At 43.2% G+C, this 144,179-nt stretch overlaps 1 protein-coding gene across 1 annotated transcript; it reads right to left on the minus strand.

The window, feature by feature from the left end:
* Window positions 1-3,206: 3,206 nt before the first annotated feature.
* Window positions 3,207-95,176, minus strand: LOC8031349 (nose resistant to fluoxetine protein 6). The gene is made up of 13 exons (XM_042292902.1): window positions 94,369-95,176; window positions 67,245-67,456; window positions 63,809-63,926; window positions 49,185-49,361; window positions 43,467-43,560; window positions 39,741-39,827; window positions 35,978-36,143; window positions 31,989-32,074; window positions 28,513-28,635; window positions 27,631-27,751; window positions 5,878-6,067; window positions 4,925-5,067; window positions 3,207-3,638 (listed from the first exon to the last, which is right to left on the minus strand). The coding sequence occupies exons 1-13, from the start codon at window positions 95,174-95,176 to the stop codon at window positions 3,369-3,371; spliced, it is 2,595 nt and encodes an 864-aa protein (XP_042148836.1). The 3' UTR covers window positions 3,207-3,368.
* Window positions 95,177-144,179: the final 49,003 nt, after the last annotated feature.

Below are 144,179 nucleotides of genomic sequence, written 5' to 3' on the forward strand. Positions count from 1 at the left end.
TATCGGATCACCGACGTCGCACGTTTACGTATAAAACATCGCTTATTGCAGTTGCAGTATAAGCGAACATCAGCGCAATCAAAATATAAATATTATTACTTGCATTACGCGGGCGATTGTAAACCGATAAATCGGCGCTCTCGCGGCTTTCCGGAAACAGGCTACCACGGCTGAAATAGGCTCCTTGCACAGGACGTCACTTCCGTTGCCCTCCAAAGAAGAGGGGAAGAAGGAGCTCCCCTCTTATCAGGATCCTCCTTTGTGCCTCCCGGATTTGTACAGGCGTCGCTATTCTCCCCCCAGAAGATTATAGAAGATTAACCCGTCACTCAAAATTCTTACAAAAGCAGCTTCCCTCTCCTCCTCTTACTTGGTGTTCAAAAGTGTGCGATGTGACGTCAGTGCAAGGAGCCTATAGGCGTGCCCATGCCGCCGATCGGTACGTTCAGTATCAAACGGGCTCCGGAGTGCCGTTTGATTAAACCGGTACAGTTTGCCAGGTCACCGGTCACCCGTCTGTGCAACATGGTCGCCGGTTTGAGCAAACGTGCGACAACTTTGCTCAAACGAGGGGCCCATTTGATCAGACGAGTGACCTGTTTGCACAAATAGGTGACCGCTATGGCTCATACGGGGGACCCATTCGAGCCATACGGGCGACCCCTTTGACAAGCTGGTGACCGGTATATCTAAACTGTTACCGGTATGAACCCGTTTACTTTCATATATGCGCCAAATTTTTTTTTTTTTTAAGTAGGGTCTATAATTTCTCTTCTCCCTACGCTTGTGTGTGCCCAGGACCGTCATCCTGCCAAAGTCAGGCCGACATTTGCACTCACTGCATCTTCTTGTTTGCCCCACGTAGCACCTGTTACATGACAAAGGTATTTTATATACCACACACGAAATACAAGTGACAAAAGGTTTTGTCCGCCTTGGTGCACTTCGCACTCGAACGACCATCTCCCCCGCACCAACCCTGGAACATATCTGGCCTAAAACAATTAGAGTAAAGACGCGGGCGAGCTAGTGACGAATCATAATAGAAAAACCTAGAGACCAGGAGCTAAAAAAGACAAGAGCAACACCGTCTCATTTGACGCGGTGCTGTTCTTTTCCTTTTTAGCTCCTTATCTCTGGATATTTCTACGGTGATATCTGGCCTATTTTTTGGGGCGCCGAAAACACTCCCGGTATTCCATATCTACCACCTACTTGTTTGAAGTTTTCGGAAACGCGGTGGAGGTAGGGGACCACTACCACACGCTTCTTTTCCCGTTGCGGCTTCGTCCTCTCTACCCCCTTAGCTTTTTTAAGTGAGCTTGCTACTACAACCAAGAGTGTCAACGGGAACAACGACTCCTCAATCTACCAATTTGTTTTCTAAAACCTTCGGTCATCTTGCGGGCACATAATTTTTTTAGGGGCCGACCTAGGGCATGACACCGCTATGGACCTCTTAGCCACCTTTGAGTGGAAAGCCTTAAAATCTAGAATTGGCTTTCTGGAACGCGAGCAAGACGACCAACATATTGTCTTATCACCCGGGTACATTGTCAAATCCAGGAACTGTAGAACCCCTTCATTCGGCACTTCCCACGCGAACCTCGGGCCCCCTCCCCACTTTACAGATGCTTCTAAAACGAAACACCGCGTATCATCTTCTTCTGCCCCCTCACACAAAATAAAAATATATTTTACACATCGAAACACCCTTTTTACAGCCGATGCCCCCAGAGCACACACCAAAGCCCTATCGACCCCGGATAAATAAATGTCGCTCAAAATCGGAGCCACACAGGACCCCATAAGCACTCCTCGCTTTGGTAGGAACAAAGAATTGTTCCAGCATACAGCCATAGAATTCAGATAAAATTGGAACATCTCTAGAAAGTCTTCTATGGCCAGTCCACTGGAGTCTCTAAACCCCAGTTCCCCCTTCGTTTCAATACAATTTCTAACGGGGGCAAACAGCTGGTCATGAGGTAGTGAAGAAAATAAATCCTCAACGTCAGCGCTGAAGGCCGATCACCTCTTGGCTTCATTGTCTTTTAAAAAATCGCACACCACCTATGAGTTGGCCGCCCCGAAAAGGGTCCCCCACGTCCAATGGAGCCAGTTGTTTTCGTATAAACGCCGCCAACTGCAGTTGCCACGTGCCCCTTTCAATGACGATAGCCCAAACGGACACCTCCACTGCGTTTCCCATAACTTGAAACAAGTTGGTGGTAGATGTGAAATGCCGGTAGTGTTTTCGGTACCCCCCAAAAAAGGCCAGATATGTTCCAGGGTTGGTGCGGGGGTAGATGGTCATTCGAGTGCGAAGCGCACCAAGGCGCACAGAAAAACTTTTGTCACTTGGTGGTATGTGGTATGTAAAATGCCTTTGTCATGTAATAGGTGCTACCTGGGCCAAACAGGAAGATGTTCGAATGATAGAATACGAGAACATACATATTCGCTCGGAGCCACGGTTGGCGGGCTTTTGCCCGTTCATTGCAGAGAGTGCAAATGTCGGCCTGGACTTTGGCAGGGTGACCGTCCTGGGCGCACACAAGGATAGGGGGACGAGAGAGATTATAGAGGCCTTCCACATTTCGTGTCATGGTCATTCATGTGTTAGTGAACCATCATTGGCGCTGTCAGCAAAAGAGATAACTTCCTGCGGGAAGGAATGAGTCACACAGTGAACGGGTAGTTTATTCACGCGCTTCACAGTTGGCGAGAGTGGTCGTCTGTTTGTGCGCAATCCTTTAAGACACTGTGCATGTTTCTTTTTTTGTCTTTGTTTCCTTTATTAAATTATTCACTTAGGAGTACAGCACTGCCCTTTCGTGTATGTTCCTCCTCCTAGTCCATGTTTTCTGAGCTGTGTTCCCCCTTGATGTTCATAATGATAATTGAAATCTCATAATATGTATCATGAATTCGATTCTGCTAGTGTCTAGTTCTAAAGCACTTGCATACCTAATGCCATGTTAGGCTCTCTGTTTGCTGCAATTAAGATCATAAATGTTTGACAATTGGAGATAAATATTTAATTTAAACCGAGCCCGTAAATACTCCTTTCACAGCACGATGTATAACTTTTCCGTGCGAACTAGCTCAAAGTTCATTTGTGTGCGTTTTGAGCCAAAAGATCTATGCCTGGAAACCCGGAAGAAATATCAAAAAGCATGTTCCAATCAATTCAAAATCAAAGCAGATTATTCCAACCACACTTCAACAATGAAAATGGCGATTTTTATTCATCACAGTTTCGATATAACAATGAATGAAGGAAGCCGACGCGGCTACCCAGGGTGCACATGGGCCACCAGCGTTTCCTCAAATACACAAAATGACCGCTAATCTAAGAGATGCATAAATTACAAACGACTGAACGGACTTGTTGTTGCCTCGTACACAAAACCATTCTTCTGCTTAAGGGCTGGGAGGACACAGCAATTGACGTCCGTGTTGGAAGTAGCCGGCTTCAAATCAAACACAGGAAGATCTTTTTCTTTCTTTTCCTTTTTTCTTGGAGCCGGTCTTGAAAAGACAAGCTTGCACAGTGTTGCCGTTGGCACTTCGCACGCAAGAAACATAAAGTAGCTTAGAATAGCGCACCAGGCCATGATGCCGAAAAACGACGTTGACTGGAACAGCAATAGAACCATTATTTATTAGAAAAACTGAACTGGAACCATGTTTTAATTTTTAGAGAAGCTTTCGAGATGCAACTGTCAATGCGAGTATTCTGGCGGAGATATACACAAAGTAGCATATATAATTGCTTACGCAGAGGCTGCGGCCGTAAGTACCAGCACATTGGGCACGCCTCGCAAAATTCGAATTTCAAATGTACGCACCTGAAATTGAGCATGCGAACGCAGTTTTGTCAGAAGCTTAATGATTATACTGTGACAACTCATATCGGATTAGGTAAAATATTGAAAAAAACACGTAAGAACGGCGGAGGTGCCTTTAGCACCTCCGCCGTTCTTACGTATTAAGGTTGTAAGGTTGCTCCCAAATGGTCAGTTTTGTTTATATATTTCTATTGAATGATTAATTATTGAGATAATCTTGGTCATCGTCAACCTCTACTATTTGTTCTTAGCGTTTTTGTGCTCAGCAAGCCCCCGGGAGCTAGCTCATAAACCGGTGTGCGGACAACAAGGAGGTTGGCATAGGACACGGGGAATCCACGGTATTCAAAATTACTTTATTATGAATATTTCAGCACCTAGAGTTCATCTCTAAAAAAATATACGTAAGACTTCTTGCGAAACTACATTCGCGTGCCCAATTTCAGGCATGCACATTTTGAATTCAAATTTTGCAAGGCGAGCCAATCTGTTGGTCCTTACGGCCGCACCCATTACATACATGCATGCGTACGTTCTCTGCACCGACATCGTTAGTACAAACCAGACCTTGGCGCTTTTCCACGTTTTAGTTTGAGAGGTTAATTGTAGAAATCAAATTTTATTACTAATTAAATTGTAGTTAAAAATTCAGCTACAGCTGAGTCGCTATTTCTGTGATCTACTAATGACATTTAATGCAAGAACACTGGCAGCGGAGCTTTTGGTTAGCACCAGCACTAAATTTAGGAGCTCACGGCCGCCTGGTAAAATTTGACCGGACTTTGTTTATCATAACTTGAATGGAGATTGCACTGACACGCACACTGCCTAATTGGCTGCATAAATTCCCTGAATAGTAAATAAGTCATGTTTACACTGTAAAGCACCTAATAAGGACAGGATTCTAGACCTTGAATGTTTTTATTTCCCAACCATTCTAAATTTGCTGATATTCTACATTCGTACCGGTTTTTTAGTTATTTATAGGAGTTAATAAATATGCTTGTAAAAATAAAATAAAGTGTCTGCAAGCTTCTGAAAACCTTCACTCAACGAAGATAAAAGCAACCTACCAAATTGAACCTTGAGTAGTAGATCCTCTCCCTTGATGAGTTGTATACAAAGTGGAGCAAGGGAAAATGAATAATATAGAAGCCGAGCGTCAACCTGCTGAATGGAATCCAGACTTTCCATGCGAGAAACCTCTGCAAAAGACCTGGAACCCGGAACAATGTGAGAAAGGTAACTGAGAAGTGCATGATTTTGTAAAGAATGCGAGTACTACGAATAACGCGACATGGCACGCACGAGATATTTGATCAGTACAGATTGACAACAATAGATAGAATAACCAGTAGGTGACGAGTCAAAGAGTCTACAAAGGTAGTTTCCAGCGGAAGCAGCTAACCAAAGAAGTGGGTTTTTCTCACGTTTTTGTGCAGGGGTGCCAAGGGATTGTCAAGCTGTGTTAAAGAACTTTTTTCCTTCCTTGGTACCCCATCCACCAAGATTGAAATGAAACAATATTTAATGCAACTAGTAACGATGGTCCACATTTTGGTTTGACTGAGACCGAGTGCGTTGGGATCTTGTTTTTAAAGCTTGCAGGAGAGTACGCGCCACAAAGCAGTGGAACACAGTGGGATACTGGCGCTATCCGTCGTGTAGTCAGGCAACTGCGTAGAACTAGGGTGACTGTTTTGCGGGATTTTCCTGATTATATCTGAAGACTATACATGAGTCTACGAGAAATCATCGCAAATAACAACATCATTAAATATTTTAAGCCCAAATTTTAAGACTTATACGTTAACATTAATCGACTACACGCAGAAGGTTGGCGTTTCAGGGCTCCCCGATTGATGGCGCGAGTGTGGTCGTCTGTCATAAGCGGTCAAAAGAGATCGCAACGCATTTGATCATAGTCAAAGGCCAATTTGAGAAACAGTCATTAGGGAGACGAGATCATTTTCGAAGTAAGATATACATCCTTAATTTATGAGCGGAAACATTATTCAGTACTGACCTCCACGTTTCGTAGAACAGGCAAACACGGTCCAGGAGAGCGCAAACGACCAAATAATTTTTTCCCAGAAGGCGAAAGCCATCTTGGCGGCGCTTCCAGTGGGCGGCCGGCCACGGTTCCAGTCAAACTTTATGAAGACGCATGTCAGGCAGCAAGCCGCGGCGATGACCCAAAGGATGGCGGCTAAGCCCTGGGATTTAAAAACGTTGAACCGAGTTAAACACCCTCGTTCGGATGAGCCGAGGGGTGTCTAATAATTACCTCCTCTACGACAGTGCCGTGGTGCTGTAATTTTTACGTCCCCTATGAGAGGCGACCACGTTTGAAAATTGGAAGCAAGTAATACGTTTCGTACGACTAGTACGCTTGCCGAAATAGTGAGAACATAACTTTCAACCGAAAATTGAGGCATTACTCGCGCCCCACCTTCCGTGTTCTGCGATGGCCTTTTTGAGGTTACAGAGACAGCCTAACACTAATGCCTTGTGATCTAAGAGGTGTTCCGAATATAGATCTTATCTCGCTGATGGCTCGCGGTCGGAGATAATGATCCACAAGCATGTTGATTATGCGAGTAAGTAGCGAGCGAGTGCTCAGAATGGGGGGGGGGGGGGGGGGGCACAGAATTAAGGAAACTGAGCACAATGGGAAGTTGGGCTTAGTTGGTTTTGCATTCTAAAAGGGTAAAAAATAGCGCAAAAAGACACGGAAATGGAAGATGTACACACACGGAGCGCTGACTTTCAACTGTTTAATTTCTGAAAACAAAAAACGACCACCGTCGTGCCCACATACAGCCGAGTGACGTAATCTGATTGGATATATGTGGACACGACGGTGGGCGTCTTTTCAGAAATTAAACAGTTGAAAGTCAGCGCTTCGTGTGCGTACATCTTCCCTGTCCGTGTCTTTTAGCGCTGTTTTACCATTTTAAAAGAACAAAATTGAGATTCCCGCTGAGAGTGTTTCTACTGTTTTTATCACGGGCATCTTTAAAGTTTTCTCTTTTTTTTACATTTAGACGATATTTTTTTTAAATTGCGCGACGACCTAAATTAAACAAAATAAAACTTAGGAGAAGACAGTTTTCTAGAAACAATATCCGAATTACCACTGGCTAAAATAGGTCCAAAACTCATTTGCATACTTGCCACATTGAACTATTGTATACAAACTGTGGATTTCAGACAAAATGATAAAAATATTTTACGTAGCAAATTATTGAGCTTGTAAAAAAACATAGCAAAATTCAAGTTTTTTTTTCCATTTAGAAAGAGCCAATTTGAATATTATATACCTTTTGCCTTACGGTTGAGTTGCCGTAAAAAGATCACAGCAAAGAAGAACGTTGAAGAATTATAGAAATAGTTTCTTAACCGCGATGGAAAAATCAAAACACGACGATTTCAATTATGGTGTAAATCATGGCATTTCTGAACCTTTGTTGCAATCAAGCTTATTTGAGAAACATTGTTATAAACAATTTGCTTAAATAATCATGCGGCATCCCCATGTTTCTGGCTACGTTAACTCTAGCAGATCAACCACAAAGGCAGTTTTCTGTTGAATGCAGGTATCTCTGTTGACGGCTAAAACCCTGGCACGAAAGATTTCTTGGTCACATGACCGACTTTTGAAAGTAAGGTACCAAAAAAAAAAAAAAAAGCACGGCTTGAGTATTGCAGCTCAGCACTGCTGCGATAGCTGATGGCTTGGTCTTGCGCTTCATCTGCTCGCGCTTTCCTGCCAGAGGGACGCCAAACAAAGTTACGCGCTAGTGCAACTAGCTTTCATGAAATTACAGCGCTGTGGAAGCTGAGGCAGCCTTGGCTGCATCACAGAATCGATGATGTCGATGCAGGAAAACGGTGCGGTAAGTTCGTTTTGACTTCGACGAATCAAATCCTCGTTGGCAGACGGAATAAAAAGAACGGTAAACAAGGTTGCAACGTGAGTTAAAAAGTCGCATTTGTGTACTTTGCGAGAGACATGCAAACCCAATTACGGAGTAGAGCGTCTTAAGCGAGAATTTAAGAATACGACAGCCGAGGCTTACGTTGGCTCAGAGAAATAAACTGGCACCCAAGGTACTGTCTAGGCTTCGGGCCGGTCACGTTACAATAAACTTCCTTATACCCACTGGAAAAAATAGCCGCATTCACTACCGAACCGCCCACGTACAAGGGGGATCGGTGGCGGAGTGTGTTAGGGCAGCATATTTTTAGAGCGCAGGCGATAGACCCCCTAGCAACGCCGCTCAAGCCGGATTGGCTAGCTCCTGGAAACGGACGCTGCCGCCGTCAGACATAGGCAACGTTTTAAACGAGCTTCCGAAGAGGTAGCGTAGCTTAGCTAGCGTAGCTAGCGTCTCTGACGAGGAGGTTTCCAATATATTCAACTCGCAACATAGCAAACTGGAAAGTGCGGAATTACAGAACAACTTACGGTGAGGAGATGCTAGCAAATGTATTACCCAACCTACTTAATTATCTGAGCACTCGAAATATGAGCCTCCCAACATCAACACCGAAAGAAATCCGATCCTTTCTTAAGAGTGTAATTTGATAACTTTGATCGATCAATGTTCTAGTGTCCTGACGTATATATAGTTACTATGTCTGTTCGCCATAAGCTTGTAGGTTATCATAATTTATGTAACAGTGCTTAATCATGCTCTCTAGATATCTGAATATGTGTGCTTTCTTGTGATTATCATAACTTTTTATTGAATTGTTAAAGTTAAATTTGCTCCATTCTGCAATATCATATTTTGAATTGTCGGTCTGACACATTTCGCTATTTTTGTTAACTGAGCTTGTATCTTTCTTTTTATTTTTTTTTATTTTTACTTTGTGTTCTTTGGGAGCTGCCACTGCTGCGGATCGTAGGGCGGGGCCGAGAACTCGTGAAGCTGCATTTATGCAGCTTTTTTCCTCGGCCTCCTTTCATCATGGATGTGATGGAGAAATAAAATGTATGATTATTTTATTATTATTATTATTAGTGGTAAGGTGTCAGCCTCATACGCAGCGGACCCCGGTTAAATTCACAGTGTGGGCTTACTTTTTTTTTCTTGAACATTTTTTTTTGTCGAGGCATTGGGTGGTGTTTATGACATTTCTTTTTTACGACTAATATTGAAAAAAAAACGAATGTTTGTCGACGAAACTTTGCTGAACTAAATGCTACGGGACTTTCTTTCCGGAGGTGCAATGGGGACAGCGGGGCCCGGGCCGCCGGCTGGACGCCACGAAGCGGCGTCCAGCCGGCGACCCTTTAAGGGGGGGGGGGGGGGGGGGGGCAGGTGGGTTAATAGTTCTGTAATGACCAGCGACAGACCGTCTCCGCGAAGCGCTCCCCAGCGATACACGCGCCTTCAGAATCCGAAATCCGAGCTCCCATCGTAACCGCGCGTTGCTATGTGTGACGGCGGCAGAGTCCATGTCCACGAGCAACAAATCAGGCGTGAGCGCCGCTGCTGAGGTGTCTATCGCCTGCGCCGTAAAAAATATTGGGGCACCCCTGCTCGGAGCGCTTGGAGCGACTGATTGCGCTGCAGCACATAGTGATCTTTGGTTCAATCTCCACCCACCCCTGCCTGTTTCAGCCTAAATACGCAACGCGACTAAATACGCAACTTCTGGGGGCCACAATCACCCAGATTAAAAAGGGCGAGGTAGAAGCATGTGTGGACGTGAGCTGGAAAACCATATTTTGAGAATTTCATAGATTGACGACCTGTCAAAGGTCACTATATGAATGATTAATTGATACCGTAAAACAATACTAGCTCCACTGCCTTTATGGCTGGCACATCGCTTTTAGGATGTCAATACTGAGAAATACATTTTTTTAATGAACCATTCAGAAGCGCTGACCGAATATTTTCTGAAATTCATTTTAAAGCGCGCTGCTTTGAACTTCAATTCAATTCATTGCTATTTACTAAAACATAGATTTCGCAGAATAAAAAAAAATCCTTATTTTTCTAATTAGAACTTTGCTACTCTAGACAAAAAAAAAGAGGAAGGTTGAGTTAAGAAGCTCCAATCTGATATTTCATTAAATATTGCAGAAGAACATTAGGATATTACCACAACTGTTGAGGTTTTGGCTGTGCATACCTAGCAAATTGTGATGGCCGTGGCAGACATCCGGGTGAGAACAAGGAAAAATATCATGGTATTTTGAACGAGTTCTGGAATTTCTCGGTTCCACGATTCCGGCTGTTTTCATAATCGGTGACAGAAATATGCACATGCTCTCAAACGGCATATACACGAGCGATTTGAAACACGATATCGCTGCTTATGGCTGTTTTATGCGGTCACCTTCACCACGAGATTCACTGTAACAAGTGCGACCTCTCGACAAGTGCATAACAGACGTAAATGTATATGACATGAGGCCAGGTCTATTATTTGATGACCTAAGTCATCATATCCTTGTACATTGTCTAGCATCGGTCAGTCGTAAATAAAAAAAATCCAGAAAAGGGCACAAATTTCAACAGGAAAAGGAATGACAACTCAGTAAACCACTTTTAAACTTTAGTCGAATCGACCGATTGTGAGTGTGTGTCTTGAAAACCACCCTAATCTTGCCTATAGCAAGTTCTCCCAAAAGCTAAACTATTTTTGTAACTCCGGATTTTCACTGGTGCAGAAAAAGGAAGAAAGCGCAAAATTCGAAAATACAGTATAAACGACAGCATGCATTAGCAAATTATCACAAAAATAAAATGTAGCACCGAATTTTGAAACACTGAGGTACTGATATTCTTGTTGATTTCAAATAAGTAAGAAACTGATTGTCTGCACTACAAAGAAAGCCAAATCGGAGTATCATGGGCGATCGTTCGAAACCTTTATCAACGAGCAATGAGAGTACGGGAGACAGTGAATTCAATAAAAAGCTAAAAAAAAAACGTTGCGCCCAAAGTGTACGTAAAATATCTGTAGACGACAACACTGTGACCGGCAAAGATATCGCAGACGTGATAAATAAGCACATAGAATCGCCGAATGCGAGTAAACAGCAAGCTCCCGGCGGCACGACCCTTCATGAACTTCCTAGCATTATGCATAATGCTAGGAAGTTCATGAAGGGTTTAAGTTTTACAAGGGGTGGCTTTGCTTAACCTCATGAGGTTAAGCAAAGCCACCCCTTGTAAAACTTAAGCTCCGCACACACACACACACACATAAAAGTTTAAAAAAAATGTAGTCCCCACGAAATGGCGAATTTAGACAAGTCCCTATTAAGTTTTCCTCTGCAATAGTTAGGAATATTGTTTTCCATACAGTAAACCGCAGGATAAAAACGTGCATCCTTCTGGGGACACCAGTTTCATTATTGTCCATTTATTCAAAAGTATTTGAAAGCGTAAATTATAATCGTCTTGACAACTCTTTTTTAGAATAACGTAAAATAAATAAATCTCAAAACGGAATAAAAGAAAACGAGCACCGCCAACAGTCTCTTTTTGACGCAAAAGATAAGATATTACCTAACACTGAAGGGAAATTGCATGCGACATGACTTTTCCTTGACATAAAAAAATAACAATAATAATAAAAAACATTTGGTATGGAGCAGCTAGAGTCAAAAAGCTCCATCACACGTGGAACTGATGGTGGCGGCTTGAAATGAACTATGAATTATTTATTGAATTGTATGCAGTTTGTCAATTTAATAGGGTATGCTCTAATAGTCTTTGCATCAAACACGGTGTCCGCGAAGGGTCGACATTGGGGCCGCTGATTTTTCTGGTGAATGTAAACGACATAACTACTAGCTCTGACTAACTGGACACAATCACGTAGGCGGACTGCAATAATGTGTTTTTCAACTCGACATGTTTGATGTTACTCGAAATGAAGGCCATCAATTACTTTATAAAGCTGTCGACGTGGTTAAGAAAGAATACATTTCAACTGAATTCAAAGAAAACAAAATACTTAATATTTCAACCTATCAACAAACCAGACCACAAAAAAGAAAATGTTGAGTGACATTTGAAAATCTTGATATTGAGCAAGTAAGGAAACTGGGGCATGGATTTTCCAAAAGTTCACTTTGTCCACTCGTGTGAACTGGTCGGTCTCAGAGTTATCTCAAACAGTTTGTTGTGTTTATATAATCGGAAACCTGATACAAACATGGTTTAAAAGACTACTGTATTATTCCCTTGAGTATTTAGAACTTTGTAATTGTATATTAGTATGGTGCTCTACCACGACGAAAAATATAGCAGATTACTGTATTTAAGAAAAATAATGTTTCCATCGCTCGAACATTATACAGGTAATGTTTAAGAACTACCTACTAAATATAACATATTTAATGTAAATATAACATATAGAATGGCAAGGGAGTATATCATTTTAGAATGTTTTAACTCGTATACAAATCAGGCCTCACCACTGTCGGACGAGGAGATGAGGCGCCGTATTACAAATTTTGACGGCCACTTAGAAAGGCAACCGCAATTAGAGCAATCTACGTGAAACAGCAGAATATTAAGCGGTCAATCTTAACTGCATGGAAAGAACTATCAACCTTGCATGTTCATTCTGAAAACTCTAAGAACCTTGTTGGCGAATATATTTAATATCATAAATCATATATATTCTTCTGTATACATTGCTTTCGTGCTTAAATAACTTAATGTTCTCTTTTTATACTTTAACGCCAATGACACACACTTTTATAATCATTTTGGGTGCGGGTATTGCACTTGCAAGTATTTTATGGTCTTACCTTGCTTGCCATTGATGCTATCGTATTGATTGTCTAGCTTCACTGTGTTTTAGTGCATTTTTGCAGATCCTTTTAACTCCAATTTGTATTTTACATTGTGGCGTCTTCATCTTGTGGTTTAAACGTATTTTCTGTAGATTCGCTTTATAGACTTTTTTTATTTTACACCGTATTCACTTTTGTTGCGGATTTACGTGCATTTTATCAGAATAGTTCGGTCGCTTTTATTGATGTTCTTACGTGCATATTATTTGCAGATTTGTTTTATACTTTTCTCTGTGGCATCGTAGTATATTTTTGCTGTTTTTAAAGGCATCTTTGCAGATCTTATGTATCCTACTTTCTTTCTTTATATCATTACTATGGCCATATATATTTGCATATATATATATCTATCTATATATGGCACTGTCGTGCCCTTTGGACCAAGTTTCAGGGCGTTGGAACCCCCCAAGCTACCAGTTGGAAGCTTTTTTTAAAACCCCATAATATAATTGATCATTCGTACTGATATAAAGAATATCTCTCCAATCTCTAGGGGTCATCAGAAGATGAAAAATGTATAAAAGATTGATTTAAATATAATCAGAATGAAATAAATATTTTATATTGGGAGAAAGACAAAGAAAAGGACGGGACACTGGCGCGCATGATCATCTCGCACCATGCACCATGCGGTGACCGAGCCTTTATAAATGTTTTTTGTGTTTTTCTAAGTTTGCTATTTTTCTAGCTCTGATGGCACTGTATTGTCTGAACATAAATCAAAATTTATTCTTTTTTATAAAAAAACGAATTTGTGTTCCCATTTTATAAACATAATCCCAATTGACATCCTATTAATTATTAAAATCTTGCTTCGAATGAACTGCAAACAAAATATATATATATACAAAGTGTATATATACTATGTACTGCAACGTCGAGCAACGTTGCGATATAGTATTTGTGTATATATATATATATATATATATATATATATATATATATATATATATATATATATATATATATATAATCACAGAACAGAAACTTTAATGAACCAATTTTTGTTGTGTTTTCATAAAATATTGACTAGGCTGCGTTTGCTAAAAGAGATTGATTTTGGTCTAAGTAAGAGAGAAAGTATTCTCGGCTGCTGATTGGCCGTGGCGCCAATGCTCGACTCAGATAAACCAATGAGACATTGTTGACACGCTCGCAAATTCAAAATCGAGCAATATCATGGTGAGAACGTCTCGACAACACACAAATAACGAGAGGTCTCACGGCCTCCGATATGATTGTCCTAAGTACTCCCTGCATCACCGGTCGACGTCTGCTTGCGTACAGCAGAAGAACAACGTAAGATTTGCAAACGAAGCGGAGGATGTTGGTCTCTTTTAAGGCAAAATAACAAAAGGCAACAATTTCAGACTGCGTTCGATCGGGTGTAGCACGATTGCCCCGCGTGCAGAATGCGCGCCGCAAAACCTTAGCGTCTTTAGCCCCACGTTTTGAAAACCCGGCGTTCAATTACTTCGACCCGTTTTGCCTACGTGCCAAAAGCGCCGTCCTCACTGCCAACGCTCCACCATCTTAGCGCTTCAACCAGCATTGTTGTATGTCTTTGGATGGTCCGTTGAGGGTCTACAAAGACTTGTTTCGGTGGAAGAAACAAAACAATAAGGTTAACTTGAACCAGAAAAACACTTTGAATGACCTACAACTGGCTAATTGAATAAATATGCATAACGAGCGATGTACCTTGCAATCATGGAGGTATAAAAGTTTGCAAGTCTAGCTTTAGGGCGCCGCCATCTTGCTCGGTTGGAGTGCGCTTGGACGCTTCATAATCCGATTACGAAGCCTTGCTAAGGCGTCGTAATCGGTTTCTGGCCGCGCCCGAGAGCACCCAAAGTAAGCAGGATGGCGGAGCCCTGAAACCGGAGTTCCAAACGTGTATACTCAGACGTAGAATTATAGACTTTATCTACCTAGATGGATACAAATATTTTTTCAGACAACGTAGGAATGCAACTGCTGTTTGGTGCTGTATACGTAATAAGTATAGCGCCATGAGCTACGAATGAACAGTTTTGATAGAACCGTCGGAACTGTGAATCCGCGCGTTCTACAAAGTCAACGAATGCTTTCGTTCAATGCTTATTCATAAAAACTGCAAGTTTAAATGTTTTGGCAGTGACTGATATTTTCTGTTTGTTCTCACTTCTAATGTCACGAGACGTGAATCTGAATAACGTAAACCTGAAGAAGGGGAAGCTTTATTCAACTATTTGTTGCTTGATTCCCGGGTACAGCATGAGTGTTACACAAGCCTGCGTGCACACGTAGCGTCTTTTACTTAAAAGCAGAATGATCCGCCCTTGAGCTGAGGACCCGGCAACCTGACATTGGGAATTCGGGTCATGGGCTTCCGAAACCGGGGCTTTTGAAAGCGGGGCGAAAAGGCCGGTGCGCTTGCCGCGGGGCATTTGACACGGGGCTCCTGACATCGGGTGCTTTCGTGCACCACCCGTCCTATCTCAATTTGCCGTGGCGCTTGTTTCCTAGCAGACGATATACTTTTGGTGTGTGTTAGCACACGACGTAATGTTTTCAAGTATTATTTTCGTTTGAAAACTACCCTCAACGGCAGACAAACCGCTCTCTTCGCGCGCGTTAGAAGGCGGACAGTCTATAAACGCTATCTTCGCCTACTCCTCGAGAGGGGAATTAGATGTCGCACTTCTTGCAGTAACCGAAAACAATTCCCAGATGCGTCAAAAAACCCGAATTTAAAGATATTTGGTGAAATATTTCATTGAAAAAAAAATGTTTTCATACGGTATATTTTTTTCCTCTTTGTTCATATATCTGAGTAAACCAGAATATAAACATTCATATTAAAAATAGCGCTAAAAAGATGGGACAAAAAGACGAAGAAGCACACAGGACAAGCGGTGACTGGCAACTGAAGTTCATTGAATGCTTCCAACTTTGTTATCGCCGTGCACGCGCTCAGTCTCGTCTCAACAGTTGGGAGCATTCAATAAACTTTAGTTGCCAGTTAGCGCTTGTCCTGTGTGCTTCTTCGTCTTTTTGTCCAGTCTTTTTTGCGCTATTCTTAATATGAATGTCCATTACCAACTTGCCCAGTAGACCAAGCTTTTAGAGAATATAAAAATTGACAACGATATTTTCTTTTCAAATTAATTCATAAAATGCACGAAATGCAGTATTCGAGGAGCAATAGTTCCCACTTAATTATGGGTTCATACAGTCGTTTCTGAGAGTGAGGAACCGATTGTTTAAATCGCCTGGATCGGGCACTTCGTCAAATGTAATAAAGGTGCAACAGTTTGTGATGGGGTTTATGAATGAGACATGATCGCATTGGTCGTACCCCAAGAGGGCACCGAAGGAAGAGGAGACATGTGGGAGGAATGAAAGGGGAGCTTGGTGAGGAGAAAGGAGTGAGGGATCGGACGAGACAGTGAGAGACAGGGGTTGAAAAAGAAAGTGGGAGAGTGGAGGCGGAAGGAGGAAAGAGTGATCGGGAGAGGAAAGAAGAGCGAGAAAGAAAAGATGAAGACTGTTGGGCGAGAAAGGGAAGTCTAGTAGATTGGGGGTGAGGAGAGAGTGCTGGTGGAAGGAGGGGGAAGAGGGCGGGAAGAATGGAAGGCACGGACGGAAGAGAGAGGACAATAGGAAGGCAGGGAAATCGGCGGGAGGAGAGAGCGATCGTTTGAGGGTCGGAAGGAATGGAAGGTAGGTTGGAAGATAGGAGAGAGGGATGCAGAGAGAGAGAAGGAAAGTAAGAGTGAAGGGAAAATAGAGTGTTTGGGGAGTGGAAGGAGGTGGAGGTAGGTGGGTAAGAGGGAGGCAGGATGGAGAGATGCGAAGAGGGAGAAAGGGATAAGTGTGAGGGTGAAAAGAGAATTGTGAGGGGTGTCTCGTAACGTGAGGCGTTTAGGTGACTCGACATCATTTGTCCCGCTATATTGAGCGAGAAAACTGAATTGGTGTATAGCCATAGGTCACGCGACGTTAAGTTCTCAGCTAAATTTAGCGGGAAACTAAATTGATATCTAGTTCTCATGATCAGGTTACTTGACATCAATTGTCCCGCTATACTTAGCTGGAAAACTGAATTGGTGTTCAGGTAACGTGATGCTAGTTTCAACTCTAAATTTAGCGAAAAACCCAAAACCCCAATTTTTTTTAATTTCCCAGCTGAATTCGAGGGGAAGAGGAGTGAAACTCCTATCTAAACTCTGGTATTGACGATTCCATTAAAAGATATATTGCCGCGCGCGCAGCAGGCCAACCAGGCAGCGCGCGCGTGGCCTAACGGTTATCGTGCTTGCTTCCCACGCTGAAAGCCAGGGTTCGATTCCTGGCCGCGGAGACGCATTTTTGTTGACACTGTAATGTAAGGTTCTGGTGAATTCGAGAACCGTCTTGCTGATTCGAGGTTAGAATGTTCCACGCGCCGAACCTTCTACGCCGAACGATCCAGAAACCCACGAGGGTACATAAGGGATTCCGCAAGGCGAGCGGAGTCAGTCTCGCCCCAGCGCTCGATTCTGCTGACACGCCTACTTCGACGCCCGCGACGCTCTGCTTTCTTCTGTTTCCTTCTTTATTTTTGGCACAAGTTCGCCACATTAAACGTTTATTTATTTCTGTTTATTTCTTGTTTATTGGTCACGACTCACCACCCGTGACATTCTGATGGAGGTGCGGGGTACCGCATGTCCGTGCAGCGCAGCACTCCGAGTTCCCGCAGTACAAGTCCGAATCCAAGCTCCCGAGGACCCAACGAAGACCAGATCGAGACTCGATCAAGTCGCCGCACCCAAGGGCTAAACCCGGAATACGGACTTCTACCACCCAGGACCAGGCAGCCGACGATGGCCAACCAGTCGCAGACCCCCGCCGCTTCTGCCGTCGTCTACCTACCCGTCGCTCCTCGGACACCGGCTCCGTTCCACGGCGAACTCCACGAAGACGTTGAAGATTGGATCGACCAATTCGAACGCGTCGCCCGCCACAATAGCTGGACCTACGAGCAACGGCTGCAAAACGTGTATTTCTCGCTCGAGGGGACTGCGAGAAGCTGGTACGAAAATCACGAGTCTTCATTGACATCCTGGGACATTTTCAAGAGCCAGCTGAAGGCGACATTTGTCAACCAGCACCGCCGAGAGAGAGCCGAAGACTTGCTGCGTACCAGGACTCAAGGCCCCAACGAGAGCATCACCGGCTTCGTGGAGGATGTTCTCCGCCTAAGCGCCCGCGCCGATCCTCAGGCTACCGAGGAGAAGAAGCTGCACCACCTGATGAGGGGTGTGAAAAGCGAGATTTTCGGTGGTCTCATCCGGAATCCCCCAACAACAGTCGACGAGTTCATCACGGAGACGACAAATATGGAACGGGCCTTGCTAGCCCGCGCCAGACACTACCAACGACACCCTGGCGTAACTACTCTAGCGACATATGGATCCGACCTGGGCACCACCCTCCCCGGCATCCGTGACCTTATCCGTGAAGCCGTCCAGGAGTTGAAGAAGTTGCTACCTGCTGCCATAAGCCTGGCTACCTGGCTACGCCCTCAGTCGCCGAGATTGTCCGAGAAGAACTTCAGCAGGCGCTGCAGCCAGAAGTTCTCGCCAGCGCCGCTCCTGAACCACCGAAGCTGAGCTACGCCGCAGCTACCCGACGACCACCGCCCCCTGCTCACCCGTATACGGCGCCACCTCGACGTGAACCTCTAGCGCCGCAGTATTCACGACGCCATGAAGATCGGGCGTACGTCCCCCCAGAACAAGCTGCTCCACGAAAGACCGACGTGTGGAGGACGGCCGATCGACGCCCGTTGTGCACTGCGGGGACGCCGACCATGTCTACCGTCGTTGTCCCTACCGGCAAATGGGCCTGCGTGGGTTCCACCCGAACGACCCACGCCCGAGGTACGGCGAACGCCCTTACGACATCGAGGAGTACCTCCGACGTTCGCCCTCCCCAGTGTCGTCTCTCCGCCGTGAAGCCCGCTCCCCATCGCCACGACGTTCAGCCTCCCCAGCGCCACGATCCCGCCGAGAGAGCCTGTCTCCTCTGCGTCGTCGGCAACACTGAGTGCGGCAACGCCTGGAGGTGACGTTGCCGAAAACGACGGAAGCAAACAGCCTCCAAGAACGCCGGAGCGCTCCCACTCTCTCGACGCCCCACATTGCACCGACGCGCCTGCAACGGTGTCCAACAACCTAAACGTTGTTATCGATGGCCAAAACGCATTGGCACTCGTTGACACCGGGGCAGACTACTCAGTATTGAGTGGGAGGCTCTCTCGCCACCTTCGAAAAGTCACGACGCCGTGGGATGGACCGCAGATACGAACCGCCGGAGGACACCTCATCACGCCTGTCGGAAGGTGCACCGCTCGCGTCGAAATTCACGGCGAGACGAGTCCTGTGAAATTCGTCATTCTACAAGACTGTTCCAGAGACGTCATTCTCGGCATGGACTTTTTGTGTGAATACGGCGCCGTCATCGACCTTGGAGAAAACAGATTAACGCTGCGGACACCTGTTCCGCCTTCAGAGAAACTCCAAACTGCGTCAGCCGCCGTCCGAGTCGCTGCCGACCACGTGAATCTGCCGCCGCGATCAAGTGTTGTCGTACCTGTCGTGACCGATGCAGCCACCCGTAGCGAAGTTCTTCTGGAAGGTAACCTCCAGTTGCTCCTGGGAAGAGGAATAGGCGTCGCACGAGGAGTAGCTGAACTTCAGGATGGCCGCACTGTGGTCCTCGTGACGAACTTCCGGAATGAAACGCAACACCTCACAAAAGGGGCAGCCGTTGGCCACGTCGAGGATCTCCGAAACTCCGCCGAAATCGCCGCCATTCCTGATGAATCCTCGCCACCTCAGCAAGACGGTACGTCGCCAGCGCAACTCGACATCGACCCTAAGCTTCCGGACCCGAAACGACGGCAGCTGATTAGCCTCCTCGCCGAATACCGTGACTGCTTTGCGACGTCGTCGAAGGTACGCCAAACAGCCGTTGCGAAGCACCGCATCATTACCGAGAACGACGCGCGCCCTGTGCATCGATCACCGTACAGAGTCTCCGTTAAAGAAAGGGAGGTGATCCAGGAGTAAGTTCAAGAGATGCTGAACGACGATATAATCCAGCCATCAAGCAGTCCGTGGGCCTCTCCAGTCGTACTGGTTAAGAAGAAGGACGGAACGCTTCGGTTCTGCGTGGACTACCGGCAGCTGAACGGGGTGACGAAGAAAGACGTCTACCCACTCCCCCGAATCGACGACACGTTAGACCGGCTGCGCCACTCTCGATACTTCTCATCGGTGGACCTGAAGAGCGGCTACTGGCAGATCGAAGTCGACGAACGGGACCGAGAGAAGACAGCTTTCGTCACGCCGGATGGGCTGTACGAGTTCAAGGTAATGCCCTTCGGACTATGTACGGCGCCAGCAACTTTCCAGCGTGTTATGGACACCGTACTGGCAGGACTGAAGTGGCAGAGCTGTCTGGTCTACCTCGACGACGTCGTGGTGTTTTCCAGCGACTTCGACGAGCACTTGCGACGACTCCGAGCTGTTCTTCAAGCCATACGGACCCCTGGACTCACCCTCAAGCCGTCAAAGTGTCGGTTCGCCTATGACGAACTGAAGTTTCTAGGTCACGTGGTTAGCAACGTAGGCGTGCGCCCAGACCCTGAGAAGACTCGCGCCGTCGCGTCATTTCCAGTGCCGACAGACAAAAAGGCCGTGCGAGGATTCCTTGGACTTTGCGCCTACTATCGTCGCTTCGTTCGGGATTTCGCACGGATTTCCGCACCGCTCACAAACCTCACGAAGGACGCCGAGAGGTTCGAATGGGCCGAGGAACAGCAGCAGGCATTCGACGAGCTGAAGCGGCGACTCCAGACGCCTCCGGTTCTTGGACATTTCGATCAGGATGCGGACACCGAGATTCACACTGACGCAAGTAACGCAGGACTTGGCGCGGTACTAGTTCAAGTACAAGAAGGCACCGAACGAGTCGTCGCCTGCAAGTCGGACACTGTCCAAGGCAGAGAGAAATTACTCCACGACTGAAAAAGAATGCCTTGCGGTCGTCTGGGCAATCACGAAGTTTCGTCCGTACTTGTACGGAATCCCGTTCCGCGTAGTCACGGACCACCACTCGCTCTGCTGGCTTGCGAACCTCAAGGACCCGTCAGGACGCCTCGCTCGATGGAGCCTCCGGCTACAAGAGTTCAACATGACTGTGGTTTACAAGTCGGGACGCAAGCACAGCGACGCTGACTGCCTGTCCAGGGCCCCTGTCGAAACACCTTCTGGCAGCAGCGACGACGATGATGACGAGTGCTTTCTAGGGGCAGTGAACACCGATGACATGGCACGACGTCAACGAGACGATCCGGAGCTGCGAGCCTTAATGGAGCACCTGGAAGGGCGCGGCGGTACCGTACCCCGTGTTTTCTCAAGAGCCGTGCCGACCTTCACCATTCGACAATGTGTACTGTACAAAGAGAACTTCGGGGACAACAACTCGCCGTGGCTGCTGGTAATCCCGACCGACCTTCGAGGGGAGATCTTTCAAGCATGTCACGACGACCCGACGTCCGGACACCTTGGATACAGCCGGACACTGGCCCGTATTCGTGAAAAGTATTACTGGCCCAAGCTCCCCAAGACCGTCCACCTGTACACACGATCATGCCACGAGTGCCAGCGACGCAAGAAACCTCGGACGAGGCCGGCCGGACTCCTGCAGCCTATTTCTCCTCCAACTGCACCCTTCCAGCAGATCGGAATGGATCTACTTTGTCCTTTTCCGCCTTCGACGTCGGGGAACCGCTGGATCATCGTCGCCACAGATTATCTCACGCGGTACGCCGAAACGAAAGCTCTTCCTTCGGGGACTGCTGTGGAAGTGGCCAAGTTTTTCATTGAGTCCATCGTCCTCCGGCACGGCGCTCCAGAAGTTCTGATTACAGATCGCGGATCATCGTTCATGGCACAACTGACCCAAGAAATCTTCCGACTCAGTCACACCAGCCATCGTCGTACAACTGCGTACCACCCGCAGACCAACGGGCTGACGGAGCGACTCAACAAGACAATCGCCGATATGATCTCTATGTACGTCGACGTAGAGCACAAGACGTGGGACGAGGTGCTGCCCTACGTCACGTTCGCCTACAATACGGCGGTTCAAGAGACCACTGGATTCACCCTTTCCAGCTGGTACATGGTCGGAAGGTAACGACCATGCTGGACGCCATGCTGCGCCATGAGCCATCTGACAACGAGAGCGACGACGCCCAGGCGGTTGCTCAACGCGCCGAAGAAGTTCGCCAGCTCGCCCGACTCCTGATTCAAGACCAGCAACGCGTCGACGCCGGCCGCTACAACCTTCGTCGCAGGGACGTCCACTTCCAGCCCGGATATAGGGTGTGGGTATGGACGCCCATCCGTCGCCGCGGCCTCAGTGAGAAATTGCTGAAACGATACTTTGGACCTTACAAAGTGCTTCGTCGACTCGGGGATCTGAACTACGAAGTGATGCCCGACGGAACACGGACTTCGTCACGCCGCCCTCCACGTCCGGAAGTCGTCCACGTCGTGCGACTGAAGCCGTACTATGCTCGATAGGACTGTGAACCTTATGTGTTACAAATGACTCTTTAGTTTTCCGCTATTTTTATTTGTTTTGTTTTCGGATTGCATCGGGACGATGCACTTTTTTAAAGGGGGGAGTATTGCCGCGCGCGCAGCTGGCCAACCAGGCAGCGCGCGCGTGGCCTAACGGTTATCGCGCTTGCTTCCCACGCTGAAAGCCAGGGTTCGATTCCTGGCCGCGGAAACGCATTTTTGTTGACACTGTAATGTAAGGTTCTGGTGAATTCGAGAACCGTCTTGCTGATTCGAGGTTATAATGTTCCACGCGCCGAACCTTCTACGCCGAACGATCCAAAAACCCACGAGGGTACATGGGATTCCGCATGGCGAGCGGAGTCAGTCTCGCCCCAGCGCTCGATTCTGCTGACACGCCGACTTCGACGCCCGCGACGCTCTGCTTTCTTCTGTTTCCTTCTTTATTTTTGGCCCAAGTTCGCCACATTAAACGTTTATTTATTTCTGTTTATTTCTTGTTTATTGGTCACGACTCACCACCCGTGACAATATATTGCTGTGATATTGGCGGTGCGTTTTGTTTTACACTCGTGACACACGGTCAAGTAAACCGCTTTTTGTCTGGACTGAACCCTCGGTTCGAGAGTACCGGTTGCACCGCAACACTACTAATGGGGTCAATATGCCGCAGAACACCACTACACCATAATCTTCTAAATAATTATCACAATGCTAAGAATTACTTTCAAACCTCACCCAGGAATACAAATCCAGTTCAGTGTATTTACGTAGGTTGCCTCTAATCAAATACCTTGCCGAGACAGACAGATATTTTAGCATTGTCCGGAGGGTATTTTTATAAAATCAATCGCCGAAGTATAGCGTTAGAAGAGAACACAATAAATTAAGCGAACGCTATAATTAATCAGAAATGTGGCAGGTGCTTACGCGTATCCTTGTCGTGCAACATTTTTGCACGTTATATTGAGCATTGAGGGTAAACTTAAGCAAGGAAACTCTATGCATATGATTTCCCGGTTTCAGATATAAATTACATAGTGTGAAAATTAGTACGTTAGTTGTTGTTGCAAATGAATTCCTCCCTTCTGGTCGTAGACGTCGAACATCTTGCGTTCTAAAGTAATTTGTCGTAAATTGTGCGCAGAGAACTATAATATAAGTATGTGTTTCAGTTTATTAAACTTCAATATATAAAAAAATATGATTTTGAAGATTTGTAGCTAAGTGTAAGTTGTATTTTTTTATAAATACTAGCAGCACGAGTAATATGCTATCATATATGGTCTATAGTCATTACTATGCACGGATGTTAGCAAACATACCATCATTATTCACGGTTTGTTCTATATGGTGATCTAAATATGGAACTAATTACTTTGGTTTGCGAGCATATAATTTTGTTAAACCAATAACCGTAAAAACTGAAATGTATTTATTGATTTCTAAGAATGATCTGCAAGAGTCCCTGCTGCGCATAAAATATTAGCAGGCTGAGTTAAAGCAATATTTTGTAAACAACGACCGAAGTAAAGAAAATATAAAATTGGTTTTTTTTTATACTCCACAACCTGGTACTTCAGACCTTTATCGTTATAACACCTAGCTATCAACAATTAATGGACGTTTCGATTATTCCAGGAATATAATAATTAAAAACAAACCCTTAAAAGTATTGTTTTCAAACGAAACCACCCTTGATACATCTAATTGTGACAGTGTACGAATCGTTCAGAATGGCTTGACACTCTTTTTGTGTTCTGTTCCTATGTTCAATTGCTTTTGTAACTCAAAGTTATCCTTGCCATTTTTAAGCAGACTGTTTCAACATTTTAAGTATGAAGGCGGAAGCTGTGAAGTAGTGTGTTTCATAAACAGAAAGAGCTAGTATGCGCTCCTATAAAATATTTTTTTCTCGACATTTTACACAACGTTAATTGACCTTCTATCCATAAGGGGTATGCAGTAAGTTCACACAATTCAAGATACCATGTTGTAATTTCAATCAATTCCTTTCAAATCCTTCCAATGAGGTGCAAACACTCGAGTGATCGCATCTTAGACGTTGTGCGAGACAGGGAAATGAAGGAAACACGACCGTGTGTATCGGCGTTAAGTAGCCTGTTTAGATACATATGCTAGCGACGACGTTGTTTACCTTTCATTTTTTCACTCAACAACACGTGATGACATATGGGTCATAATTTTACGGCGGTACGTCGTTCATTTACGCTCCTATATTAAGTAAAATTGTTAGTGAAGACGTTTTGTATGTTCATGTTTTCTGCTAAAATAACCAAGGTCTCACGTAAGATAGCTAACAAGGTAATATTAAGTTTTGCATCTTTCTAAAACACGCACAATATCTGAAGGAAGTGAGCGTAGCTTTTCCTTATTCTAATACGGGACGCGATTGAGGAACACGAAAATATAAGAGTTTTATTAGCCTTGTATTTGATTTAGATTAACTTCTGGTATAAAATATTAGGTAAGGAAATAATGAACAAAACACGTGGTTTCAAAATGAAATCCTCCTGTGTTCTTTCAGGTTCATTGGTAACCTGTGAAGGAAAGTAATCTTGATTGAAAATCACATTTTTAACAGTGACCTAATCAAAAGAACATTCAAAATCGCAGCTCTTTGAGCCAACTAGAGAAGTTGACCGAAGCTTACATTAATAAATTTTGCTCTTTAAGCACTTAGACGAAGTGAGCAAAGCACGTAATTTAATGGGTGTATTGCTGTCCGGCCTAACGGTATCGGTGGAAAGCAAAGGGCGCTATGGAGTGCCCCGAAGGCCCGCCTTCCGCGAGTACACGAGTAATAAATAAAATAAAAGTTGAATAACGCTGCTGATTGTGATTATTTTTATCCTTCGTCAAGAATCCGCCATTCTTATAATATTTCAGTTTACTTTAGGAACACCATGAAAAAGAAAGTAATGCAGTTGTAGAGCTCAGAGCTGGCTATGGTAGCCCTATTTCTTGTGAAGAGTGTTTCAGTGGACTCAATAATATTTCTGTTAGCTGTTTTTTTGACCCCTTCATAAGTAAAGATCAAACACACATGTCCTATGATTACCTACCAATGTATTCCTTTGAAATTAGTCCTGAAGCTATTGTCAACATAATCGACTCACTTTGACTATCTTCATGTTGTGGTTTATTTTGACTATATCAAATCCAAGTTTCTGAAGAATACTGAAATGTACACCTCTATTTTTGTCGCGAGTATATTTTCTCAGTGGATGGACCATGGTATCTTGCCATAAGACAGGAGAGTAGCCGAAGTGGTCCCAGTTCCCAATAGAGGTGATAACTTTAATCCCCGTATCTTTTGCACAATTTCGATGACCAGTGTCTCATGCCAAATTATTGAACATGTCATTTAACGTAGTAAATTTTCTTGAATAAAAAAAAAATATGTTTGTTCCTTTTAATACCGCTTTCGAAAGACATACTCATGCGAAACACTACTTTTATCATTCACGCATTACCTTCATTCTATCGCTGACGCTCGTTCTGAAGTAGATTGGCTATTTTTAGATATTTCGAAAGCTATTGAACATGTGCACCAGCTTAGTAAACTAAACATTGACCCGGCGGTACTCACGCGGATACATTCATTTTTAACAAACCACAAACAGTTCGTGAACTTTACGAACGCTAGCTATTCTATGACTAGCGTTAGTAGCATCAGAAAATCCCGAAGGCTCTGCGCTCAGTCAGTATATATTCCTCATTTACATTAACGATTTACCCACACATGTATCCTAAAAAATGTTATTATTTGCTGGTGACTGCGTTATTTATCGATAAATTAGAAGTTACTCACTCTAACGTACTACAAAACGATATGAAATATGTTTCTAACTGGTGTCACTCATAATCCACGGTAGTCGACTGTAGTAAATAAAACATTATGAGCGTATGCCGTTGGGCTTCATCTCAGCCCCATTATACGCTAAATAGCTATCCTCTAGAATTCGTTTTGGCCTATAAGTGTCTAGGAGTTCATATTATATCTAACCTATCATCAAAGACTCACATTGACTGCATCATTAACATCACTACTCGCATGCTAGGTTTTCTTAAAATATTTTTTTTCGCACCCCAGCCTTTGACTCCCCAATTTTATTTTGTTTCATCTTAGGTGGGGTTGTGATAACTTGTTTCAACATTCTGTCAATGCAGACAACGCGCAGTGTGTTTTGTGGTAATACTCAAGTACATAGCCGATCACAGTTGAACTGTAGTTCAGAAAAGACTATGAAAAAGTCCTGCCAGATGTTAAAAATATCAAAATCTGACAGATTACATTTAGAGAGACTGTCACTGTCATTGAAATACTCAAAGCTGTTGGTCCTAGTGTAAACGAAGAGACTTGATGAAGTTTTGATAGCTTTTCGACGCAGTGTAACTCGCGCACTGACTCATGCAACAAGTAGTGATGCAGTTTATACTCTTTTCTGAACGTTTGTTGTACTGTAACTGGCGACTTTCATTCATTATACCCAATCACCTTCCCCGTTTTCTTCATTATTGACGCCATCTTAAAGCATGTTATCTCAGCGCTGCCTGTTGCAATTCAATACCGGACGAGTCGGCCTAGCAACACCTTAACATCCGTGCTTCTATTCGGAACAGCTTTTAATATACAATGTTTCTTCACCTGTAAAATACTTCATGCTTATCCTGTAAGAGATTTCGCTTTCTAGTACTGCCTCGGTTTTTAAGAATTTCTTATTTGTAAATTACCGTAAGATAGTTAAACTTATATAAAAAATAAATGAGATAACCGAAGCTTTGTTGTTTGACTAGAGATATACAATGTTGAAAGTAGTGTTCGTGAGCACTTCATATGATGCAGTTTAGGTTGAGTCATCTCTAAAAAACGTCGATCCGCAGCTTAATTATTGGCACACCTTTAGTACCCAATTGATTTTATTTGCAGAAAGGCAAAAGAAACAAAGAAATTGAAACTTTAAACTAATAATAAACACAATGTCCGTCCTTTAAACCAAGCATTTCAGTACATAATAAAACAATATTCTCATACTTTTTGTTCACCCAGCGCATTTCAATTATAGTGTGCCTGGATTATTTTACTTCGCTGAACAGCTGTCTAGTAAACAGGTCCGAAAAGAAAGGTCGTCCTATATCACAGCCGAGACTGTAATGTCAACTTTATAGTTCGGAACTGTTGTTGAAAGATATAAAGCACAATTTGAAAATCTATCTCAAATTAATACATTAGGGATTTTCAATTGCATACTAATGCCGACATTAAATATACATCTAGTTAGAAAAATGATCCACGAACCTTAGAAATCTTGGCAGTGCCGTACATTTGTAGAAGGAGGAGAACCACACAGCCGGAAAAGTAGCATGCTGCATGGTAGCTTGGAAGGACGTACAGCTCGTTGATTGTGGAAATTACTGCTCTGCAAAGACATTTAAAATCGTTGATGTTTACACAAAAAGAGTATTTTAACAATAACACACTTAATGAACTGAATTGTGCTGAATTGAGAAGTAGTTCTACCATTCCGATGGGTACTTTGCTTTATACAATGGCTCATCTTCAAGCTATGAAACGCACATGGACTGTTAGTGCTACCGTTCACATTCTGTTTGACGTAAACAATATACCTTATGTTTGAAGCCTACGCAGTAAGTTTGCTCGACAAAATCCGAAGATAAAACTGCATTAACTGAGTCATGTGCTTTACAAGCCGAGGAGTCTGAAATTTTTAATTTAGTTTATTATAAATGGCTGAACCGGCCTTTTTTTTTGTGGCTGGGGTATCACTAGCTATATTTTCCCGTCTGACTGGCATTACAAATTTAATATTATTTAGTTGGTACCCTCACGCTATTTAGTCGTTTTGAATTGACTTGACGTGTGCAGTGCTAATGCAGGAGCACACCAGGGTAGCTTTATTTGTTTCTTAACCATTGAAACTCAGACTGTAGAGCTGGCAACGGCGTTCATGGTTGATTTTTTTTTTTGTTTTACCTTCAATCACGACCTAACATTAAAATAAAAAGTCTCTTCGCAATATTTTGCCCTACTAGCATAGGCTGATTACATATAAATCATATTAAAATACATCACAACCTGCATAGTAAAGCTATTTTTTAATTTATGCTAAAGAGAATTCATAATTCTGAGCACACAAGAACAACAAGTACTTAAACTTACTCAAGCGTCTCGCCCAGAACAACTGGAAATGGGTAGTAGTTGCTGTCATAGAGTTGCCAGCAGGACACCGAGCATCCCAGTAGAGACAAGACTCCAAACACGCAGATCATGGTCCAAGGTTTTCTGCGTCGTTAATTAAAACAAACGACCATAAAAGTGTAGTTTCTAAGAAGTTTTTTTTCGATAAAGAGATAACTAGGATGTGGATTTATTTAATCTGCAATTTAAAAAGTAATGAACTACTGCAGCATTTAAAATGAAAGCTGCATACAATAATTAAAACATTTTTGTACAAGATTTCGCTTTTACAATAGCTAGTTACTGCGAAACAAAATAGACACGCTCCTTGATTCAAAATGAACAATCACTATATATCACCGTGAAATCAATACGAGGGAATTATTTGCAATCTATATTTGCTTAAAAGTGATCAGTGTATGTCGTTTATTGAATAAGAACTTTGATGGAACGAAAGAATTCAATTATCTTAGGACTTAGGTTCTCCAATGGGGGTCTCCGGACCCTTTGGGCTCCGCGAACCTTTTGGGGTTGTGAAGCCCTGACTCATCGGTCAAGCTCGCAATAAAAGGTGTTTCTACTCAGATCAAACAATATGTTTCAGTTTTCGGGTGAGTTTTCTTGTGTGTATGTCAGTAAGAGATGTCAACGTCACAGTAGCACTTAGTTATATCCATTTATCATATGATTATTATATTTAACTTATACCTTTCTCCTTTTCTCGCCACAAACCGGGTCCTCCATTATCTTCACCGATCTACAATGAGTCCTCGAAAATTAATGGCCGAGAACCACTGCCTTAGGGGAACAAGATGCGTAGTCATTGACGACTTCACGAACGTAGTGCGTGGGGTTTATGTACCCACTGTTTTGCGATTTGTCATTTTGTCTTACTTAATGCCAAAATGGTATTGTGTGCGGAGCGATCATACGATACTCAAAGCTAGCCCCAGCCTGCTTTGCTGAAGCTCTCTTTAAAGCACTCAGAAGAATATCTATATTGCAGTAAATCAATGTACGATGTTTTCGTACCAAATGTTTCATCAGAACGTTTTTGTGTGGCGCCTTTATCGGGAACTTCCGTCAGCCACAACCAGCGTTTTAAGGAGTACATTTCTATAGATTTTTTGGTTGTTTCAATATATACATTAGTGCTAATGTGTTAGAAATAAAAATAAAAAAAACTAAGAGTGATAGTTTTGCAGGATTTGCAAATATCCAGACACGATTGACAGTAATTACATACATATTTAACAGTGCAGGACTTAACGAGTACCAAACACTTTATTATTGACGCACAGCAAATGAGATTGCCAAATTTCAAGACGAGGAGGCTGACGAAGGAATCATGAAGCGGGAAACGTGAAGCTCGAATCCACACCCGGCCTTTATTGAACTCTAAGTAACTACAGACCTCTTTTTGGGTACTACATCATTGACAAGTTTGAGAGCACTGTGTTAACCAACCCCTCGCTGATGTTGTCAGACTAGGATTTTTTTTTTTTTTGCGAGTACTGAGAGAGTTTTATGTATTCTGTCTTGTGTAATCCGTCGCAAGGCGTTTTCTGTGTTTCCCTCTCCCATAGATAGTTGTTTTTTGCAAGAGTTTCAGTTCTGTTTTAGTTTCAATATTAATCCGTTGTGAGCGGCCGCTTGCATGTCGTGCGAGATCTTTCTTTATCCCTGGTGTCGTGAGCGCTGTTGTTCACCTTGCAGTTAACAGAATATCACGTTTTTCATACACTTCATCAACTGACATAGTTATTATATTTGTACTTGCGTGTCTGAGAAAGCCCTTGGAAGGCTTGACGGTGTGCATTAGAGTTTTTATACAAAGCAAAACTATTTTCAAACCCCTTTGAATATTATTGAGACATAAAAAGATGCGAACGGAATACAGGCGACCTGCGGAAAACTTGTCTTTGTTCAAATCGATAAGAGGCAGTCCTAGAACACTACGTATTTTATACTGTGCCCTTGCACGCTCATCATGGTAAACACATGTATAACTTGGAAGTTATAACTGAATTAGAAACATTAAGAGTAGAGCTTCGTTCTTTGCATTGAATACCTCTTGCTAAAACAGTTTTAAATTATAATTTATTAAACAGTTACCACATCTATTTTGCCTGAGCCACTATTTGAAAGAAACGTTTAAATTAGGTGTATGTCTTCTTAGTTTTTTGCTACACCTTCTTGTCGTGAACGAGTGTTCCGCGCACTAGATAAGTTGTGAGCCATTAAAAAATCCGCGTTTGAAAACTAAACAAATATATATACATATATATATATATATATATATATATATATTGGCTTTCGGCAATGCCTGGTCGGGTATGCTAACCTCTACACCACTCCACCTTGTCTTTCTGGCGTTTCCTATCTGTATTATTAATGCACAAGAAACGAAATTTACCCAATCGGAGGTGTTCTGGAAACACACGCCGCCGCGTGGCACGCGGTACGACGCTTGGTGTCACGTGGCACGTGCTCGTTTGTGCTCCAGAAATCCTCCCACTGTTCTGTCTCGTGCCGTGAATATGTAGTATTCTTTGTTTATGAACTTTTAAAGACACGGCATCATCATAATCTGCGAGACTCATGAGCCACGTTATTGAATATACAACACGGGCACTTCACACCATCGTACGTGGTCTCCTGGCTCCGCCGTTATTTTGGCTTTCGGCGGGTTCATAAAAACTTTGATTCTTCAATTCATTGGATTAAGTACGGTTCATTCCGCTGCATATGTTCGTTTATTTCCTCTTCGGAGACCACGTACGATGGTGGGAAGTGCCCGTGTTGTATATTCAATAACGTGGCTCATGATACTCAAAGATGATAATGATGCCTTTTGTCTGACAGCTGATAAACAAAGAAGACTACATGTACACGTGACGAGACAAAGAGTGAGAGGATTTCTGGAGCACAAATGAGCACGCACCACGTGACAGCAAGCGTCGTACCGCGTTCCACGCGACGGGGTGTGTTTCCAGAACACCTCCGATTGGATACATTTGTTTCCTGTGCATTAATAAGACAGGTAGGAAACGCTAGAAAGCCAAGGTGGAGTGGTGTAGTGGTGAGCACACACGACCGGACATTGAAAGGCCCAGAGATGATATCCTGGCTCCACCGTTACTTTGGATTTCGGCGGGCTCGTAAAAACTTTGATTCTTTGATTTATTGGATTAAGTACGGTTCATTCATCTGCATACGCTCGTTTATATATATATTTATATATCAGGTGGGGTTGCTCAATATGGATTATAAAAGTAACTATAACGATCCAAACGTCAACTTGGAAACTATAACGGGAAATAGACTCCAGAATATTGACCCACATATAAGCTTTAAGATCAGTCAGTGAAATGTCGAAATGACGCATTCTCACGGGAAAGATATTGAATTATTTGGTCTCATTAGAAGTAATTGTACCAGCCCCTGCATGTCCTTACCCTTTGAAGAAAGTGAAGATCAGAAGTGCCACAAGAAATAGCTGGAAGTCTGTCGAGATATACCATAGATGCTGGAAAACTCCGGTCTAAAAGAAAGTTGGAACAAAATAGTTGTAAAACTAGACTCCAAAAGAATCAAAGGACAGGTATAATTATGTTCTTCGGCAAAGTACAGTACGATAAACACATAGTTAGAATTATGTATCCTTACCACAACCTAATTTTATTTAGAGCAAAATAATAATAGAGTGACCGCCATGCTTCATACTTGAAACATGTATTAAGATTTTCTGCAGCGCTTACATCCTCACGCATTTTTAAACGTTTCAGAATGTTATAATCGTCGTTGTGTGGTTAATCAAGCATGTAAATTAAAAAGTGTGTAACTGGTATATTATGTTTAACCATAATTCATTTTCAAAATAAATATGTAATTGTGTACTATTGATTTATAAGCAAAGCAAAATTGTAATTAAAAAAAAAAGTTGTTTCTTTATATTTGATTTATTTCCTATGAACAAATCAATCAGGTCGAACCAAAGCTGTTTTTGAACAACTCAATTCGAACCAAAGCTGTTTTTTTCATATACACTATGCTTTAGAGCATTTAATATTAAAATAGTTCTCATTGCAGCATGGCACATCGATGTTCTTATGACGCCTCATAAACCAGCGCTCCACGCAGAAAAAAAATCAACAACGTTTGATGTGAGAATTTAAGCAAAATTGTAGACACTTTTATTAATTTTCAAATTTCAAACTCAGTGAATGGGAATAAGCTTATCTTTACAAAAATCCATAATTAGCAGTTATTACTGTTTAAGTAATTCAGAGATTCATTAACCAAGAAATTTCAGTTATATATTTTCCCATTATCCATATTGGCAAATACTCTACTCTTTTTTTGTTTTTTGTTTTGTTTCAAAAGTGCCAATACGTAGTTTTTGAATCCAAATGAAAAATCGGCAGCCTTTCACTGCAGGAGTGGTGCTTATTGCAAATACTTAAACCGCGCGCATTACCGCAAGGGGATCTGTAGCTAGAATACCATTTTTTTAATTAACTTTCTGCTTTAATAATTTTGGTTATAGCTTTGATTTTTTTTAAATAAGTTTATTCTACTAAAGCTTACTGTAGAAAGATATGCCTCAAAATGTTGCTTGCGTAATAAAAGTATCGAAATATTGAAAGGGCCCCGTGAACCCACAAAAAATTATATAAAATCCTTTTTTTTTTCTTTTAAATTGGACTGTTCCAAGTGACATTGAACTCCCAGAAAACAGATTTGTGAGTACCTGGATAGGAATCCTATGCGAAAAATGAACGATACCAAGAATAAAACCAAATAAAAAAAATGAAAAGGAGTATTTATATTTTCGACGCATTTCGATTTCGAAGCGAGTGCGAAAGATGCTCTTATTTCGGGCGTTAATTCCGACATAGATGCATGTTTCGGAATGGCTACTAAAGACACTAAATTCCGAAAAAAAAACTTTTAAAATGCTCGTGTAGGAGACACATTCCAGTGAAAAAACTTTCCGTGAAAACAATTTTCAGTGCGAAATAACCACATGGGGATTCATTCCGAAATACTCCCCATTTCGAGACTACGGCAGCCTAATTCAAGCGTGTTTTGGAGTTGCTCCAAATAAACCTTGCAAAAGTTCCTTTTGAGGCATACATTTCTTTACATGGTGTTTTAACTTTAAATGGTGAACGACAACTTTCCCTTGTTCCTATATGTACTCAAAATCTCATTCCCAAATACACAGGTACCGTCATGCACTCCTTTCTCCTTCTTGCTTTGGGCAAGCTGTATGCTATCTAAGGATGGACTCATTACCTCTAGCTTCTAGACGTCGAATGGAGGTCAAGAGAAGAGTGGCATTTAATATGTTCTACGTCGTCATTAAAAAAAACTGTTGTCTAAAAAGTAATGTCGTCGCGAAGCGTTCGTGGCGTCCAAGCCGCGTTTGTGCGGCTGCAGAAATTTGTATTTGAAGCGTGAGCTACACTGGCTGAGGTTCAGCAGTTTCGCGTGGCTCGCATAATGAGCCGTGCTCCGTGCTGCGCAAGCGCGAGGAGCAGTGACGTCACGCGGCGCTCAGCTGGCGCGCTGGAGACGCCACCGCCGCGCGCGCCTCGCCGGTCTGCGCATGCGGGAGGAGCAGTGACGTCACACGGCGCACAGCTGGCGCGCCGGAGCCGCCGACGCCGCGCGTTCCGCCGCCACCGCGCGGGCCTCGCCGGTCTGCACATTCCATAGGAGTGACGTCATAGCCGCGGCAGAAGCACTGGCGCCGCGTGCCCAGCTGTGCGCCTCCGTTGCGCCAAGTCTGACGCTGCACCGGAGCCGCTTGATAGCGACTCTCATTTTGTACGCATAAGCTCACGCTACGTATATCCTGGCATAGCCGAGCTAAGCCACCGCAATTTTGTTTAGATTTTTCAAGAATCTTAAGGCCCGTTCACACTCTTGCGACCGACTACGACCGGGAGAGACCAGACCGGTTTTTAAGCCTCTTGCGACTTCTTAGGACCAGCTCCGCTGCATCGCATCCGGTCCTAAGAAGTCGCAAAAGGCTTAAAAACCGGTCTGGTCTCTCTCGGTCGAAGTCGGTCGCAAGAGTGTGAACGGGCCTTTAGTCGATCATAATGATGCTGGTGATTCACTTTTAATGTAACTCGGCTGCGATTTTTAATTTCACCTTGCATGAAGTTTTAACTTCAAGCGGCTTCAAGGCGCGTCTTAGAAAAAATGGTTTTTGAACTCTCGCAAATGGGAGAAAAGACTGTGCGGAGCGCAAGTTCGCCTGCTTTTTTGCAGGGGTTGTGGTGCCGTAAGAACGCCAAGCTTCGATTGGTTTAGATTGAAGAATAGTGGGTAGACCTCAAGGAAGCTTGCTTTTAAGTTCACCCACTAAAATTCTAATTAGAGTGAATCAGAGCTCAGCGTTATGATGTCACTGAAACCCCTGCAGAAGAAGCAAAGAAACTTGCATTTTGCATTAAATTGAAGCTACCATCTCCAAATTGCCGATTTGTGATTTGTGCTATTATACCGCTCGGTACGACATCCCATGTAAAATATGTGGGAATTCTCTCAATTTGTCCAATTACTTTTAAGGATGGCGTGAGCGCCTTATATATGCGGGAGATAAGTAATCTCGTGAAAAGAAGTTAAGAATGCTGGTGAGGATATGGAAACTATACTTTAATGATAGAACGCGCACTGAATCTGAAAATATGAGGCCCCTTCCGACGTCGTGCGTGGGTGAAAGGGACAGCAGGCAATAAAGATAAACCTGTATTAAAAACATATCAAAATACCCAATAGTTATTCTTTCAACGAACGGTATAAGTCAAGATGCTAATATACAGTGTGTCACAAATCATAATTTGCATGATTTTTTCACCGCAAAAATAAGCTAGGCATTGCCGAACGCGCCTTCTACATCCAAAGGTAGCGCTAGAGGTCCCAACCAGATGCCAAAGATTGAGCCGGATATGACACCTTAATCAAAAGTGTTAAGTGATTTTCTGAAACTTTCAATGAGAAAATAGAACCCATTTTTGCCCGTTTTCGGTTTCTTTGCCATAGAGCCCCATCTATTCAAAAGCGCCGCCGGGCGCCATTTTCCCATTGAAATTTTCAGAAAATTACTTATAACCTTTCATTAAGGTATCGTATCGGGGTAAAACTTTGGCATCTGGTTGTGACCTCTAGCGCTACCTTTGGGCGAAGAATGAGCGTCCGGTGAAACCTAATTTATTTTTGCGGTAAAAAAAAAACTGTAAATTTTTATTTGTGCCACCCTGTATATTGAGGCTAACCTCAGGGAAAGTGTCAGCACCGTGCCGCTCGACGTGATAAATGAAAAGAAAAATCTAACAACATATTTTGCGTTCACATGAATACAATCCTTTCAAAGTTCTGACACATACGCTACTTTCACTGCAGCAAAATATAAAGTTGCCAATTTACTCACGTTATCTAACCCCTTTCCGAAGTTTCGCACTTGAAAAATCAGTTCGTACCAGTGACTGTCCATCTCACCGTAAAACCTATTCATCATTTCAATCACGCCTGGTCCAGACGCAATAACGGGTACCAAGTAGAACCAAGATATGACAAAAAGCATCGGGATGGTTGTTCTGAAATAAAAATAAAGCATACGTGTTGAGTCTATTGTTTACTGTGGTATTGCATGATATAACATGTAAGTACTGGTAAGCACAGAGCGTTAGACGGTTAAACCAAACAGGCAAATGTATTCGTTTGTCTTTTTTTGTTTACTAAAGTATCACCAAAACTGGTAGTGTACCCAAAAGTGTTGATTCGGTGCAGTATTCTAACGCGCTGAAATTCTAGATCCATTTTTTAAAGTAATAAGCAAATAGGCATCTGGTGTATGCGCTACCTGCGTCACGCACTGTCCATATTTGCATTTTTTTATGACCAAAAATACTATCTCCTAAACTTCAAAACATACTTAAATATTGAGGTGTGCTAGTGGGATATGCATGATATAAAAATTAAAGAGCGCAAAGGTTAGACAAAGGACAAGGGACCGAACACGTAGACAGGATAAGCGCTAACTCCAAACTGGCGTTTTAATATAGAAGAAGAGAAGGAAGCAGTACATAAATACACCGAAAAAAGGAAGAAAGAAAATTTATAATAAAAGGAGAAAACTGAAAGGTACCGGGTGATTCAAGGAGACGGGAGGCTCTTTAAATCGACCGTAAAATTCAGTTTCTTAACCTATCCCGCTACGACTTTGTGCAGCGTTGCCCATAGATGGTGCATTTTTTTGTAAAATTTGCAAAAAACAAACTCACCTGAGGAAAAATTAAAGAAGGAAAAAGGCTTAGCTACTATGGAAACGCAGCGAAGCCACCGGTCTTCAAACAACACGGCGCCGTTTCGCACGGGAGACAAGAGACGGCGCAAGCGGTCGCGACGCCAACTGCCGCCGACGAACCAGCAGACGACGCCGAGAGCCGGCTTATTTAGCAGACAAGGAACTGCAGTTCCTTGTTGTTACCGCGCCTGTTTTGGTTTCTTCGACTGTCGCAGTTTACGGAACGCGCGCCGCTTTTGAGTCGAAAAGATCGTCTGCTAAAAATGCCGGCTCTCGGCGACGTATGCTCGTTTGTTGGCGGCGTTCGTTGCGCCATCTCTTATCTCCCGTGTGAAACGGCGCCGTGCTGTTTGGAGACCGGTGTCGTCGCTGCGTTTCCATAGAACCTAAGCCTTTTCCTTTCTTTACTTTTTCCTCAGGTAAGTTCGCTGTTTGCCAATTTTACGAAAAAAAATGCACCATCTGTGGGCAACGCTGCACAAAGTCGTAGCGCGATAGGTTAAGAAACCGAATTTTTCGGTCGATTTAAAGAGCCTGTCGTCTCCTTGAATCACCCGGTATAAACAAAAAGGAAAGAAAAGCAAAGAAAGGGAACAGCGTGACTAAATTCATTTGAAGTAATATATTGAAATTAAGAAAAGAGACTATAGCTTGAGGAAAGAAGTTGAAAAACTAAAAATTTTGGCTGAATCAACCTCACGTTGGACACCGAAGGTAAAATAATTCTTTGTCAGTTAATTCCACCGATGGTGGAATTAACTGCGTTGTAAGCAGTGAGAGATTGCAGGTGAGCTGGTAATTAATCGACATTTTGTAAACCCTGAGATGGGGAACGATAAAAAAACGGACGACCACAACAAAATCTCAAACGCAGCTGAATTTTATTGCTATGAGCATACCAATAAATAGACTCTCACGCAAAAGGAAAAGAGAAAGGGCAAAAATAACTCAAAAACGAAAAACAAGGCGGCCAAAGCGTTCACCCCAGACAGCCTGAGCCACTCCCCGGCTCCAACAACTTTCGGAAAGGGAGCCGACCACTCGAACAACAAAAACCCCACGGTCACCACACATGGTGACCTCGAAACCGCTAAAGCCTAATCCCCATTTTCTACTCCAAGCAAACGATTCCCCCCCCCACCCCCTTCTCAAGGTTTACAAAGCTCCCCTCATACAAGCAAAAACTCTTTCATCCGATCAGTGATCACTAAGGACGGCTGGCTCACACAATTTCCCCGCTCGCGAATGCACAGTCTCCTTAATTAGCCTTCTAAACAATTCTTTTTCGTTACACAGAAGAGAAGTTTCATCCCAAAGAGGGGAACAAAAATTACAAGAACTAACATGATTAACCAATTCAGAATTCTGCGCCAAATTCTTTACACACCTTTTATGCTCCGCAAGTCGGTCCTTCAAACAACGCCCCGTCTGACCAACATAACACAATCCGCAGTCAAAGGGGATCTTGTAGACCACTTCTGCGTCTTTCTCTTCCTTGATGGTAAAGGCCTGAAATAATTCTCGTGAAGTTTTTTCTCGGAACATTTGTAGGAATTTGGTTTTTGTCAGGATCGGTTGGCATTTACATTCTCTAACATGTACTGCGAGATGCCCCGCTGGAGTTGATTGGAGTTAGGCGGCGTCTTCCCGCAACCTGGTGTCGACGCAGCGGCCTGTCTGACCGACGCTAAGCAAATAACCAACGACCAGGTTCTAAAAATATACAGGTACGTTGATGACTACCTCGTGCTTCTAAGCAATAAACCAGGTGAAAGAGACGAGACGCACATCAACCAGGTCCGGACAATCTTTAAAAAAAAACGCTCGAGGGCTAAAGTTTACATACGAGCTACCTACAGACTTCACCCTACAATTTCTCGATCTACGACTAAAATTCCAAGATAACCACATGGGCTGGATATATAAGCCAAGGTCGAAGAAAAGATTACTTCAATATGAGTCTTCGCATTCCAAACTCATAAAAACTGCAATCATCAACAACGGTCTCAATAAATGCCAACCGATCCTGACAAAAACCAAACTCCTACAACGGTTCTGAGATAAAACTTCACGAGAAATACACGAGGCCTTAACCATCAAGGAAGAGGAAGACGCTTGTGTGAGTGCACCATCGGTGGAATTAACTGACAAAGAATTATTCTACCTTCGGTGGCCAACGTGAGGTTGATTCAGCGAGAATTTCTAGTATTTTCACCTTCTTCTTTCTTTAAGCTATAATATTTTTTTTTTAATTTTAATATATTCCCCCGAATTAATTTAGTTACGCTGTTTCCTTTCTTTTCTCTTCTTTCCTTTTTGTTTATAACTTTCAAATTTCTGCTTTTATTATAAATCTTCTTTCTTCCTTTTTTCGGTGTATTTATATGTTGCTTCCTTCTCTTCTTTTCTAATAAAACGCTAGTTGTGAGTTGGCACTTTTCCTGTACATGTTCTGTCCCTTGTCCTTTGCCTTAGCATTGCGCTATTTAATTTGAACTATACTTTCTGTAACCTCAAATTTGGACGCAGCAGGCGGTACAAACTGATGGGGCCAATCATCGCTAATCCAATTATGCGCGGTGGCTTGCACTTTCAGTATGTTGTTTTGGGTGTATCGGTTCGTGCCTTCGAATGAACTCTGACATATGATGAAACACGGTTGACAACTACTCACTTTGTGGAATGAAATTTAGCTGAAGGGTGTGCGCATATTCGGTTCGATCGAATTGTGATTAGTAATTCAATCTTAAGAGTAAAAGAGAAATTACGACATACGGAATTTTTATGTTGTTAAAGCCAGGAATTACACTGCTCGGCACTCATCAAATTAAAAGCAAAATTGCAGCAGAGTCACATTTTAAAGAGCTTAGTGAAGAGAAGGAATTACCTGATATGACGCAGTATAATACCCGTCACAGCGACAATAAACCGGTTTCGTTTCTGTTGTTGTATATTATATGCAAGTAGAAATCCGCTGAAATAATAAAAATGCAATTGTAAGCAGAAATAGTAAGCAATGAAAAACAGATTGAAAATTACATACCTTCACTCACTTTGTATAAAGTAAAACCGCATTTTGAACTACCCCGTGAACACTTCCTTAAAACAAACACCCAATTGTTCCTTTATTGCTCTCTATGAGGGGCTGGTGAGTCACAAGACTTTTTGAGTGAATGGTGCATTATTATTTTATAAAACAGTGCTGGGAATACACTTGTTAATTGACATTTTGCTACTGAAAGGAAAGCTGAAACAATTGTTGAATTCAAGCTCTGAAGGCAATTTAAAATAATGCGCGTAAAGGCTATTTTTGCGACGTGGTGAGGGGGCAACTTTATCGCGGATGGAAACTTCGTTGTAGCTACCTCCCCTGCTCGCCGCCGAGTAAAGAACGAACTGAGGAAGAAGGAAAGCTAGCGGAAATTACGTTATTGGCGGTATCAGATGATTATTGATCGCCTTTCAGCTGCCTCGGAGATGCTGATGACAATGATGTCAGAACTGCTCCAATAGATAACTGGAGGCTGAAATTTTGCCAAATGCCCTGCGGCGGTAGCTGTCCTTTCCTTTTTTAAGATATAACGGCGGTTTACTTTAAGTTCAGCCAATTTTGAGAGCCAGGATGAAATTCAGGAGACAAAGCGATGTAATAAGTCCATCATAACCCAGTTCTTATAGGTGCTTCCCTTCCCTTGTAGCCTAAATTACACGGCGGTTGGAGCGTTTCAGCTCGGAGCACTACAGGTGATAGATACGCGTTTCCTCGCGGCTTTTCTTTTTTTGTTTCTGTAAAGGCCGGTGTTTGCTATTAAAAATGAATGCCAGAAGTTGAGAGAGCGCGTGCGTTTACTTCTTTTGCATTATAGTCCGTTCATCTGAAGAAACGCAAGATATGCCTTGTCAGTGTCGATGATCTTACAATCGCAACACAGCCAATGAGAATTTGGTGTTAGCCCACAGGAAGGCCAGAGAACAAATCACGGAGAAACGTAAATATAACACGACGCACTTTGCGTTTCTTGAACCGTCCGTTTTCACACTAGACTATGGAACGAACGACGAACGCTTATGAGAAAGAAATATGTTCATTGCGACAGTTCTATTATGCCCAACACATTTTGAAGCTATCTAGGAATAGAAGGATGATATTTTAAGGAGAGTGGGCTATTCTTTTTTTTTTATCGGCAGAAACGTTCTGCTAGCGAGCTTACCAAATGTTCAGAGTTGTACGTTTATTACTTCCTAAACGTAGCCTGTTCGTTATTCTAACCTGCTCATTGAAATTCATTTCTTCAGGCAAGACAATATTAGTTCGTTTTTATGTCAGTATTTTACACAACTCACTTTAAATAATATTAATACGCTTATTGTAGGTTTTTGTTTCATATTATAGTGCTGTCTCACAAACTATTTTCGTGCTTGTGCGTGAGGAGAGAAACTAAAAAAAAGGGCATTACCTGATCAGGAAAAAAAAATCAACTATGCAAGAAACTTCACCAAACAATTGATTCAAGATAATGTAATAAGGCAGGCGAGCTGGTTGAAGTTAGACATTTCTAAAACCCAGCACGGAGCCTTCAAAGAAGGGACAAGCACAATACGTCTCAAACACAGCTATTAAAATTTATAAAGTTTATTCAGGACACTTCTTTTATACCCGTCATTTCCACATCGGCCTCTAATTGCACAAGGCCACAATGTTTTCTACAATTCACATACGTCTACGAAAGCGTATCATGAGGTTTAGAGGAAACGAAAAGACCACGCTCTCAGTACATATACGCCAACCATTGCGCTGATTCAAAGCTGCACAATGGCCAAGGTCACTTCCAAGTTCCAACCACCGACAAAAAGTTCTCACACGCTTTCAATAAAAACAAATAATAATGCACTGCTCAACGAGTAGCGAGCAGGTACCGAGGAGACTGGTGTTGAAGATCAGTGGGATGGCAAAGGGGCAAAACACACAGAGTGACAAGGCAGTGTGTGCTCCGTCTATTCATGGTGTGTCCAACAACTTGATATCTATCGTGGGGAGGTTGGCTGTAAAAGTGCTTTTTTAGGATTGACATTAGTTTGGAACGGCTGGCGCCCTTTTCGGGAGGACAAGTTGGATGTCAGAAAAAGCACAGTTATGCTACAGTCGACTGCCAAGAAGGCGTTGTTCATGAAATTCCGATGACATGTGGTTTTTCGTATATTTGGCATACCTAAATGTGTGTGAATGATTGGTTGAGTGAGCACAAAAGAGAAGTAAAAAATAATTCGTCAAACTCCGAACTATTTTAATATCTTAAAGAGTGTGGAAATTGTGTGGCTGAATTGGACGGTACAGCCGTGTTATTATAATAAAAACTAATTGTAGAAAAAGCGTCATCAAGGACACAATTAGGATCGCGTTTATAGAAAACAGTATAAGCCAGTCTTCAATTACCATCGAATGTGTAACAAAGGAGTTTTCGCTGTTGAAATCCGCAATTCTTTGCTTGAAAGCGTGTAAGAGGTTTCTTCGTTGCTTGGAAGTGACCTTGGCCATCGTGTAGTTTTAAACTAGCGGAAAGGTGGGCGTATATGTACTGAAGGCGTGATATTTTTGTTTCCTGAGAACTTTATGACTATTTTTTGTAGTCATGTGTGGACTATAGCGAAGCTTTTTGTCTTGAAAGCTTGTAGGAGAGTTTGTTGGGGAATGGAAGTGACGTCGGCCATTGTGTAGTTTTGAACTACCGGAATGCCAGGCAAAGATGTACTGAGGACGTGGTCGTTTTTGTTTCCTGTGAGCCCTTTGACACTCTTTTGTTGAGTTGTGTTAAGTGTAGTGAACCCTTTCAGCCGTGTGCAATTGGAGGGCGTTTTGGCGATGACGGGTATAAAATGAGTGTCCTGAATAAAATTTGTGAGCTGTGTTTGAGACGTCTTGTATTTGTCCCCTTTGTATAGCCTCCGTCTTGGGTTTTAGAAATGGTTACACCAAACAGACTTACCTCACATCATTATAAAATTTGACATTTTTTCATGATTGCGGAATACTGCAGCGTACTCATATAACAATATTTTTTTTATCCAACGAATTTCCTAGGAGCAATAAAGCATTGTCCGAAACAAAACTCACGAGAAAAGGACAATAAGTAAAAATATAACTCCAAATAAATATTTCATAACCCTAGCTTCTAGATCTTTCCTATGAGGAAAATAAATGGCTTACAAGTCAATTCAATACATCAAAAAATTATTGCTGTGTACAACCCAAATGAAAACTCCCCACCCCACTTTGATTACATTGACATTTACACTAAGTCGATTGAGATCTGCACAGATGGTAATTTTACAAGATGTAGCACGCAATCTTCATCGTAATCAAAAAGCATGAGGAAGATATGTTTGTTCTACGTTTTTGATACCTTAATGTTCCTCGTGTTTAGAAGTCGTAGCATTCATTTTCACTGATTGTTTAATGTTAAAGTTAGAGTAAGTGTGCAATGGATCTGAACCAGAGTAAAGTTGAGAATAAATGCAGACGATGCGCCTGTTTCGACTTTGTTTTTAAGTTTTCATCCCTCAGCTTTTTGGTCAACCTTCAATCAATGAAGTGCTTTCAATTGGAAACACTCACCTTAGAAAAAAGAATGTATCAACGCTTAGGAAGGCCGATGTCACCACGCACCCAAATATATCATCGAAGAATAATAAGATATCAATTCTTCTTGCTAGATAGGCCAAACAAAAAGAGAAAAAAAAAACATGTCGTGAATTCAATGCAAATGCTCAGAGGACAAACTGACGTCAATTGTCGAGACGTATTTCTTTTTGATGTTAAGTAAAAGTCCACGCTCCCGAGGAATAGTCAAACAAGTGAATCATTGCGGTCTACAGAACACAGACACTGAAAACGAAACTGTAAAGCAATTTTGACAATGATATTTCACCTCGAATTACAGCAGCCAAGGCGTATCGAATTTAAATTGTTTAATGTTTAAGTCTCCATTATCACACCAGGGAAACGCTCAACTTGGCACAAAGTCGATAATCCTAGGAGCCTAACTCGAGTGTAATATGGCTTTGTTTCAACGCGTTAGTTAGCGCCAGTGTGCTTTTCTTTGGCGTTTCTATGGCATTTTTCCGGCTCGCCACATAAATGTAGAAATGCCTGACATCATCCAACACTCTAAAAAAAAAGGGTGTCATGGGGTACACCCATAGGGGGTGTAAGTGCTTGTCACATATACTACACCCTTTGGGGGAATACAAGTGCACCTCAAATATGGGAGTACGCGTACACCCGTTGGTGTGGTGCACATGTACGCCTCTTTCTACAGAAATCTCACTCGAAGGGAACACAGGTGCACCCCATTCGATGGTGTACGGCTACACCTCTTTCTACACCCGCTTCACTCAAAGGGAACACAGATGCACCCCATTCGATGGTGCACCATTGCACCTCTTCATACACCCGCTTCACTCAAAGGGAACACAGACGCACCCCGCTCAATAGTGTACCATTACTCCCCTTTCTACACCTACTGCTCTCAAAGGGAACACAGGAGCACCCCGTTCAATAGTATACTGTTACACCTCTTTCTACACTCGCTGTATTCGAAGAGAACACAGATGCACCCGATTCAAAGGTGCATGGTTACACCACTTTATGCACCCGTTTCATAACTTCATAAACCTATTTAAGACATCAAGGAAAACAGTAAAAAATGTATGCGCCCCGGTGATTGCAGAAAGGTAGGTAAACGGACACATGGTATTGTTTTCAAATCTCATAAAAGTTTATTAGACAGCCTATTCTGTAAACAAGTACAAACTTGCAAGCAATCCGTGATATCTGAAGACGTACAAAGAAGCTTTTACACAACTGAAAAGATTACTAAGCAAACAAGAACCGGGGGTGAGTCTTAGGTAGTGTCCATTCTGCCAGCAGCCCGTAGAATTATTTCCACAAATATCCACCGGCAGTCGCCGTTAATTCATCGAACGACGTTTCATCGACAGCTCAGATTAGCTTTTCTATTTTAGCTTCTCTCCTTTCTTTCCTTGTAATGAGCCGCCCCAGGATGTATCCGCGAAGTGGAGTGTATCGGGACAGGTGGGCTAACATTTTTGTAATCAGCGGCCGCAGACTGTCGCCACGAAGCGGCGGGAACGGGTCGGCTGGGTCGGTGAGCACGCGCCTCATGGACGCACGCGCGACAAAATGTCCCTACAGCGTGCATTTTGCGTAACGAGTGACGATGAAACGTTAAGGCCCGTTCACACATTTGCGTTCGGAGCGACCACTATGCTTACGAACGAATGCAACCGCTGCGACTTCAACGACAACTGTGCGCGACGTGTACACACACATGCAACCGCATGCAACCATACGAAGCAACAGCCAATGAGAAACGAGCTTCAGCTTTTGCTCCTAGCCAATAGGAAGCGACCCAGCTACGCTTACAAACATGGCGGACGGTTTCGTGCCCGACGCGGGGTAGCGGGGTCGCGGGGTCCTCACCGGAGCAGCCCGAGGGTTCGGCTACGGCGTACAGTCACGAAGATCTGCTGTGGATTACAATAGCTGTGTAAAGGCTGGTTCAGACATCTAAAACGAACCCGTTATCCGCGACTGCGTCCGTTGTGACCAGAGCGACCGGAACGATCGCTCTGCGCCGCGCGTACACTCCTGCTACCACTGCAACAAGCGCAGCGGGTCGGCAGCACGGCGACCGCCTCTCCGTTGCCGTCAGCTGTTTCAGCGGTGCCTCCAAAAAGAAGGGGACGCGCTGCCACTCACTTGCGTAACAGAAAATAGACAGACCGTCTTCTATGACCTCAAGCTTTATTACTCTTTATTTCAGGATACGCTTGCAGGGTAGTGCATTAAAAGAAGAAAAAGATGCAGTACGCCGTCTTGGACGATCACGACTTTAATACACGATTTTGCCAACAGTACAAATCTCGCCACACGCCTTTTTTACGATTATAAAAGACGATGTAATCTTAGCAACGATATAGCAACGTACAAATATAATTTGACAGACGATGCGAGCGTTCAGGATTGCTAACACTAATCACCTTTTTCGGGCGATGAAAACGAGTAAAAAATTCGCATCCTTTGTACGGTACGCACCAGTAATACCTTGAACTTGAGCACACGCAAGGAATGCGCCAAAAAAGAAATCCGTGTGATGGTTGAGGACACAAATGCTAAGAAAGCACCACTGTAGTCGAAGTAAACAAACACGACGGCACGGGCGTTTCTGCTGTCTTGAGAGTGCCGCCACGAGATCGCCGCACAAGTAGATGGATCTTCCCTTCTAGTACGTGCTGGGTTATCCTAACGACACACGACGAAAATTCACAGTAAAGGATAGCCCTTTTACGGGGAACGATGAGCCTTCACCACACCGTCCTGCCGACGATCACCACCGACGCCATGTTTGCAAATAGAAGGAGCCTGGAACGACCGGCATGCAACGCGCGCGACCGAGCTCCTTGACCTGTGATTGGTCTGTCGCTCCCGTCGTTCCCGAACGTAACGAAAAAGTTCAGCCCGGCTCAACTCCTTGCGTTGCGAACGAACACGAACGAAACGACCGTTTGGCGCTTCGTTGCTATGGTAACTTGTCGCTCCAACCGGTTGCATTCGTTCGTAAGCGTAGTGGTCGCTCCGAACGCAACTGTGTGAACGGGCCTTTAGTGTCGATGAAACGTGTCTACAAAACGTGCATCGACAAAAACGTGTTTTCACAAAACGCCAGGAGGACAAGAAAGTCAATATTCCACCTGCAGTTGTCACATGATTGTATACAGCTATAATGGCAGGCGACTGCCGATAGAATTTCGGGGAAATTATTCTCCCGGCTGCTAGAAAATAGACACTGCCTAATTCTAGAGGTAATCCGGAACGGAACGGTCAGTTGTTGCAAAGGAGTAGGTTGCAGTGCACTTACGATGAAAATACCGGACTTGAAATTTGTAATCCGATATATATGTCGACACGGACACTGCAGAACCACACAAACACAAAAACGAAAAGAAAGGGGTCCGTGAAGATTCAACACGATGTGGCCGAAGCAGTAATTTGCCGAACCGAACAACACATCACATAACTTGGGCTTTTTTGAAGAAATCCCCTGTTGCCGATACACGCGTATAGGACTTTTCAAACACTGGAAATCTTGGTACACTCGAATACGTTGTCGCGGGCGAAATCTACGGCAGCCCCGCTGGTCGCAGCACATCACACAAGCAACTAGGCCGGGAAGCAGACATTCCGAGGTCGAAAAAAGCTACTACGTCATCCGTGAAACCTTTACCACGTGATCACGCTCCTGCCGTATCCGCGCTGAGACAGAGGAATCGAAGGATAAAAAAAGCCTTCGGTTCATTGGTCCGGCAACTGCGCGCCTTCTTCTATGCTTTCAGCTTAGGGAGAGAGAGAAAAAGAAATGAGTATGAAAATTGCAGCTCCTTCAAGGCCAAAAGGGGCCACCCTCGCAAAGGCTTATCTTCAGGGGCAACCCAACAATGAAAGGATTTGTCGCTTATATCCTCTTGAAAGTTCGACCCAAAGTCAATAGTGCAGTGGATTCTATCCGTGGCCTTGGGCTTCAGGCTGGTGCCGTGCTCTGCCTTATCTCTAGCTTGGAGACTGTAGTCACGTGATCCTACCCGGAGACCCGATTGGCCTAAAACAAGCATAACGTCCACTCTACTTTCAATACCGAGGGAACACGATAGCTCCATACTTCCTAAGAAACTGCCCATCCCAAAAAGTGACCCCCATGGGGGAATCCAAGCACAAGCTGATCGGGGCGCGTGGCTAGCGTGGCGGTGCATTGGTACACCTAGATGTTTTAAGGGAGAGGGGGATGCTCATTGTCGGTGTACAAGCACACTGGCTGGGCAACGGAGGGTGCGTCCTTCAGGAAAAGGGTGCATGAGCGCCTGATGCACCCGACTACACCCTTTTTTTCTTAGAGTGAAGGCTACACGTATGAAAATATCATCCAGTTGTTTGGTTTTTGATTGCAAATTTAGGCCCAAAGTTGCTCTATGAAAACCTACAAACCACAAGTGAGGCCAAATTTAGGCACATATATGAGGATCTATGTCCGAAGATACCAAATGAAAATGAAAATACCTGCAGCGAAGCCGAACTTTTTTGCAGTTGTTTGGCGAATAAAGGCCAAGATACCAATACTCTGGCGAAAGGTCAAGTTTGACACTACCGCGGCTTCTTCGGGCTGACTCAAAAACAAACTTTGGCACATATAACTATACCACCTGGGCCTTGATTTTTTATCACAGCAGCCGCAAAGAATGGACGATAGTTTATGGTCTAGGTTTTTATGCTTATAAAAAAGCGAGGGTAACATAAGAATCAAATACATCATTAAGGAACTGTAATATTGCGAGCAAAAAATCCTTTTTGTCACGCGCAGTTTGCCTTTTTTATTGTAAAATACAGCAGAAAGACAAACAGAAGTGCAAGAGAGACACATGAGAGTCGCCTTTTTCTAATTGTCCTCGCCTTTCCACTGTATATGTTACAATGTTCGTTTAAAAAGACTACCAGATCATGTCACCATTTTAGTACAAATAAATTTCGGCTTACGTCGTTGTCACAAAGAGTATTGTTTTCTGGGACTTTCAAAATAACTCCTGTAGTGCATTTTAAAACTTTTGTGCCTCATTGTAATACACGTAATATATAGCGTTATAAAATTCCTACATCCAAATAAATTTCCCAAACAGGATCTTTGCGAACTCTCTTTAGCTATTAAACCAGGCGTCTGCTACTAAGTGCATATTTGCGAACTAACCTTAGTAGATATCAAAAGCAATGATGCCACAAACGAAAATACTCGAAAGAGACAAAACACAAAAAATAGCCCAATACTTACATTGGAAAACACATTTTGAGTTCCCATAATAGGACTTTTTGTCCCCAAATTGAAGCTTGATTGCGAATTGCTCCTACACAAAATTGATCTTGCAGTGAAAATATTGTTTTAAAGTTTTATACGTTTTTCAGGAGAGCTCATTTTGTGGCATCTGTGTTCTATTCAACTATTTAAGAAATATTTGTATTTTTTAAATGTCCATTTCAACTTATATTTCGGCACTGAAATTTGGTGATCATGAATGGCAATAATATTTATCGGAATAATTCGCTTTCCGAGTTTTTTTTGTTTTTTTTTAAAGTCGATTTACGGATGCTTCTTTTAGAAAATGCTAGTTCCACCGATGCAACACTTATAACAAGGTAAACTTAGCCATTATGACTAGTGAGAATAGAAATCAATGAGAAACGATTCCTACCAGAGGTTTCCGAACTGACCTGAGCTATTTCCATATGCAATGGCAGAGTGGCCGACCACAACCCAGATGGCGCTAAAGAGGCGGATTCCGTGTAAGAATCTGAACTTATGTGATTCGGACTCCTTCTCTTTGCTGATAGACAGGAAGGTCCTTGTTCCGTTGACGATGGAAAATGATGTCAACAGTTTTTGCAGATCTGAAAAAGAAAATAGGGTGGACGAACTCATGAGATGGAAAATAATGTTCAGTTGGGCTAGTTATTTAATTACGTACTGGAAACGCCAAAAGCACGGCAAAAAAAGGTTCCCGACAGCACAAGCTGCATTCGTAACTGAAATGGAATTAGATATAAACTGACTTATACTATTTACTAAAGAACGAACACCCTATTTCCACCCTGTCCACTCTTTTTCTAAAATATGAAAGTTAGTTATCAATGAAAGACAAGGACGTCTCGCTGGCACACCTATTGCCACCCATTGGTTTCATCACGTGCGTTTAATAAATTTCCCTGGTTACTTCTTCCTTACGTCGCCCAAGAGTGTTAGTGTGAGGAAAGGGGGGAGTGCACGCTCATCGGTTAAAGTGGATTGCTAAGTGCGCAAACGGCGACTGATTCAAGGAAGCTGCGTGCTCTCTCGCGTGGTCGTTCACATAGCCCCATGTTTGGCCCCCATAGCCCATACAAAAACGGTCTATGGTTTTCTATGGAAATTTATATGGCTGTTTATCACCCCCTATGGCCCTCTATAGTCGGCCATAGAAATCCATAAAGACAGCTACAGCCAGCTATAGAAAAATCTATGGTCCTGTGTCTAAAGACTGGGAACCAATATATTTTCTTTACCCGCTTATAGATAATTCTATGGCCACAAGTCTAAAGACTGGGAACCAATAAATTGTCTTTAACCCTCTATAGAAAATTTTATGGCCCAGAGTCTAAAGACTGGGAACCAATAGAATTGCTTTAGACGCCTATAGAATATTATATGGCCCCATTTCTAAAGACAGCGAACCAAGAAATGTTTTTTACCCGCCTATAAAAAATTCTTTGGCCCCGAGTTTAAATACTGGAAACCAATTATTTGTCTTTACTCGTCTATAGAAAAATTTATGGCCCCGAGTCTAAAGGCCAAGAACCAATACATTTTCTTTCCACGCCTATAGAAAATCACTACCGGAGCTTACTTTTTAGTAAAAACACTCCACGTTAGAAAATTAAATCAATACTAAATTTTTGTAATGGAGGCGACAAACCATGACCCAAGATATGTTCTCTGCTGTTGCAACGAGTCGTGAAAATTAGTAATATTGTTTGTTTGAAAAATCCATTAAAATATTTGTGCCACAATTAAAATTAATTATTACCCCCCAAAAGTGAAAATAAATTACAATGGCGCCGAACACTGCAACCAAGCAATAGCTTGATTGCAATCTTCAGCACCAGTGTACTGCATGTCATCACTGCATTGTCAACGTGATTCATCAAACTTTTTAAAAAGATAATCAATAAATTTTAGTTAATTAGCCTAATGATCTACATTTGCTTTTTTCAGGGTGTCGAATTAAGAGATGGGGGCTATTCCAAGAGACAATTCAAATAATGTATTAAGTACGAGTAATATTTGCTCCGCCTCTCCGTGTTTTTGAGACAAATGATGGGTCACCGGGAAAGTCGGATTCAAAAATTAGACTGCTATATATACAGCTAGTGCGAACATAGCATACGTTCGCACTAAATGAATAAATGGCAGTCCGGTGTTGCTGCGTTGTTGCTGTTGTGTGGGGTAGTGTTCTGCTTGTGTTGTGTGTATTCTGTGTGTTCAGAGATGTATGTATATCTACCATGTAGCGTTCACAAGTTTGGGGAACTTGAAGTAAATTTTTTTAGAGTTTGCTGGCTAAAGAGAGCCATAGGGTAAGCCATAGAGGAGTCTTTAGCCAACCATTAGACAAGCTAAAGAGCGCTATGGCTGGACAGCGATAGGGCCATAGACAAAGCTAAAGAGCCCCATAAAGGCGACCATAAAAAATGCTAAAGACAGCCATAGAAAATTCTTTAGCTAATTGGGCCAAATAGCTAAAGCCGACCATACAAAGAATTTTCTATAGCCGACCATAGGACATTTTTGTATGGGCTAGGAGGCCCCCAGGAAAGTAGAATATAATACCCAAGGTTGGTTGTGCACTCCATAATCTTTTCCGGTGCTTCTTAAACTCGTCACTCTCCCCCTTCAGAGCTTTGAATTTTCGCAGAGAGCAAAAATAATATTGGTGGCCGCCAAAAAAAACCCCGGAAAAATGAAGCTCTGCGCAACTTTTTTTCAAGCTAGGAGAGATCGCGTGAATGTAAAGACTTGCGGCAGGTGTTATTTTCGGCGTTTACGGACATTTTTGTTATTAATTTAAATTACTTTATTAGGCGGTCAGCAGCTTTAACCAAAGACGTATACGGGAAACACGCACACACGAGCGTATCGACCTGTCTGAGGAAGCTCCTGTCAATTTAATGGGGACACAACTTACTCAAAGCCGCGCCTGGGCACGAAGACCCAATACTTCTTCTAACTAGCTTAAAATGGGCGGAGTTAAAAAGGGAGCATACTTATTTTTGAGCGACATAGTCGTCCAAATATGTAAGTTCTAGACTGAAAAAAAAAAGACTCCAAAAGCCCTCGAGGTTCTCTCATGTGTAAACTTCATACTATAAAAGCATAACGCAAACATGCCCATCAAAACAGTTACCATCTTGTCAATGAGCTTATTAGGCGGGCGGACGAAGGAGACAGTAACCATCGGTATATCTAAAGATTTTGAAATTGTATTCGCCCCCAGCTTTATAAAGAATAGTTTTCTTGCACTGCGTTCAAAAAGATCCCACAGGACAGCGGACACATGGGAACAACGGAAAATGCTTTGTTGTTGTCTTTTTAAGAAGGAAAAAGAAACACACACCTTACCGCCAAAGGAGACAAATATACTCTTAGGCTAACAATTCAGGAGTTTATTAAAACCCTTGAGACTTATCCCATAAGAGTTCCTGAATGTAATTTCCCCGTTGTTCTCAATACTATCCAAGGAGTTGTGGCTTGAAGTTTTTATTTCAATCGTCGTAAGTTTTCTAGGTACGATGATCGTGGAAAACTAGGCGTAGGGTCGTGGAAGTGTCGTAGAGCCACAGGAGCGTACGGTGTCAAGCGACGCGCGCGTGTCATGCTGGCGGTGAGAGGAACCACGCGAGAAGGGCGCCAGCCAGTTGCGAGATTAGCGGCAACCAATATTCGTCTACCCCCCCTTCTTCCGTTTGATAGCGCCTGCCTGTTTTAAATCATTCGCCGCCATATCTTGACAGCCGTTACTCTTGTACCTGGCCGGCCACCTACTCGCATGGTTCCTCTCGCCGCGAGCATGGTGCGTAGCTCAAGACCGCAGGTCTTGAGCTACGCACCATGCTCGCTGGCTTATTACACCACTGTACATTTGGATGCGTCAAAAAATGCTCCAGGTTCTGGAGCAGCGATCTAAGCCCCGATGCCGCTGAGGGGCATCTCAGGTATTGTGTGAAAGCTGATCTAATGCCGAAGAGGATGAACGGTATATAATCGGCCTAGTAAAGTCGTTCATATCGTGCCGAGGTCGAAACTTTTAGCTGCCGCTGCAGCGATTTGAGCATGCCGCTCAGTGACGGGTGGTAGAAGCTTGTGCCCATGGTGGGTTCCAAGTTTTACTTATTTTCATATTCAATAAACATCATGCGCTCCGAAGCACTTTACTTGGGGCTCACGTACCTGTTTTTTTTTTTCTATATCCTCAAAGATGTAATATATCTTTCTTCCACCATTTTGTATAAATACTGAATATTAATGCTTGGGAAGTGGGTTGATGTGAGTGAAATTAAAATCGCATATATCCGGATTCAGAATTTAAGTTTCAAAAACAACACATACCTTGGTTAGAATTCTTGAATCCTGTAGCGTACATAAATATATCGTACAAGGTGCTGCAGACAACTAAAATTCCGATTACTCCAAAACTTATCCTGAAAAATAAATTAAAATGAATACAGTCAGTAAAAACGTCCTTCATGAATAGATGCTCGATGCAACATGTCGTCATGTCATCCGTCACCACAATAAAAAAAAAACTAGGCACGTTGTTTACATATCTTGTACTGGGAAAGAACGAAGCAAGAACTAAAAAATGCAATAAATAATAACAATACAATCGGGCAAACCAGGAGGCGTGACAGTCGCGACTGATACGTGAAAACTTTCCAACGTCGTTGAAAAAAAAATCTTTTTTTTTTTTTTCCTATACGGCATGTTCTACGATTCGAGATATCGACACCCGTGTGGAGCGAACTATAGAAAGTGGACTTTAGTTTTTGTTAGTAATCTTATGGGTTTCCCACATGAGCCTCAGGTTACGTATATTGCATGTTTCATAGATTTCTTTATATTTGCTGCTTCAAAATAGAGTAAAATTCACATTTTACTATGGTGCAACATTTTAAACGGTATCTGGCTCCCTACTTCTTGCACGTGAAACATAATATCATCCATAATATTAAAATAGTATAACTTACGTGTGTAAACTGCGGACTGTAAATACAACATTTGGAGATGAAAGAGAAATTATCACGAACAGAATGCGAATTCATAGCATTTTTATTTATTTGACGACTGGCGTGCGTGAAAAGCGGGGTGCCGGGTTTTGTAATAACCTATTTATGTAAACATATTTCTAACAGAACATTTCTTGCCACATTTGGTCACCCGCATAAAATTATGTGTTAAAGAAATAAAAAAGTACATCATGCGAGCGCCGCATTGCCAGCCCAGGTACCTAAACTTAGAATCACTAATACAAATATCTGTCTATAAAACTAAATGTTTATAGTCCTCGGACTATCCGGTTTTCATCTCTGTCAGTTTCGGTCCTCGTAACTCTTGTCGAAGATAGCAGAGCGTATCTGGCCTCCAAAAATTAATATAAGAATACAGCACCATATTTTGTCTCTGATTGGGCACTGGTGGAAATATTCTGCCACAAGATGTGGGACTCATGCTATGGATTATTACTTGTAAGAGCGGAAAGGAGTCATTATGAAACTGCGTGAACATGTTGGGCGGACTGCGTTTTAGCCGCGAAGGCACGATAGGCAATTCAATAGCGATACCGATCACCCTTCTCAAACGCTAAAAAATAAAACAAAAGAGGGATTGGTGCACTGGAGGTATTGCAGAGTAGTGAACCGGCAATATTTCCGTAAAGAAAAGAAATAGAAAAAAAACTCGCTTTGTTTTAATAAGCGCCGGATAGCATTTTCATATCGAAATTATTACCTGGGAACCGTCGTTTTCCGCAAGTATTTATATAACACGGAGTAATTACATCCTCCCTGGACAATCTAAAAAGGTTCTTGTGCATACGTGCATGCAACGCACTTATGGAGCTCTATCTCCGATCTCTGATGAATCCTCGCCAAAACAGTATGACGTCGCCCCCACAGAAACAAAAGGAACATGAAAAGCAACTTTTGAGCTACGTGCCACCTCGCATAAGGCTTCGCACACCAATATCAGCACTGATTCCCATATCAAAGAGTTTAGTGGTAGGTCAAAACTCTTAATTAGACGCGTGTGACGGCGTTGTTCCCCGACCTCGAGACATTTATGGCATCGATAGGCTCTCCGTCCGAGCACACCGCGGGTGAGTGGACAAAACGTCGCCTTGAAGGAATGTGCTATGATGAATACATCGAACTCACTAATGGACTGATCATAATGACGTAATAATCGCTGGTGTTACAAATTTGCGTGTTTTAGAAAACGGCAACTGGCAGTTGGCTACCTTAACTCAGAGTAAGTTATAGCCTATAGGCTGGCGTTTGCGCCGTGAGAACTTCGCACCTTGCAAGAAGGTGCAGAACTCTCGACAGATTTAGCAAAAAAACTTACCTGTTAAGTTTAGTGGAGGACAATATGGACTGAATAAAACAAAGTCTAGTAAAGTGGTTAGTTGGGCGAGTTGGTAATGATTGAACAGAGTTAAAATTGCGCACAAATTGAAAGGTGCAGAGAAGAGGGAAGAGAGAAGAAACAAGCGTAACTCACAACTCGATGTATTGAAGGAAGAAAAAAGAACAGCGCTCGGTATCAGCTCGAGCCGAGGCCACACTCGCACGGGGGCACCCGAGCACGCGGAGGACACACGCCATTAACCACACTCAAACGACTGTAGAAAGGCTATTTCCTTGTCGGTTAAAGCCACAGAAGGATGGCTGACACAACGCTCGCCTAAGCGGAGTATACTAAAAGCTTCAAAAATTTCGCGAGTGTGTTTTTCAGTGAATCTGCCAATTATCGAGGTCTTTTGTAAAGAAGGTGCACACTTACACGCTGTAAGTGTACACCTTCTTTATAAAAGACCTCGATAATTGGCAGATTCACTGAAAAACACACTCGCGAAATTTTTGAAGCTTTTAGTATACTCCGCTTAGGCGAGCGTTGTGTCAGCCATCCTTCTGTGGCTTTAACCGACAAGGAAATAGCCTTTCTACAGTCGTTCGAGTGTGGTTGATGGTGTGCGTCCTCCGCGTGCTCGGGTGCCCCCGTGCGAGTGTGGCCTCGGCTCGAGCGGATACCGAGGGCTGTTCTTTTTTCTTCCTTCAATACATCGAGTTGTGAGTTGCGCTTGTGTCTTCTCTCTTCCCTCTTCTCTATACCTTTCTATTTGTGCGCAATTTTAACCATGTTAAACAAAGTCTGCATGATTGTAACGTAGGATCAAAGTGTTTATTTTTTTTGTTGTTGTTACAGCTGAGATCGTTGTGCTTTAATAAAAAAAACAATGACACAAAACTATGGAATGATCGCGAACAGGATCTCTCTTGTTTGTAAATACTCAGTGAGTTAAGAAAATATTATTTGACATCAGTTGGTTTATTTATCGAAGCTTGATACATTTTATGCGATAAAATCAGAAGGTAAACAAAACTCACAAAATCGTTGTCTCTATCTTGGTCAGCGTCCGGGGTTTTCTGGTGACGCAGTTGTTTATTGATGCTCGTATTCTCGTGCCGGTCACTAGGACACAAAATGAAAAAAAATTTAACACTCTCATCTGCTGAAGGAAGTCGCTAGTGTGTACGGTAGGCAACTTCTATGCCTATCACGTTACTGAAGTCCGCTAGCACATACACGGGTTTGGCTAGACTTCCAAATAGTATTAATAAGAGTTTCGTGTTTTGTTTTCAGAAGAACCCTATTTTATGCGAAAGAGAAGAACTTAAATATTTTCGAGCTATTTTATTTCAAATCCCGCAACAATTGGGGTCATGTCTGAACAACGTTTGACAAACATACATATGTTGGGCAACTCTTACTAGAACGAAACTGATCCCCGTTTTTGCGTCATAATTTAGGGTTTTGGAGGTTTCGACTGTTAAAGGACCAAAGACGAATGTTTAGATTTTGGCGATCGTCACATCTCGTGCATTTAGAAGCTTCAGCAGGTTCAGATACCTTCCACACAAGAAAGTAACTTTCTAACACGACTTGGTAAACGGCGCTAAAAGCGGTAGATATTATACGTTTTTGAAGATATTATTTATTATTTTAATCCCAGAACGTGGCCCCTTTGACGATAATTCACCAGGTTTGGATGATGGTAACTTTAGTATTAATAAATGTTATGACGTGCTGTGTATACAAAATGAAAGCTCAAAGGAATGTATATTCCAGAAGCACAGTATTATTAAAGTCAAACAAAAATATATTTGCAAAAAAGCGAATTTGAACACAAGAGGAAACTCTAAAAGTACGCATTTAAACATATCTTTAACATTTCTTAACATTTCTAATATGTTAAAATGCAATTTTTAACATATTAGAATTTTTTGTATGGAGTTTTATTGGTAAGGTATGAAACTTCCTTCAAATAAAATATAATGGAATATTAGCACTCATAAATCCATACATTCAAATTACGATATAATCAAGGTTCTATTATGATGCACCAAGGGAAGGCCGATGCGGATGTTTTTGGGCACCCAAAATATATATTATTATTAATATTATTATTATTATTATTATTATTATTATTATTATTATTATTTTATTAAATTATTAATTTTATAATATTATTATTATTAATAGTATTATTATTATTATTATTATTATTATTATTATTATTATTATTATTATTATTATTATTAAGATTTTATGCCATGTCTTAGCCATTTGTGTCTGTCAGATCGGTAATTATTTATGGAAACTTACTCATAATAGTGGCTTTCTTCAATTTTACATATAATTAAACATATTATGTATAACATATAAATGCTGTTATACACACGTACAGCTTCTTCACTTAAAAATCGAAGAAATCGCACGTCAAAATAAACGTTTCCCTAAATTAAGAAAGGAAAACCAACAGTTTATAAGTACTACCCTTTGGTAGTACTTATAAACTGTTGGATAACCTGATTTTGGATAACCTGGCACTAGGGACCACAATCAATATTATTACTGATGCATCGAGTGGCCTAGCATGACATTGAGCATGTTTGTTTTTTCAACTGCCGCTTCGCCGCGCACTATAAGCAATAATGAACTCAGCTCGTTTAAGCCTCCCTAGCTTCCTTTCTTCGTTTAAAAGAAAAAAAAATTCGTATAGAACGTGCGGATGTATGTTCCCCGAACTTTAAGCACTGATGAGATGATCCGTTTTGGTGAATTTTTCTGATATTCCTTCATCTGTCGGTCCGAATACGTGGTCTCGTTTTGATGCCCAATCACAGCCTAGTATGGTGAAGACATTTAAGATGCTGCAGTGCACAAATTAGCCTTGAGTAGCCGGCAATAGATTTATTTTAAGAGAGTGGCGGCGCTAAGCTTGAAGAACTGAACGCTTTCGGATTGGTGCGTTTTGACGTCCGATTGGTGCAGTCAGCTCGTAGCGTCGGCTGCGTATGGCCTTAAAGGAGCTGTACAACGATATTCAGTTGGAATGCTTTTCACTATATACGAGCTTACTGGCACTAGTGGGACTCAAGGATACTCGCACGCAACGCCACTGGCCAAGAAACTCCTTTGTTGCGGTGAAATTTCAAGGACAAAAGCAATTAATTTTGTTCAATCTCTGCTTTGCAAAATTTGATGACGTAACGTGGGGATCGCAGAACACCCAAGTGACAATATTTGAATGCGGCTCATAGATTGGACCCGAGCCCTGCGTGGGCACTCGATTTGGGCTCGTGATAATTACTAGCTCGAGAAGCATTCGGGTAGTCGCCCGCGTCCCATCGCTGCAACGGCGACAATAGCCGAGCCATAACAATGTTTTAAACTCAGCGCGTATCCTGTGCTTTGCCAACCCCAGCGCGTGGCTATGATCAACATTGGCGGCATATAATAGGCTCCAGATTGCGTGGCCGCTTGTTCTGGCTGCGAGTTGAGGGGGTGAACGGTGCTCGTTTTTCTTTAATTTTTTTCTGGGGCTTCTATTACCTGAAGCGAAAAATGAACGCGTGTTTCGTAGGCCATTAACGTCTGGGATTTGTTCTAAGCGGTATTTGCGCAAAGTACAAAAATTGTTGCATCGCCCCTTTAAGGTAAAACGAAGTATTTAAAATGTAATTTATTTATTAATGAGTTTTATTATATATTTATTCCCCGAAGTTTTTACATGACTCACAACACTCTTGTGGAAAGCCCATGCTTTTTTTAAGTAGGCATTTTGCTATGAAATACAGGTTGTCACAAAGAATACTTTACAGGTTTTTTTTTTACCGCAAAAGTAAACTAGGCATCGCCGAACGCTCATTCTCCGCCAAAAGGTAGCGCTAGAGGTCACAACCAGATGCCAAAGTTTCAGCCCGTTCCGATAACCTCATCAAAAGTTATATGTGATTTTCTTAAAACTTCAATGGGAAAATGGCGGCCGACGGAGTTTTCGAATGCATGGGGCTCTATGGCACCAGAAACCGAGGAACGGGCAAAAATGAGCTTCCTTTTCCCATTGAAATTTTCAGAAAATCACTTATATTTTTTGAATGAGGTATCGGATTGGGCTAAAACTTTGGCATCTTGTGAACTCTAGCGCTACCTCTGGGCGTATAATGAGCATTCGGCGATGCCTAGTTGATTTTCGCGGTAAAAAAACAAACAAACAAAAAAAAACTGTAATTTGCTTTTGGTGTGACGCCCTGTACCTTCAACCTATCAACTAAAAAAAAAACATAATCCTCTCCAGTATTTTATCAGAACTCTTCCTCAACCAATCCTCGCCGAGATATAATACGTAACCTCAGCGTGTGTTGGGGTGAAAAAAAAAAGTTTCGTGCTAAGAAGCAAGTTTTCAGGTGTGATGGGTTTATGAAGCGTCTCGTGAGGTGCAACAACAAACACTTCTATTTTAGATAAAAACAATTTCGTGAGCTTTATTGACCGGGTTTCATCCAATGATAATGATATTTGGTTAGTTGTGTGTTTTGCCACGGCAGAAGCACGTTAATATTTACGGCTAATTTCGCTGGTCGTTGTGAAGCCCGCCGGCAGCACCTCATTTCAAAGGCAACGTCACTTTAGAGTGAAACTAGTCTCCTTTGTTGAGCCGGATAGCGGAAAACCCACTATACGACAATCGACATATCTAACTGGAAACCGACGTTTGGCGGCACGTCACTTCCGAACCCACACAGTGTATTGTGTTTGCTGCCTTTCCTGAAAAAGTGCATGTCATTGGGGTCGTCAAGCGGCGTCGGCATCACCGACCGTATAGACCTTTCCAACAAACGCCTTCTGCGAGCTGCCATCTTTTCTTACTGGACTGTTAAACGCCTTCTGAGCACGCGCAATAGCGCCTCTTGCGAAAAGATCGTACGCCGCGCCTGCGTAACAGTCCAGTGACTTGACATTTTTCGCCTGGGCGATAAGCGATGGAAAGGTCTATAGCCGAATTCTAAAAGGGTGCGCCCCTTCTCCGTGTATAGAGGCTGGTTTAGGCCATAGCAGCGATGCGCCCGTTAAAATGTCCATACAGTGTAAGCGGAAAGACATTGGACGTTTATTTAGAAATTCTGGCATGCAAAGCAATTGCGTTAGGTACCTTTGTTGCATCATTAGAACGTCTTTAGAAGGCGCGGAGCAAAGGCACGGAGCGCAAGGTGCCGTGATGGGACAGTTGAGCCATGATGGCGTAAGCCGCCGAACGCCGGGTTCAAGAAATAACAAGTCCGCCATCATGACTTTAATCTTTTTTCCGGGCAAGCCGTGGGCGAGAATACCACAACGGTCAAGAAGGGTTCCCAGTTCCGCGATGCTAAATTATGTCTTACCGTCCCCTAAAAAGGAAGACAGAGAACGAGCACGCCAAAATAAATTACTGAATGAAAGTGAAATCATCTTAGGTATACTGATCAAGGCATTTTCGTGCTCACTGTTGCAGCATAAATGCGTGTCTAGGGCTCATATACGCGTTCTTATTTTCTGGTATTTCTAATTTTGTTTCGGTATGGCCGGAAAGAAGTGCACCGAGGCGCTCACTTCATTTCTGGTTATATAAAAATGTTTGCTAACAAAGATCGGTTTAAATACAGTTGATTTGTTAACAAAGATCGGTTTAAATACAGTTGACCACGAAACCAAAGAAGTTTTGGAAAATAATCAATCCGGCACTTTCACTTCCTTTGCAATTTGTAGATGACGACGGACTTCCGCTTTCTGATAAACACGGCGCTCTTGCTATTAATAATTTCTTCTGCTCCATCTTTACTAACGAGGACTTACTAAATATTCCCGACTCGTGCCAATCCACTCACCCTCTCATGGATCCTATCGTAATTGACCCTACTGGAGTACTTAAGGCTATAGATCAACTAAAGCTGTCCTCCAGCTCCGGAGATGACCAAATTAACTCTAAGGTATTAATAAACACTAAACACATTTCTTCCACTTTCCTCTGCGACATATTCTCTCAATCTCTTAAACTCTCTGAAGTACCATCAGATTGGAAAGTTGCTAACGTCATACCCGTTCATAAAACAGGCCATCGCCAACTAATCAGCAACTATCGTCCCATCTCGCTCACCAGCGTTTCATGCAAACTCTTGGAGCACATTCTCTATTCTAACATAATAAATTTCCTAGACTCTCATAACCTCCTTTTCAAGCACCAGCACGGATTTCGCAAGTCCTACTCATGCGAAACTCAGCTAACAGCATTTCTAACTGACGTTTACTCAAATTTCGATTCCAATGTTCAAACTGACGCCATCTTTATTGACTTCTCCAAAGCATTTGACAGGGTCCCTCATCAACGTCTTTTAATGAAACTAAGAAATATTAATCTTCACCCCTCAGTAGTCAATTGGATTTCTGAATTCCTTACTAATCGCACACAGTACACTTCTATTAACAATATAAAATCTACCACAAGCGCAGTAACGTCTGGCGTCCCTCAGGGAAGCGTTCTTGGCCCCCTTCTTTTTTTAATCTACATTAATGATCTCCACCATGGCATCACTTCTGAAGTACGTTTGTTCGCCGATGACTGTGTCATATATAGACCCATTCATTCACGCCACGATCAGCTAACCTTGCAAAACGATCTCCAACTTATAATTCAGTGGTGTCATAAATGGCAAATGGCTTTAAACTGTAATAAATGTAAATCGCTATCTTTTTCCCGCAGTTCACATGTTTTATCCTCCTCTTACCACTTTTCTGGCATCCCAGTAACTGCTTGTTCATCGTATAAATATCTAGGAATTCATCTGACATCTGACCTGTCATGGACCACTCATATAACAACTGTGATCGCCGATGCTAACCGCACTCTCGGATTTCTTCGCCGTAACCTCAGACAAGCTACATCCCCCGTAAAACAACTAGCTTATACTACCTTGGTCAGAACTAAACTCGAATTCGCTTCTTCCATATGGTCACCGTGGCAGGCATACCTAACTAACAACCTGGAATCCGTTCAAAGCAGGGCCCTCCGTTTTATTTATTCCGACTATTCCCCATACGCAAGCATATCAGGACTTCGCCAATCAGCTAGCCTTGACACTCTTTCTCACCGCCGCAGGGTGTCTCGTCTTTCTCTTCTTCATCGGATCTTTTATTACAACAGTCATCTCAGACAAAGTTTGTTATCACCCCCTTACCGCATTTTCCCTCGTCTCGACCATTCTTGCAAACTCCGTCCGATTTCATCGTCAACCGTCACTCACCAAATGTCTACTTTACCATTGGCCATTGACGACTGGAACTCACTGCCTGACGTAATTGTTACCTTATCTGATACTAAGAAATTTTCTGCAGCCGTTAGCTTATTTTTTCTAACCCATAACTAGATTACAGCGTGTTTTCGTAGATAAATAGTTTTGTTACTTGTTTGTTTTTTAAGTATTCACTTCCTTGTGTAATGCCCCCTGGGCCTTCAAGGAATAATAAATGATGATGATAATGATGGGAAACCAATGGTTTCACGCAAGCGCTAGGCTAATGAGAGGCCCAAGCATTTCTTGAATGCAGCCATCGGTTCTTAGTGTGTTCGCCAGGGGAAAAGAGGCACGTCATTTTTGTTTGTACATCCTTAGGTTATTCCAGTTTTGTTTCATTCCCGCTTTATGTTCAATTTAGACAGCTTTTAACTAGTACGAGGGTATACTGAAAATTAATAAAATCGCGCATTTATTAACTTTCTGTTGGTGTTCATGTATAGCCTAAACTCTAGATGGACGCGTCTGAGGCTGCAGTAAGAACGGGTCGTCCCTAGCGGTATGTTACAGCGAGTGAAATGGCATCGTACCCGCCGTCATGGCGGACAAAGAAGGCGAGGTGTGTGTTTGAATTTGGTGTTAAACTTGAAAAGAGCGCTAACAAAGCTTTTGAAATGTGAAAGTAATCATATGCTGATGAACAATCAGCCACGCTGCGGTGTTTCCGTGGTGAAAGCACTTCAGAGACGGCAACATGCGAGTAAATGGCGATGCACCTTCAGGGAGGGCATTCACTGCGGTTAAATGTGCCAACATCCTTGGGCTTTTTTTCTTTTTACGTTCACCATATAATTATACACCACTGTGTTCCACGTAGACATAAATCTAACAATGTTCACTACGCAAATCATTTGATAACCCACTTGCGTGAAGCCATGAAAAAGAACAGACCATATTTCTTCAACTGGACAGTGAGTTTCGCTTTAGGAGCATGCCCAGTCGCATGTTTCTCTGTTGCACTGGGCGCGCTTGCTGGCATTTTTGGCACTGTATAGGAGCACCCTCCGTACAACACAGACTAATAACCGTATGATATCTGGGCACTCCTAGCATTGAAAAAACAAATGCGCCAAGAGACGTTCTTTACAGATGATGAAGTGATAATAGTAACGGCTGCAGTGCTAAAGGTAGTGTCGCAAAACAGTCTTCAACGTGCGTCTCAATCGGTTTTGAAACCTTATAACATTTTTCTTGAATTATGAGGCACGCTATTTTGGAAAATAATGGTCTGTGTTATTTAAATATAAATAAAGCTGAGTCTAATTTCTACTCAGTCAGCCCTTTTAGATTGACGGAGTTACACATGAGAAAAAGAAGAGAGAAAAATATCATGATTGTTAAGTAAGATGACTTACCTGCGTTTGCGATTGCTTGAAGATCGTCGTGAGTGCAATCATCGATGATGCAAAGTCCAATATTGATTCCATTGAGAGTCGACTTAGGGTCGTTGACGAAATCAACGAAGTGTACTGCCTGCAACAAAGAGTATTTCTCACATGCTTCATATTATGAAATGATGCAAAGTCTAAGATGGAAGATCTGTGCCATCAAAATAGAATACAATTTAGGGAACAGAAGTATCGTAGACAGCGCATCTGAAGAAACGCCTAACTTAGCTGTAGTGTGGCAATCCTAGCTACCTAACTTGCGCACGTAATAATTTGCTCCAGTGCGTTAATTACGTTCAAAGTACTTTTTTTTCGTTTTAATTAGCCAGAAACACCTAAAGTCTAGATTTCCAATGGTTCGCCACATAAGTTCCGAAGTGCCAGACGCTAGCTAAAGACGCCACCTAAGAACCGAAGAACCGGCAGTGAAGCCTAATGGCCAACTCAACTTGCCCTTTTGATGCGCTCCGGGATCGAACTTTCGGAACGCGCATCCGCCATTGGGCGTTTGGGATGAACCCGGACGCCTTTCGTTTGGCATTACAAAGCGGCGCCGACTTCAGATTTCGATACGCGTCCAAACCTCGCCCTGCCCAAACTGGCGGATTTCCGCGATGCCGATTTCTGGGCGCACGTCACTTCTTCGCGCGCATTGCGTGCCGGTCGCGATGCTGAATTGCAGACAAACGTGGCGACGGAGAAGAACGTTGACAAGGTCGGCGAAGGCTGTGGAAGCTATTCTCGCATGTGGAGTGTTATTCTCGACTGTGACCGTGTAGTCGGATGTTCAGGTTGTAAACATAGACGTCTTATAAAGAAAAACAAAAAGACGTATCCCCGTGGGCGGCGATGTCATAGCCGCGGCTTTAAGGCAGTAAAAACACTTGTGAATTTGCATTCGTTTACCTCCTCTACAGGGGTGCTTTCTTACGATTTGGTGTTCACATTTTGAAAAGTTCTATTTGGATTTTCATGATTGCGTGAAGCTTTTATAAATGCTATATGTAAACTTCCACACAGCAAATGTTGAGCCCAAAACTAGTTTTGTTTGAAATTCTTTATATAATTTGCCTGGCCTGCGATATTTTAGAGCAAAATAGTATTCTTACCGAAGCTAGCTACCTCAGATTATACGAACGTCCGCTGCGTGCCGTCGCCTCGCAGAGTGGACGCTAGGAAGGTTGGATCAGTCGGTCAGCTGCAAACTATACTGCGCCAACCAAGTGCGCATGTTCACACGCATCGCCCGCTGGTGACACGTAATGACTTGCCCAACACGATGCTCGCTCGCCTAAGTATGTGCATGATCGCTAGCGTATCATTAAATAAACAAATGTATTGAACGACGAGAAGAGGTTTTAAAAATACGAGGTGGCCCTTTCAAAGACGGCGAATTGTCAGCTTGAGAATAGGCTGCGGTTTTCATAAACTGTCATTCTACAATTGCCGTTTTGATCGATACATAATATTTCAGCTGGAACTATTTTCTCATCGTGTTTTTGTTGAATAAACCTTACTTAACAAAATTTACAATAAGTGCAATCAGACTACGTTTGTTAGCGCCACAGAGGGCTAGTGATTATATCTTGAAGACAGAAGTCAGGCCGTACGCCTAAAAAATATCAAATTGGTCCAATTTTGGGCACTCAAGGACCCTAACTTGCATTTCATAGGGTCGTATTCCAAGGCGATAGTTAAGGTGAAGGTAGTCTGTTTTGACCGTGACTAGTCAAAGAATTCCTAAAGTAACGTTCATGAAAGTTTAAATTTTCAACTGTCGAGATTAGCGGCTACAAGCTATAACTTTGTTCTCCTAGTTAGTGTGTTAAGAAAAGTTCGTTTTACTTTTCTTAAGATTATGACGCCACAGGAGAATGTTGATAAATGGGTGAGTGGGCCTTTCTTTCATCTCTTTTCTCACAAATTAAAGACCCTGGCAGAAAGCTATAAAGTAAGAGCTTTTTTTTTATTGATTTCAAATTATGTAAGTTAACTCCTGTTTTCGGTGGTATGCCTGGTTGCCAGCAAAACCATACAGATCCAGCAAAACCATACAGATCCAGTAACTAGTTGCGAGATGGGTTCTCGTATGTTGGCCAAACCAGACGCTGCCTAAATTATCGAATTTTATAGCATAAAAAGCGCGTAATTAAAGTTACACCAATCCTTAAATTGTTAAACACCTAAGCCTTTGTAAAAATTCTTTCCCAGATTGGGCGCAGAGGACTCTCCATAGCAAGAAAAAAGCTATTTATAAAAGGGCAATTAAGGGAAGCATTATAATTACCCGAGCTAGAAATTGTATAAGTATGCCTTCACTGACTTCGGACGAGGACACACGGCCGTATTTGTATTATAGTTCTTTTGTGTCATGCAGTGGTGAAGGTATGTTTATTCGCATTGAGTTTGGCCTATGCTACACCTGTGTGTGTGTTTTTTTTTGTCTAGTTCGAATATGCCTTGTGGTATTGGTGTGTGCTCGGCCTTCCTCTTCTTTCTGTCCGTCCAAGACACCAGTGTTTTTGTCTTTCCAGTCCTCCTGTGTCCTGTGGTATTCTGGTGTTTGCATTCTCCTTTTCGCAATGAAGCTTCCCACGACGTAGCTTCTGGGAGTGATGGTTTTATTATCTATATTTGCTGGCGTGCATCGAACTTTTAAGTCTGCATTTAAACCTGTGGTTTAATGCTTAAGTCTCACAATGTAGAGCTGCAGGTGATGTGGGGATGTGTTTTAGAGAAGAATGAAAAAGATTGTCCTTAATTAAATAATTTATGTGCTGGTTATGATACGGCATTGTCCTTGTCCCATCCGTTCCTGGCCTCAGGGTTTCTCATTATAGATGCGCACCAGCTCCGCCGGCGTTTTTACTCTATTTTCAAAGTTCGTGTTATTTTTTTTCTTCTGGCTTTCTAAGTGTTCTTCAAAGTGACATATACACTAGCCAAGAATACCAGTTGTCAACCGAGCAACCAACAGTAAAATCTAAAATCTGGCATTTGCTCAGGATTCGAGTCCTAAAGATGCCAAATGGAAGCCCCAACAACCGGGCAGATAAGCCTACCTCTGTCACTTGTAGTACCCAAAGGACTATTCTATGGTCACTGCGAGAATGAGAAAAGATGGGTGTGTCTCTCAGAGGTGCAGTAGTCTCCAGAACACTCTCGTTGTCTTTTGTAGTGGTTTCGGCACGCGTCATATCGATGCATCATCAAAGGCAGGAAGCTCGCACTCTTGTCGCAACAACTCAAGCACCTGCTTTCCATTCTTATCACATCAGATATTGGGCCTAGTATGGATGCGTCCTTCTTGTAATTAAGCTATTCTCAAGAAACGCTGTGGTGTAGCGCGCTTCTTAGTACTGTTGCTTCATTCCAGGCTAAAAAAAAAACAAAAAAAACTTACCCGCGGATGGGACATGATCATGGCTGGAATCAAGGCCTCTGTGAACGACGTATCGTTGACTACATGGAAGTAGATGCTGCAGTATTGGCCACGGATCTTCTCGTTGCCAAATTGATCATGCACAACCGTTTCCAGGCACTCGTCGTAGGCTCCGAGGTCGGCTTGACTGCCTTGCAGCAACCCGGTAGGGTACTTTCCCGTTGAATCGATCACTGCAATAAAACCGGCCACATTAAAATTAAAAAAAAAAAGTCGTTGTTCACAGCTACTCCGAATGTTAGGTCGTGCAAGTTGCTAGATTTTAAATTCGGGAGCATGCCTTAGGCCACTAAACCGTGACATTGTGTGCATCCGTCCGTCACGATTACATTCAAAGGAAAAATTTCGCCAAAAGTGCAGGTAAGAGTTTCCCCACTAAATTTAACGGGCAAGCTTGATCTTCGCATAATTAAGACAGGGTCACGTCACCATAGTCAAGTGACGTTACATGAAACAGAAAAGTAACGTAATTTTGCTCCTGATAACATGGCGTCATGTGACATCTCACATTTCGCGTAAGCTCTACACAACGGATACAAAAGAGTGCACAAGATGACCCCCATGACCTCCGCAGTATTTGAATAGACAAATAAACATAACAATATACGCAGCATTTTACTTAAGGAAGCCAGTAAATAACTAAGCATGCAACGGATGACTTTTGTTTACAGCGATAGCTCTTATGGTTTCTACAGCCCCTTAAAATAATGCTGTGGTGCGCTGTGGGAGTCCGTCCTTGATGTGATTTGACGTCACGTGAAGCCAGAGTCATATGACCTTATGTGATTACAGGATGTCATGTAGTCCCGTGAGCTAGACTCACATTACATGGCGTCGCATCACGTGAAATTACGACGTCGCGTTACGTCATGAAATGACGCAACTTCATGACCTTACATGACGTCACACGTACACGTATTACGGCAACTCATTTGTGACACCAAACAACTACTAGATGGCTGAGATTTGAGGTCTGCTGCGTTCCCCATTAAAAGTACTTCTGCATATGACGGTTTGATCGATATATTGAAATAAAACTGCAATTTTTGGAGTGTGACGTTGCCAATGTCACTCTGGGAGCACGGATTGGCAATGCTTGCTTTAAGTATGGTGCCGACCACGGCAGAAGCAGCTGAGTGCAAATCTAGACTTGCTGCTGCACTGAGGGACCTTCGGGCTTATACTTCAGGGTGAAGGTATATTAGTATACAATAAGGTGTCAGATATCTCACTGCGTCTGTAAGGTGGACTCCCTCAGGTCTGATAATTTTTAAACAGGATAAGACACAAAGTATATTCATTAAGATCAACTTGATTCTAGAAACGTGGTATATATATAAGCTGGCCGAGTTGATAGACAATGAACTAAGAAAATAAAAAGAAGAAAACAGAAAGAAATCAACTGAACAAACTCCGCACACAATGGCTTGTGTGCCGTGCGTTTGAATTCCCCGTCCCAGCTTTCTTGTGATCGGTTTTGTGCAATATTCAATCTGATCGATATAAATAACCGCATAATATAAAGAAAATGAACTGAAATTTTTATTTGTCTAAAGTTTCGTTCTTTTAAGCTTATTTTCCAGACTCCAGTGGTCACAGAATGATTTATTAGTGCAGCTTAAATGACCAGATGCCTATTTCTTTATTATTCACGCGAACGTACATATGCAGCGATTAAGCTATGTCTGGCTATAGGCCTATGTGATGTCTTGTTTATTAGTTGTAACATTATGTAACTCGTATAACACGCACCATAAGATGAATATCGACCAAAAGATAGAGGCCCCAAGTGCATCCTCAAAGAGCCCCATGCGGGAATGCACGCCGATACACGGGAGACTGTACCGGCCAAATATAAAGTCATTTTATACAGAAAGTAGCGCAAACCATTTTTCTCTACTGCATCAGCCTCAAATGTGTCTTTCTCGACACTACAGAGAACGCTATTTCTGAGCGCGCCCGGAGAAGAAAGAGACGAGTGCAGCATCAAAATTGGCTGTGACTCGTCTGCCGCTGATTGGAGACGAAGTTCCACCGAGCGCAGATGCAGTTCTCGTGTCCAATCCCCACCCCGCGTTCGTTCTTTGAGGAAATGTTGATAATTCTGCACCGCGACCTTATTGTCTAAAATGTGTTGCATGGCCACGCCCAAAATGGCGGTATCTGTTGGCAGCGGAGTGGGGGGAAAGGAGAGTCTCACCCAAGGAGAGGAGGAGCCGACCTGTCGAGGGGAGGTTCGCATCATTGTTCTTTACACAAATGTTTCTAGCCGAGATGCCGTTCCGGTACTGATATGGCCATGCCGCCTAGTGTTAATATGTTCAGTCACATATACACTTCTATTATTCTATATTTCGAACCGGGACAGAATATCTTACAGTGAGTGGGCACCATTGTCCACCGAAGAGCTCCTTTAATGTTATTGTGTGCCTGAACCAAATCAATAAAAATACAATTTAAAAAAAACCCATTAAAGCAGTATGTTTCAGGCAAAATAGAAAATGTGTATTGCTTACCTATAGTATTTGTTGTTTAAATGAAGAACAGCTGGTGAGAAATTTGAAATAAAACGAAGAAAACAAACAGATATTCTAGCAGCATGCAACCTGACAGGATCCGATATAGCGTCCACCTCTCGTTTTATATGGTGTGAAAAGTGCTGGAATCAGCATGAGTAAATATCCCAATGCACTTGAACTCTCGCAGAAGAGATTGCTACGCAGTGTAAAGGCAACACTTATCGCAGTGATTTGTGTTTTATAAGATTAACATTTTGATTAAACGTAGAAAGCGGAGATATTTGGCTTCTGTTTGTTATTCCGAAATGTTTATGTTCCGTTTAAATTCTAGACGTTAATTGAAGGAACTGAAAGCAATAAAACACAGTGGGAAAAATAAACGGGATTATTTTAGGTTTCGGTGAAAATGTCCACTGCTGAACGACCTTTCGCGTGGAATAAATTGGTGCCGCAGAAACACATAATCCATGGCAGAGGAAGGCTTGACGGGGGACCAGAGGACGAGTGTATTAACGCACGGCGGTTCGGAGCACGTGAAGCGACAAATCCCAGGAATTCTGGTTCAGTCACCAACTCCTACCGGTATTGATCTGGATAAGCGTCGTACCGGCGTGCGATCGGGTGCCACAGCTGAGTAATGAACCTTAAAGACCCCAGGCTAGCAGCCGCACTGCCCCGGCTGCGTTTTTCATCTAGAGAGTAAACCAGTGTCGCCATACCTCCAAGTTTTACCGGTCTTACGTTGTCCAAAAACCAAAGTCTTATTTGTTTTCTTTGGATACTTGATGACCTGGCCATCTTAGAAAATAATCCTGACTCCTTTTCGCTTCGTGCTAAGTAAGCTGCAGCGACAGCCGAGACTCTGCACGCCCAGCTGCACACAAATTACGCACAATCAAACCTGACACAGGCTTTCTCCATCACCATACAAATGTCACTAGGCTACGATGCATATTATAGGCCTATAGGACTAAAGTGTGTCACAAAGTCTAGCCATTATACACTTTAAAGGTATTTAGCGAACACCGATTTCAGCACTGCGATTTTGTGGTGGCCTTCGTGTTATCGTTATTCACGGTGAGAAGATTACTATACTTCGTTTCAGCTTCGGTCCGAGCGCGGCCGATGTTATGAGCGGAAGGGCCAATCATACAGCGCAAAAAGCGAATCGTCATGACGTACTCTATGCAGTTGATAGGACCAGCCGGTATTCGCCGTGTCTCTGTGCGCGCTCCTCCGCCGGCTAGTCCTATCAAGAGCAGAGAGCACGCCATGACGCTGCGCTTTTTGCGGTGTCTGATTGGCCCTTCGGCTCATAACATCAGCCGCGCTCGGACCGAAGCTGAAACGAAGTATAGGGGCTCTCCTGTTTTGGTTACTATGGGTAGTGCGGTAATATTTCAATTTTCATAGTGCATCGGAGGTTGGCATTGCACGAGCTTGCACCAACAGAGGAAGTTGAAGTATCCTCGCTACGGGTTGCGAAAAAATTCTACCAGGCGGCGCGTCCCGAACTTCTCGACGCGAATACATGAAGAGTCAAATGTCTTCTGTCACAAAGTATTTCAGTTAAGCATTCTGGCATTTGCATTTGCATCGCTGTCACGAAAAAGGGAGTGTCGCGTGACGCCGCAGTGTCGCGTAACGTCATGATGTCACATGACGTTGTGATGTGACATCATGATTTCGCGAAACGTCACGTTGTCGCGTGAGGTAAGTGTTGCGCCGCGTGTCGTCACAGCATCAAGTGACGTCATCATGAAACGTCGCGCGATATTGTGACGCAATAGGATGCCACAGTGGTAGGTGAAACCATTAAGTTATGCTACATTGACGTCATGTGACGTTGTGGAGTGACGTCATGGCACACGTGATACCACGACGTACACGAAGCATGCACTGGATCTGCCAGGATACCTAGAAAATACAGGCTATCGTTGTAAAGAAATCAGATGCACTAGTAGCGTGTTAAGTAGTACTGCGTTTAGCTATTCGTTGTGATCCAATGCTAGGCTAATGATTGAAGGTGAACATTTCGGCAGACGTCTGCCTGGTTGGGTTAAATGTTATAAATGAATAAAGGGCAAACGCCAACCAATCCCTAAAAAATCGTAGGGTCCCAACGTTTCGGTGCCGGCTCGGCACCTTCTTCAGGGGGGCTATTTAAAGGAGAAGCAGCTTCTTTCTTTTCTTCTGCGGTGAATGTAGCGCAGTATCTTCGTTTTTTTTTTACGGTGGTTAGTTTTCAAACTAGGTGCGGTACCTTCGTTTTCTTCGAAGTTGGTTATTTACAAACGAGGATCGGCATCTTCGTTTTCCTCTATGGTAGGGGCCTGTTTCTTTGGTGTTTTCTCTAAATGTCGTAGACCACTGACGTATGCTGAGGGCAAGGTGCCGGAGGATCGATTAATATTTCCTGGTGTGGTCTGTATGCGCCATGACTCAATAAAGAGTCGTTGCCGCCAGTTGGTTTCTACATCCAGGATTCGGGTATTTTCAAAGTCGATGCGGTGGTCATTGTCCTCGCAGTGTTCCGCAACAGCGCTACGCTCTCGATCAAATTTTCGTACGTCATTCTTATGTTGGCGGACTCTTTCCTTGAGGTTTTTTGTTTCGCCGACGTATGAAGCGGAACACTCAGCACAGGGAATCTGGTACACAATGCCTTGTGCTTTTTCTCTCGCTGGACGGTCTTTCGGACGAGGCATTAGGCGCCCAAGTGTCGAAACAGGTTTGTGAGCCACCTGAATACCTTCTTTGGCCAGCGTACGAGCCAGAGTTTCGCTAGTTCCCTTTATATAAGGTACACAGACGCGGATGTTAGGGCGGGACTGCGTGCTATTCTGTGGGTGCTCAAGACTGCGACCAAGACGACGGGCAACACGGCTGATGAAGCTGTTGGTGTAGCCATTCTTTTTGAGGTCGGCGATGACAGCCTGTTCTTCACTTTCTTTATCTTCCTTTGAGGAGCAGATGTTCCGAGCTCTGGACAACAGGGTCGCAACCACCGACGCCTTGTGACTCGAAGGGTGGTATGAGTCAAACCGAAGGTAACGTCCAGTGTGGGTCGGCTTCCTGTATACAGTGAACTCCATGTCTTCACCTACTCGCTTGACAAGCACGTCCAGAAACGGCAAGGTGCCGTTTTTTTCAAGCTCTAATGTAAACTGGATGGCCGGCTCGATGGAGTTGAGGTGAGCTAAAAAGTTGTCCACCTCTGATGTTTTTAGGATACAAAAGCAATCGTCGACGTACCGTAGGAACACTTTGGGGCTAGCCGGAAATGAGTGCAGCGCCCTTTGTTCGATTGCTTCCATCGTCAGGTTTGCCGTAGTAATCGAAATAGAAGCTCCCATTGCGGTTCCGCTGGTCTGGCTGAAGAACTCTCCTTGGAAGCTGAAGTAGGTGCTGTGAAGGCAGAATTCAAGGAGGCAGCATATTTCATCCACGCTAAGGCAGGTTCTTTCGTTCAGGTCTTTCTCCTTTTCGAGAGCGTTCCTGGCTGTGGCTACAGCCAGGGGCACTGGAACGCTTGTGAAGAGTGAGATTACATCGAATGACACTAGACTGTCCTCGGTGGTGACCTTGAGTTCTGAAACAAGCTCCACGAAATGACCGGCGTTTCGTACGTTAGTTGGCGTTCTTCCGACGAGAGGGGAAAGGGTGCGATGGAGGTAGTCGTGGATTTTACAACGTCACCGCTTCGGGCGCTATCCAACTACCTCCATCGCACCCTTTCCCCTCTCGTCGGAAGAACGCCAACTAACGTACGAAACGCCGGTCATTTCGTGGAGCTTGTTTCAGAACTCAAGGTCACCACCGAGGACAGTCTAGTGTCATTCGATGTAATCTCACTCTTCACAAGCGTTCCAGTGCCCCTGGCTGTAGCCACAGCCAGGAACGCTCTCGAAAAGGAGAAAGACCTGAACGAAAGAACCTGCCTTAGCGTGGATGAAATATGCTGCCTCCTTGAATTCTGCCTTCACAGCACCTACTTCAGCTTCCAAGGAGAGTTCTTCAGCCAGACCATCGGAACCGCAATGGGAGCTTCTATTTCGGTTACTACGGCAAATTTGACGATGGAAGCAATCGAACAAAGGGCGCTGCACTCATTTCCGGCTAGCCCCAAAGTGTTCCTACGGTACGTCGACGATTGCTTTTGTATCCTAAAAACATCAGAGGTGGACAACTTTTTAGCTCACCTCAACTCCATCGAGCCGGCCATCCAGTTTACATTAGAGCTTGAAAAAAACGGCACCTTGCCGTTTCTGGACGTGCTTGTCAAGCGAGTAGGTGAAGACATGGAGTTCACTGTATACAGGAAGCCGACCCACACTGGACGTTACCTTCGGTTTGACTCATACCACCCTTCGAGTCACAAGGCGTCGGTGGTTGCGACCCTGTTGTCCAGAGCTCGGAACATCTGCTCCTCAAAGGAAGATAAAGAAAGTGAAGAACAGGCTGTCATCGCCGACCTCAAAAAGAATGGCTACACCAACAGCTTCATCAGCCGTGTTGCCCGTCGTCTTGGTCGCAGTCTTGAGCACCCACAGAATAGCACGCAGTCCCGCCCTAACATCCGCGTCTGTGTACCTTATATAAAGGGAACTAGCGAAACTCTGGCTCGTACGCTGGCCAAAGAAGGTATTCAGGTGGCTCACAAACCTGTTTCGACACTTGGGCGCCTAATGCCTCGTCCGAAAGACCGTCCAGCGAGAGAAAAAGCACAAGGCATTGTGTACCAGATTCCCTGTGCTGAGTGTTCCGCTTCATACGTCGGCGAAACAAAAAACCTCAAGGAAAGAGTCCGCCAACATAAGAATGACGTACGAAAATTTGATCGAGAGCGTAGCGCTGTTGCGGAACACTGCGAGGACAATGACCACCGCATCGACTTTGAAAATACCCGAATCCTGGATGTAGAAACCAACTGGCGGCAACGACTCTTTATTGAGTCATGGCGCATACAGACCACACCAGGAAATATTAATCGATCCTCCGGCACCTTGCCCTCAGCATACGTCAGTGGTCTACGACATTTAGAGAAAACACCAAAGAAACAGGCCCCTACCATGGAGGAAAACGAAGATGCCGATCCTCGTTTGTAAATAACCAACTTCGAAGAAAACGAAGGTTCCGCACCTAGTTTGAAAACTAACCACCGTAAAAAAAAAAAACAAAAAAAAAAACGAAGATACTGCGCTACATTCACCGCAGAAGAAAAGAAAGAAGCTGCTTCTCCTTTAAATAGCCCCCCTGAAGAAGGTGCCGAGCCGGCACCGAAACGTTGGGACCCTACGATTTTTTAGGGATTGGTTGGCGTTTGCCCTTTATTCATTTATAGGCTAATGATTGAACGCCATATGCCAAAAGCGTGTGCGGCTTGTTCGCAAATACAGCTCCTGGCCAACCGCAATCCCGGAGTAGTTCTGAGGAAAAAAAAATACCACGTTTGGTTATTTATTTATTTATTTATTTATTGAAATACCTTAAAGGTCCTTCTGGGAAGGACATTAAATAAGGGGGGGGGGGGGATAAGTACATCATATATGAAACACACAAAAATAATAAAAGAAAAACATGCACAGCAGTGCAAACATATAAAACATCGTAAATCAAGCAACAAAAAATAATATCTTCCACAGTATTGCCAACATACAAGAAGTCGTGTCATACAATGCCTAAATGGCTGCTGATAAGCGAACGAAAGCTATCAGGGTTAATCTCGGTGACGATGCGCTCTGTGAGATCATTCCACCACACTGCTGTTTTGGGAAAGAAGGAATACAAAAAAGAGGTGCGGCAGGTGAAACGGTCAATCTTACATGAGTGATCAAGACGAGGTGTAACGAAATGCGACTGAGTTAGGGTGCCTTGGCTGAGAGATGGTGCATAGTAAATGCGATGAAAAAGGCATAAGCAAGGAACTTTGCGTCTTAAGGCCAGTTCTGGAAGGTCGGCTTTCTGTTTTAATAAGGTTACGCTGGAATGTCGAGAATATTCAGAAAAAATAAAGCGCGCGACACGGTTGTGAAAGGCTTCTATTTTGGTGATCAAATATGCTTGGTGAGGATCCCAGATGCTCGATGCGTACTCAAGTTTCGGCCGAATCAATGAAAGGTATGCAGTTTTCTTTAAGTGGGGAGGAGCACAACGAAGTGTATGTTTTAGGTAGCCCAAAGAACGATTGCACGATGATAACAATGAGCGAATATGTACCTTCCAGGAGAGATGCGAGTCGACGTGAACACCTAAGTATTTATAAGAGGAAACAGACTCAACAACGTTATAATCAATAAAATAGTTATGAGAAAAAAAGGTCTCTTTCCTAACAAATGAGATGAGTTTGCATTTAGAAGGGTTAAGCTCCATGAGCCAAGTCGAGCACCACAATGAAAGGTTAGTGAGGTCATGTTGTAGTTTCATGCTGTCTTCTTCGTTAGAAATTTGCCTATATACAACGCAGTTGTCTGCAAAAATACGGATGCGGGAGGAAATACATGAAGGTAAGTCATTAATATATATTAATTAAAGCAAGGGTCCAAAGACGGAAGTTTGAGGAACACCCGAAGACACAGGAATAGAAGTTGAACCATAAGAGTTCACGAACATGTACTGACTTCGGTCAGAAAGCCAGTCTTTGATCCACAGGATGACGTTACCATCTAGTTTTAGATGGGTAAGTTTTTGCAACAGACGCTTATGTGGGACCCGGTCGAATGCTTTGGCGAAATCAAGAAAAATAACATCAATTTGGTAACCGAAGTCAATAGAAAGATGGATATCACGAATGAATCCTGCGAGTTGAGTCTCGCAGGAATGGCCCTTCCGGAACCTATGCTGGTAATTAAAAATTAATTGATTTTCCTCTAAAAATCGGATGATGTTCGAATGCAATATATGTTCAAAAATTTTTGAGGCTATGCTTGCAATGGATATGGGCCGATAGTTTAAGGGGGAGCTGCGTTCACCTGATTTAAATAACGGGACAATTTTACCGACCTTCCAGTCACTAGGAACTGAATGAGAAAGCAAAGATTGTGAAAAAATTGCGGACAATATGACACCGGAAACTGTTTGAGTATTCATTAAAACCTTCGAATTAATTTCGTTTTCACCACTCGAAGACGAAATCTTCAAGGTATCAATTAGTTTTACAACACCAGATGAATTAATCGTTATACTTTCCATTTTATCATGTTCAAAAAACGTATCCAAAATGGTCAGGGCTGTATTCTCAGATGAAAATACTGCAGAAAAAGCAGAATTCAAAGCATGAGCACTTTCGAGGTCAGATAGTGAATTTCCTGATATATCAATAAGATTTAATGCATCAGCCGATTTAGGATTTATTATTGTCCAAAATGTTTGGGGGTTTGTACGCAACATATTGGGGAGAGTGATTCGGTAGTCAGAATTTCTAGTTAGAGCAACTTTTTGCTTATATTCTGTTTCGCACTCATGGTATGCAAGCCAGTCGGAGGGACTGTCACGGCACCTGGCACGCCGGAATAGACGTTTTTTTCTTATTCCCTAGGGGCCTCAGGCTTGCATCATACCACGGAGAAACATTTGACGTCTTAATGAAAATAACAGGAATATGCTTATCTATAAGATATTTCACCTTATTTTTATATAGCTCCCAGTTTTGTTCAACTGTGCGGCTTTCAAAGTTGAGCAGGAAAACCTGTTCATAAAAAAGTGCCAATTCGTTGTTTATTGCATCGTAGTTAGCCCGGCCATAACTTCTAATGGGTTTACGAATGATTTCCTTTCTTGTTACTGGCAGAATGATTTGCGCAAACAGGACGTTGTGATCAGATAACCCTGGAAGGGTAGTAATTGGTTGAAACAAGTCGGGTTGTGTAGTCAAGATGAGGTCAAGAATATTCGAGGTCGAAGAAGTGGAGCGCGTAGGTACTGTTACAAGTTGCGAGATGTTGAAGTCAAGGCAAGCCTCGATGAAACTTTCACACTCAGCAATGTTACCCTGACAAGAAGGTTGATTTTGAGACCAATCTATACAGGGAAAATTGAAATCACCGAAAATTATAAAGCAGCAGCCAGGAAACCGTAACGACAAATCACAAAGTATATCATGAAAAGCTGAAACAAAGCCCAATTTATAATCAGGAGGTCTGTAACAAACCCCAAACACAACAGTAGAATATTTTGTTTTTAAGGAAAACCAAGCACTTTCTAAACCCGTGTCAACGCAAATGCGTGTACAAGCTATACTTTTCCTGACAGCAAGCATAACCCCGCCACCCCTACGTTGTTGTCTATCCTGACGAAATATAGTAAACGATGACACGCCCTCAAAAATAATCGAGTCATCCACTTTATCATTAAACAAGGTTTCCATGAGAGCAATGACATCAGCCGAGCAAGATTCAATCAAAGATGAGATGTCGTCTCGCTTTGATAACACACTCCGATGCTGGTATACAAAACATTCAGATTTATTTCAGCAGAATGGGAAGTCGACGCGGGTACATCAAGATTACGGCACGGCAAATTTACACATGCAGGGGAACTGGGAAAAGCAGTTTGCGATAACGAATAGTTGACATGTCATTCATCTACATCTGTGGCGTTTACTAGAGGGACTGCAGATTCAAGGGCACTGTCCCAGACATATGCTGCATCATTCACAAAAAGTTTGTCAAAACGCAAGCGTACTTTGTCCCCAGCCTTCATGACAGTTTTAGAAAATTTCAGCAGATTTCTACGCTTGACTCTAACTGCTTCTGAGTAGTCGTTGCTAACACTAAATTCAGTGCCTTTTAGTTTATATCCGTTTGAAAGAACACTTCCCATTTCTTTTTCATTCAAGAATTTGGCTATTATTGGCCTGTGCTTATCACTTGATAAACGACCTAGTCGATATGCTCTGGAGATGCTTTCCACTTTTACACCAAGCTTCGATTCACACAGTTCCATAATCAACTTCTCGGAATCTAGTCAACTTTCACGTTCACTTGTTTCTTTTATTCCAGAAAAGATCAGATTATTCCGACGTGACCGATTTTCTAATTCATCAACCTTCGATTGATGATGAGACACAAGAATGTCCCGGTGCACCTCGTTCTCAAGCTGGGCAGAGTTCAAACCTGTGGTAGGCGCTTGGCCATTCTCTAACAGCGATACTCGCTCTTCCAAAGATTTGATCGTTGCTTCAGTCTGCTTCTGATTCGCTTCTAGTTTCTTAATACTGTTCAGCATTGTTGTTTGACCAGTTTCTATTTTTTTTACCATTGTTGCTTGACCAGTTTCTATTTTCATGCTATTATCACTAGCGTTCAAGGCTACAACTCCTAAAGTGAATTTTGCTCGCATTTATTGAGAGCGCCCAAAAAGCCCTTTTGGAGCGTGCACTGTCAGCTGGCAGATACGGCACATGTTTGTCATTTCCGCTCGTAGATTCGTGGCAGAACTCGACCCCGTGGAGCGCTTCCAACACCGCCGAAGCAGCTTCACCGAAATAGACTGCTTCCATAAGCCCCTGCATGCAACACGGTGCGCGTTGCACTCTGGGAACTAGTTGGCCAGAGAGGAGAGTGGCATGGTTTCGGTTTCGATCAACACGTCGACAAGAGATTATACACAGAGCGTGGACTATTAACGGCTGTTATCTCATGTTTTCTGGTTTCGAAATCGTCATTTTTGGTCTCTGAACTAACCTAAATGGCCAAACCTCGAAGCTTTAGCACAAGCCCGAGACGTATAGCTTGTCTTAACACATGCTTGTTGTATTTTTGTGCTCAAGCCCGTATGTTATCGTTTAGAGGTATGTGAACGATCCAGTGCTGGGAATCTCGACGCTGCGAAGCTCGGGGATGTTGCTTGTGTACGAGTCAACAAGCTCTAACAATCAATAGGTATGCATACATCGAGCTTACACCTTTACTTTAGTGTTGCTGGTCAGGAAGATTGTTTGTTTTGTGCGTCCATAGAAGAAATATAACTTTTTGCGATTGCTGTTTTTCTTAATACATCTGAGCACGTGAAGTAAAACCCGGGGGCGCCATTGAAAAGCTCGATTTCAACACACTTCATACCTCTTATCTGTACTAACCGCGCAGCACTGCACGAAGTGAAGTCCCCACCCGCTTGCATGCCACCAATATTCAGCATGGCGTATGCGCATAAAGTTATCCTGCAATCATATAGTCACATTGGCACATACAAACCGTTTTAAGAAAGCAAAAGCCAAGCACTTGTGTGAAGAATGTCGCACTTTCTCCTAAAGTACGCCGGCCGGGCGTGAACCCCTATGCAGTGCGCCAAACGAACGAAATTATTCAAAGCGCATTTGACGGTTGCTAATGGCCTAATATTTGTTATGTGTTTGCTTTCTTCCTGACTGAATATGCCGAGGTAATTTCAGACACACCGTTCAGACACTGATCTTAGGCGTCAGTAAAAGCTCGTCCAAAAAGGCTTAGCGAGGAGTAGGGGACGCTTGGGAGGGCAGGGCATCCGAGATCCCGAAGCGCCATGGTTATGGCCTCCGTCGTAGCTAGCCGATCTCAGCGTTTGCAAAAACTTAATCTCTTATCAGCATAAAATTTGAGTGGAGATATATGATGACACGAAGAAGACATCATAGTAACTTTTGTGCAGTAGTGAGGTCGAATTTTTTTAGTTTCCTTAAAGTTAATACGTCAACGCTGGGCTCAACTTTGATACTGCTGTAAGGACGCGGCTTGCTTTTCGCCCAGTGAAGTAACAAGGAGCGGACGTTCGGCAAACAAAATACATGTAAGACTCAAGGCGACAAAAATTTAAGTTGTAGTTCACTGGTACTAGACGGGATTATTGAAATTGAGCTCAAAGATGCACTCGTATGGTGAGGGGACTAAGCCGCGTCTTACTATGCTTGCATTCCCACGCACAATATCCGGTGTTTCGGGAATTGACGAGAGTGCCCCGGGTCTTTGTTTTGTATCGCTCGAGAATGAGTGCATTGTACATTCCTGAAAAGTCAGATAATCGAAAACGCAAGCAGCGCATTCGGTCACGGCGTGATAGCATGAGATGAAGCTGCTCAATAGAAACCGAAACTGAGTGGCCAGCTAGTTCCTAGAGTGCACTAAGTGATATCTCGCCACGATGGGGCGCTTCGATTTTGGAAGAAGTATATTGACGCAGCTTGCCGGACGTCGACAGAAAGGCGTTTCGTTAGTTCCGTTCACTTGTCAGTGCGCATGCGCGGCGCGGTCACCAGTCAGTCGTGTCGGAAATGTTTTGTCGTGTCCACTGCTTAAGCGGGGTGGTGACGGCGTGAGCATTCCTACCTCCTGTAGATACGAGATCTAGAGGTGGAACTAAAACCTAGCATATCTTTAGTAAACAATAATTTTTAAAAAAATCGCAATTTAGGCAGGTTCATATCGGTGCCCGCTTAACCATGGCAGTAAAAGGTTTCAAACTTCGTTGAAAGGGGCCCTGCAATCATATTTAAGCGTCCACCTTTTTTACGGTTTCCACGTCTCTTGGGGTTCGTGCAAGCCAGCAGGCACGGAGAGAGTAACTAAATATCAGTGCATCATATTTTAACCGGACGACGCGGAAACCTCCTCCACCTACGGGGGCGACCCGCGGTACCAAAAGCGCGCGATAAGTGACGTCTTTGGTCCTGGGCTTGCTACTGGTCAGAGCAGCTAAAAGATTCTTTTTTGTCGAAATACAAAATATAAGTGGCGCGAACCGTTTCAATCATTTATAAAAGTAGTTTTTGTTCAGTATTTTAGATTAGAAAAGAAAGAAATGCAGTTTTATAAAGTACGAAAACAAGAAATGAACCGTCGACATACCCGCCACCAAGCGGCGGAAAAGGCGGCACATACTAGAAAGGAGTAGTGGGACCAGGCGCCGACACGGAAAGGTCCCGGATGTACGCGGCGGCGCTGCGGTCGTAGGAACTGGAGGATCCGACTGGCTCCGAGCGTTCCGAAGGCCTTCGACGAGCAGCTTTGTCTGGCGGTATGACCGTTTCGCGGTATGGCAGCGCGAAGTGGCACCCATTCTGAACTGATCTTTACCCCGTGTTTGCTGTCGTTTGTGGCCAATGAAGTGTCATGCTGAATTAGTGTTTAATTGCGCAGCAAATGGAATGAGAGCCGCTCTGGCTGCCCGGTGCACACAGCCTATCCAGAAGATGCGTTAGTGGCGCCCTCTCGCGCCGTCGACACGGAGTGCGGCAGCCCGTGAGCGCTCGCTAAGCTCACTACCCCTCCTCTAGTTCATGGCCACTCAAGCAACCAAGGACGTCATGAAGGAGGTTATTTTTTGCTTGTTTTTGTAATTTTATCTTGCCTATAACTTTTAAAATAAAGCAAAATTCGAGAGAAGAAAAGTTTTATTAAGTTACTACGTTCAGTGCGCTCAGGTTCGGTGCAAATTAAAAATTAGTAAAAAAAGTAATTGCAGGGCCCCTTTAAAAGTACAACCAAACTTCCCATTGGTGCGTTTAAACTGTTCGTCGCACTTGTCAGACAGCGTACAGGTTTGAGCATGGTGGTATGCGGATCTACTCAAACCGCGTAGCGGCGTGGCGGACCGGTCTGACACTGCTCACAGGTTTAGACAAACTTCTCACCAGCCCAGTTAAACTGTTTACAGGTTTAATCGTGGTGGTAGGCGGACATGCTTACATTGTATAGTGGCGTGGCGGAATAGTTTGAAGGGGAGAGAGAGAGAGAGAAAGAACCTGCTTAGGCCTGCCCTTTTCAAGGCTGGCTGGCCTTGGGAGTGCCGATGAAATTTTCGGGAAGCGAAGCAAAAGGCAGTCGCTAGGTGAAAAAAGCAGAGAGACGACGCGGGCGTGGTCGACGGGGAGTGATCCGTGGCCGAACGAAGAGCAAACGGAAGACAAAGGATATAGAAACAGCGGGGCCGCAGCGGAAGCTACGAAAGAGCAACGGGACTCTGAGTTCTCGTCGGTCGCTTCTTGAAGGTAACCAAAGTGGATGCAACGGAAGCGATATGATGGCGGCGGGATTGTGAGTGTTCGTTGGCCGCGTCAGGTAGCTGACCAACTTGGACGCAAAGCAAGCTTCAAAACAACAGCGGCACTGTGAGTGTTTGTCCAGCCACGTCTTTCAATTCTAATCTCGTCCAGAACTGCACTCCTGGACCACACGCCAAAAACAAGTTTGCTCCATGAACTTTAACTTTAATTATCACCTTGCTTTGTTTCATTGCATTGTTAATTTGAGAAAGTGTCGGCGTGTACCGTTTGTGCTCGTGTCTTGATAATTATTTTAGCGGGTGCCCGCGTGTAGTTTATAGTGTTCAAGACTTTCCTTCATTTGAACATAAATTTGTTGAGCGACGAAATTCTAGGTGCTGTCTCTCTTGGACGACGAATCCTACCCTTGTAGCAAGGCGCATCTTGAAACTTTCTTGTCAAGGTCCTAGCCAAAGCTCAATCTTTGTATGCTTATTAAGTCGTCATGACCAATAACGTTTTTAAAATTATTCGTCATAGTTATTGCATACACGTTGCTTAATTTGGTTGCGATATTGGACAGATACGGACTGCTCGGTGTCGTGCGATTCCCGGCAGTACCCATCTGGGGCTGCCAAACGGCTACTTCGATCAAACTGGTGCCCATTTCAAACGGGTATTTATTTCGAACACGTACATTTGACAAAGTGGTGCCCGTATATCATAATCTTATTTGACTGAGTGGGTCAAACCGTTCGCCACCCGTTTCAGTAGGGATCATAAGCGTGATTCTAAGCGGACCTGTTATTTCGACGGGATTAACGGAAAAGAAACGACAAACAATCCGAAGAAGGAAGCAGATGCAAGGTTTGCTGTGTTCATTTGGGCACAACTGATTGTTTAACCTCCGTACAGTGCATGCCGCCGGTATTTCTATGTATAATAAAACAAAAACAGACTAAGCAGCAACCGGGCAAGTAATGGTTTGCCACGTTTTTGTGTTTATCAGTCTTATCAGCAACGTCAGCTCCCCTGATGCATAATGATCGCTCTGCGCGCCCAACCATTTGACCATTTCGAGGCAGCCAAATGAATGGGAAAGCGTCGAGCTCGAACGTTTCCTCATTTGTTTCTTGGACTCTGTGGTACAAGTAATGTGACTAACCTGTGTCGCTTGTTGCTTCCGCGTCTGGACAGCGAGAGTATTCATTGGTCGTCGAGGAGGTCCATCAGCTAGTCAAGGTCGAGCTCGGGGAAGTTTGAGCAGTGGCTTTTCTGAACGACCAACCATCTGTGGTGGGTCGCTCCAAGATTACGAGTTTATCTCCCGGTCGTCAATTTGGAGTTTTTACCACGAAGTTAATTTTTACCTCCGTCATCGATTTTGGAAAACACTCGACATCTGACAGCAAAATGTACAATCAGTGATCGAAATATTTGGCCACGAGATGCTACTATGATTGTCATATTCAATTGTGCAATGAACTAATGGTTCATTTGACTTGCGTATTTGCTATATTCCTTGCGGGAGCCACGGTTGATGACCTAACACCAATGAAAATACCACTTCCTTTATAAGTGTCATAGGACCATTTCTGCACTTCAAGCCCGTTCAACCATTTAAGTCACTTGAGCTCTTCAAAGCTGTTCAGCCCTTCAGTCATTCAGACCCTTCAACCTTTCAAATACACCAGTCCTTCAACTCCTTGGAGGCCCAAATAACTGTGAAACGTAAAACAAAAATGCAGTTTAAAAATTATTGGAAGCTTATTTCAGACGTTCAGTTTCACATCCATGTTCTAAAACAAACAGACGAGAAGACCCAATATTTACTGAAGCCTGAACGCAAGCAGCGTTAGACAAAAGCGCTTAGACAAAACAGGGGGGAACAGATTTCTTTCTCGCACACAAATATTTTAGAGGTACTCACAGTGGCGGTTAGGTAAATTCCTGAGATGTATGGTAGATGAACTAATGAAATAAGTCAGGCCTTCCTCACGCACACATGCAAACTGTCAATAGCACGTTAGGTTAAAATCACGAACTCGAAAACAACGCACGCCGCCATTCAGAAGTCCTGAGTACAGTCATGGTGTCGTCGCTGGCGTTGTCTCGGTGGCATCCACGGAGTCTTTTTCACTCGCTGGACGAGCTACTGAAGCCGGACGGCCAAAAATGAGCAAGGAGTAGGGCAATAAAAGATATTCTCGGTGGTCCGCACACTTAGCTGCTCTGGAAGATATGGCCCAGGCATGGGACGGAAAGCCGACACTGAGAGTTCGCTCATTGCGGCCGCCCAATCAATACAAAATGGCCAACCGGCTTTTTTGGCGGGTATATTGTGAATGGTTACGTGATCTATTCAACACATATGTTAAAACGATTTTGATGGGTGCTGTAATTCCCGGGAAAATGATTGGGACAGACCCCGCAGGCCTCTCAGAAGCTATTACGGGTCCCACACACAAATTATAAATTCCTGATGGGTACATCAGGCTCTCAGAAAACTTTGACGGACATCTCAAACATCTCAAACAATTTGAAAAGGCTCTGCAATAAATTTCAAATATTCTGGTGGGCCCTATAGACGTTTTTTTTTTTAATCATGCAGGCTTTCTGCGAAAGGATTATATCCACGTTTCTGCTAGCCATATATGATTCTTGGATCCCCTCTCTTTTTGTCTTTCTCCGCCTTTTAAAAGGTGCATTTTAAAAGTTTTTGACTAGATTTCTAGCCTATATAGAAAGGGCAACACGGTCATGAGCGTTTAGCTGTCGAAGACAGAAACCTTTCTGCGTTATTGTTCCAAGGGTCGCTATTCTGATAATTTCAGGCTGCGCTATACGAGTTTTTGAGGACGTGTGCACAAGCCCATCGGTGATTTCAGCTTTAACTTGAACCCGGTGCGTAGAGGAAGCATCCGTTTTGCCTCAAACTCGGTAAATCTGCAAAAGATAACTTTGCAACGAGTCGGCAGGCTTATGGCGAAAAAGTGCGAGTCGTGCAAGGTGTCTTGAGTGGCACTCGCGCATCAAGAATGGTTGTACATCACTGGCAGACAAAGATAGTTTTGGGAGGTTCACCCTAAATTTCATCGTCTTCATGTGATAATATTTCATTCTTAAAGTGCGAGTGCCACTCAAAACTACGCTCAAAACGCATTGCGTTTTTGCTATAAGCTTGCCGAATCATTTCAAAGGTACCTCTCCTAGATTTGACGCGTTTGGCGCAGAGCTGATGCTTGCTCTTTGCTCTGGTATACAGTCTATGCTGAAACCGCTGACGGTCTCGTATACGCGATTACAAAGCTTCGTTCAGCGGAGCTCTAAATGTTGACAGAACGACGCCCTTTGTAATATTGACAAATTGACGGCTCTGGCTTCGACAGATGAACGCGCACAACCGTGCTGTTCTTTCCGTTTACACTACACAACTAGTACCGAAAGTATTTGACTAAACCTCGTATTAGTGTAAATAAAAATTAAATGAACAAGTTTATGGCCATTACGCTTATCAAATGACACTCTATGAACCCTTCGTCACTCTGTCGCTTTCGTTCATCAAAACATTTGAGGTCTACGTGCAATCATGGCACGGAGAATTGATATCAGGGTGAAACCAGTCGTGTCCTATGCCAGAAGTGGCATGGGCAGTTACTATTAAAGAATATTATGCTAAGGAAGAGAGAGAGAGAGAAGGGTTTAGTAAGGAAGGACAGAGGTGGTTAACCTGAACGTAGGTTCTGGTTGGCTACTCTGTACTGGGGAGAAGGGGAGGGGGAAGAAAAGGTATGACGATGAGGAAGAAAGATGAGGTGAAGTTGTCAATGAGGGTGAGCAATGGTAAAAATGTTTAAAATCTCACAGGCATTTTTAAGCACCCTACAAAGTGTATGATAATTCCGTGTTCGTGAGGAACATTACCAAGGCCTTCGTGGCCTTCATGAATTGGTCAGTTGTGTCCCAGGCACCAAGTGTCAAGTGACCGGCCCTTTCAGTAAATTGAACTGGTATCTATACTCCGCGACAACTTTTCTTGGCAATGCAGTGGAAGGAACGTCCCGCGCCCCTCTCCGATTTTGAGAGTACGCAGGCTCTCCTCCTCTCCCCGAAAATGGGGGAGGAGGAGAGCTGGACAACGATGACGAAAATAATCCCTGGAGAGGGGCCTGCGTACACTCAAAATGGGAGAGGGGACGCGGGACGTACCTTCCACTGCATTGCCAAGAAAAGTTGTCGCGGAATATAGTACAGTCGCCGGCCATATGACCTCCCCCGGACGACCGCAGACCGGAGCAGCAAAAATCCCGCATGCGGCGCGTCAAGCGTTGCCGCGTTCTGGGAACCGGGCTATTGAGACCAAACCATTCCGGTATCAAAGGGGTGGACGCAGCAAGTTTAGTAGCTTTCCTTGTTTTGGAACGTGAATCTGAAGCACGGCCGATTACAATCCCGCTTCCGGTTGTAGGTAAACGCAGACGGCTTATCGAAATTCTTCACTGCATAATATCTCCGACGTTATATGCAACTTTTTTATTCGCAAAACCGGTTTGTCATTTTAAATATCTTCTACCTGAAGAGTAATCTTACGCAGAAGCCCCCCTTTCTTACAATCTTCCTTAAACCAAGACTAGACAATGACAAGTGATTTTGAAATAACTTATTTAATCTATAAGGATATGCAATAGATAACAAAAAAAAAAAAGATTTATGTCGAAGCTGAATAAAGATTCAGGAACTTTTCATGAACGCGTTTTATCGAGGAGACTCTATTGTTCTGCGCTCAGTAGCGTGTTGCTTCGCCAAGGGTAATTCTCTCCACGATGACTTTGCAGATGACTTCCTGGTCGGCCACTTCTCGTTTTCCGAGGGATCATTGTTGTCATGCCTAATATCATGTCAAACATAGGGTTTTTACATTTGTAAACATCGATCGAAAACTGCTGATTTATCTACGCCTAAAGCAAGCTCCAGTTTATCAGCAGTTATAACATCATCTCCGAACACTTGGTGCCAAAACCCGAAGACGGAAATTCTAATCGGCCATGTTTTTGGTGATTCACACTTCTAAAGGCTGGAATCCCGATAACTGCTATGCGTCCACCCCTTTGATACCGGAATGGTTTGGTCCCGATAGCCCGGCTCCCAAAACGCGGCAACGCTCGACGCTCCGTTTGCGGGATTTTCGCTGATTCGGTCGGCGTTCGGCCGGGGGAGCTCATATGGCCGGCGACTGTACCTTCGGTTTACGACAACACGCAGCGCAAATCGCCGCGCCTTCGCATGTTGACAGCGCGGTGCAGGCTTGTCAAATGCCCACGGATGAAACACTGAAATAAGATTTTTATCGGTCGCACGCTGCTGTGAGAATTGTCATATAACTGTGATATTGATCTAAGGCTAATCTCGTTGTTTTTGTTTATCATCACCGGCAATCAAATCGCGTCTGCCTTAGTGTCAACCTTGCGATTAGCACCTAATATGGTAGAAGAATGAAGAAAACGGGCGTTACATTTTCTTTTTTTTGTCACCGAAACGGATAGCCACTTTTCACTCTTAATACTGTTAATACACCCCACACGATGCGCGAGAGCTTCTGTTGTCGACCGTTCAATGACACAATAAAAACGGGTTGCCGTCGCTCAGTCATTTCCATTTTTTTTTATCTGGACTGTACGCTGGGAATGTACCTCTTCTGTAGTTTAAATTTTTGCTCCCAGTCTGAGTTGGGTTGCGGAGACGCTGTATTGGATTGTTTGTTAATGTTTTTATATGTATATATATATATATATATATATATATATATATATATATATATGTGTGTGTGTGTGTGTGTGTTTGTGTGTGTGTGTGTGAGTGTAAGGGTAATTATATTGTACCTAATACGATTTTCAGATGTCAGGAAACTTGCACATCTTGAGATGTCGGTGTAATAGTCCCCTTTGCTTTCCCCTTCAACACGCGATTCTATAAACCCGTACAAAACACAGGGGCAACACGCCAGCATTGAACCAGGCGGTGCATTTTGTTGTCTCCTTAAAAAGAGGAGTGCGTAGCGGGAAGCCCTTCTTTCGACTGTGCAAAGGGCTTGTTTTCGGGAGCTTAGGGACACAAAGAAAAGCCAGTATCCGGCGCTCATCTCGTGGTTGTTCAGCCCCCTTGAAAATACAATCAAGGAACATCTTCCAGTTTTGTATCCGGTTCCAACGGTCATTGAGACAGACGGAGAGGCTTACAGAGCAATGAATAAATGACGATATACCTGAACTGTCTTGAATTGGGGAGTTACCCTCCTTCTCGAATATCAGGGTATAATTTAACATATTTTCTTTTTGTGCTAAACAGTTTATAGGTAAGCAAGGCTACCACTAAAGCCAATTGTCATGTAAGTAGAAGTTACTCAAATGGGCATTTTGAAATTACCTATTAATTTCCGAAATATAATTATATTAAAAGTTACAAAATTACTAAAATAGAAGCAGTTAAAGTACAGTAACATGAATAGAGTCGTTGTTGTTCAGTGCACTCAGCTGTTAAATATAACACGGGAGTGGTGGCCAAAAAGACTGCATGCGTCATCTACCGGCTCACCCTGGCAGCTTATGCCGCTGTTGTTTTATGGAGTTACACTCTAAGGCTCTGAAACAATCACCGATGCGTGACTCGGCAATAAAAAAAATGTCGCTCTTTGATTTTGTTTGTTGTTGTTTAAAGAAGGTGGCCTTAACAGAAAAACTGCAAGATCACCAAGATATGGTAGCCCCGCATGGTAAATGCGTAGGTGTGACTAAACAGAGTGGCAAAAACAGCAGAACAAACAAGTAAATATTTAAAGCGTGGATGAAAAAGAAAGAAACGAGGGGGTCATGCGATAATTGAATCGGGGAGTGGCGACAATTCCAAGAAGAGCCACAATATTCTCTGCCGCATCATTGATTTAATCGCTAGACAGCTTTGACATGAGTTTCGGCCACCGCTCCCGCGTTATATTTAACAGTTGAGCACAATGTGCGTACTGGTCTGCTTGGGGGGACGTCTTCTAATTAAGACGATATCTGTCTTCTTTCATGTTCGAGTGGGTTTGTTTTTATGTTTTTGCTCGTGTTTTTGTGTGTGTTGTGTTTTTACTCGGTCATTCTTGGTTCGAATTCTCCTCTGCTGTGATGGAATACTTGAACAAAAAACGGCCGAGTATGATCGGGAAATATTTTGGGGAGAAAAGTCTGACTAACGCGCGGTTAGAGAGAGATAGTTCTTACGGCCTCAGATTTCCTTGCGGCGAGCGCTTCTTTAGCCACCGGTTAATTTCAACTTCTGCACGGCAGCAGACCGACTCGATATTTGCAGAGGAAGCGGGATTGTCTCTTGCCACGCACGAGAAATAGAATACGGTCACAATTTCATGTTTAGTCCGATTTAATTTCGCAGACACTCTACGTTCGGAGCAGACGACCACCATTTGGTGGTTTCATTCACATACACCTCGAAGGCGTTTCGTGTCAAACACGTGATTTGATAACGTTATCAGAAAGGCCATTTGTTAAAGCTATCTTGGTTCGCGTTGACATGTTCATTTCGCACGCTTATTTCATCATTGAATATAAATGTGCCTCAATTTCATTTGTTCTGACTACGCTCCATTTTCTTGTGTCTCTGTATTGTAAAATAAAGCTGTGTTGCAAGACCCATCACGCAGCCGTAAATATGACCTTCTATCATTATTTCGCCGGCTCTATCACCATGCACCGCTTCACGGCGACTTTTAAAACACCTCCCATTATCTTTCGACGTCGCGGTCATTCGCTCAAGGTAACGCGCATCACATGTCCCTCAACCAGTTATGACTGATAATTCATATACCACGAACCACAATCGCCTAAAACAACCTACCTGCTCACATTGCAACTGAAGTAGATATGTCTAACTTCCAACAGCTTGCGCGCAGTTATACCAATGCTTGGCATTGCTTTTTATTCTTAGTCCTCACATTGTCTTTGTATGATTTTTTTTGTGTCTTCCTGCGTACTATGATATATTTACTTGCCCCCCTCCTCCCCCCCCCCCCCCCACACACACACAACCCCTCTATGTAATACCTTCCCACAGAGGGCCTTTAGGGGTGTTGCACATATAAGCTCTCTATTTCGTCGACTGATGACTTTGTCGGTGACCTTGTGAGGTCGATTCGTGAAAGACAGGACAACCGACTTCGTTGGGAACCTTCGTTTTACTGACCTAATGGCTCCCCTCGCGCCAGCCCCTGCCCCTCATCTTCTTCTTCATTGTAAGCGGACAAGAGTCTTATGTCAGTCCCTGTTCAGTTACAATTATTTTACATATATCCTCCCCGCCCCCACAACGCGAGGAAAATACATTGAAGTTCAAATGGCTTCCAATGGGTACAACAGTTGTACTGGTCTTCCTGTCACTGAACCGGATGGTAGTTTTATGGTACATGCCCTCACATTTCCGTCTCTTCCAGATAGTACATCAATGACACGAACCAAGGTCCACAGATGTCTCGGGGCAATGTCGTCGTGCAGGAGTGCCACGTCTCCGATTTTCGGTGGTCGGCTGTTAAGAGGCGTTGCTAGGTGTGCTGATCGAAGCTCTAGGAGGTATTCTTTTTTCCAGCGTACCCAGAAATTGTTCATGAGCTTCTGTCGATATTGCCACCGTCGTGAAAGCGCATCTCTTGAGGACGCGACTGGGTGTGGCGGCTCCGTCTCTGGCAGGGTTGTCAATCGTCGTCCGATGAGTAAGTGAGCCGGAGTTAAGGCTGTTGGTTCGCTGTTATCTGCGTGTAAGTAGGTCAAGGGTCTAGAGTTGATTGCTGCTTCGATGTCGGTCAGTACGGTAGTTAGCTCTTCAAAAGACAGACTTTGTCGTCCCAGAACTTTCCTCATGCACGTTTTCACCGATCGCACCATTCTTTCCCACCAGCCGCCCCACCAGGCGGCCCGCTCTACGATGAACTTCCAGGTTATTCGGTGGGTACTGCAGAAGTCTTGTGATCCGGTACTGCGAATAGCCTCCCATAGAGCTTTCAGATCCTTCGCTGCTCTTTTAAATGTTAATGCGTTGTCGCTATAAATTGTGGTCGGAATTCCTCTTCTAGCCACGAATCTCCTCAAAGCCAAGAGAAACGATGCAGTGGTCGTAGAGGATACTAACTCGAGGTGTATTGCACGAGTAGTCGCACAAGTGAAGAGAGCAATGTACGTTTTAGCACATTGTCCCTTTGAGCTGGCGAATAACGGCCCCGCGAAGTCGACTCCTACAACCTGGAATGGGTGTCCCTCTTCCACCCTGTCCCGTGGTAGTGGAGCTACTGGAGCCGTGGCTGGCTTTGCGCTGAACCGCCGACAGGTCCGGCACTGAGCGAGGATCTTCTTCACAATTCTTCGTGCTCCTGGCAGCCAAAATCTTTCACGTAGTTCTGTCAATGTGGCCTGCAGGCCTCCGTGTACTGTTCTGAGGTGTGTTGCAGTGACCAGCAGCTTAGTGTACGGGTGGTCTCCCGATAAAAGGATAGGGTGTCTTACGTCTTTCGTCAAGGTAGCTTGATGAAGTCTGCCTTGTATGCGCATGATTCCGGTTTCATCAAGAAACGGCTGTAGATCACTTATTTTAGATCTTGTAGCAATTCTCCCAGTTTGTATTATCTCTTGTATCTCCTTATCGAAGCCTTCCTTTTGAGTGTGTTTAATCCAGAAAAGTTCCGCATCCGTAATTTCTTGTGTAGTCAATGGTAGTTCAGCTGACCCATTATTCTGGCGGCAATTGTGCACAAATCTTCTAACCCAAGCAGTTACCCGCAACATCTTGGTGTAGCTGCTGAAATTTTCAATCGCCAAAAGCGCAGCTTGTTCATGTACAACAGTCAGCAGCGTTTCGGTTCGCTGCTGTCTCTTCCCATCAATGTCTTTAAGGTTCTCTATGGGTGTACTAACTGGCCAGTTTCGCTGTTCGAGGGCAAGCCATTCCGGCCCTGACCACCATACCTGTTGGGTCTCTAGCTGTACTACAGTCTTTCCTCTAGTGAGAGCGTCGGCTGGGTTCTCGTAACCTGGGCAGTGGTGCCAACTGGACGGATCACTGAGTTCTTGTATTTCTGTCACCCTATTGCACACAAAGGGTTGCCACTCGGTTGCCAATCCCTTAATCCAGCCAAGTGTTATAGTAGAGTCTGTCCAGTACCATATTGTAACGGTGTGGCCCAACAATGAGCTACGAAGATATGTAGCAATGCGTGCTCCCAATAGCGCTCCCATCAGTTCTAACCGTGGAAGGGTTAGTGTCTTCAGTGGAGCAACTCTAGCCTTGGAAAATATCAGATTCACGCTGACTTCTCCTTTCTTGTTCACTGCACGGAGATATGCGCAGGTACCATACGCCAGAGGGCTAGCGTCGGTGAAGATGTGAATCTCCAGCTCGCTTGCACCTTCGACACCCAGCAGATATCTCGGCGTCGTGATTTGTGGTAATTCCGTTAAATCGGCGCACCAGGATTTCCACTCTTGCAAAAGAGCCTCCGTCAGAACCTCATCCCATCCAAGTCCGCATTGCCATATACGTTGAAATAAAATTTTCACTCTTATAACATACGGCGACAGGAAACCGAGGGGATCGAAGATCCTAGCCGAGGCCTTGAGTACGGAGCGCTTTGTGTTCAGATTTGTAGAAAGTATCTCCAAGAGATGATCAGCAGAGAACTTGAAATGATCCGCGTTTTTATCCCACACCAATCCCAATATCTTGGTGACCTCGGGGGTCTTAAATGACTTATTTTCGGATGAATGATCGACGCTATCCGCTCTTTGATCAAAGAGTTCCTGGAGTTGAGAAGAATTGGTGTTCCACTTTTGCAGTTCCATGCCTGCTTCCCTGAGTAAAGTGAGTGCTCCGTCAGCGAGTCGCTGTGCCTCCTTAATGTTCGCTGCTCCAGTTAGCAGGTCGTCCACGTAAAAGGATCGGAGTAAAATAGTTGCGATGTCGTTGTTGGGTCCACCCACGTTTTGCAAGTGGTGCTGTATCGTAGCCCCGAGTAGGAAGGGACTGGAAGTTGTTCCAAAAGGAACCCTCGTCATGCGCCACTCCTTCGTGTTTGGCAGTGGCTCGTTGGGTTTGGGTGTATTTTCAAACCAAAGAAACCGGAGAGCGTCCCTGTCACGCTCCGAGATGACTATTTGTAAAAACGCCTTTTGAATATCTGCAGTGATGGCCACCTTCTGCATTCGAAATCTGAGTAGGACGGGCAAAAGCTCCGTGTTGATCGTTGGACCCTTTTCAAGATGATCATTGAGAGATCCGGTGTTTGCTGCATGGGAAGATGCGTCGAATACTACTCTAAGTCTAGTTGACTCCGAGTTAACTCGAATTACTGCTCGGTGAGGCATGTAATAAACGTGCCTGTAGGTTGATGCATTTAATTCTACCTCTTCGGCGTGTCCATCTTTAAAGTAACTACGTATTGCTTTGTCATACTGGGCGATAGAGCCATCTTGTGAGAGACGGCGTACAAGACTTCGGAGTCTGGTTTTGGCAATCATGTAATTATCTCCAAGGGTCGTTTTTGTCTCCTTCCACGGCAACGCGACCTCGTACCGACCGTTCTTTTGTCGGATGTTTTCCTTGAATTGCTCAAACACCTTTTCTTCCTGTTGTTTCTTATCCATAGGTTCATCCACGATTCCAATGGTCTCCAGTTCCCAGAAATGTTTTAACGCTGCATCATCTTCTTCGTTAGCCCCTCCCACGTTCAACACGCACACCATCAAATTTGTGGTATTATCTGAGAAGACACTCACTGTGCTCGTTGGACCCTGAAAGGTCCATCCCAAAGTCGTTGCGATGGCTACTAGCCCGGTGTTGCAAGATGAGCGGCGCGTCTCGCCGGTCAACAATTTCCACATCTGGTCCGCTCCAATTAAAAGGCTTATGCCCGCTTCCACTTGAGTCGATGGAAACATCAACTTGTCGGCGATGTCTCCTGGGATAGTCTTGAGAAATGTGTGCTCTACTGGAGTTTCTATGATGTTTTGACAGATGAAAGGCACGACGACTGCTTCTAAGACATGATCCGCTGTCTTATATTGGCCCCTAATATGGATTCTAACTACGGTGAACTTCTGCCTACACCTGTTTGAGTCACTGCAAGCAAAGGTGTTGAGTTGCATGATACGTTCCCCGACAACCTTTAAATTAAGCTTCCTAGCCAAGTCTTCCCTGATGAAAGTCTTTTGGCTCCCTCCGTCGATAATGCCGCGGATGTAAGCTTGGTTCAGGCCGGTTCCAACCCAGCTTCGGAACGTTTGTAATAGGACGCTCGGAGTCTGTACTGTCGGGGTACTACCGGCGGTAAGAACGTTGGCAGTCTCCTGAACGGTTGATAAAGCTTCCCACGCCGGGTTACACATTGAGGTGACATGTCTTCCCCTGCATCCGGTACATCTCTGTTGACTACGGCAATCCCTTGATCGGTGACCTCGCTTCGTGCAACGAAAGCATCTCATGTCTTGCGCTAGCATTTTCTTTTTCTCATCTAGTGTGATATCCGATGGACAATCACCGGTACGGTGAGTTCGGTAGTTGCAAAAGAAGCAGGTGTTGTCTGTTCCGCTAGTGTGCAACACCAACGTTGATGGTGGATTGGCGCCTTGCCTCTGATTTTGCGCCACTGTTGGCACGGTTGTCGGCCTTCGCTCGAGTGGCGATGACTGTTCTCTGCTATCTCCACGCGAATAAAACGCAAGAGTTTATCCAACTCATCTGAATCTGTTGGCGAAGGCGAGACGTCGTCTAACGGTTGTCCATCGTCAGTCGTTCCGGCTCTTTCTCTCCCGTTGATTGGAACTCCAAGCCCTATCCCGTATCTTTTGAGTCGATGGTACTCCACCACTATATCGGTCGGGAGGTTGGACAGGAGTACGTCCACCATCATAGTAGAATACGTTGCACTCGAAACGCCTAGGGCACGCAAGCCACGAATGTTGGTCTGGACGTGGTCGTAAATATTCCTTAGTCCTCGTGCATCTCGATCTGACTTCACCGTTGGTAGGCTTCGCAGTCTTTCGAGGTACTCACGCTGAATGCGTTGCTTGTTCCCGAAGCGTTCGGATAGTATTTCTTTGGCGTCCTTGTAGCACTCTGCCGTTGCTTGTAACTCGGAGATAGCACTGGCAGCTGGCCCACTCAGCAGGGAGCGTAGATATTGGAATTTGTCTCCCTCCGTGAGTCTGGTGTTACGGTGAACGGCAGTTTGGAATTGCTCCCAGAAGGGCTGCCAGAGGGTAAGATCACCTTGATACTGCAGTAGTTGTAGTTTAGGGAGTTTCACGCCCGTGGCCTGGGGTATGACTCTGTCACCGTCGTCTCCCACCTGGTAAATGGCTGGTGCTGCCGGTTGACGCTCGATTTTGTTGCGTACCTCACTGAGGGCTCTTGCTACTTGATCTTCGTAGTCTGCCACAGCAACATAGTCCGCTTCGAGGTCGGCATCGGTGATCAGCGGCTCAATCTCTTCGTTGACCTTGCGGAGTTCCTCGTTGCTGGCGATCAGCCTGTCTCGTAGGTTCTTCAGGGAGTTGATGTCAAGGGTTGTTGACTGGAGCGCAGTCGTGATATCGGTAATTATCTTCGTGTTCTGGCTCCGTCGAACCCTCCGCTTCGTCTTCAGCCGATCCATCGTGATGTTGATTCCTCACTTCCAAAGGTCCCGGGTTTCTTGCACCATTAATTGTTGCACATATAAGCTCTCTATTTCGTCGACTGATGACTTTGTCGGTGACCTTGTGAGGTCGATTCGTGAAAGACAGGACAACCGACTTCGTTGGGAACCTTCGTTTTACTGACCTAATGGCTCCCCTCGCGCCAGCCCCTGCCCCTCATCTTCTTCTTCATTGTAAGCGGACAAGAGTCTTATGTCAGTCCCTGTTCAGTTACAATTATTTTACAAGGGGTATCTTGACTACAGAAAAAAATAAACAAACTGTGACTGCGGATTCAAGGGAGCCAGGTTTTCGATCACTAAAACCTATTTCCCATGGTGCGATTTTACTTGCAATTTCGGATTTCCGACGTTGCCTGTGCTGCAAAATGTCGCGTGCTGCAAAAAGACCACCACTTCTGCTTTGATTTCAAGCCATAACGAATATGGGTGCCGGCGTTTGAGAATAGTCCGATACACCGCGTAGAATATTCAGTTAATTTATTTTCATGAGTGAAAGTCGTTTCCTGTCGAACGAGATGTTTGTAAGAAGGTCTAAACCATGAATCTCTAAACTCCTTGCCTGAGGGACCGGATCGAGGATCTGTCGCGGTCGATAAATAGGCAATAATAAATAAGAAAATACGAAATCGCTTATTCTAGATAACCATATATGTCCAAAACTAAAAGTACATTTTACAACTGTACAGTGGTTAAAATTTTTAAAAATAGAAGGTGTATGAATAATTATACTTTATTTTAAAATGCAATATTTACATAATTACGGCACGAAAAATTGGAATCCAGAAAACCCTCCAGGCATAAATCGAAGCATATAGTAACATTGGCATATTTACACACGGCAAAAGACTAATGAGAATGATAAAACTGATGATGACAATCAGCAAGAAAAAATACGACAAAGGGATCTAAGCACAATCTACATGGGAATGCAAAAAAAAAAATATAACACACGTAGTTACACAGGTATGAAACACCGGAATAAAAATAATGATGCCATTTCCAATTAAGATTATGACGAGAGGACACGACTTTCGATAGGTTGTTTTCTCTAGTTTTTCCCGGTATCTTCGCTCACGTCGGGGCGCTGTTTCTTTAGCCGCGATTTTGCGCCGGTAGCACTGCAGGTGTATGGAAGCGGGCAGCGGGCCAGGCTTTATAAAAAGGACCGCCTCCAGCCACGGACCGGAGAATTCGGCCCACGGGTGGGGGCTCAGAGATCCTTGATCTTAACCAAGGTATTTTACAGCAAACAATAGTCCGCAAGTTAACGCTTCACGTAGCGTTGCGCGAGTGAACATTTGCGCAGGAGGGCTGGCGTAGGCCTACATTCCTGCCTCTACTATTTAGCCTGATCAAAGTTTAATTATTTGTTCGTGCCTGTTGATTCTGAATGATAATATCGTTTCTTGTTAAGATTTCGTGATTTTAAATTGATGCTTATGATTATATCATAATTGCGTCATAATTGCCCCAATTATTCCAGAACTCTCGAATACCGACGGACGGCGATTTGCGAGCCACTTGGCTGAAGACTAACGGGTATTTGCCTATCAGATTTTATTTATGAATGCGAAAGCCTTAGCTGTCCCATGGAGTGAGCCTACTTCATCAGCTTTGAAGCCACGCCCAACGGCAGCTAAAGTCCCCTCTCCCAATGGAGCGAAATGGAACCGCCATCTGAGGTCTCCCAGCTTAAAGCCACGCAAAACGGCAACTAATTTCCTCTGTCAGAATGGAGCGAAGTGATGCCGCGATCTGAAGACTCCCAGTTTTGAAGCCGCGCAAAAAGCCATAGAAAATGGCAGTGAAATTCACCTCTCCAAAAGGATCGAAGTTAAGCCAATATCTGATGGGTAGGCTCCCATTGGCTGGCGAGCGTCATAGTTTCAAGGAATTAGGCTCCCATTTGCCGGCGCGCGTCAGTGCCCAGGAGCGCCACGCCATGGCGCTGTTGGCCCGCGCCGCAACGCGCTGGTAAAAGGAGGCGGCTGGCTGCGGGGCCTTCCAGAGCACGCTAAGGCAAACTCCGTAGCGGCTGCATGGCCGATGTCAGCGCGGCGCGGCCACTTCACGAAAACGCGCCCAAGAACGTCATTCATGCTGTCGCATATACAACTCATAAGAAGTGCTTAGGTCTCCCTCCAGCCTTTATTAATGCATACTGTTTACACCAAACAGGGGCTGCGACAGGTATGGGACATATCACACATATACAATACAGTCCACGTAAAATATACAATAGAAAACACAATATAACCAGAAGGATACCACCTATTAGGCCTTAAAATAAGTGGAAAAAAAACAGCAAAAAAAAAACTGAAATTGAGACACTCTCTTCTTCAATGGTACAAAAAGAAAAAAGAAACCCAAACATGACGAAAATAATCCCTGGAGAAGGAGAACAAGAGGGACAAAGGACAAACATAAATCTCCAAACACAGCTTGTTGACTGGTGAGCGACCGAAAAAATCCGCCTGGTACGGGTATCGAACCCGGGACCTCTCCATTACAGGTGGAGCGCTCTACCAAATGAGCTAACCAGGGGTTAGACATCAGTAGAGCAAACGGGTTTTATCAGCCGCCACCAGTCTAACACCAACAAGGGTGAAGCTTGCAATTTTAAGGTTATGATTATAATGCAATGAAATGCAAAGGTGCAAGCGAGCTGGACAAGAATGACGAAAATAATCCCTGGAGAAGGGGAACAAGAGGGACAAAGGACAAACATAAATCTCCAAACACAGCTAGGTGACTGGTGAGCGACCGCCTGTAATGGATAGGTCAAGAGGGACAAAGGACAAACATAAATCTCCAAACACAGCTAGGTGACTGGTAGAGCGCTCCACCTGTAATGGAGAGGTCCCGGGTTCGATACCCGGACCAGGCGGATTTTTTCGGTCGCTCACCAGTCACCTAGCTGTTTTTGGAGATTTATGTTTGTCCTTTGTGCCTCTTGTTCCCCTTCTCCAGGGTTTATTTTCGTCATTCTTGTCCAGCTCGCTTGCACCTTTGCATTTAATTGCATTATAATCAAAACCCAAACAGTCAACTGTATTTATGATTTTTGGGACGAGATCAAGAAAATATTAGAGCATATTTAGCAGGTCATACTGCATAAATTTGAAATAGCATTTGCGACTTCCCATGGACAGTTTATCGACACGATAATCTGCGGATGGTTATTCCACGCATACATCTTCTGAACAAATGAATACCTATATGCGTCGATATAAGATTTCGTGATTTTAAACTGATGCTTAAGATTATATCTTAGTTCTTTTAAGTCGCGAGCATTTAACATATAGTAGGAACCGGCATTATACTATTGACGAGATATCCTTTTTAGCCGGAATGATTTTTGTCTTGCCAAGAGCAATGGGAGATGGTGTTCGGTTAATATATTTCTAACGGAATCCTCGCTGTCGCGTATATCTCGATCAAGTAAACCTTGCAGCCTTCCTTCAAACTTTCCCTAGCTTGTGAATTTGATTTTTTCATGAGGGTACAGCAACATTGCAGCGTATTCTAAAGTGGACCTATTATATATGGTTTGTACGCCATTAGTGTCACTGCAGGTGCAGCACATGTAAGATTTCGCCGTAGGTGCCAAAGTTGTTTTAATAACAATACGGCTTATTTCACGAATGTGCTCGCTTTAACTTAGGTCCTCTGAAATTGTGACACCTAAATGTATAAAACTGACTGCTTCAACCAACGGAGACCCGTCGAATGGGTAGCCGAAAGAAAAAGCAGTTTTAGTTTTATGGGTTATTGGGGGATAAACTTCCTACTTCAATCAACCAAGACCTGAGAAATACAGTTATCCTACGTTGGTCATCATGAGTGTCAGTCACTTAGCATATCAGACGATCGTCGGTGAATAACCGTACAGTAACATCAGGACTGACTTGAGCAGCAATGTCACTTACTCAAGGGTTTGCTTATGGCAAGTTATATATATATATAACTTGCCATAAACAAACCCTTGAGGGACACCAGAGTGTACCACTGATGCATCCGAATAGACAACGTTAATCACTACAATGTGTACGGCGCGTTAAAATGAGTATGCTAGGATCCACAATATAATTATATGATCCACGCCACTGGAAAATAGTTCATGAAGGAATTCAGTATGAGGCAGTCGACCAAACGCTTTCGTTGGCTAGCAACGCATACCTAATCAATCTGAAATCGCTAACTAGAAGAAGTCGCAAAATCGTAAATAGGTTTTGACAAAAACCTATCTACGAGGTTTTGACAAAACCCATGCTGATTAGAATTAAACATGCTGCATGACTAAAAAAAGTGTGTAGAGCTTAGGTACGATATGACCAAATATTTTACACACTTTAAAGATCCGGGATGATATTTTCAATATTGTATATACCTTCTTTTTTAATAGTTGACTCTACCCTCGCACTCCGCCAAACTGATGAAACGTGATACTGCATCAAACTCCGGAAAATGAGAGTCAGGTTCTTCGAAACCCATTTGTCGTACCTCTTTAGGAACTAATTTGTTGTTTTATCAAGCCCTATCTACTTTTTACATGCATATTTAAGAACAATGAAAATATATCTTTCGCGGTAAGTGTCAAATCTTGCATAGTACTACTGCTCGTCTCATCAAATCCGAAATCATCTATAGAAGCAGCATCGTTAAAGCACACGATAAAAATAGGTATTAAACACATTATCATGAAAATAACTATTAAACCCTTCACATTTATCTCGATATGTTCTCATGATTCCGCCCTAGAAATCTTCAAGTCTTGTGTTTTAAGTTTTCCGAAGCGCGAGCGTATTTGAGTAATTTTAGGCCGCGCTTCGCTTGTGCGTCATTAAGCTCCCCCAGGTTGCTTACGATTGCTATGAAGGACAACAGGGACAAAGAAGCTAAAAGGAACGTATTTATAGTGTTTCGAGAAGACACTGTGTTCGTGAGTTGAATGTATTTTCATATGTTTCAACCTAAACATATTCGACGGAACTCCAGCTGGTTGGGTTGAGTCTGCACAGAAAAAATATAATCACCAACCAGGCTCTAAAGATTCAGGGTCCAGACATTTCGAACCGGTGCGGTTTCTTCTTTAGGGGTTGGCTATTTGAAAATGAGGAGCAGCAGTCGTATTCTTTCGTTGGGATTATGTTTTCTATTTTAATTCTTTCAGACATCATTTATAACATATGGACGGCCGCTGACGAGCATTTGCATTCGACCACAGCTCGTGTATGGTGAGGCATTTCATGGTTGCGTCAGCGCGAATGGCAGACGCCAAGGAAGTAGTAGATGAGAGGCGATGACGGACGGTGACGTGGCACTGCTCAAACACGTCGCAGACGGTGTCAGATGGATCTTGCGACATGTAGGCCTTAGGCTTGCGCACGTGTTTGGCCGAGCAGCCAAGCCATTGCATTATTAATGAGCGGGGCCTTGCCTCCACCATAATGGCATGTCCTGGCGTAAATATTATGTTAGGTTTTCCGGTAAAAGTCGTTTTCCGGGAACGCACGTGCTTTATCCAGGTGCTTCAAATACTTTCTTAGGAGTGCTGTGTCACTTTAATGAAGGCGTGTTTTATCTAACTATCGCCGCCAGGACTACATTCGCAGCTGTTTTTGATCACTTTGTGCCGGCTCTTCTCTGGTCACACGTTGGCACCTGCCATTGAGTGAGCTCTATCAAAATAAGACCCCAAAGACGCTAAGACGCCTGGAGCGCATTTTCGTGTGGTGTGTTTGGCGTATTGTATCTAGTCGGCGCCTTCATATGAGCTTCGTTATGGAAAATAACATCAAATAAGACGGTTTTTTTTTTGCTTTTTTTTTTCTCCAGGAGCAAGTAAAAGGAGGTTTTCTGACATGGGCACTACGTACTGAGCGTGCTACGGCGGCATTATCTTTCCCAGTATTTCCTAGTATTTTGCGCACGCCGTCGGCTTCGGGTACTTTTGGCGAGAATATCAAACAAAATATCACTTTTTCCAGCTTGTTTTCCGCGAAGTTACGCACTTACCCATCAGAAAGCCCGTGGACTAGATTCCTTACGTCACCCTTGACCGATCTTTGACCGAGCACAGGCCATAGATTGAACATAACTTCTCTATCGCTGCTGGGCTGGTTCGCGTGTCCCATTTGTGCTTCACTGACCGAATACGAGCTTCGGCCGAACGTTCACGTAGAATTCGGCTAAGTAAGCCGAGGACGCACTCTTAAAAAGAGCCAGTAGCCTTTACTAAGTATAATCTATTATCGGCACGTTGTATACGTTACTTGGTAGCTGGTAAACGTAGGTAGTAATGGTCAAGCTAGTAACGGTTACTTTCTAAAGAAGCTTGTAGCAATTGTTTACAAAACTAGTATCTTTCACTACATTTAGCCAGTAACTGACATTATTTGGAGTAATGAGGCTTGTCAAGCAATATAAACTGCTTTTTTGGCACCAAGCTTTGTCCTTTCAAACTGAATAAAGATTGATTGATGCATCGATTGATTTCTTACATGAACAGATTGCGCAAGTAAACTTTAATTGAATATCGACAAAAAGTATTATGCCTGGGATAGATTTTATTCACGGTGGTTACGTACGAATTCGCACACGTAATCTACATTTAACGCGGGCGTCATTAGGACAAAGATGACACAAACACGCCAGACACACGCCAAAATACGCTAACCGAATCGCTGCCCTGTGCGTTTTCGTGGTGATAATTTGAAAGAAGTCGGTTGGTCATTGACCTCCTCGACGGTGAGCAATGGGAAAAATATGGTGCTGCGTTTGCACCAATATTGTTTTCCAATATTGTTGATAAACAATCCAAGGAATTTATCTCTCGCTAAGAAGTAACTGTACACAAAGTGCTTGTTTGAGACAGTCTATAGAATAGCGTCCACATGTGTTCAAACAGTCAACTTCTCGCTTCCCCACGTTGCTCCTGCAGCTACTCCCTACCGCGCGTTTGGGGTAGCAAATAGCTAGGATAGGGTAGTAATGGTTAAGAAATGTAGTACCAACTCCACATACTAATTTTTACTGTCTATGGCGCGTTTGAGGTAGTAAATAATTAGTAAAACTAGTAAAGGGTCAGAAAAAAGCTGGTAGCTTCTGCAGTTACTAACTTTTTACTAGCTCTTTTCTAAGAGTGCGGCGTCCGAAACACAAATATTTTACGTTTATATACATATATACACTCGGAGGTGCACGAAGCACCAAAGCGTCATCTAAGATATACAAAGCTCGCGGTGGACGCAAGACAGCTCAAGTTATTTTCCGTCGTTCTCACCTTGGCGGTGAAAATATAAAGAGTGGCATCACCTTAATTTAGGGTGCCTTCCCGCTACACATGAAAGGCGCACTGACTGATCAAAATAATACATCTATATATCTATATATATTTGTTATATTAAACAATTGAAAACGATGCTTTAACATTACCCTCAAAATTCTATCTCAAGAACTAAGCATCTTTGGAGTGAAAAAGAAAAAAAAAATAATTTCCGAAGTCTGAATTTGAAGCTTCCGCGCGATCCGCGCCAGTGCAGTGACGTCAAAGATTGAGTCGTCCTGCCCCTCGGAGCCGTCCAAACCGGAAGTGTCGCGTTCGCCCAATCAGGAGCGCTTCTCCGTGCCTGCCGTCTACCGCTCTCAGCAGACGACGCTTCACTTTTGAGTTAGGGCTTTTTCAGCGATCTCAAATTTTCTGAACCGGTATGAGGTCGAAGAGGACGGGCGCAGGTTCCCGAAGTGCGGGATATGAGGGGCCATGTCGCGCCGGTGCCCCGTGAAAGGCTGCCCTGTAGTGGAGTCAGAACCGAAAGTACGCTGCACAGGTTCCCGAAGAATGCGTCAGAGAAGTCGGCCTGGCCAGCAGAAATTCGTCAAGGACTGCTGGAGGCTGTCGGATCGAAGTCATTTATTTGTTCTCGGCACTTTTTCAACAAGGATTATGAGGGCAGCCTAAGCGCCTCTAGAACGTTGAGGTTCAAATGGTGCCTCGGTTGAGGCGTGGTGTCGTTCCGATGAACTTCCCGCAGCAGGTCATATCACACGATGCAAAACGTCTTAAACCGGAGGTAATTCTGGCAAACATGGAGAACTTGGACCGATTCCCCGACTCCGCGATCACCCACACTTCTACTGGTGCCGAGCGCGCGCCATCTTCTCCGAGGAAGGATACAAAGCCAGAAGGCGACACCACTTCCGAACCCCGATTTTCGATATTCCAAAAGAAGGGGCCACAGTTCGTTTACCATTACGTTAAAAACAAAATAAAACGTTTTGCAAATCCCGTCAATAAATATTTTTAAAAAAATGTCGCTAACAAAGCTCCTCAATTTCATAATCGATTACGTCACAAATAAAAAGAAGCGAGGAGGTTAGAAGACGGAGAGAAAACTGCCAAAAATATATAAGCGCGAACACGCCTGGGAATATTTTTTTTTTTGCGTTGTGGTGTTTCTTTTTTTTTTTTTGAGTACAACTTGTATCGTTTAATATTACGAAATTACGACTTTTGGGGTGTCAGTGCGCGTTGAAGGTGGCCTACTAATGACCAGTATTGGAGTATGCCAATAGCGGTAGTAGAAAACAAAATACGTCATTTAAGCCGCCACATAACGATTTGGATGGTGCCCACTCTGACGATTCGTTATTGATGCGACCGAGAAAAGACAAGCGGAAGCACTCGTCGCTGCCGTTCTGGAGGCCGAACCAGTGCCCTTGGTTATACACTTTACGCAGGTTACTACTACGTGCGCACTGTATTACATTATAAAAAATTCCGGCCGTGAAAGGGCAGTTTGGGGTTTTCTGGCTTGTCTATATCTCGTACACTAAGAAGTTACTTTAAGCAACTCCTAAAAGGGTTTTTCGTGAAAAACATATAAGGGGTTCTTTTAATCTTCTTTTTTGATGCCGAAAAATTCTTCATCGCTCAGTTGCCTTTCTAGTGTTCCAGGGGGCGATAGTGATAGAGGCAAAACCGTTCTTAACGAGCAGAAACCGTTCTTGGGCTACCACTTGGTATACAGGCTACTAGGTAAAACACGGGCTACCACCACTACGCGTATGGGCGACAAGGAAGAAATAACACTGTACACGGGTTGCTAACAGGTGTTCGGAAAAAAATATCAGAACACTTATTTTTGCCGCAAAGTAAAGCTACTCATTGCCACGCGCTGAGCCTCCGCATAAATGTAGCATTAGCGGTTGGGGCCAGATGCTTAAGATTTAGAACTTACCGTTATTCATTTCAAAATTACAACCGAGTCTCAAAGAATGTTCAGTGAGAAAATAGGACCCGTTCCCGGCAACAGACGCCATTTAACACTGGGGATTCAGGGGCGTCACCGGCCAAAATTTTCTCATTGAAAATTTCGGAAAATTGTGAATAACGATTTAATCAGGTGAAGCTAAGTTTTATTTTCTTTATCTTGCTCCGAACCGTAGTGCAAGATTCGGGAGGATACGGAGTGTTTGGAATGCATAGTTTATATTCGCAGGGACGAAACTAGTCTTCTTTTTTCTCGTATACACCCGGAATTAGGGGTACAATGTTCTAACTGGGCTGGGCATTATCGTGATACAAATATATCGCGATAATATTTCAGAGATACTTTCGAGTATCTGTATCTATGTATTTTGTACATAGAGTAATATACACAAGGTAAAGAGCGGACACTACCATAGGCCCCAGCGGCCCAGATAGACCAGTGACAGGTAGCGCTCCTAGCGGGCGGTATTAAGCATAATCTTATTCCGTTTCCGGTCAAGTTAGTTTCGGTTTCGGTTTGGGCGTTTCTGCTCCGGTTCTCCGGTACCCTTCTCTCTCTCTTCCCTCCCCGCCTCGCTCGGCTCTCGGGAGCTCCTTGACTCCCGAAGCCGCTGTTTTTTTAGTTTCTTTTTTTTAATACTGACGCACTTTTGCTTTATTTTTTTACGATAGAGTCCGTGCAAAATGTGTCAAACAATATTTCAACTTACTTCACAAAGCAGAAGTATATATATTTCTTGTTCTTTTTCTATTGTAGAGCATTGAAGTTACACAATCGCCGCATTGACTCCTGGCTGGTGGAGCATTTTGGGGTCAACAACAGTAAGTGGTTCGAACACATTTCATTGGACCACATTCATGTATACATGATTTACTTCAGAAGGTCTGTATGTTTTATACGAAAGAGATTGATACTCACAAAACAAGTGAATATGAAGGACTTCGGCATATCGAACATTTCGAAATAGATTCTTAGCGGAACCAAGTTAACAAAACCTTTCCACGGAGAACATGCTGTATGATACATTGACTTTCAAGCCGACTTGGGCACGGGAAGTAAGTGCAAAAATAAATAAGACATCGCTATCCTTACCAGTCATAAGTGTATAATACCAGTGCGAAGCACACGCCGGATAGTACAAATTCCCGATTTCCGGCAAATATAAAAAAACACCAATTCGCATAACCTCAAACTCGCTGGGGGCGAGCCATTACCAAACAATAAGAACTCTATTCGAAATCTGACAAGATTCAATGTCCCTAAACAATCCCCGAAATTGTTCAGAAAAGAAATATGGCTTCAGAAAAAAGTGGCTAAAAAACTATGGATACAGTGGATACAAAAGTGGATACAAAAGGGGATGCATTTTCTTTCAAAAATGTTTAGCCTCTATACACTATTTTCTATCGAAATTTTGTAGAATGTGGACAAATATTTTTGTTATGGAGCCGTGATACACATTCGCTGGAAAAAAGGGGAAACAAATATTTGGAGAGCAAGCTGCACCGCCCACTTAATAAGCACTTTTTGTTTTTGGTTTGGCAACTGCCTCTGTTAATACACTATTAACAGTTAAACCTGTCTCGTTGCTTACTAGCCACTAAAGAGTGCAACCGAACTTTTCCAAATTCCGGTTAAGAAATCAAACACGTCAAAACAAGCGTATTCTGCAAAACAATTTTAAAAACCCTTTGTGGTACTCCTCTGGGCAAAGGCTAAAACCACCCAGACCTCAAAGTGTGCTATACAAGGCGGCACACACTCCTCGAATATGTGTTACACTCTCTATTATGGGAAGAAAGTGATTTTATAGTTGCTGAATGAAATGAAAGGCAGCCTGTGATGGTGCTACTAAGTTCCCGAAGATTTTTCCAGGCACGTGGTATGCTTTAGGAACAAAACAGTACTGGTGAGGCCTGGTCAAGTTACTGGACTCATCCAATAGCAGCTGAGAACAGCCACAGCTATAAGTTGTCTGTTCAAGCAAAAGCTTGATCAAATAGCCCCAAACGTAATAAAAAAGTGGACGAGTCATCAATTATGTTAGACCTGATGTCTGATGCCAGCTCAGAAATATCCTCTAGTGGCGGGAAGTTATCAATTGGAAGACATTCCACAATGTCTGAAATTAAACTTTCATGGTGCGAAGATATTTGCAACTCCTTTAGGAGGTCCCAGCCTTGTCATCCTCTACGTTTTGATTGTCCGGCAGTTTGAACAGTTTCGTTATCGAGAAGTATTTTAGTCCTGAGGTGAACAGATGCACATTTGGGTTTGTGTTGCAGCCCAGCATTTGTCGTATATAGCTCCAAAAACGTTCTCAAGTGTGTCTTGCTGCAGGCGTCGTGTAAGTAAGAACTTAAAGTCATGGCTGCTTGAAAGCTCATCCCAGAGCGTGAGGACACTTTTTATAGTAACTTGCCACCGAATGATGCCTTATGGCTGTCTCCTACTTTGGAACTGCCATGCTGAAATCCATCCGTGTTACTGGTGGAGAAAATCAAGTATTTCAGATTCTCCCTTCAGAATGGCATGACGCAACTTCTGCCCTGTCTTCTTGAATTTTTTAGCTATTTAGACAATCAAAAAGTATGCACATCCTATCACAGAAATAGGCTGTAGCCATGGCTGCCTCAGGAAGATCCTTGGCATAAACAAGGGATATGATTGCAAGAAAGAGTGAGGCACTCAGTACCTGTGGGGCACAATTTTCTTCCATGTTACAGAAAGATTCTTAAAAAAATGTGTCTCTCAGTAAGTTTCGGCGCCAAATGCAAGCTCATCTCATGGATAGAACAATAAAGTTCAACAATAGAAGACCACTCAATGACCTCATTTCCAATGCAAAGTTTGTGGGCTTGGAGATTGCTCTTGGTTGTTTTGGGAAGGTGCGGAACATCAAAGACAAAGTAAACGTGTTCGTTGTCAACTTCAAAAAATGGCTTATCAACACACACACAAAGCTTACGTTTGAAGCCTCCTAACCACAGACCACAGCCTTTACTGTGAAGCCAACAGTCTTAAGCTCCCGAATGCGAGAAATGAGGAGACTGCATTAAACAGAAGACGTTGTTGGAGTGTCAACAACATTGTATGCAAGGGGCTAACCGCACCTCCTGGAAATTTCAGACAGCATAACAACCAAGGCTCTATCTGCAATGTTAGAGGTTCGTTCAACACCGTCATCTGTAAACCCATGGACAATTTCTTGTCCAGGGTCGTAAGTTAATTTCTTTTTTTAAAACAATCTCATCGAAAATCAACCTGCACACAGGTTCAAGTGCAGCCAGACAGCTCGGCAGAAACAACAGCGCGAGAAGCTCGAACCGATCGGCTCCACGAATTCACTCCGAGCATGCGAGCACGCGGGCGGTCATTCGTCACCTTGATTGATGCAAAGTCGACCCAACATGATGCAGCAGAAAGCACAGATGGACGGCATGCACGGCACAGACGAACGACGCGACCGCCCCTCCGGGGAGCGAACCAACTACCGACAACCAGGGCGCGTCCATTGCCGCAGGCTATATAAGCCGACCCTAAAGACAAAAGCCGGGAGCTCTCGTCGGGGGTGGGCCTTGCTTTACGGAGCTTCGTTTGAGGCTCTTCCACCTTCCGTGATTCAATCTGTTTCGACAGCGCGGGGTCCAACCGGGGATCCCGTTCACATTGAGGCATCGCAAGGGCAAAGCCTGTTGGCACTTGAATCATTAAACACGTAGCTCTACTGACCCACAGACCAACTGTGTTTTTACGTGGTACCCCTCAAGAAAGGGGAAACGCACAGCTTTCACAAACAGTCACAAAAAAGGAGGTTTGAACAAGGATTACTTTCAAAAGTAACAGGATAACCTCTTCACAGAAAGCCCTCAAACACGTTCTGCTTTGCCATAGCAAGCACTGACGAAGAGGCTAGTGGAGAGGAGGAAAGTATCAGGCATGTCAGTCTTCTTGTCAACCACGGCACGCAGTAATTTGTATGCAGGGGTTAACTGGGGTGAACAATTTTTTTTGCTTTATTTGGGATTTTGTAGATGTGAGGTGATGATAGAGTTTGATGTAAGGGGAGGTACTTAAATTGACATAAAGAAAGCTACACAGTCACCACCATTTGCTTACGCCGCGAACTGCACTCTCCTTCCCTACGACTGTTCCAGGAAAACGTATTTTAGATGTACTTGTATCTGTGTTCCGGAATACTTTTTTTTTCTGGTTTCGCTGAAGTATCTCAGGAATATCCCGCTACATAAAGTGCAACTTTATCTCAGGGTGTGTTTTTTGGCCTTTAGCTACATGCATCTTAATACTTGCATTTCAGAATGCAGTTTGGAGTATTTCTGCCCAACCCCGTGTACTCAATAGTAAGTACATTGTAGACGGGTACACGAGTTATTAGCTCTAGATGTTTTCATAGTCTGCCAAGCCACTGGGAAAACTGCCTTAGAACAAGTGTAGCTTTACGAACGTCATGATGGACTTTAAAATGTCACGGCTCAGAGGTCTCTCATCGGAAAACTGGTGGTTGCAATAAATACGCTGTGAAGTTAGGCACTCCATTTTGATAAGATTGCAGGACATTTTGTGTTTTCCTGAAAAAAATAAGTTTTTGTTTTTAATTATTTAACCTTTTTAGGTGTTTACTTAGACTCCAATCCTCTCACAGTTATCAGAAATATTGCAGAGGTTTATTACGGTGAGAAATATTTTATTATATAGCAAATGCGGTACACAGGACTCAATTCTAAACGTGTCTGTCATAGGGGCAATACATTTTGTTGCAAATATAATTTGTAATAAACAATATGCAATTTTTTTGTCTATATCACTCGCGGTTAGCATAACACTGGCTACGGGTATTTTGTTAAACGAAGTTTTTTTTTAGTACAGCCGAGAGGTGGCGCAAAGGACACATATTCCCAAATCTTGGGGATGAGAATCGAACTGACGCTTTTTGACGACGCATTTGCATTAGATCAGTACTTTCCCGTGAGAAACAAGGTGTTCATTATGCACATGAAACGTCGTGCGCGTGTACTCTTAAAAGAAAAATAAAAAGAAATAGGAAACACCCTTAATGGACGACGAAACGGCCAAGCAATTTTCTCGTTCCTCACAAACAACCGCGTAGATTGTTTCGGTTTCAGAATTCTCGCAGGAATAGAAAATGAAAAAAACTACGTAGCCAAAAATGAATGCACGACGATGTTTCTAAAAATAAATGTAATATCATATAAACTCTGGACGTATCAAAGGTCAGCATCGGCGTTATATCGTAATTCGTGTTTCCTTGCAATGGAGCTAACGACACGATCTCTGCTTCTTAATATTCATCCAATATACGTCTAAAGAATCTTTCGATCTGCTGAAATAAATAAAAAAAGGGGTTTAAGAAAGTAAAAACAAAGCCGATGTCATATTTTATGAAATAAAAACAAAAAACGACACTTCGTCGAAGTTCATCGTCTAGGATGTAGCGCATTATTCGAGGAAACTGGCGGCTTGAAAGGTTGTTTCCTTATTCGATGCTTCGCAGAAACACTGGCGGAAACCGTTATCTGTTGCTATTTAGCGCCACCTCTATAAACAAGGTAAGCTCAAGCATGTTTTTTCCACCGAAATTCAAAAAAAAAAAGTGTGATTCACCTTGTAATAAAATGACGTATCCAATACCATTACTGGTCCGCTGATGGTCTGAGATGCGTCATTTTGTTAAATAGCATCATTATTGTCATTATCGAATATAAATGCTCTTTTTATTATGCTGCGAAACAACGGTATCGTGCCCGTTGGTCTGGAGAAAAAAACACACATTTCTCGTCAGTCGGGTTACACGTGTGTTTATATGCATTCCTGCTTGCTTTGGCATGCGCGTTTTTCCGTGTGTTCCCGTGTGTAGAAGAGTCTCTTTCCCCTTACGCTTTTCAGCGCAATCAATCCCTACAAAAAGTTATAGATACAAGAAGTATAAATTAGTGTCTTAACAAAGCTAAAAGAAGAGCATATAACACGTGCGACATGGCGCTTGTGTGAACTTCTCAGTAACGTCTGATAGAGACAATTATTTAAAAAAAGTTTACACGGTGCGGACTCCCTACGGAAGCAGGTTCCACAATGATTTATTTATTCAAGATCGTTCATGAGCACGAGGGGTGACGGTTTTTATGAATGACGAATTATATTAACGATAATTTTTGTAGTGTACGAGCTTCTTTATGTACTACTAAAGCCGGCATATTTCAAGGTGTGCTGTGTATGATAATAGTTTGCCAGTGCACTGTGCTGCAGGTTTGGAGTTTGCACCCGATGCGGACGATGTACCGTGTGAGAATCCACTAAAGAAAAAAGTGAAAGCCGTTTACAACTTCCTGTAACGCCGAATTGGAACGCAGCTCTTGAGGAGGAGGAGTGGAGGGTATATTCCTCCTCCTCCCTCGTGATCATGCCTGCTAGTCCTCCTCCCCTCCTGCTCCCCCTCCCTCTCCTTTACCACCTCCTCGTCCTTCAAGCTCCTCCCCTCCCCTCGCCTCCGCCTCCTCGTCTCTCCTCCCCCCTCCTCCACCTTCGTACTGCTTTCCTCCTCGCCGCTGAAGTCATGTGACCCCCTCCCCCCGAGGTCACGTGACCCCCCCCAACCAGACAATGAGGGGAGGAGGAGGAGGGGGAGGAGGAGGGCAGAGGTCCGGGGGGTCACGTGACCTCGAGGGGACGGGATCACATGACCTTGGGCGGGCCGTCACGTGACTTCGGCGGGGGGAGGGGAGTCACCCCCCGGGGTCACGTGACCTGGGCGGGGGAGGAGGAGGAGCGGGGGAGGAGGAGGGGGAGGGGCGACGCCGACGCCGACGCCGCACAGGCTGGAAACGGGTCATGTGACCCCCTCCCCCCGAGGTCACGTGACCCGCCCGGACCATACTACACAATGAGGGGAGGAGGAGAAGGAGAGGAAGAGGAGGAGGAGGGGAGGAGGAGGGGGAGGAGGAGGAGAGGGAGGTGCGCGGTTACGCCGACGCCGACGCCGACGCCGACGGCGACGGCGACGCCGACGGCGACGCCACTCAGGCTGGAAACGGGCCCCTAAGAGCTGCGCTCTAAAACGTTTTATTTTTAGCCGATATTTGCACCTGCGGAGAGGACACCGGGGCGGACTACCGTCCGCATATTACGGTAGTGTGCTTTTTCTTCTGCTATGAAACTGCGGACAGGCTGGACTCGTGCGACCTTATCAACTGGGCCTGCTAAACGGAAGCCAAAGCTGGTATCCTCTGGTGGTTAGTGTATCAAGATCGAAAACGGTGAGCATGTCCTTTAGCGCCGCTATAAGAAAGCAGCAGATAAGCATCTTGATTGCATTATGACATCATTGCTCAGCGGTAGACGGGTAACTGTCGGTAAAATCGACATACTACCTATCATCCCTGATAAAGGCACATCAGTACCAGTAAAAGTAGTCCTTGGTTTCGCGATGTCAAATAGAATTGGAAGTCGCGGTTTTTTGCTTTGTTCATTGCTCGCAAGCTTTACCAACACATTCAAGATATCAAGGCTGTAGGGCTGGAGCTTCTACGTCCACTGCTAGAGGGCAGCGTGAAGTAAAAAAAAAACAAAATTGGACACAAGTGCAGAGTCATCATTGGGGAGTAATTCTTGCCCTACTTTGACGCCGCATTCCTGTCCTCCCTGTGCCTCGCGATGGCCTCTGCTGCGAGATGTGGCAAATTTAGACTGCGGCCTTGCTATCAGGGGGTGTTAAGAGACAGCGAGTCAAGCTACTCGCGGACGGCACCACAGCACTAAACTGTATTCGGGGGCAAAAGCTAATGGTTTCATTGCACCTTGACTTCACGTACCAAGAGGCCGGATCTATAGACATTTTTTTTATTCAGATAATATATGTTGTATTATTGCAAACGTTTTTAGCCGCTGCATTTCAGTCACTCCATGACTTGATAATAGCGCAAGAAAAGCTTGCTTCAATAGGGTATGCACTCAGGGAAAGTAGGATGTGAGATCGCGCTGGGTGGAACGTGAGAGTACCGAGCTCTCGTTTGAGTGATTAGTGGATGGATACTGGAGTCAGTGAATGTTCGAAGAGTAGCGAATTTCATTCAGTTCACTTACTGAGAATAAATCCCGCAGAAGCCAGCTCTTATTGGCTGGTTTAGCGCGTGACGGAAATGATCAGTCAGACATTTTGTGCATCAATCCAAAAACAACAAATAATGTGTATAAAATGTTTTCGAGTTACAACGGCTACTGCCGGTACGCATGGGTGGAAAACGCTGGGCATTGGTGCGTTAGGACAGAGAAGAAGGTGCGTTTTTTCTAGTTTTTTTATATTAATTATCCGCTAATCTGGTTCGCCAAAGAAGATTGCCGGCTCGTTTGGTCAGGCCGGGTGCGCTGGTGCTGCGTTTCAAACTTGACGCCTGAGGCGCTAATGCGAACACTGGATTTCGATGTGCTTAGAGGCGGGAGAGAGAGACGAGACAGCTAGAAAGAAATCACGCACCCCTCGGAACGAAAGAAACAACTTGTATAAAAACAAACCAGTGTCGCCACGGTCAAGGAACGTGTTTTGAATAGCTCATACAAGAACGGGCGCTACACTGGATGCGCTTCGCTTCGATCGCAGAGAGGAGCGCCATATTGGGGATCCGGACTGCTGCGCCGCGACCCGGTTCTGGAAGAAAGCTTGGGAGTTTCGGTACTCTGGGAAAATTGATTGACTCTAAGTGGATACCAGTCCTGTTCACAGTTCCTAATCACCAATACTGCGATATATTTGAATTTCATTTAACAGAATATCGCTGAGATGGAGATGACTGTGCAAAATCGGCAAAAAGTGATCAACAATACAGATAGAGATACACAGTGAACTAAGTATTTTTCCCAAAAGAATGTTAAGTGCGGAGGGTGCAGTTCGCAGCACATGCAAATGTTAGTGCTTGTATGCCTTTTTTATGTCGGTTTATGCACCACTCATTACATCAAAGCTCATATATTCAAGAACAGCATCCCGAATTTCACTAAACAAAAAGCGGAAAAACATTGTCGCACCTAGTGAATCGCATTGGCACCAGAGAACAACGACTGTCATTCTTGATAAAAGGTATATGCCTGAAATAAATTTAGTTTACCTACGATGCGTCTCAAACTGCCATTTTATTGTTTCTGAGTCACCCAAATCAGGTATAATGGGCAGCAATGCACTACCCCTGTCAGACGGGCCCGTTAAAGTTGTTCAGAACGAACTACTTTAAATGATCAACTAACCAGCCCACGCCGAGAGGCGGAAGATCGCGAGCTGATTGACCGATGTTTTATATGATTCATAACGAACGACTTTAACATGCCCGTCTTACAGGGGTTATAGTCAGCAAATAACCTGAGCAGGTTCCGTGCAAGATAAGCCCCACCTAAAGTTTTTTTACTGCTTAGACTGATGATTTACCCCTATCCGCTTGGTTCATTAATGCGATCGCTCTGCTAAAGCGGCATAAGTAGAGCGTTTCTAGGTGGAGCCTAGCCTGCACTTCTTGAAAGTGACATTTGTTAAAACTAGCAATGTTCCCTTTTACACTTATATTTTGGTAATTGTGACATAGCAGGCGAAAAGCGCCCCCCCCCCCCTTCAGACTGTAGGGATGATTATATGGCAGGTTAACTTAAAAATTCCAAGACCCTTTGATCGGAAAATGTGGTTTTAGTTTATTGTGAAATGGCGACAGTTAATTTTGAACAGCAAATGTAATCAGATATCCACGCCTCGCAGAATATCGCGAAATAAGCGATACATCGCAAAAGTATTTAACTACTGAAATACAGATACATTTTCCAAAAGAATCTCGACATAGAGATGCGCAAATACTCGAAAGTAGTTCTAAGATTCTATCGCGATACATTTAATCGCGACAATGCCTAGCCCAGACTAGACGCAGAGCTAGCTGCTTTTGTCGAATGCCTGACGTTAGCGATCGGCGTTCAAACGCGTTTGGTGAACTGGTGTTCTGCAAAAAGCTTGGTGAACTGGTATCTCCGCTGGTTATAACGTCTTCCGCTTCCTCAATTTATACCCGTAGAGCACTCTTCTAAGGTAGAAACCGATCCCACTTGTAAGTTTTCAGATATGGACTCTTCAATGGGATTGGCCATCCACAGTCTAGAAAAATTAGTGTCTCCTTTCCCGCAAAGCACCTGGGAAAGCCAATCGCTCCAATCTACAGAGAGTGCTCGGCCAAGGACGGAACTGTAAATATGTCTGGACCTTAAACAAATAGTCTGCGCGGAGACACTGAGAATGAGGAAACTTTATGCTCAGAGTCACTGCATTGTTTTGTTTTGTTTTTGTCTAAGCAGCGATTGGCTTTCCCAAGTGCCTTGCGGAAAAGGAGACGCTCCAGATTTTTTAAACTGTACTTAGTAGGAATGAATTCACTATTTGTTAACTACAAGAAAGAAAGAAAGAAAGGAAGAAAGAAAGAAACCTCATGTAAGCCGCCGGTGGGAGGCCATGTAATCCTTAAGCGAAAACGCAGCGCAAAAGGCTGCAGTACTATTGCGAGAAAACAGGCAGTTCACTTCGCTCTCCATTTAATGATTAGACTTGCCTGTTTCGTTCGGTCAATTTTCAATGATCATAAAAACTATTGTTTTATCATTGAAAAACTATTTTAAAACACTGCGGCTAACTTTAGCCGTAGTTAGCACTTCGAGCAGACGGGGCCGGACTCACAACATTATACGTTTCTTCTACTCTCAACTGCTAGAGTACCCATGCTACGATATGCATTTAGTCAACCAAAATGTATAATTTCATCATAAATGAACAGCCCGTGACAGGACGCAAACTTACGTCTCACAGCCCACGGCTCCAGATTCCGTATACCTCGCATCAGCTTCAGCAGACCCAGACTACACTGGCTTGAGATATCGGCCGCCAAGATGCTCCTCTTCATATCAGACGAGCCGCTATCCATCAAATTTCCGATCATCTGGCGAGCAGACTCCATAAGCGTAAGCTCGGGAGCGGCCGTCGCGGTCGTGGCGCCGGCACCCTCACCAGCCGCACCCAAAGAGGCACAAATGATGAGCAGGACAGCGTTTGGCACGAGAAAGAACATTGCGAAGATCGAATAGGATGCAGTGCTGAAGCGCCCCGGCGAGAACCGAACAATATTATCAGAAGTGACAACGTGTGAAACGAGAGTGCAGTCATCTTAAATGCGTCGACCTGAACCGCCTTTCCCTCTTCCATATCCGACATTCTCCCGCTCGCTCCCCCGTCGGGTTTAACACGTCCTTGGCTGCTGAGCGACGCGTCATGAGAAGACCGCAGGTTTTCAAGAGGGCGTCGTATGTTCTCAACCAAATGGTTTCTTTTCCTCCTCCGAACTTGGGAATGCGTACTCAAGCACGTTGCAAAACACTGATTTTTTCTTTTTATCTTTGTTTATCGTCGTACGAAAGTCATTTTGAAATCGTTTTCCCGACTCCTGCATCCAGTAAAAACATTTTCCTGTTTATGCGCTGTCTCTCTTATTTCTCTTTATTGGATTGGAAATTTATTGAATAACTACGTCCTCACACACGTCTGAAATCTACGGCGAGCTCGAACCAAGGCCAGGCGCAAGGAGTGATAGTGTGGATTTCTTTTGAAGTGATTAATTCAGCCGTTTTGAGACATATACGAATATGTGTTTATCGCAGTAAAATGGTTTGCACGTGGACAAGTAAGTAAACGAATATTAAGTAAATAATTAACCACAAAATCAGCATTTATTCTCTGTCAGCTGACAACAAAGGAAAAGAAGAATATAAATATGTGTGGTGATTTCATCTCAACTCAGGCACAAATTGTGGGTCGAATTTTTAATTTAAAAAATATACATGTTATTGGGCAACTCCCATAGAAAAAGAAGACGCAAACGGAAAGTTCGTCGGATTTTTTGTTCTCAAGTTAAGGACCGTTGAAGCGGCCAAGGTGGAAACTGTCATTTTTCCAGCTTATCGGGGGTGTCATATATCATTCCATTCCTTTTCCTTACCTTTTACGCTACATCAATGTAACGGTTTGGAACACTCTGAACATATGTTTTTTTCTGCTAATTAAGCGTCTAGGTCATAACATTCTCAATGTATTTTTTTTATTTGTCAAACCGCCTCTCTGCGACGTTATTTGACGAAGATGAGCAACCTGTGCTCTCTGACCTAATCAACATATTTTTAAGATCATTACATCACCGTAAAGCTCGAGTTAAGCTCTTTCTTTTCTGTATAATTTCAATATTGTGCAATAACTATATGAAGCGCTACATGTGCCTGAAAAACGGATATTTCGATAAACTAGCAAGTTTGGAATCGATTTTCTAAAAAAAAAAAACTTTTTATTTTTTTTTTATTTCTTATTCATTCTTAGGTAATATAGTAGTCTATCAGGTAGTACCAACAGAAATTGTAATATATTGTTTGTATGGCCGCTATTATGACTCGAATCTCGTGCTATGAGCGTTTTGAACGGTAGTTCGCACAAGCGCTTTGCTGAGCAGAATTTCGGTCTATGTAACTGCTACTTATCGTTAGCAGTTACCTCAATATTAAACCATAAACATTAAAAACATTAATAAACTTTGGAGTAGCGTACTTAAAAAAAAAGTTACTTAGACGTCCGTATCCACAAGTGCGGGCACCCAGTGCTTACTTCCTCTCAATACGGGGGAATGCAGATCATTGGAGAGTTCCTCTGGGGCCTTTTTCTTTCGGCTTTGAGCTTGAAATGCCGAAGTTGACATTCAATTGTCATATTTTCTTGTGTCAATTGTGTACTGCGTTACATCGGGGGTTTCGTTACATAGAAGTTTCTACAGCGAGGTTTGACTGTATACATTTGGGTAGTTTCATTTCAACTCAGGCACGGATTTAAGGTTGAATTTTTAATTTTGATTATTAAAATGTATGTTTTGGGGAACTTTCTTTTTTGACAGGGAGTGCAAACCGCAAGTTCGGGTGATTTTTTTTTCTCGAGTTTTGGACATTTTAAGCAGCTGAGGCGCAAACTGACCTTTCTCTCGCCTGTCGGAGGTGTCATGTTACACTCCTTTCTACTTTTTGACCTTTTCCGGTAGTGCAGTGTAACGTTTTTCGACCACTCTCAGAATAGAGAATATTTATGGTCAACAATTTTATTGTGATTATTTATCTTCACTTTTTTTTTAAAAATATTGTCAGTGTGTCCCTTTGAAAATATTTGTCAAAGTTTGACCAGCTCTTCCGTGTGACCTATTTAAGATATCGTAACATACTTAGTATTTTCAGAAAGCTAATGGTATACTCTTTCGATTGATAACAAGTCTAACGTTGTGTGTAAAAGAAAAGGGTCAGTCTATTCTCATAAAGCAAGAACTATTTCAAAATATTGAAAAATTGGACGTGCATTTTCTAAAAAGAAACACCTTTTATTTGGCTGATTTTTTTCTCTAGCTAGCTATTGCAGTGCTTTGTAAGGTAATATAAATAGTAAATGTAAAATGTTGTTTGCATGGCAGCTATGAGAGCTTAAAATCTGATTTTCTTTGTCGGCTTTGTCAGTAAATCAACTTACTTGCAAAAATACACTAATTCAAAATTGGCCCCTCTTATTTTTTAATAGATACCTGTGAGCACACTTATTGTCTTATAAATATTTTACTGCGATTATTTATATGAAATACATTTTAGAAAATTTGTCAATAAGACGTTTTTGGTCGATATTTGTGAAAGTTTATTAGCTCCTTCGTTTGATCTATATGAGGTATTTTAACATTTTCAGTATTTTCAAAACGTTTAGAGTATACTCCTTCTAGTGATAACCAATTTGATGGTGTGTGTAAAAAAGAAATTACAGTATATTTTTGTAAAGCAAGGACTATTTTAGAAATTTTGAGAATTCAGCAAGCTGTGCTGTGTGACCTAATAAATATATTTGATGATATCTCCGTTAATCTCCAATTAAGCTCTTTCTTTTAGATGTAATTTGCATATTTTGCGCTAAACAAATAACTAATATTTAGAAAGACTTGCAAGTTAGAAGTAGATTTTCTAAAAAACAAACACCTTTCATTTCTTTCGTTTTCAATTTACAGGTAGGTAATATAGTAGTTTGTCAGGAACTACCAACAAAAATGATAATATATTGTTTGTATGGCCGCTATTAAGACTCGAACCTTTTGATATGAGAGTTTTCAACGGGACTTCGCATATACGCTCAACTGAGCAGAATTTAGACCTATGTAAGGTTTTCTATTTAATGTTAGTACTTACCTCAATATCTGAGCGTAAAAGCCAGTGAAGCAACAATATTTATCCCAGCAATATTTATTTACTTGGCACTGGCGTGATTTGCAATGTGTGTGAGCTTGGCCCTATGTATTGACGGAGAAGATTCGTAACATCTAGATTCCCGGACAAACTTATGTCAAGAGGAAAACGTCTAAGTAATCCGGCATGAATCACTGAAAAAAGAAATTAAACCTAAACACATGACTAACACATTTGAAGTCTTACACGCTACGAAATGCTCGTTATTTTACGAAAGAGTCCGTACGTGCACAAAATAAACCGTAGTTCCTAAGCGTCAGATACAAATTCATACATATGTGTATGCACTGCATATCTGTTTGACAAAAGAAAACATGACAATTACATATCAAGTTCGGTATTTCAAACCCAAAGCCGAAAGCAAAAGGCCCCTGAGGGATTCTCTAACGATCTGCATTGCTCCGTATTGAGAGGAAGTAAGCGGTGTGCCCGCACTTATGAATACGGACTTTTAAGTAACTTTTTTTTAAGTACACTACTCCACAGTGTAACAACGTTTACTGGTAGATATTGAGGTAACTGCAAACGATAAGTAGAAAACCTTACATAGGCAAAAATTCTGCTCAGCAGAGCGCCTGTGCGAACTCCCGTTCAAAACGCTCATAGCAAGAGATTCAAGTCATAATAGCGGCCATACAAACAATATATTACGATTTTTGTTGGTAGTTCCTAATAGACTACTATATTACCTAACTGTGAATAAAAAATCAAAGAAATAAAAGATGGCTTTTTTAGAAAATCGACTCCACATTTGCTAGTTTTTCGAAATACCCGTTTTTCAGGCACATGTAGCCCATTATGTATTTATTGAATAATATTGACATTATTCTCAAAATAAATAGCTTAATTGGAGCCTCATGGTGATGTAAAGATCATGAAAATATGTTGATTACGTCAGACAGCACAACTTGCGGAACTTCGTCAAATATCGTTGCAGAGAGGCGGTTTGACAAATAAAAAAATGCATTAAGATTGTTATGACCTAGACGCCTAATTAGCATAAAAAGCATATGTCGCGAGTGTTCCCCAAAAGTTATATTGATGTAGCGTAAAAGGAAATAAAAAGGGATGGAGTGAAATATGGCCCTCCGATAAGCTGAAAAAACGACAGTTTCCACCTTGGCCGCTTCAACGGTCCATACCTTGAAACAAAAAATCCGACGAACTTGCCGTTTGCGCGTTCTTTTATTATAGGAATTGCCCGATAATATGTATTTTTTTCAACCAAACTAAAAATTCGACCCAAAATTTGCGCCTGAGTTTAGATGAAATCACCCATATATCTATCTATGTATATATATATGAACAAATATGTGCAGATGAATGAACCGTACTTAATCCAATGAATCAAAGAATCAAAGTTTCCAGGAACCCGCCGAAAGCCAAAAATTGGCGGTGTTTTTGCGAAGACTTTCAAAAATCGTAAAAATTAGGGCGATTGAAAAAAGAATAAACTCTCTTCGGGAACATACTACCCGCCACGGCGGACGTCAGGAATTGCCAAAAACCTACTCATTAGCCAGCTAATTAATTAATACTTTTTAATTAACTTTTTAATTAGTGGAAATAGACACATGATTCCAATTAGAAAGTTGCTGAGCGTTATCGAATACCACTAAATCAGTCATTTTCAGAAAGACTTTAAGCGCTTGGGAAGAGTAGCAGCGCACTAAAATTGCCACTCGTGGAGCAGGTACAAGGCTGGGGCTAGATAAGAGGCGGAAAAATTGCGCGGGCGCCTTACCGCAACCACTAGCCTTGTACCTGCTCCACGAGTGGTAACTTTAGCACGCTACTACTCGTCTCACGCGCTCAAAGTCTTTCTAAAAGTGACTGATTTAGTGGTTTTCGATAACGCTCAGCAACTTTCTAATTGGAACCATATGTCTATTTCACCTAATTAAAAGTTAACTAACATATTTTATTTAATGAGCTGGCTAATTAGTATGTTTTTGGCAATTCGTGACGTCCGCCGTGGCTGGTAGTTTGTTCCCGAAGACAGTTTATTTTTTTTTCAATCGCCCTAATTCTTGGGATTTTTGAGTCTTCGCAAAAACACCCGGTATATATATATATATATATATAATATGCGTTGCTTGAATATATATGTATGTCGCAGAACGAATAGAAAGATAGTAGTAATCGGTCAATCAGTCAGTGTTTATTTAGTAAAGTTTCCAGAACTACATCACGTGCTTCTTGTTGACACGCTTGATTAAATAAATTAACACACACAGTTCAAAGACAAGGGCATAAGAGAAACCGAGTGTGCTTACATGTCTGACAATAGCACGTAAAGAAACATAAATAACGGGTAGGGTTCCAAGACAATTGAAAAACAGAAAACAGACGAAGTCTTGTGTTGAGGAATCTAGGGAACAAATTTAACTTAATATTTCACTGAGATACAAAATTTAAGTCTCAGTTCCGTCGTAAATAATTTTTTAAATATTGGTAAAACGGACTACTGCACTTGACAAAATGTAATAAGTATGTCAGATAAATATTATAACACGTCGTGAATATATGAATTTTGTGTAAATGTCTAGAAAGTCGAGATCGACAAAACGTTACCTGAAGTTGTTTTGCAAATATTGAACTTTGAGGCTCTATTGTGGCAAAACGCTAAAAAGGACTTTCAATCCGTTTAGAGCTTAAACAAAAACGTAATCTGTGTTCGTTCAAAGTAGGTGCACACCGAGTGTGCTGACAAGTTCTAAATCAACTTCACAATTTGGGAAGTGCTCACTTTTCGTAAGGAATAATAATGTTGGACGATGAAAATATTTTAATATTGGAGCTGGGTTGATTTTAAAAAGTTGGTTTTAGATATTCCTTTGCACACCACTGATGTGTACTCTCTCTGGAATCTGAAAAACTAACGCAACAATCTAGAAATCGTAACTCGTTTTGAATCCTATCGCTAGGCCAGATGCTGCATCTAAGTGCAAAGTGACGTATGAACCATTCCGTTTACGTGACTAAAAATCTGAGTGGAATCGAACACATATCCAAGGTCTTTCACTTCCCTTCAGGTGCCCACTGCTTGCTATAAAAGCTATAGACAGAAAAGACAGAAAAGGTAGTATTTTGGATATTCGGCGCAGACATTGGAACTTTGGTTTTACGAGAGTTAAAGGTAAAAACTCCCAGCTTTTAAAGTAACTTTAAAGCTTCGGCATCATGCCAGGGGAGAGTATTTATGTGCGCCCAGTGCAAAGAAAGTAAAAAAGAAAAAAAAAGAAGACTGCCCTTGGAATTCAACGTTTTTATTATTTTTTTTTTTTTGTTAAATACTAAAACTGACGGCATCGAATGACTTCGCTACTCCAAGTGTGCGCACGACTTGGTTCCTGGCAATACGAGCTGCCATTCTTGAAGTAAATTTTACTGGAGTGTTTTTTTTTTTTGCGTCCGCTGACTAACCCGCATTAAAAACGGATGGAATGTTGAATATATCTAGGAACTACATCATAGCTTAGAAGACATATTTTTTCATCCTTTTACTGTACTAGAAAAAAAAAAAAAAACATTGGACGGTAGTTGCTATGATAATTACGCTGTTAATATTTACATTCTGGCTTCAAGATGCAGCATTAAATCATTCGGAACTATTTCACTAGTAATAAATTCATGGAACACATGGAGGGGCATGTGCTTTACGATTTTAAAATTTCTCAGCCGGTCTTCTGCATTGAAGACATCCATGCCAGAGACCTTGTGTGTTTTAAATCTGAAAAGCCACGCTCGTAGATCACGCCTGGTCTATTGGGAAAGGAAGAGCAAAGAAATATTTTAACCTGAAAAAAGTGTTAAATATAAGCATTGTCACTGACTTTCCTGAAGGATGCAGCGAAAAACAAGAAGAATAAAAATATTTTTTGTATATTGCCACCGAACACTCTCCCATCCGTATCATAAACTGGATTGTTAGGCCCGCTTCAGACGCGGCTATTTCTCCCAGAAACTTGACGTTGCAACACCAGCAACACGGGCCGCCCGCGTTCCCACGAACAACTAATTGCTGCAATTTGGTATGATCACCACTATATTTTATTTTTCTTGCACTATTTAGACACACATTTACGCACTATAAACCTTTTTTATTAATTTAAATGGCGTTGATAATACTAACTCATGATTCTGAAGCGGTTTATTAAAAACAAAAACGATTGAATCCAAACAAGAACTGCGTGTTTAGTTGTCATCTTCACCACCACAGGGGTGTTACTTGAAAATATCGCGCCCCTGATTGGCTGCTGCCGCTTCAAACGTCTTCCAGCTGCTCCGAGCTGCTCTCTTTTTCGAGCCGGACACGATCTCAGCGATTCTCGTCGATTTAAGGAAACCTTTGGAAACAACCCACCAGCACCCCCAAAATTGCTGAAAAAGTTTCCCCGTCTGAAGCGGGCGTTAGAAATCTTGCCACGCAACTTGTTCAGAAAACACCCATGCCTGCTATATATTGTCACAATTGGGATGTTGTACACGAACTAATGTTTCATGACACGAACGTTTTCCATCAAACTGAAATGAACGGAAGGATGACTGACCTCAAGCAGCGCGCAACCGGTTCTCTTATATGTGCACTACGTTCAGGAATTCTCCACATTCGATGCCAACCGAGAATGGGCGTTAACATCAAAAGAATAAATATTAATAAAATAAAGATCCTGGACAAGTGAGGTCTTAAATCCGCTCCCCCACACGTAGCAGTCGCGTGTGGTGCGATTTTCGCCAAACAAAAACCAATCAATCTTCGATTGTGTTAAAAAATGAATTTACAAATGATTTCCATTTTGTTTAAAGTATAAGCGCGTCAGTGAAATTTTGTTTATTACTGTACTCCCTCTTTATATGGCATTTTTCACAAAACGTTGGCATCGGCTCAGAGAACACATTTAAATTTAATAACTGACGAATTATTGCTGCTAACCATTATTGTTTGTTCCCACACCACCTCAGGGTGATAACCGTGATAGCCTGCTTTCTAAAGGAGCCGAATTAATCTCTAAACGAGCAGAGCGTAAAGGCGCAAGTGAGCGGGTGTATACTGAACATTTTGAAGTAACTCGAGACTGTAAAATAACGGAAGGGTGACACCAAGAGAAGAGAAGGAGAACGTCCCAAACACAACCAAGAATTTTATTGCGGACAGTCCCTTTTAAATTGGGGCTGAACAAACTGAAAGAAGCGAAAAACCCATTCCCACTCACACCACTTTTTTTTTTTTTACACAAAGCAATAAAAGATTTCGGACCTTCCGAAATGGCGTCACCTTAGACCACTGCACCAGAGATAGTACTGGAAGAACAAGGTCAGCCGGCCAAGATCTCTGACCTTTAAAGAAAACCTCATGGCGTGACCTGACAGTCCGAAAATAACTGTGTAAGAAAATATTGTCGCGCACACTAATGAAACTGGGGATTCAGAAAACGGTTCTGTTCTTCTTTCAAAGGCAATGAGGGCCTATTTACAGCATTTTCGCATTAGCTAATTGCAACTGATTTCTTCAACACGCTTTTGGTCGTTTTTCGAGCGCAGCTCTAAGCTAGCCGTTTCCGGGTTGAGCGGCGTCTGCGTAGCCACGCGCGTTGCCTTATGGGACGTCACAGTTTCCCCGCTAAATTTGGCGGGGAAACTGAATTGGCGTTCAGGTCACGCGACGTCAATTTCCCCGCTGAATTTAGCGGGAAAGCTTAAACCGCTAAATTAAGCAGAGAAATTTAACGGTAATTTCCCGCTAAATGGGAGGGGAGGAGAAGGGGAGGAAGGGAGGGTGCAGAGGTGGAGGAGGGGCATAAACTCCTCTCCGTTCCCTCCTCTCCTCCTCCTCAAGAGCTGCGCTCTAATTTCGCATTACAGAGAAATGTAAACCCCTTCTTTTTTTTTTCTGTTTATACCGTGGCTGCTAAGTTCCGTATCGACACGCAATTATTACATTCGTGAATGCGCGTGTTTCAGCACATTCAGATTCAGACTCTAAATGTTGTTAGAATGCACAATCTGAAATTTTAATTGTATAACGTGTGTGACGCTTTCCTTTTGCGTTGTTATTTTAGGAGTTTCTGAGGTCATCGCACGAGGTCTTTTCATTCAATGTCATAAGGCCCTCCCGCTTGCCTTTTATCTCCGAGTGTTATGGAACTCAACACCACAGTATTAACAGAAGCAAACGACCATACCCGCCTCTTTGAAATATAAATCGAGCATTATTAAATATATAAATGCTGTAAATAAAAAGTCCTTTTCCTTGAAAGCACAATGGAAGTGCTTTCTGAATCTCAAAATCTTACGAAAAGGCAAACAGCGCACAGTAAACGGGGACTAAAGGAAGTGGAAACAGGACAAGCGTGCAGCGCTTGTCCTGTTTGCACTTCCTTTAGTCCCCGTTTACTGTGCGCTGTTTGCCTTTTCGTCAGTATCAACCAACTAACCCACATCGCCACCCTTACTCAAAATCTTATAGAGTGCGTGAAGTTATTTCTTTACATACGTTTTTTTTTTTTACTTTTTGAGGTCATCGCATGAGGTCTTTTTTTAAATGTCACATGCCTCCCCGCTGGCCTTGTTCTCCTAGGGATCTATATTAGAGTCCTCTAGGCTGACCCCTTTGTGGAAGGTCAGAAGTCACTTTAATTACTTGTTTCAAAGACATGGATGTGGGTAAGAATTTACACTTCTATTTTCTTTTAGTTGTTCAGTCGTTATATAATGGGCTTTCTCCGCAATAAAAGTGTTAGCTTTGTTTTTATAACTTTTCTTGTATTTTTTTTTATCTTTTTCGAATTCCTGAGACTCGGTTTGCTTCAAAATGATGTACAAATTTCATTATTATTTTGTCCGCCAGCAATCAACATTAGACTGTTCCAATATTTGGAATTAACAAATTTCAAAAGCTCATTCGGCAAATTATATAAACTCTTTGTTCACTTTATAAAATATTTAGCAGTCATTCTCAATGTTAGTTGACATGCCTGAGAGTGATCGTTAAAATATTGCTCGCTCTCCTACGGTCAGATTTGCGACTCTCTCACTGGCGCTTACTCAGGGCATGGTGTCACTTGAAGGTTTTTCTTGTAGAGAGTAAACATCCAGCCCTAAGATTCAAGACTGTCAACACATTTATAGAGGTCGTTTGATTTTAATTGGAATATATTTATTTAAAAGTAGCCTTCAAAGGTAGACTAATACTGAACTTGCAGTTTAGATATGTGGCCAGTTGAACATAATATAGAAGGGTAATTCTCGCGGTAAGTGAAATAATCAACTCAAATGGGTTTAAATAACCTTTCAGTTACTGATAATAAACATATGGTCTGAATAAGTGCTTCCTGTGTGTCTTCAAGATATACTAAATTACTTAATCTTAGAACGATTTATAGAATGGGATAAGCGCGGTGGGGTGGCACTGACGTTCCAATTCGTTCAGCAGGCGCAACACTAGCGTTGTGAAAACGTGTGCGAAAAAAAATTCTCACGCCCATATTCGAACTTCCAGCTTTCTACCTTTTGCACGAGTCGAAACTTTAGCGCACCCAAGCGCTTACCGAGTTCTTATATTCTTTATAAAATTTGATTTAGTGGTTTTCGATGACGCAAATAATGTTTCTCACTGAAACCATGTTTTATTTACAATAATTAACAATATAGCTAAAGATTAGTCAATTGTTGTTACCTAAAGAGATATTCGGCCCCTATATTACGACCTATGGTCGTATAACTCCACTGCAAATTTAGCATTTATCTACGTTTCACGCAATTTTATAAATTGGTCTGTCTGAATGTAAACCAAAGACCCTGTATAACCGAAACTAATAGACTTGGGGTTTTAGGCCTGTCCATGACACTCTCCTACTATGCAGGTGTGATCATATATTTAATATTTTGAGTCGTATCCATGATTGTTTTTAGAAAATTCCATACGATAAGATAGAGTTTATCTGTGAAGAACTAACAATAATAAACACCGTTTCGTATTCTATAACCTTAGTGACAGTGACACGCGATATAGGAAATCTACACAGAATTTCAGTAAACCATGCATTTATAGCAAATACCGCAGTTCCTTTTCTATGGCACTAAGAACGAAAAAGCGTGCAAGTAATGTGAAACTCAACACGTACTTTATTTTGAGATGTTAGTTTTCAAGTTGCAGCATAGTTTTGTGCACTTCTTTGTATTAAACGGAAAAAGATACATCAAGCATTTTTCACGGAATATGTTTAATATAAAATGAGAAAGAAAGCCTATAAACCGATCAAAACGTCTCAAAGTCATGTTCGGACTAAATAAACTTTGCGAAATCCCGCGGTGTGAAGGAAAACGACTTGATTTTTTACTAAGCGTCAAAAATGAACTAAACTAAACCTCCAACATGCATCGGTGGTGACATATACTAGAAAAATACGTGCCTGTTTTGACTGTTTAATTTGCGTAACTAATTAATTAATTATATTCTTAAAGAGAGTGGTAAATTTAAAATCCAACGGCTTCGCAACATTTTTGCTGTATCGCGTAGCAAATTCAGAGGAGAGAATTGCACAAAGCTCAATTTTCACGGAAAATATGCTTTATGTAGAAGTGACAGCCCACAAATAAAATATGCAGTTTGCCTGCCCATTCTCTGTTCGTGTAATAGTTAGTTTTTTTATCATTATAAGACAGTTTTGTTTCAGTGAATTACCAGACTTCTTAGTAAATTGGAGGTGGAGTATAAATGAGGACTCGTGACCTCTGCATTTCCAATCGAACTGCACGAAATAACACCAACCAACTGAATCAAACGCACGTATGCAGTAGTTTATATGCATGACATATTATGAAAGTGGTGACAGGGAATGTTATGACTGCTATAATGCTATTAAAAAATAACTAAAAATGTCAAACTAGTATCTTACGCTAAGTTCTCTTCGTTTGAAAATTTCATACATTTTTGAGTAAGCCATGCTCATCTGCCTCTACGGTCGATTGCTATTTTTTGCAATATCTCTGGTATTGAAAAAGAGAAACTCCTGGCTTGGCACAAGCTTCAGAATCCTAGAGGCCGAACTTAGATCTAATACGGTATCGTTTCAAGTTGTTACTCAGTGCCAGAGTACTTTTCACTGGCCTTTGTATAGTTTTTCTCCGCCTCGTCACACAATTTCCAAAGCGCTAGACCTGAGCCAACGATGCCACGAAGCCAAAATCAAATTGGGGGTTTTACGTGCCAAACCAACGAGGGTTTGGCACGTAAAGTACTATACAAAAAGGTTTATGTATAGTAAAACCTTGACTCCTTTAAGCATTCTAAGATCCTAAACTTTTAGTAAACCATTTGCCCAAAGAGCATGGCTGCATGGGATTATTTAAGGTAAACCAACGTTCGCTCAAGCACACCTAGTTGGTTGTGAATAATTAGTAATTAGGCACTCCTCACACTATTTCTTCAGCAGTAAACAAGTGATGATATTTTGATGCATGTGATATATTTTGACAGTATCACTAATCTTAAGTAGCGGAGACATGATCGCGCCTAAACTTAGAATAAATTCGCTCCTCCAAACAAGCTGTAAAGACTGAATGAGCGTGTCCTCAAACTTGTTTAGAGAAATGCAGGTAATTAACGCCCTTCGCTCATATACGCGCTGTGATTTGTGTTTTAATTACATAGTGACTAATTCATAAGTCCTTATTTCATACATATTATGCATATGCAAAGTGCACGTTGCTCAACTACTGTGTGCTCAACTGTACTTCATCCAACAACTATTGTACCCACTTCACATTTCCCCCACGTGGCCGTGGAAGTTATTGCTGCAAGTGTTTCCCAAAACAAGGAACCTGTTTCTAAAAGACAAATTTTTGCCGCTGGGTGGCTTTGCCCTCACTAGAGTTTCGAATAAAGTTGAGATGTTTCTGCTCCTTAATGCTCTCTGGACGTGCTTCGTCTATCGCAGTGATTACGTTACGATGTGGTGTGTGCGAAAGTGAAGGCGCAGGTGCTTCTAGAGTCTAGCATGGTTACACTTTACGAGTACGTCTAACAGCCATTATGAATATTTCTACCATTTCAAGTGCTTGTGAAAGCTAAAATTAATCTTTTTAATAAATACATATATCTGACACTTTCACAAATCTCAGCAATCTAGTTGTGGCATTTGCGCTCATGTGGAATGCTATAAATTCATTACTCTCTTGTTTTGGTTTAGAATCAACTGAGATTCGATAAGTGCATGGGAATGTTGAGCGAACAACACAGATTGTATAATTATTTAATACAAAGCCACACGTCTTCAAGATGCCCAAACATGGGCCGTTACTCACATCAGCTGATTGATTTGCAAGGAATGCTGTTTCAGGTAAAATTGATATCTACAAATCCTTGGGATTTCTATATAAAACACCATAAGCCTAACCAAACCTTCCGACCAAACTCATCTTGCCTTTCGGTGCATATGGCGAAAGCTTACCAGCGCAGTAGTCAGCTCCACTAGTGGTAAAGACGTAATAAGTGCTAATTAAATCAGGGATTAGCGGGAAGAAAAATTCACTTGGCAGAAAAATAAAAGTAATGAATCGCCAGCAATCTTGAATAAATAAACACTGGCAGCAGGCGGAAATTGTTTATATCTTATACAAAACAAGGGCTAATTAGACAAGATGATGCATATTTAAAAAGAAAATCGATTTTTCAATCATTGGACGTCAAACACGGAAATAATGGATAGTATCACATATAGGTGCTTCAAGAAGGAAATACTTGGGGGTAAATTAAAGGGGTCATGAAACGCTTTTCCAACTTTTTCCTGTTCAGCTTTCCTCCTCAACTCATAAATCGCGTTTGTGTAATCCGGACACATCCATTCTCCCCCTAGAAGATTAGCCCGTCGCTCAAAATTCAGACAAAAGTTGCTTTCCCCACCCCGTTCATTCCGAAGCTGACAGTGCTGTTGAAGCTATGTGCTCGTTGGGCCAGCCACACTTGCCACGTGAGCGTGGCAAATGTGGCTGCAGAGAATGAAGTCAGGTGATGAAAGAGAGGCGGCTGATTGGTCCGGCAAGCGCGTAGCTTCCACCACAATGTCAGCTTAGGGGTGAAGGGAATAAGTGAGGTCCGGTTGCGTGTGACGTCAGTTTGGACCCGACGACGCGCTTTTGGGACCGCGGATGTATCACAGTGAAAAGGCAGAGAGGTTGCGAAGGGGAGGAGGTACGAAATAGTCCGCTCTGTTTTCAAATTTTCGCACTGAAAGTCACGCTTTTGACGTTCTACTTTTTTTCTTTTGGTTCACTGAACGATGTGCTATTAGTAAAATCCCAATCTAAAATGATTTATCCCAACCCAAAAATCGTTTCATGGGCCCTTTAAGCAGGTGGCATCAAGCCCCAATTATGCTACATCGTTTTTATGTATTGTACATTATATACACTTGCATTTGAAGCCCTGGGAAAAAATGTTTTAGCGCGGTCAAAAAAATTAAAGCCGTTTACAATTCCCTATAACATCGGATTAGACTGCGGCTCTTGAGAAGGAGGGTGGAAGCGTACTGAGGAATAGGTGACCCCTTGATGTCACGTCACCTCATGGGGGGAGGGGGGGTCGTGTGACGTCAGGGGGGTCACGTGACCTCGGGGGGAGGGGGGTCACGTGACCTCAGAGGGTCACGTAAACCTCAGGGGGTCACGTGGCCTCAGGGAGGTCACGTGACCTCGGGGGGTCACGTGACCTCGCGGTTACGCCGACGGCGACGCCAACGCCGCTCAAGCCGGAAACGGCCCCCTAAGAGCCTGCGCTCTAAAAGAAGAAAAACCAACCCCAAGTTTCGCAACCACCTGCGTGGCGCGGAGTTCTTTTTGCTGGGCAAATGTACCCGCCAGACGTTTATCAAACGCCACTTTTAAACCTTCACTGGTCCCCATTTCTCATGTTGAGGTCCTAACATATCAGAAGTAGAGTGGACCAAGCCTGATCCAATAACCACGACCGAGCGCAAGTCGACTCCTGTGTCCACGAATCGACCAGCACCTCGACATGGACTCCTGTGTCCACGAACCGACCAGCACCTCGACATAGACGAGGAAGGGCGGCGGCGGAGCGAGCGGAACCGAATATGGCAGACTGCGGCGGCGGGCCTTCCCCGACTTCCAGCAACCGTTGCGACTGAAACAGGGAGCACGAGCATTGACGGTAGCGACGACGCAACCACGAGCCAATGTGGCATGGCAGATCAAGATTCGGAACGCTCCGACACCGACACCATGGGGCAACGAATACCACTGGCAGGCCCAGCAAGCGTTCCACAAACAATCCAGAGTGGGCTGTATGGACCGACAGGTGACCTGTCTGGGCTTCAGAGTGTTGTACAGGAGGCTGTACAAGCCGCTGTACGAGGAGCGGTCGGGGGCGTGGCTGACTTGCTTCGTCCCGCAACCCAGCGAATGCATGACCCAAGACCGCCTGCAGTGTCCAGTTAGCTGGTACCAGTGTTCCACCCCATCACGAATCCGGTGCAGACAGTTGAACAATGAATACGGAAAGTTTGCGAACTATCAGCGATATACTTGCGGATATGAGATACAGCTGGCGTGTTTTGTGTTCACGGAGCTAGAAGGAATCGCCAAGACATGATGCGAACGCCTCCTCCGTGTCCAGCATTTGTGGCTTGAATGGAAGCTGGAGCTGGAAAAAGCTTTTCCACCGGGCGTAAACCTACAGAGCCGGCGCGAGGAAATGGAAGCGAGGTGAAAACTGCCGAAAGAAACCGTTGAACAGTATTTCCATCAGAAACTCAGCCTGGCACGTCTGTGTCAACTTAGGGAAAATCAGATCGTAGACTATGTCATTACAAGCATCAGTGACGAAGGGCTCGTTCGGAGCCTGAGCGATGTCAAGTTTCCTTCTCCAGAGGATCTGGTGGAGTCCATCAAACGATAGGACGACAGACCACACTACCGACGGGGAAGCGTCCTACCGATCCGATGTGGCAACCGGTTCAGTAGCGGGACAGAACGGTTCTCCCAGTGACCGAAATGCCCACAGACTTCCGAAACGAAAATCACCATTCAACTCTAATGTTGCACCACCGTCTTTCAACTGTGAAGAATACGGGCATATGTATGCAAACTGCAGTAAACCGAAGAAGCGAGATCAATGTAGCAAATGTCACCGCACAGAACATAAAATAGCTGACTGCAGATCAGCGGCTGAGGGAGTGTGTCCGTAGAAAATCATTATATTGAAAACAAAGATAAAGTCAGTGCACAAAACAAAAAGTATCTTCAAGACGCTCTCGTAGACGGGAAGCTTGTCCGAGCTTATGTTGACCTTAGATGTCAGTGCGTTACGCTGCGCGAGGACGATGCCCATGATTTGGGAATCAACTATAACAAGCCGTCCCGAGGATGTAAGATTGGAGGCTATGCTTTTGGTCAGGTCCTACCGTGCGGAATCATGGAAGCAAGCGTCGCCGTAGGCCAGGCGACAGCCCGCGTTCCGATCTACATGGTTTGAAATGAAGCAGAAGCGATTCCTCTTCTTGTTGGACAACCGTTTACAGAGGAAACGCATGTTACGACCGTGCGAAGAAGGAGCACGCATCGCATTTTCGACGAAGAAGGGAGTTCTACTGATGACGATGAACGGCTCCAATAGATTCAAGTTCCTGATCTTCCACCACGCTCCTTGGTGTTATGGGCCAAAGAGTCTGCTGTGACCCCAACGAACTACGTGGGATCATTTATCACACGACCAAGGAAACCGCGGCAGGACACGTCTGCCGCGGAACAGTTCCAGATGCAAGGAGGGAAATAATACTGTTTGCCTGCTTTTAAAATCAACGTCACAGAAGGTGGCGACACGGTTTGGCCTATTTTGAACGCGTCCAGTTCTAACATCCATATTTCGGAAGGCGATGTAGCAGCCAGAGGATCCTGGTATATATATATATCTATTGGCCGGAGAGGACGAGAAGTATTGAGAGTCCAAGTTATCTCACAGCAGAAACGTTTCAAGCATGGCAGGCTCTTCGTCACTGTTTTTGAACTAAACAACTTTGTTTTTTTTTTTCTGTGATGTATAAATACATCTGCCCTGAAAGATTAAAAAAATAATTAGGATGCCAAATATGTTTACTAAATAAATATTTCGCTTACTGGTGTCACAGAAGGTATTCAAAAAGACAGTAAAACTTATTATAAACCTATACCTGAATAACCACGTACATATCAACCAAAGCCAGTTTCGGGCATGTAGTTGGCGCAAATCCAGCAATGCCTGGTGCCATAATATGTTTATTTATTTGTTTTCATTGAGTTAAGAATTCTGTTTACAAGCCTTTTGTTGGGTGACATGCATAAAGGAAATTTTAATGCCTGACGGGTCCATGCCACTCTTTCACCACAGCAATTGTACGTAACATGCATCTTACTAAAAGACGTGAAAATACACGAGGTGATAGCTCACAAAAAAATTTAAGCACCTTGATGAAAACTAGTGAACAGAGAATTCCATGCGCTGTAACAAAATCTTAGGTTGCAAAAATACAGCGAAGACTGAAGTCATCAAGAAACAGGTTAAGTTAAAGAAAGAAAATTGAAGTTAACAAAAATTCAACTCAAACCACACATAGTTTGCCTAGATCATATGAAACATCGGCCCAAAAGCATTAGACCGATATATTGCAGGGCACAAATCACTAATTAAAAAGTGTTGTGATTTACAATTCTAAAATAACAAGTAATTAATTTAATTTACCCAATGCACTGTAAAATACAGTTTTAAATATTAACTGTGAAGTAGAACTTCTTAAGCCATCTGATATCATGGGGTAGTTATTTATCAGTCGGTATTAGAGAGCGCAGGCGTTGTTCGCCATAATTTTTGCGTGAACGAGAGTTTGCTTTAGAAAAAATATAATTGTTATTCCATACACGGTTGGAGTCTCGTGGTAATTAGCTTTGAATATTGTTTCTCATAGTGATACCTTTCATAAATAATTAGGGTTAACTTATATTCCTGTATTTTTCAAATATGCGAAATTTAATATGCCTTGCATAGGGCATACAGCTTCTAGGAAGCAGCATATTTCAAATCGCACATACGGGCCATTTTTCTAAAGATACAGTAGCGAGTTTAAGTTTGTTTGTGTTGTTGTAAACCATTCTCAATTACAATAACTTGGCTGGGAATAAGTAACTGCATAGTAGATTTGATTTTTAAACATTGTCTGAAGATATTATAGCAACCTACTGAGCGCGCGGACTGCTCGACAAAGGTTCTTTCTCCGAAAATCTACATATATTGACCATTTTCTTAGTTCAATTAAAAGAAACACCTAAAAACGCGAGTTTGCTTTCGACTAATTTATCTATTATAATTTTTAAACAGATTTCCATCAATTTTTTTTTCTTTTGGATGAATGAGGAGGTATTTTGCTTTCTGGCAATTAAATGCATACTTTTAAGCGGAACATGAAATGTTAAAATGTTCAAAGATCTCGTTGGCATGTACACCCGAAAAATAACACATTTGTGTCGTTCGCGCGTCTAATTTTGAATTTCCGCCTATGTTTAGTTCTTCATGGCTAATAACTTTACGCATTTTAAATAATGCAGGAATAACATAGGCACATAAAGACAGCCTTGGGGGGCTACATTTTAATGTTTTTTATTGTATTTCCGATTTATAAATATCTATAGCATTATACCGCATTGGGTATGCAACGTTTTAAAAGAGACCATACCGTACCTCGGACAACTTGAAATGAAACTTTCCTAAAAAAGTATATTGCGGTGAACGTTGTAAAACACTTTTTTAAGACCAGCAAAACGACTAGGATAAAATTATTTTTACTATATATTAAAGAATCTCTTCGTTGATTCCAACAAAGGCTGACTCTGTAGAATTATTTTTGTGAAGCGATATTGTGGATTTGATATTAGGTTATTTGCGGTTTTAAATTCGACAAGATTTTTTATTATGATATGTTGAAGTATCGTTGGAAGTATTTAAAGTATTAAGATTGGTCTCTAGTTGTTTAAAATGCCAGGTTTATCACCCTTATCACGAACAACAACATCAGCCAATTTCTTTTTTCTTTTTTTTCTGGGAAAACGCCGGGAGGAATAATAAGGTTACTTATGTGTGTCAGCGCTGCGCTTACTAACGCACTTTCGGCTTTTAACGGTTGAGCTTTAATATGATCTGCGCCCGATGCACTTCTTTCATTGCGGATTATGTTACATTTATTATTTCATGTTCATCGGTAGGAAATAAGTACATCGTACAGGGGTAGCGAAAGGTTATAAACTCTTACAAATAGCATTTCGACAGTCATTTGCGAGGTGATCAAGAAAAATAAAGTCTGAATTAAACAAATTTGCAACTTCAGCACGAGATGAACCATTCCTATATCTTTCTTTTTTTTTTTAAATACAGCGGTAGCTTTATAGTGCCAACCAACCTCAGAAACCACGTAAGCTCAAAATCTGTAGGTCGGTTAGTCCGTAACAGTTAAACGATAATTTAAAAAACAAAATGCCAAAAGGTGCCAGGTATTGAACCCGGACACCGCCATGTAAGCTGGGTGCGCTACTCACTGATCTACGGACCCAGCACGCAGGAACGGGAGCAGCAGAAGCAGGAGGTGTGAGAAAACGGGCGGAACGAGAAGGGTGGAAAGGTCAGGAAAGAAATAGATGAAGAAAAAGGTGGAGTAGAAAGAGCGCGCAACACGAGCAGTGAAAATGGCAGAAAAGCGCGCTTCCCTTTTCTTGGTGACCCGGGACATTCTGGTTAAAGGCATCGTATCCGGGTAGTCCTAAGAGGAAGCGATCGTAGCGTCAAAAAGATACGATGGTGCGACCTAGTCAGTTTTCACAGAAAACCCTGCCCTAGGCACCACCTGACCTAAGAGAGCCACCCTCCCGAGGCCATGAATGTTAAAGGATAATCCTGCCTGGGCACCACCCGAACAAAGAGCACCACACACCCTATAAAGCTATCGCATTTAAACGCGTTTGGCACAATGGCTACACAAGCAGCCATTTTTGGTGTGCTCAAGTTCATGCGCTTATATTCTCGGTTGCTTAAGTATTAAATGGCAATTTATTGTGGTTCCGCAAGATTTAGTGCAGGTAGCACTCAAACGTTACTCTATTAATATTGTTATATAACTTGTTTCGTACCTTCTTAAATGTAAATATAAAACCTCACTTTCAGTAAAAAATATGTTATATATGTTATTGTCATACTCAAATCTTTTATATAATTTCATATATATCCTCGGATTACGTGTTTTTTGTTGTTAATAACAATAGGTGGAAAATACGGGTAATAGGCGGGCATAAAAAGGCGATAAAAAAACTCTATAGCAATATTACCATTATTACTTTCCATAACAATACTCCGATCTAAAACCGTGAGTAATAGCCCTGTTACACGGGCAGACTTAACCGCGGTTAACTGAGCTTAACTGCTGTTACGCGGCACCACATATACCGCACTATTCTCTAGGACAGCTATTCCATAAGAAGTGAAGAGCGCGCGTGCACTGCTTCGATGGATGGTCAAAATGTTCAAGCACACGTTCGCCCATAGCTTTGAGTGCGTAGCCGCAGAGTGTTGTCAGCAAATATTGTGCGATAACTGTGGCTTAGCGTAACTGCAGTTAAGTGTGCCCGTGTAACAAGGGTATAACTCTATAAACCATTTGATACTGCGCTCCGTAATATATTTAACCAAAATCTCTTGCCCAAAGCCACGGGATTATTTACAGGGCAGAAAGCAATACATTGTTAGGTGGCCATCGAGTTCGTATGACAGTCTACCAGCTTTTACACTGAAGGATAAAATAGTGAAGCCAAGTCTAGCATTGTTGTAGAGTACGAAGGTATTCTATTGGGTACACCAATCACATTAAAACAACCATGTTATGAATATTTCTAAAACTGAAGATATGTAGGGTTGAGGGACTTACAATATCGTAATCACCAACGAAAAGATGTGAAAGTTTTCACTCAAGACTGGTTTCATAAAGCTTATCTATGAACGGTAGAATTTAAAGGATATTGACGGGGGCGGGGGCTATACAACGGCGATCAATCTATCGAGACGCCTTATATCTATGGACTCAAAACTATGATTTGTAATATATTGTAGGCTATTAGTCGATAATGTAGATCTGACCGCACATACAGAGCAACATTTCTACCAAGTATTTTTTTTTGTCGAACGGCATAATGATAAAGCGTCATAACCACAAAGCGGAAATAATTCATCACTTATAAACCAGGCTTCGCTAAAACAAAGCACATCAAACTGATTATTTAAGTAAAAAATAAAGATTACAACCTCATCTTCTTTTATTAACATTACCAGACTACCGCGCTCCCACGCTCTGCTATTTCTTTAAAAGTTACTGATTTGCTGGTATTCCTTGACACTGAGCAAGCTTCTTATTAAAACCAGATTTGTTTGCACTAATATTACAGTTACTAAACGCATTTTAGTTAATTAGCTTACAGTTCGTAACGAGTAAATTTCTATATTATGTCACCCCGCCCATATACGTCACCTCCATAAACCACATTAGTGCAGTTTTCACAATTTTTTAAACAAATCATTAAAGCCTGAAAGCAGTCAATAAAACTCGAGCAGAGATTCTACAGTCAGCCGGTGCCGCAAGCTGCAGTGCCTACTTACGTCTTACTGCCCACGGATCCAAATTGCGAATGCCACGCATCAGCTTGAGCAAACCCAGACTACACTGGCTGGAGATTTCTGCCGCCACAACTTGTCTGGTGATTTCATGCGATCCTCTGTCCATCAGATCTCCTACCATCTGACGCAGAGACTCCAGGAGGGTGGGCTCTGGACCTTTCGTCGTAGCTACCTCCGGAGGATCATACTCTAAGCAGGAACACAAAGATACCAAAAGCACGAGCACGATCAGGCGTAATTTCAACATTCCTGAGAGTGACAGGCAGCTAAAACCGTCTCGTCTAGTACCAACCGAGCTACGAAGCATCTGCTGTAAGGTAACCCGAAGAAGCACGACTGACCCCCTCCCCAATGACCCTCGGATAATACGTCCTTGGCCGCTTACCCCCGCCGCATGCAACTCGCGGACCGGAGTCCTCGATAATGCGCGGTGGCCTTCACTGCAGCCAAACGGTCACATAAAGTTGAAGCCGACCCACATTTGGATTAGTCTTCTCTGTCTGCGGGGATGTTTCCGCGTGGTGTCTTTACGATGAATGAAGCCCCGAAGACGTTTTCTCGTTAGCTGGGGCATACTTGGCAATTTGCTCGACTGACAATACGTTTAAGAATGTCAGAGCTGCGGACTTACGGTCCGTACCGCGAATTGTATGAGGTTTTAGGGGACAACCGGTGCGGTAATACTAGCAGATGTACATGCCTGTGTGGACTCTTTCGGCGTCTTGCTCACTGGAAAGGTTTTGAGAATGTGTTCGCTCTACAACCTGAAATGTTCGCGGTTTGAGTCAAATGAACGCAGGAAAAAACGGCGATATGAAGCGAAAAACATCATAGTCACTGAAAATGAATCGTGCAAAATGTGATGGCCTATCTGGTTTGAACTTTTTCTTCAGACGTCATTAACTTGCCCACTATTGTACATTACAAACTCAATAGACCCCTCTCAAGATTGAATGCATTCTCAAAACTTTGAAAAGAGTGGGTTCTTATAGCTAGGGTTGTGAGTTTTCGAATGGTCGACTTTGTAGCGCACTCAAGAAACTGTCATTCAAGCTTTCACACACACACGGAACACACCTATCACACAACGCTCACTAACAACTCTGTACTGTGTGAATAACTTCTGGTTCTACTTCTACTTCAATTTAAGAATATTTTCAACTGGAAAAAATACGAAAAATAAAAAGGCTAGAATTCAAATAAAAGGGCGAAAATAAGAAGGCAGCGAACAGAACGAATGTTGATATCGTGTTTTCAGCTCCCAACAAAATGTCCCGCCTGTGCAAAAAAGTGACCACACCTCCGTGAACACAACAACTTCATTAACGCCAACTCTGTCCAATTATGGAGTCACTATCGGGATTGTGGTTCTTCGGCACATTTCAACAATAGCACCGTGTTTGGCAAAAGTATATACCAACTAATAAGGGATATTGATGAAGTCGAGAACATATCATACGACGAAAGGACGAATGTGTTAGAACGCCGTCTATAACATTCTTCCACAATGATATTGATTATTTAGCCGCATGTTTGTCTAAGAGTAAGGAGAGAATTTTATATTTCTTATTTTTTGTCATTGTCTATTTGAAAATTGTCTTAATTTGAAGTAGAAGCAGAAGTCAATCGCGCAATGCAAAATCTTTATTGAGCGCTGTGTGAGAGTTTTGTTCATTGTGCGTGGGAAAGCCGGAGGGGCAGTTTTTTTCTTAGAGCGCTGTAACGTCGACCAAGATGGACAACCAACTTGCCCAATCTAAAGGTCTAACGAATTTTTGGAGTTAGATTGGTCAGCGAATTCGGAGGGTGTTTTTGCGAGTTATTGTTTTCAGAAACAAAGTTTTTAGAGCGTCTCATCATCGTACAAATTATTGTGAGATTTTCAAAAATTTAGCTGTGGGAGACGAGGGTAGAAGGGGGCTCGGCTGATGGCACATGACAAGCGGTTGGTCGATTAGGCACCAGTTAGTGCGCTACAGGTCGTGCTGCGCGAGGCTAGGGTTCAGCAGGAACGATGGAGCAGGTCTGGCCCATGGCGATCTCCGCAGCGGTGCACCAGCGAGGACCGGACCAAGACAGGCGTAAAAGGCGAGCCCTAGCCATGCCGGCCTAGGTCATGACAATCCGGGGGCCGTTAAGCAGCGAAACTGGGGCCATGATAGCCTGGAACAGCTAGCCTACGCAGCGCTGAAGTGGGAAGGACGATCCACGGGCCTGGACACAGATTCTGAGTGTGAGCACTGAACGACGGGCGACAACCAGGGCGGCGGACTCAGACTGCCGGCGCTCGACGACGGGCAACCGGGATGTACAGTACACCAATTCGCTGTTGTCTCGCTGCGTTGTGTCCCTCCTCGGGAAATGATCGAAGCACAGACCAATCGGGCACCGATTATAATAGAGCGACCTCACAAGCGTCCTTCGCCTATGTAGAAAGCGGCACTTTTCAAGTTTGCTAGAGCGGTCTTCTCATTGACAACATAACGAGATATATTAACAATACATTTACAGTATATAAACAGATATCGATTATTAATAGGGTTTCAACTTAAATTTTTTGTTGGGATAATTAATTTTAGATTGGGACTTTACTAATCGCATATCGTTTAGAGGGCCAAAAGAATTACGGTAGAAAGTCAAAATCAAGTTTTTTGGTAAGAACAATTGAAAATATAGCGGACTATTTTTGCCACTTTTTTCTCCGAAAGCTCTTCGCCTTTTCACTATGGTACATCCGCGGTACCCGAACCCCTCAGCCGAGACCAGCTCAAGCATTGGACACGAGCACTGCGTTACCCGGACGAATGTGCTCGCCAGCAATCAATATGGCGACAAATATCTGGCTTAGCGTTAGTGGTCAATGAGTGCACTGACGCAAGTTATCATCCCCTGAAAAAGGCAAGTCCTAACGTATATTTAAAGAGCACGTGGAAGCTTGGAGTCATCACAGGGGTACCCCAGCAAATGGCGACGACGCGATTACTCAATTCGCCTTTGAGTTGCGGATTGAAGCTAAGGAGGAAGAGGTTGAACAATAATATTATGGCCCCTTTAAATATACTAATCTGCGTCAAGACGAGGTTTTATGGATTTTGTATACAGATAGAAATTACGGTCCTCAGCGGTTCCGACTGCTCCTCTTCGTGACAATCTGTGCGGTCTAACTCGCGCACGGTATTGTCATCGCGGTATTGACTCTTGCGACATTCTAATCTACCCACGTTTTTTTTTTTGTAACGAGCGACAACAGGTGAGGTTGGCGGCGAAGGAATCGACCATCGCATATTTCAGTGTCCGCTTCCTTCAAACCTCCTCTTTTGTCGGTGGCTTGTTGTAGAGGTTTTCTCCTTGTTGTGACGCATCGCAAAGCTTAGAATTGTAGGGTAGCCGGGAGATCAACACCGAATCTTCGCCTGAAAATGTAGGTGGACCTCTTTCATCTCCTGGCACTCCCCGTATCAGAGCATGATCTTCACCTGCTCCTTTACAGTTAGGCGCACCCCAAATCAGCACGGATAAAAGTTGTCGACAAGAAAAGAGTCGCCGTAACAACCAGAGAGTGCAAAGCAGGCGATGACATGTAGCCGAACATAATTGTGAAAATGCGAGACAACACAGCTCTTTTGTTTTTCTCGTGTCATCTTTATCTTTACGTTTGGATTGGTAGAATCAATTAATTTTGTACTGACAATTGCTGTAGAAAACACGCGCATCGCTTCTGGCTCAGAAAAGTAGTCTGTTATTCCCAAGGTCGAGGGAGGCGCCCTTTTTGACCGCCTGTAGATAGCCTAGACTGTAAAGAGTGTTCATCTCAAACAGCGTGGAGCGTTGGCAATTTAATGGCGGACGCCTCCCACGGTGATTAGTAGCAAATGCGCAGTTGCTGTCTTCTTGCCTGGCGAGGAGGAAAGCAGGCACAACGGCGGAGGCACTCACAGACGATCAAAGCGTTCGTCACTTTCTTGCAGCTCGTATTCCAAACGCGGCCCAAAAACCACGTGACTCAAATCGAGCAGTCGGTCACTTTCTGTAAAATAGGTTCTCTAACCGCTTGCGCTCTTACGTTCCGCCATCTGCCAGTTGTTGCGCCAATCAGAAGCCTCTTTCTTAGCAGACGGACGCCGTAGGTAGGGATTGCTAGCTTTTGATTTAAAACGTGTTACTCAGGCACGTTAGGTACGTGAGATTTTTGGAACCTTAATTCACATTATTTATCAAACTCTGTACATACTCTTAGCTCGATTCATTCAGAAACCAATTTAGGCGATCCCTTCATACAGCCATGGATCCCTTGACTTCACGCTGTAGAATCATAGTCTGCACAGGCTAAAGTTTTAATGCGATAGCAGCATTAAGCAACCCGCCACAGATTTGTGGCTATGTATGTCTCCTCTAATGTAGTCCATGTTCCACTAAATTTAGGGGAACATTGACTACACGTGTCGTATGCACGAATTCATGTTCCGCGCTAAATTTATCGGAAATATAGACTTCACGTGAACTATGCACCAATTCAGGTTCTCCGCTAAATTCTAAATTTAGCAGAAAATTGACTTCACGTGACCTATGAACCAATTTAAATTCTCCGCTAAATTTAGCGGAAATGTGACTTTACGTTACCTATGCACCAATTCTGGTTCCCCACTAAATTTAGTGGGGAAGAGAACACCTGCCCGTCTGCAGAACGATAAATGCTATCGCGTTCATAGATAATCATCCCTGTGATTTCTACAAATCTACCTTCATCATAATTTTGTTCTCTAGAAGGTGGTAGAAATAACCACCAGCATGGTGCAATGGTCTAATATGCGAGCCTCTGAAGCTGCGTACAAGTCCCGATCGCGCAGTTAAAACTGTCGCGAGATTTACACGTGAAAGTTGAGTGGAAAACGCACGTACCATTTCAGACATGTCAGTGTGGTCAAGTGGGAGATCCAATAATCAAAAGCAGAAACTAAAGTTTTTTTAGTCGCTTAGGTTTTTATGACTCTTCTTCAATACATTTGTGCACTTCAGTGGAGATATTTTGTATAACATTTATTCAAGAGAAAGTAATAAATTTAGAGATTAAAAATGGTATATCTATTAGATAGCAGTTGAAGGCAAATTGGAATAGAAAACAAAATTTTAGACACGCTGACCACGAACTCATTCTTGTGCGTCTCAAAACGGGATACATTTTCCTGCGCCTTTATTTCTTTTCAAGTTCTCAAAAAATAATAATCGAAGAATTTCTCGATTATGATGACTAGTATTTATTTATTTGAATAACCGGATGGACGTTACTGGCTGGTACAAAGTGGTAACCAAAACGACAAAACAATTGCTGCATTCAAATGGCGGTAACTTTATAAATCAAT

This window comes from Ixodes scapularis, unplaced genomic scaffold, assembly GCF_016920785.2.
Source record: "Ixodes scapularis isolate PalLabHiFi unplaced genomic scaffold, ASM1692078v2 PGA_scaffold3__209_contigs__length_174095766, whole genome shotgun sequence".
NCBI lineage: Eukaryota > Metazoa > Arthropoda > Arachnida > Ixodida > Ixodidae > Ixodes > Ixodes scapularis.

Bases quoted from the DNA above. Each gene is read 5' to 3' on its own strand.
- LOC8031349 (XM_042292902.1), bottom strand. From the start codon at position 95,176: ATGTGTAACCCGGCGTGGGAAGCTTTATCAACCGTTCAGGAGACTGCC. The intron at 32,075-35,977 runs GTGAGTAAATTG...ACTTTCTTTTAG, and splicing joins TCGGAAAGGGGTTAGATAAC to ACCGGAGTTTTCCAGCATCT. The intron at 3,639-4,924 runs GTAGGTTGCTTT...TTGCTGTTCCAG, and splicing joins ACTACTCAAGGTTCAATTTG to TCAACGTCGTTTTTCGGCAT.